The 131707-nt window shown below is 41.3% G+C and overlaps 1 protein-coding gene across 1 annotated transcript; it reads left to right on the top strand.

The window, feature by feature from the left end:
• The first annotated feature begins 32605 nt into the window (after nt 1-32605).
• LOC126483946 (nuclear pore complex protein Nup160 homolog) lies at nt 32606-123851 on the top strand. Its single transcript, XM_050107233.1, has 5 exons — nt 32606-32987; nt 43631-46450; nt 86820-88187; nt 122863-123240; nt 123352-123851. The coding sequence occupies exons 2-5, from the start codon at nt 43691-43693 to the stop codon at nt 123355-123357; spliced, it is 4512 nt and encodes a 1503-aa protein (XP_049963190.1). The 5' UTR covers nt 32606-32987; nt 43631-43690; the 3' UTR covers nt 123358-123851.
• Nucleotides 123852-131707: the final 7856 nt, after the last annotated feature.

The raw sequence follows: 131707 nt of genomic DNA, 5'->3' as shown, positions 1-131707 counted from the left end.
CGCAGTGTCCTCGATACTTACACCATTGTTGGTAGTGATGCTTTTTCACTCTCTTGAGTGAAGTTTGTGATCTGTAGCGATTCCGGTACGAAATGATATCTTCCGTGATCTTATGAGTTGTTCATGGTATTTTCTGAGTGAAATGAGCAAAAACACGTCGTGTTGTGCTGTTGCTAAGTGGAGACGTAGACAAGATGGCGTCAAGTAAAGAAGCAAGTGATGTGAATTTGACTAAAAGTTATAGTTTTACTGTAAAAAACCGAGTTTGTAATAACTGTAATAGTGAAATTGAGACGCTGAAGGAACAATTACAAAGCCTTCAGCTAGTCGTTGATATTCTGTAGCGAGATATCAGTAATCTTCGAGACGAAAACCGGGAGCTACAAGCAGCAGCTCCAAGTAACATCCGAAGCAAATTATCAGGTATAAACGGGATACAGAAAACTGAAGTAGATCGAAAAATCATGTGCACAACTGGTTACAATGGATCAGTGGCAAATAATAGTCAAAAGTGCGTAAAAAAACCACTCGCACTTCAGAGTGAAAATAACGGCCAAAACCAATCAAATAGACATATTAGCAAACCTACCAGTGTAAACAACAGTGGACGATGTGTAATAATATCTAAGAAGGCAGAACGATTTTGGCAATGACCTCGTTTTGATGGCTATTTGAGATCAGATTCAAGCCTATTTGAAATTATATGCCTAAATGTAAATTAAAAATTTTAACTTTCTGTGGCAATTTCCTCTTAATGTAAGAACTTGCAAATAAAACATGGTTCATTACTACTCAAAATCCTGTAAATGAGCATAACAAGTAAAACATCACTAAAAGTTACACCTTATTTTGTGTGTTACACTTAAAAGATTATTACAATTACTGTATTTTTTTATTTTATTCAATAAAATAGTATGGTTTAAAACTTAATTTCTTTCTCATTATGCCCAAATTCCTACAATTTCACAGCAGATACCCTTGTAAAAGATTCACAGCATTATGAAGCCATTTCCTACACACCTGCAAGTATGTTCACATCAAAACTGGACATCTCCATATTTTTTTGTTTCAAGGATGGACGTCTGTGTTTTCAAAGTTAATTTTAACTGGTTTATCTAATTAAATTGATGTTGAGTACTTTGCAGAATGATTTCTGCAGTATTAAAGTTAATTGTGCACCAAGCAGCGTGGAAATATAACAGTTCCACATTTCATAGTAAAAAATGACATATATATCAGTTCTTTGAAAAGGATAGATGTCCATCTTTGATAATAAGCTACTCATGTTTCTCTAACATCGAATGCAAAAAAAAGTAAAAAAATATCTTTGTGTTTTAGATGATAGCCATGGACATTGAATTTCTGCACTGTTGACAGAAAAATGTAATTTAAAGGTATCAGGCTTTGTCAACCCAAGAGCACCGTTTCGTGAGATAACAGAACAAACAAATTCTGCTCAGATGTCCATAAAGATGATTTTGTAGTAATTTGAGGTGGCTCAAACGATGTTTATCGTAATGAAACGAACAAGTTAATAAAAGAACCGAAGAACTGTTCAAACAAATTAATACACACCACTATTCGTTATGACTTGCCTATCTGGTCGTGTGTTAACCGTGAAATTTGTGCTGCTAACAAACAAATCTCTGAAATATGTTCTGACTTTCAGAATGTAGAAGTTATTGACATACATGGCTTAGGTCGAAGGTTTTTCATAGCTCATAGGAAAATAACTTTTAGCAAAAAAACTATTTACCAGTACCTGTGTCATGAGGACACATACACCAAGATTAAAAATCGCCAGAAAAACACGAATTACGGATTGGTTTAAACAAAAAACTATAATCTTTTTAGCAGAAGCAGATCACTCTCACCAACTTGAAGACATATTATGTACTGAGACCACAGGTGAAACCATCCCACCATCTACAGCCAGCCCAGCAGCAGAAATCAATCCACCACCAACAGCCAGTACGACAGCAACAACCACTCGACTCCCAAATAGAAAAATCGAATAGCCATTGCACTTAAAGGATTTTTTTAGCGCTAGTGAGCCTAAGGCAAATACAAAGCTAAGAAATGTTTTTATTCATGATTGTATTGGTTCCCAAACATTTCCAACAAAAACTGTAAATATGGAAAAAGAATCTAGGAAGAGAAAAATCCTATAAAAAAAGCTATGCTTGAAACCATAGGCAAAAAACAGCACTTGTTTAATGCACTTGAACGTAAATGGCATGGTTACAACCCATCAAAATGAAGGAATGAATGAAACTGATGAACTATAAATTTGCTCTCAGAATGTAAAAATATTAGAATTGTTTGTTTAAACGAGCATTGGCTTACAAAAGATAGTATCATAAGTTTAAATAACTTAAAAAATTTCAATGTAGCCTCTAGTTTTTGTAGAACAAGTAGTACTCATTGACGCTTGTGCACACTTTGTAAATAACTCTGTAGAGCATAAAGTAAAAGACGATTTCAATTTCCTTACTGAAGAAGTAGTACTTGAAAGCTGCTCAATTCAATTAGAAACACAAAATATTATTAGTGTTTCTATATACACAATCCCAGGTCTAGAGATAACAAAATTACTTTTACCAAAATTAAAAAATCTTTTACAGAAAGTCATCAAAGAGAAAAAGTAAAAGGTATTAATAGCAGCTGATTTCAATATAAATTTGTTAAATCAAACAAATGACTCAATAAAGTTTATGACCTTAATCCAAAAATTTGGTTTCAAGGTAAACTTCATAGAAATCAAAAGAGAAAACGAAACTACAGGAAACTGTATTGATAACATTTTGACAAATTATAGATTTGATGATGCAAAGAAGTTACGTGTGGAATTAGGACTCTCGGACCACTCTGCTCTGTTCATTGAAATAGAAAATGCAAATGAACCAAGCACTAAAAATACTTATAGCAAAAGACATTTTACTGCTGAAAATTTAAAACAGTTTTGCTCTAAAGTAGGTGGAGTGGCAAGTTGAAGATGATACTCCAATTTCTGTACAATTTAACAGGATTCTAGAAAGTTTCTTACATGTTTTTAATGAAATATTTGCATTTAGAGTATTCCATACAAAGGTGTCAAATAAGGTAACTTGAATCACCACTGGAATAAAAATATCCAGTTGGAAGAAAAGACAACTGCACAAGGAGTTGAAATATAACAGAGACCCTGCTTTCATAAATTATGTCAAATGATATAAAGGCTTATTTAAAAGGGTAGTGAAAGCTGCAAAAGAAATGGTAAATAATATATACATCTGTGCTCATGAAAACAAATCAAAGGCAGTCTGGTCTGTCGTAAAATCAGAACTGGGGATGAGAACTAACAGCAAAGTTATCTTCACAGTTAAGGTCGGAAATAAAACTATAACAAATCCAGCTGTCATTTCAGAATCTTTTAACAATTTTTTTATAAATGTATAAAAATCAGTTGCAGATGTAGAGGGTTATACCAAAAACGTACAATTAGGTCAAAAGGCGGAAGAATTTCAGCCAAAGATGTAGAGAAGCTCAAAAAGAAAAATTCCGCAGGGTGGGATGGCATACCTACTAAAGAAGTTAAATCAGCTTCCAGGATAATAGCTCACCCCCTTTGGTCAATAATTAATAAATCACTCGAAGAAGGCCACTTTTTAGACGTCCTGAACCATGCAGAGGTAAAACGTTTGTTCAAAAAAGGCTCAATAGAAGATATGGGGAACTACTGCCCAATCTCTATAATCCCAATTCTCTAAAAAATATTTGAAAAGGTGGTAGTAATGAAAATGAAAAAAATTATAAAACAATCAAACATTCTGTCAGATAATCAATACGGCTTTCAGAAAGGCAAAAACACAATAGAGGCCGTAAATGAATTTGTGAAAAAAATTTGTTCTGCCTTAGACAAGTTTAGCAAAGTCGCAGGATTGTTCTGTGACCTCACTTAAGCATTTGATTGTATAAACCATTAATTGCTCCTGTATAAAAGGGAAAAATACGGAATTGGAGGTCGTGTTTTAGACTAGTTCAGGCCATACTTCACAAAGAGAAAACAAAGAGTAGTTACATCATCAAGCAAGGGAAATTTCTTCTCTAAATGGATGATTATTTCACACGGCATTCCACAAGGCTCAATTCTGGGTCCAATTTTATTCTTACATTACATAAATGACTTGCCACTAAACATAAATTCACACTCAGTTTTATTCCCTGATGATACATCTGCCCTCATCGAAATCAATAACTCAGAACAAATTCCTTCAACTGTCACAAATCTACTAGATAGTTTGGAAAACTGGTTCCAGCTAAATGGGTTAAAACTGAATATTGGGAAAACACATTTAGTACAGTTTCAAAGTAAAACCTCTAAGACAAATGAAATTCATATTATCTGCAGAAACCAGGAACTGACTGAATCAGATTGTGTTAAATTTTTAGGAATACATTTGGACCAAATTTATCCTGGTCTTCACAGGAGTTAGTGTCCATGTTTTAGTAGTTACATGCGATACTGGAACGAAAAATTCAAAAGTGTTGAAGCAACTTGGTCTATCCACAACTAAGAACACTGTGGACAATACAAGGAGAATCTGGTCTTTTTTCCCATGTCCTGCATTTGCTAAAATTATTAAGAAATCATTTTGTTGATGACAGAATCACCTAGCCTGACAGTACTGTATTTACAAAGACTGTAATAGATCTTCTGCAGACAAGTGATCTTTCGATCATCTATCACATATCAGAAGCTCACATGAATGTGAGTGGACATGCACGTCAAAATGTTAGAATGGCTCAACAGCTATTATCATGTCACATTTCCCAAGCTGTGAGATGCAACTAGATTTTGTGTTCTTCATTTGCTATATCCAGTTAAATTATTTCTTCCACAATATTATTGAATTATATGAACCTGTGGTGTCTGTTCTTTCAGACATGCAGAATCTGCAGCTGTGATATATTATATGTAAATTGGTGGTGAAGGTAAGGGATTAGTGACATATCCAAAAGAACAGACACCATGAAATATGCCTAGATGGACAATGGATCCACATTCTTTGGTGCAACTGCACACATGTGTCTGACTGATATCTCAGAGTAGTGACCATGGTGGACATGAATAAGGACTGCAGATAGGTTGCACTCGATGGGAGTGTGGATTGGCATTGAGGTATGCCAAGATAGTCCATGCAGTAGTGACAACTACGTGTCCTGAATGGTGCAGTGGTTAAAACACTTGGCTAGTAAGATCCTGGGTTCGAATTCTGGTTTGGTAAACTTTTTCACTCATTGCTGCTGATTCCACATAATGTTGCAATGCAGCCATCATCAGTAATTCCTCCTCTTTCCTTTCCATTCTTCCTATCTCCACCTCAATTTAAATACAATATTCATGAACTTGAGCAATCACAAAATGCTCCATTTTCCTTTCGATTTGTTGGGTTTAGAAATTTAAATTATAATATAGTTAAATTATAATATAGTTGATGAAAATATAGGAGAAAATATTTAAAATTAGGAAATTGACAGAAATGGCATTTAATATATAGAAAAGGAATATAGCTTTAATTTGGTGAAATTGAAAATATAGTTATGTACTAACAGCTTACTCAAATAAAAATTAATTAAGGGTCACTTTCTTGGTTTTCCTGCTAATTTTTTGTGGTTAGCTGAAGGTAAATGTCTTTTGAGATTAATTTTAATTACTTATTTCTCACATTTACACATCATTTTAACACATTTCGTACTTTTCCAATATTCCTCAAGGTAAGTCATGTAGTTGCCCGAGTGATTATCCTTAGATGAAAGATTTGATTGAAAACAATCAAAATCTTTAATTTCTTGACAACTGATAACCTTCTTGTTTTTTATCAGGCTCAGTTTGTTCTTAATTTTTCATGGATAACAATAGTTTAAAGTGTTATACATTCGAAACTACTTTTAAATGTTTCTTGTAATATGGACTGAAACATTATACACATATATCTAATGCACTTTATTATTCACATCATTCCTATTTTTGGCAGTTACAACACATTCTTTACACATATGTAAATACTTATCCTTTGCATATTTGTGTGAATGAAAGTTAACAATTGATTTCTCAATTTCAAAAGTTTTACACATTTTAGTTTTAATTGTTTGTGTTTAAATAGAAAATTTAATGAGATAATAAATAAATTTACATAATAGTAAAACATTCTAGTTTTCCAGTTAATTATTTAGTAGAGTTATTACATCCACAATTAACATGAGATTTAAAATGTACTTTCCTATAAGGATGTAGATTGTTACCAGATTAAGTATTTAGCCACTTTAAATATTGTAGATTTTGAGATTTCTAAAAATGTAGATGCCTACAGCAACGTAAAAGACAATTATGTTCTGTCTATAATATTTCAGATGGGATGTTCAACCTACCTGAAACTGTAACAAGGCTTTCAAACATATTGATGAAGATGATAAAACAATTTTACAAAATGTAAGGCTGTCCAGTTTGAGCAGTCTAGTCTATAATGAAAAAAATGCCACTTTTATGAATGAACCTGTATTATATCAAAAGGGACTGGTGCTCTATTTACCAATGTTTCTGTTTTATATTCTGTAATTTCCATATCAAAAAAAGAAGCTGAAATTTTTAAAATTTATGTACAAAATTTGCATATTTATAAATTGAGTCATCACAGATGTCTCAACAAGCTTAAACACAATAGTCAGCTGGTGTATATGATAATCTACGAAAATAATAATCCACAGTTTTATGCAAATTAAGTTGCTTACATTTGCAGTTTCAACTTCTCACGGTGTAATGAACAGTCCATTAAATTTCGGACATACAGCCACGCAAACAAAATTTCCTCAACTGATATTTCGTCCACAAATCATCCGGCCATCCTCAGAGTGAGTCACAAGACTGACGACAAGATACCAAGCACGGCCTTATATGCTCCACAGCGGCGGTACTGCGCATGCTGGACACAGATGCTGGTCGGCCACCAACCTGACAGCACTGGACCGCTGACTCTGTCGCCCTGCCACGTCCCCACTGCTGGCACTCTGCGTGTTTTAGCGATGTTTCTCTCAACTGTTGAGAGCCCTGCTCACACCCAAACCTGAAGCATGAGCTCATATAGACGCACCAGCCCACCCAGCGCTGACAAGTTGCCTCTCCTTCACAATGACAACATATACTGGAGGCCATAAGTACATCCAGGATGTGTTCCCCAATACATAGTTCCTGGTCTATCCAAGATGCTGCTCAAGGCAGGTGTAAAAATGAATGTGCGCATTGGAAAATACTGAATGGGAAAATGAAGATTTGGACATCTCTGACTACCCTCTCAAGCGTATCTTAGGATCTCTTAATAGTGATATTATTTCCTCCTTGTTGCTCTATAACACATAAATTACAAAAATGAATGATTACTGGAACTAGTAACTACAAAATGATATATGTTCATTCTGCTTATACATTTATTGTAGATTAAAACCCCTTTTATATATTAGAAATGATTATAACTCAATGTCCAATGGACATAAAGAGACACAAACGAATTTCCTAACTTATATTACTGATCAATTGCCCAAATCTGCCCCTTTTTATGTCTATGTGACATAATTTAAATATATAAATATATGTAAATAATGCGAGATGACTGACATCATCTACATACCAAACACTAGAAGACAATACTTTCAAAGATGATGTATAGTGGTGTGCAACCTCAGTGGAAATAATACTTACGTGATCACAGCTGTTTAGCTTTATAACCCCAGTAAGCCAAAGCAACTAGCAATATCACCGTATGTAATGCACCTAGTGCATCGGAGTGATGGTTCTCGTATACATCTGCGACGATGTAAGAACTCCAGCCACAAAAATAAAAACTCTTTCAAACACTAGGATGGTAGAAGGCGGTCCTCTAACTAGTATGATCTATTACTGTCTTCTCCTCTCTGTTTTCTACAGACAACAAACGCGTACTCCCAGCCACAAGGACGGAATTCAGATAACGTATCTAAGAGAGTATAGACAGAGGAAGTGCTCTCAATCACTGAATGTTGCATACTCAACGACGACTCCATACCCGGAGGCGAAGTCCAGAATCGTACAAGTTCGCAATGGTACAGTGCCTAACTCTTGTAACGATAAAATCTTCTGAGAGCAAAAAACAGCAAGTCGATCTGTACCAACAAAAGCTGATACTAAGTGACCATCAAACATGGGTGCTCAAAAAAGGAAGACCTCATTCTCTCCACCACGGGCTTCCCAGCAAAGCTTGGCTCCCCTCCCTCGTAACTGCAGAAAGCGAATATATTCTCGAAACCACGGAATATTCACTCTCTCTACACATTCTTCCGAACGCCAACCAACCGTATTTTAGTCTTCTGTCATCCAGCGCAGAAAGTTTGTGAGGAAACAGCTATCCAAATTAATTAGGAATACATACAATGTTACGCTTCTCAGAGTAAAAATCTTCAGAAATAACCCAGCCTACATGATTTCCGAGGTAACGTTTCCTGGTTCCTCTCTGCTGCGTCCAAGATTTTCAGAGTTTCTGAAATATTATCCGGTTACCCTTCTGGCCCCGCTACAACACTGGCCAGCCACCGCTGTATTGTGCTTCAGTGCTCAGGTGACTCGACCATCCATCTTGACTACTTCCTGTGTTAAGCAGGACCAACACACCTGTGTGGGGTTTTCCACCCAGGGGTCGAGTTACGCCTGCCACTTCATTTTCACTGGCATTCCAACCTCTACTAGTATAGGCAATCATTCATTACACCATTTTGATAATAAAGACACTCTGTCATCTTTCATGCAATAAGCATTAACAACTACTTACAAGGTGTACTTGACAATGTCAGTCTTCTTTAAATATTCATATACACAATGTACAAATGATACCTAAATCCAGTTGTAAATCATGGCAAAGTATGTAGATGAGTGCTTGTAAGGTGGGAAATTACAGCTGCCTTACAATATCTCCACTTAATGAACTATTTTGTACTAGGATGGGGTAATTCGTATAGTATTATCTCATCCAGTACAAAATAATATAACCGTCGATTGTCAGTACAAGCGAACTAATAAGAATATGAGGGCAGAGGAACAATTGAATCATGATATGTTCTACTACAGTCATTCTGCGTTCATGGGCTTACTGCCATAAATTTATTTACTACATGTTTATTTTAATCTTTCTGCTCCTTATGTTTGGAACAATTTTTCGAGACATAACGTTTGGAATATACAATAACACATGTGTTAACCCACGTCATCAAAACGAATTTAACTAATATTACAAAATAAATTTTTATGTTCTTTAAAAAATGGCAGTTCCCGTCTTTCTTTAGAGTTGAGGTTCATGCTCTCTGTCATTCATCCATCTGTAAGACATAGGATGAGGCAAGAAATGTTGAAGTATCCTAATCTTTTCAAGGTGGTCATCCAATAAATTACATGAGCTCCACTTAGCCATTAATATGCAAACCAAGTAGTTGCATCGATTATTCTAGAGGTTATCTATTGGTCATTATACAATTATATAAAATTTTGTGAAAACTCCTGCATAAATTTTACATTGTCACATTTACACTCTTGGCTTGCATTAAAAAATCGTTTCACAGAGTCTAGTGTTTCCCTAACGTGTATTCTGTTTAAACATTTCACAAATCTTATGTTCTAAAGCGTTCTTTGACAGATGGCATTAAAATTTACTGTGACAACTAATTTTTGTAATAAGAGTTCGGATCGACCACCAATTTTAACTAATTTTCTTGCTCACAGTGTATAAAAATTTAATACAGTAAAATGTTAAAACTCATAGCATCATTATCAAAGAAAATGACAAACAATAATTTTACATAAACAAATACACTATCATTTAAAAACGTTGGAACACATAGCATCATTAACATGAAAATGACAAACAATAATTTTACACGAAAAAATACACGAATATTTTCTTAAGACTACCCTGAAAATAAGTGCAAGGTGTTTACAAAAACGATGAATACATCGTAAACTGTTAGTTTTATGGTGTAACTGTCCAGTAATCATCAAATGATATGCTTTTTTATCAAGAGTCACACACTGATTCGGATTTGACAACACACTTTCACCTTCATTTGTGTAGAAAGTGAGGATTGGTTCAACAACTTGTCTGAGATCGGTCATGGTGGCTTTGCAAGTCAGTGTTTGGACCCTTAGCCCATTGTTGATCCTGTCAGGTTTCAAGTCTCTCGCAGAGTTGGTGATGTGGAAGGATCTTGGGAATATACAACAAGGTAAGTGGGTGTATGTTTTGAAACAGCCAAGTTTTTGTCGAATTTGCGCACAGTATGAGGGAGGTATAGTCAGGTAGGATCTTTATAGGCCACCTAAAATTCTTCTGTGTTGGCTAAGAGAAGTGTAATGGTATCTTGTTTGCAGTTCTTCATGTTTCTTCTTTTTACTATGTTTGTGTTCCTACTTTTCTGTTCTTCATGCCGATTCTTACTGTTGATATAAATATCGTATTTTGGATAAGGATATCAGTAATTGTGGACACGTAGGTTATGTGTCTGGTGACATTATACAGGGAACTAGAATTACTGTGTGTGACTCAGATTCCTCAAAAGTTAGTGCCTGGCGGCTGACTGCTACAGATTATGATATTTATCAGTCACTGTCTGACAGAGAACAGCAGAAGGACTAGCAAATAGAGTTCACAGTTCCGTACAGCAATTAGCAGTTGCGCTGTAGGATTAACTGACTGCATCATGTCTGCAATTTGCTTATCTCGTCTCTATCGTGTACACAACAGTGGAGACAAGTCATTAGTGGCCATTTAAACACCCATCTTGATCCGACCCAGAAGATCTGCCGCAGATTGCTGCATACTACCTGCTCAGTCGTCGCCTGCTGCCAGAGGTCTTCAGGTAGCCCCATTTGAATAGCCGTGCTGTGGGTCTCTTCTTCATTTCATGCTTCGGCTTGCTTCCTGTGGACAATCAAAAACTACGTAGCAAGTTTAGTACACAATTACAGATAGCTTCTTTACTCACACTGTCATGTACCTTCTTTCATGTTTTTACGCAGTAATACCTTCTCTGTCGCTGTCCTCACTCTGGAGCTGCTGCTATTACCTTTATCTGTCGTTAACTCTTCCTTTTATGTTACTAATGTTACATTTTATTTTACTAGTGGTATCTACAAATAAAAAGATTTTTGTATATTATATAAAATCACTGCTCATCAACACAACTGTCATTCCCTTATATGTTATCCACAATGTCATGTGCTTTGAACGTATAGCATTTCGTGCATGCTTATATTAATTTTTACGTGTCGATATCCCTTATTACAAGTCCATTTCATGATGATATACCACTCAAACAACATTTTGGTGCATTCATGTGGTATTCCACAGAACTGACCACCATGTACATAATTCTTCTGTCTCTCTGAACAGAAGCCGGCTGGGGTGGCCGAGCGGTTCTAGGTGCTACAGTCTGGATCCGCACGACCACTACGGACGCAGGTTCGAATCCTGCCTCGGGCATGGATATGTGTGATGTCCTCAGGTTAGCTAGGTTTAAGTAGTTCTAAGTCTAGGGGACTGATGACCTCAGAAGTTAAGTCCCATAGTGCTCAGAGCCATTTGAACCATTTCTCTGAACAGACATAAATACAACACTTCCATATTCAAATAACGTCGCTCTCGCTTAGCCACATGGAGCAGGCCACCTAGTGAACTCTCGTTTCTCTGAATGGAGACGACACACCTGCATGTCGCCGCAAATCATTACTAGCAAATCAACTCATTTGTGATCCCATTGCTAAACATGGAAAACAGACACTTATTTCATGAAGTAGCTCTAAAATCTTTTCAAAATACTGACATTCTCTGCTAATACATTTCACATCAATCGGATAACAAACTTACATACAATACATCTCGATAATTTTTTTTTTTTTTTTTTTTTTGCAGTACCACAAGTTTCTCATTTTTACCTTATTCCTTCATGGGCAGATAGCACATGTTAAATTCCAAACACCTTATAACTTATAAGTTGTATACTCAGCTTGCTGTGCACATAGTTATAGCTTAAACAAAAAATACATCCTCATTTTCTCATTCTCGAAATCCTGCCCTTTTATGCACCATAGTACCTCTTTAACTTTCCCACAGTTACGGGAGAGAATCGAGGACCTCCTAGGCCAGTGTGCGTAATCCACATGCGCAAGCGCCACCTTCTTTGAGTGCGGAGGGTGGAGGCCCAGCATCCACTTCCTGAGAAGACAGCGACAAAGGACCACCATAGCATTCCTACAGGAGAGATGTGGTTGCAGAAATAAATGGTTAAAAGTCACTCTTCTTTTACTGCACCTACCGGCGTACACAGATTACAACCACACCTTCTTCCCTGAGGAACCGGCAAGTGGCGAACTGGGAGAGTGCCTTCTGAATCACCATACATCTGCCACGTCTCCCAATAGTCGCCCCTGCAAAAGTGATGTCAGAAGTGTTTCTTGGGGTGAGTTGCTGAACAACTTTCTTGCTTACACAAATATTTGTCTTGGTTGTGATCATGTCTGGATTAGGACGCAGTCATCTGAAAGTAATTTGGTGAAACATAGTGAACAGGCTATCGTGTCTGAGTTTAAGGGGAATTGTTGGGAAGTGTACTTAGCATCAGTGGTGTGTAAAATCTGTACACTGCTGGCCATTAAAATTGCTACACCACGAAGATGACGTGCTACAGACGCGAAATTTAACCGACAGGAAGAAGATGCTGCGATATGCAAATGATTACCTTTTCAGAGCATTCACACAAGGTTGGCACTGGTGGCGACACCTCCAACGTGCTGACATGAGGAAAGTTTCCAACCGATTTCTCATACACAACCAGCAGTTGACCGGCGTTGCCTGGTGAAACGTTGTTGTGATGCCTCGTGTAAGGAGGAGAAATTCTTATCATCACCTTTCCGACTTCGATAAAGGTCGGATTTAGCTTATCGCGATTGCGGTTTATCGTATCGCGACATTGCTGCTCGCGTTGGTCAAGATCCAATGACTGTTAGCAGAATATGGAATCGGTGGGTACAAGAGGTTAATACAGAACGCCGTGTTGGATCCCAACGGCCTCGTATCACTAGCAGTCGAGATAACAGGCATCTTATCCGCATCGCTGTAACGGATCGTGCAGCCAGTTAACGACAGATTCCTGAGTCAACAGATGGGGACGTTTGCAAGACAACAACCATCTGCACGAACAGTTCGACGACGTTTGCAGCAGAATGGACTATCAGCTCGGAGACCACGGCTGCAGTTACCCTTGACACTGCGTCACAGACAGGAGCGCCTGCGATGGTGTACTCAACGACGAACCTGGGTGCACGAATGGCAAAACGTCATTTTTTCGTATGAATCCAGGTTCTATTTACAGCACCATCATGGTTGCATCTGTGTTTGGCGACAAAAAATCGCTGTTGACGCACGTTAGAAGCATGTATTCGTCATCGCCATACTGCCGTATCACCCGGTGTGATGGTATGGGGTGCCATTGGTTACACGTCTCGGTCACCTCTTGTCCGCATTGAGGGCACTTTGAACAGTGGACGTTACATTTCAGATGTGTTACGACCCGTGGCTCTACCCTTCATTCGATCCCTGCGAAACCCTACATTTCAGCAGGATAATGCACGACCGCACGTTGCAGGTCCTGTATGGGCCTTTCTGGATAAAGAAAATGTTCGACTGGTGCCCTGGCCAGCACATTCTCCAGATCTCTCACCAATTGAAAACGTTTGGTCAATGGTGGCCGAGCAACTGGCTCGTCACAATACGCCAGTCACTACTCTTGATGAACTGTGGTATCATGTTGAAGCTGCATGGGCAGCTGTACCTGTACACGCCATCCAAGCTCTGTTTGACTCAATGCCCAGGCCTATCAAGGCAGTTATTACGGCCAGAGGTGGTTGTTCTGGGTACTGATTTCTCAGGATCTATGCACCCAAATTGCGTGAAAATGTAATCACATGTCAGTTCTAGTATAATATATATTGTCCAATGAATACCCGCTTATCATTTACATTTCTTCTTGGTGTAGCAATTTTAATGGCCAATAGTGTAATTTGTCTGGCCATAATGTGCATTGTGATAGATACGTTCCAGTCACGTGTTCCACATGCGGAAATTATGGTCATGCAAAGAAGACTGTAATAAGTGTCGTTGGTTGCCAATGAGACGGAGTAATAAGTAAGTTTTCGTGTGTTTTGTGTGGTCATGAGCTTATTTTTAGAAGGAAATTGCACAAATATGGCGCAAACGCGGGCAGCTTCTACCGCAAATACATTTTCCGCTCTAATGGAGCAGGTTAAGTTATTACAGGAGCAGAATGAGCAGGTGGCTCAAGAATTGCGTAGTTTAATGGTGGACTTGATACCTAGCGTCATCGGAAGATGTCACCATTTTTATACATGTTGTGTTATCCACAGCTACCTTGTGCAACTGGTCTGAGCAGACATCATTGCAGATGGCCAGATTTCGCTTGTTGGGTGAGGCTAAGATGTATGTTATGTACCACAAGGTTTTCGGGTAGGTTACTACGTTTACAGAATTAGCAGATGAGTTAAAGCATTGATACAGTAAACAGAATAGTGCGCAGTTATTTCGTGAATTATTGAGTAATTTGAGGCACATGTCAAATGAGACAGTGGAAGCGTTTTTGGATAGAATACCAAGTTGAACGGGCAAACTTATGAGTTGACAGAAAACTGAATGCGGACACGGTATTATTGAAAGAAGCGGAGGACAGGGCACTACATCTACATCTATACGCCGCGAGCCACCTTACGGTGTGTGGCGGAGGGTACTTATTGTACCACTATCTGATCCCCCCTTCCCTGTTCCGTTCACGAATTGTGCGTGGGAAGAACGACTGCTTGTAAGTCTCCGTATTTGCTCTAATTTCTCGGATCTTTTCGTTGTGATCATTACGCGAGATATATGTGGGCGGTAGTAATATGTTGCCCATCTCTTCCCGGAATGTGCTCTCTCGTAATTTCGATAATAAACCTCTCCGTATTGCGTAACGCCTTTCTTGAAGTGTCCGCCACTGGAGCTTGTTCAGCATCTCCGTAACGCTCTCGCGCTGACTAAATGTCCCCATGACGAATCGCGCTGCTTTTCGCTGGATCATGTCTATCTCTTCTATTAATCCAACCTGGTAAGGGTCCCATACTGATGAGCAATACTCAAGAATCGGACGAACAAGCGTTTTGTAAGCTACTTCTTTCGTCGATGAGTCACATTTTCTTAGAATTCTTCCTATGAATCTCAACCTGGCGCCTGCTTTTCCCACTATTTGTTTTATGTGATCATTCCACTTCAGATCGCTCCGGATAGTAACTCCTAAGTATTTTACGGTCGTTACCGCTTCCAATGATTTACCACCTATGGCATAATAGTACTGGAATGGATTTCTGCCCCTATGTATGCGCATTATATTACATTTATCTACGTTTAGGGAAAGCTGCCAGCTGTCGCACCATGCATTAATCCTCTGCAGGTCCTCCTGGAGTACGTACGAGTCTTCTGATGTTGCTACTTTCTTGTAGACAACCGTGTCATCTGCAAATAGCCTCATGGAGCTACCGATGTTGTCAACTAAATCATTTATGTATATTGTAAACAATAAAGGTCCTATCACGCTTCCCTGCGGTACTCCCGAAATTACCTCTACATCTGCAGATTTTGAACCGTTAAGAATGACATGTTGTGTTCTTTCTTCTAGGAAATCCTGAATCCAATCACAAACCTGGTCCGATATTCCGTAAGCTCGTATTTTTTTCACTAAACGTAAGTGCGGAACCGTATCAAATGCCTTCCTGAAGTCCAGGAATACGGCATCAATCTGCTCGCCAGTGTCTACGGCACTGTGAATTTCTTGGGCAAATAGGGCGAGCTGAGTTTCACATGATCTCTGTTTGCGGAATCCATGTTGGTTATGATGAAGGAGATTTGTATTATCTAAGAACGTCATAATACGAGAACACAAAACATGTTCCATTATTCTACAACAGATTGACGTAAGCGAAATAGGCCTATAATTATTCGCATCTGATTTATGACCCTTCTTGAAAATGGGAACGACCTGCGCTTTCTTCCAGTCGCTAGGTACTTTACGTTCTTCCAGCGATCTACGATAAATTGCTGATAGAAAGGGGGCAAGTTCTTTAGCATAATCACTGTAGAATCTTAAGGGTATCTCGTCTGGTCCGGACGCTTTTCCGCTACTAAGTGATAGCAGTTGTTTTTCAATTCCGATATCGTTTATTTCAATATTTTCCATTTTGGCGTCCGTGCGACGGCTGAAGTCAGGGACCGTGTTACGATTTTCCGCAGTGAAACAGTTTCGGAACACTGAATTCAGTATTTCTGCCTTTCTTCGGTCGTCCTCTGTTTCGGTGCCATCGTGGTCAACGAGTGACTGAATAGGGGATTTAGATCCGCTTACTGATTTTACATATGACCAAAACTTTTTAGGGTTCTTGTTTAGATTGTTTGCCAATGTTTTATGTTCGAATTCGTTGAATGCTTCTCTCATTGCTCTCTTTACGCTCTTTTTCGCTTCGTTCAGCTTTTCCTTATCAGCTATGATTCGACTACTCTTAAACCTATGATGAAGCTTTCTTTGTTTCCGTAGTACCTTTCGTACATGATTGTTATACCACGGTGGATCTTTCCCATCGCTTTGGACCTTAGTCGGTACGAACTTATCTAAGGCGTACTGGACGATGTTTCTGAATTTTTTCCATTTTTGTTCCACATCCTCTTCCTCAGAAATGAACGTTTGATGGTGGTCACTCAGATATTCTGCGATTTGTGCCCTATCACTCTTGTTAGGCAAATATATTTTCCTTCCTTTCTTGGCATTTCTTATTACACTTGTAGTCATTGATGCAACCACTGACTTATGATCACTGATACCCTCTTCTACATTTACGGAGTCGAAAAGTTCCGGTCTATTTGTTGCTATGAGGTCTAAAACGTTAGCTTCACGAGTTGGTTCTCTAACTATCTGCTCGAAGTAATTCTCGGACAAGGCAGTCAGGATAATGTCACAAGAGTCTCTGTCCCTGGCTCCAGTTCTGATTGTGTGACTATCCCATTCTATACCTGGTAGATTGAAGTCTCCCCCTATTACAATAGTATGATCACGAAACTTCTTCACGACGTTCTGCAGGTTCTCTCTGAGGCGCTCAACTACTACGGTTGCTGATGCAGGTGGTCTATAGAAGCATCCGACTATCATATCTGACCCACCTTTGATACTTAACTTAACCCAGATTATTTCACATTCGCATTCGCTAATAACTTCACTGGATATTATTGAATTCTTTACTGCTATAAATACTCCTCCACCATTGGCGTTTATCCTATCCTTGCGGTATATATATTCCATTCTGTGTCTAGGATTTCGTTACTGTTCACTTCCGGTTTTAACCAACTTTCCGTTCCTAATACTACACTCCTGGAAATGGAAAAAAGAACACATTGACACCGGTGTGTCAGACCCACCATACTTGCTCCGGACACTGCGAGAGGGCTGTACAAGCAATGATCACACGCACGGCACAGCGGGCACACCAGGAACCGCGGTGTTGGCCGTCGAATGGCGCTAGCTGCGCAGCATTTGTGCACCGCCGCCGTCAGTGTCAGCCAGTTTGCCGTGGCATACGGAGCTCCATCGCAGTCTTTAACACTGGTAGCATGCCGTGACAGCGTGGACGTGAACCGTATGTGCAGTTGACTGACTTTGAGCGAGGGCGTATAGTGGGCATGCGGGAGGCCGGGTGGACGTACCGCCGAATTGCTCAACACGTGGGGCGTGAGGTCTCCACAGTACATCGATGTTGTCGCCAGTGGTCGGCGGAAGGTGCACGTGCCCGTCGACCTGGGACCGCACCGCAGCGACGCACGGATGCACGCCAAGACCGTAGGATCCTACGCAGTGCCGTAGGGGACCGCACCGCCACTTCCCAGCAAATTAGGAACACTGTTGCTCCTGGGGTATCGGCGAGGACCATTCGCAACCGTCTCCATGAAGCTGGGCTACGGTCCCGCACTCTGTTAGGCCGTCTTCCGCTCACGCCCCAACATCGTGCAGCCCGCCTCCAGTGGTGTCGCGACAGGCGTGAATGGAGGGACGAATGGAGACGTGTCGTCTTCAGCGATGAGATTCGCTTCTGCCTTGGTGCCAATGATGGTCGTATGCGTGTTTGGCGCCGTGCAGGTGAGCGCCACAATCAGGACTGCATACGACCGAGGCACACAGGGCCATCACCCGGCATCATGGTGTGGGGAGCGATCTCCTACACTGGCCGTACACCACTGGTGATCGTCGAGGGGACACTGAATAGTGCACGGTACATCCAAACCGTCATCGAACCCATCGTTCTACCATTCCTAGACCGGCAAGGGAACTTGCTGTTCCAACAGGACAATGCACGTCCGCATGTATCCCGTGCCACCCAACGTGCTCTAGAAGGTGTAAGTCAACTACCCTGGCCAGCAAGATCTCCAGATCTGTCCCCCATTGAGCATGTTTGGGACTGGATGAAGCGTTGTCTCACGCGGTCTGCACGTCCAGCACGAACGCTGGTCCAACTGAGGCGCCAGGTGGAAATGGCATGGCAAGCCGTTCCACAGGACTACATCCAGCATCTCTACGATCGTCTCCATGGGAGAATAGCAGCCTGCATTGCTGCGAAAGGTGGATATACACTGTACTAGTGCCGACATTGTGCATGCTCTGTTGCCTGTGTCTATGTGCCTGTGGTTCTGTCAGTGTGATCATGTGATATATCTGACCCCAGGAATGTGTCAATAAAGTTTCCCCTTCCTGGGACAATGAATTCACGGTGTTCTTATTTCAATTTCCAGGAGTGTATATGCGCACTATTTCCTTCAATAAGAGATACTAATTCAGGAACCTTGCCCTGGATACTCCTGCAGTTTACCAATATTACGTTAACTTTTCCTGTTTTTGGTCTCTGAGGACGGACGTTCTTTATCAACGATGATAATGTCCTCTCTGGTAAGCCGTCAGGTATTTTATCGTTTCGCCCAAGGGGGGGTCCCTCTAACCTAAAAAACCCCCGTGTGCACGCCACACGTACTCTGCTACCCTAGTAGCTGCTTCCGGTGTGTAGTGCACGCCTGACCTGTCTAGGGGGGCCCTACAGTTCTCCACCCAATAACGGAGGTCGATGAATTTGCAACCATTATAGTCGCAGAGTCGTCTGAGCCTCTGGTTTAGACCCTCCACACGGCTCCAAACCAGAGGACCGCGATCGACTCTGGGCACTATGCTGCAGATATTAAGCTCAGCTTGCACTCCGCGTGCGATGCTGGTTGTCTTCACCAAATCAGCCAGCCGCCGGAAGGAACCAAGGATGGCCTCAGAACCCAAGCGGCAGGCGTCATTCGTTCCGACATGTGCTACTATCTGCAGCCGGTCACACCCAGTGCGTTCAATAGCTGCCGGAAGGGCCTCCTCCACATTACGGACGAGACCCCCCGGCAAGCACACCGAGTGCACACTGGCATTCTTCCCCGACCTACCCGCTATTTTCCTGAGGAGCTCCATAACCCGCCTAACGTTGGAGCTCCCTATAACTAATAGGCCCGCCCTCTGTGACTGTCGGGACCTTGCCGGAGAATTGGCCACTGGCCCAACAGGCGAGGCATCCTGTGGTGGCTCGGAAACGATGTCATCACCACTAGGAAGCACCCCGTACCTGTTGGAAAGGGGTAAGGCAGCTGCCACGCGGCCAGATCCCACCTTCGCCTTTCGGCCAGGCACGCGCGAGCCCACCACAGTCCGCCATTCACCCTGGAGTGATGGCTGACGGGTAAGATGCTCACTGCCGGAAGACGCAGCGACATCAGGGGTTCCATGTGATTCCAAGGCCACCGAAGTAGGCATAGGTCTCACCATAGTTGCCCCAACGCCACTACGAGCCGACGCCTGCGCCTCGAGCTCGATGAGCCTAACAGACAAAGCCTCCACCTGCCCCCGAAGAGTGGCCAATTCTCCTTGCGTCCGCTCACAACAACCACAGTCCCTACACATGACTATGTTTACCCTACTCTATACGGTGACAAATTCCCAAGATAATCTGCTGATGAGCTACTCTGATAATCAAGAAACACTCACTGAAATACGAGACGCGAAAACTACGCTAGGTTTTCCCAGAAAAACTATTTAAAAGCTAAGCGCAGCAAATAAGTACAAAAACGCTTTATACAAACAGTACTCGCTGCTGCTGGTGCTCTCGCTCTGGCTGTCACAAGACAACTGCTGATTCAAGTGACTAGTGGCTAACGGCCGCGAAACAAACAAAAGACGGTTTTAGGGCGCTTTCTGTTCTAAACGATCAAGAAAACACTAAGAAATCTAACACGAAAACTACGTAAAGTTTTATCAAGAACTGTTAGTTACTATGCAGAGCAGATAAACACAAATAGAATCCCTTCCTTAGTGGAAGGTCGTAAACAAAATGCAAAATAAACGCTTTATACAAACAGTACTCGCTGCTGCTGGTGCTCTCGCTCTAAGGGGAATTTCGCCAGAATTTTCACACAGGGTAAGGGTGGATAATCCACAGGATGTCGCTGGGGCACTGGTAATAGCTACGCATCTGCAAGAGGTAGATAGCACTACTAGGCCTCGGAATGAGCAGAGACTGTGTACGTAAAATGAAGTATGCCACCGCTGTGGGTGGACGGGTCATGTAAAAACTCAATGTAGTCAACCGTAATGTTTTGTCAGCGGTTTGGGCATAGAGCACGTGAGTGTGGGTCGAGGAAGTGGAACGACTATAAAGGGGAAAAGAAACCGTTAAACGGCAACGGAGTCTTCTGACCATCGGAATGCATTATCAGTAAAGAGAAGTGCATGTAAACCGCACATAGGGACAGATTGTTCATTCGTGGCTCGCGTAAACGGGAAACAGAGTGAATTTTTGGTGGACACAGGGCACATATGTCGGTTCTGAGTCTGGATCTCGTGGATAAGAGCAGACTACGGGAACCACGGTATACATTGCAGGCAGTGGGCGGCAATGTAGTAGATGCAACTGGGACAAAACGGCTCGGGTTTAAGATAGGAAATGTAAGGTTTCATGAGCAATTGCAGGTGTTGCTGATTGTGGGAAAAGGTGTTCCCGCGATGCTGGTGTTAGATTTTCTCGTTAGGCATCGTGCTAGAATCGATCTTTGGCAATGAACGATTGAACTCGGTGGTAAGCAATTTCCTTTGAGGACTAAAGTTGCAAATGTTTCTGTATCACAAGATGTTCCTATCGGAAAGGTAGCGTCACATAAACTGTGTATAAGTGCATTAAAGATTGATTTGCATGACAGAGTACCAGCAGGTACAGGAAAACTAATCTGGATACCAGTTGATATTGGCATTCCGCAAGATGTAGTGTGTTTGGCACAACCACTATCGAGTAATGATGTGTTGGACGAGCAACATTGTTTTGTACATAGGTGTATTCAAAAAGACATTAGAGGTCGAGTTATGGTGCGAATAAGCCCAGATAATTTTGGGAAATATGAAGTTATTTTCTCAAAGGGGTTGCTTGTAGCCACGTCAGAATATGATGATGAGGATATGGAGGATTATGGGTTTCAGAATGAAACAGAACGAACTGTCGATTTGTCTGTGTTGCGAGAGAAGGTGAAGCATTTGAAGGGTAAATGGAAATGCCATGTGGCTAGGGCTTCCCGTCGGCTAGACGGTTCGCCTGGTGAAAGTCTTTCGAGTTGACGCCACTTCGGCGACTTGCGTGTCAATGGGGATGAAATTATGATAAGGAAGAGAAGATGGTTAAATGCAGGAGATAAATTGTTGAAAATTGTGTTTGGCACAGCAGATAGCGATGATATTTTGAGTTTGAATAGCACTATAAATCAGGTGCAGGAGATGGAAAGACAAACAGCTACAGTAGTGGATTGGCAAAAACACAAATTGCTGGTATGGAACAGGGGTTGGTAAATATAACTAAGGTTGTGCGTAGAGTAACAGTTGAGTTGCAGCAGTATGTTAGTGATACCATGATTACCATGAATTTGGGTATCATGCAAAATCATCTGAATACACTGGAGAGTAGGATATATATAGCTAGGTTAATGCGAGAGCTAGCAAACAGCTTGAATGACGCGAGGGTAGAGGCGGAAAGGATTCAGGAAGCTATCCACCATGCTACTCATAGGCAATTAAGCACTACGCTACTAACACCAGAAGCATTTTTACTGGGCTTATGACAAGCAGAAAAAGAATTTCCAGTAGGTCTTCAGTATATTGTTCCAGTAACAAAGAATAACATAGCATTTAATATCATGTTCCCATTGTAAAAGTTTATTCTGACAAAACACGGGTGTTTATCAATGTACAATTTCCAGTAACTAGTTTTAAGTCATGATTTAATTGTTATGCTGTTCATGCATATCCTATTAGATGGAGTCTTAGTGATAAATGGGTTAAATTTTCTGTAACAGAAGTGTTACTGGCAGCGGAACAGCGAGAGAGACAGATGGTTATGGCAGTAAGAGATCTTTATGAATGTATAAGTGAGGCGATTACAATTTGTCCTACAAGGGTGGCATGGACGGACAAGCAGTCATGTGAATTACAATTATTTTTGGGGAACAGAATACATCAGATTGCAAAAAGGTTATTATGAAGCCACAGACGTATTTTCAGCTAGTTGGGAATCATTGGATTTATTCTGTGTGTAAACCGCAAACGATAGTGATGGACTGTTATTAGAACAAAGCTTTTCCGGGAATGACGAAAATAAAATTACATCTTAGTGGATTATTGGTTAATGGAATGAATTGCAACATAGCAGGGGAAGACTTTCATCTGCCAGCAACCACCGCAAGTGCTAGAGTAATCAATAGTGATCAACCAATGTTTTATTGGCCGGAGAATTCAATTAGCGCTTTATCTAGTCAGAATATTTCTTTCGTAAATTATACACTTAACACTACAGTTTTGTACAGTTTAGATGAATTGATTGACGATGGGAATGAACAAGTTGCCATGGGTCAGATGTTAAGATATGTACAGCAGTTTCATCGTAAATGGAAGCAAAGTACAATTACCATTAGTGTAACAGCCACTATTATAACCGCAATACTAGCGATCATGTGTGCAATTTTTCTTGTCCTGAGGCGTAGAATGACGCAAGCAGAATGTAAACCTACACACGAAATTCCTCTGGAATGGTTTACACCAGACAGGATAGACTGTAAGTGAGGTATAAAGGTAAAATTAGTAAAGATTTTATAAATAGTGCCATTGTTCATAGGAGTGAGAATTCTTGTGTAATTCTTAAAAGCCGGCCGCGGTGGCCGTGCGGTTCTAGGCGCTGCAGTCCGGAACCGCGGGACTGCTACGGTCGCAGGTTCGAATCCTGCCTCGGGCATGGATGTGTGTGACGTCCTTAGGTTAGTTAGGTTTAAGTAGTTCTACGTTCTAGGGGACTGATGACCTAAGATGTTAAGTCCCATAGTGCTCAGAGCCATTTGATTCTTAAAATTCGGGTAGAATTTTTCTAAATGCCTATATTAGGCAGCTAGCCGCAGAGTTTCATAATTGCGAGACTTCGTTCACTTTTTGTTCCTTGTGGGAGTGTCAACAAGCGCGACACAAAACGATAGCGTTTCATCATGTTAGCAGGTCAGGCGGAAAGCAGGATATCAACGCTTTGTGCGAACTGGGTAGCTAGCGTCAGCAAGAACTTAGTAAAGCAATACGACGGAGAAGTATCACGTCACTTTCTTACATGAAGTAAGAAATTGCATCACTATAGCAAGAAGGCATACTGAATATTGCTACGGACCAGTCTGTTGGTACAACGAATGTGTTAAACAAATAGGGCGCGATATGAATCGCTGATACATTCGTGTTAGGAAAGCCTATGCGGTCATTACGAGTGACGATAGGTCAAGACCAGCTGATATTTCGCACTATAAATACCCCACCGTTCGAGTTCAGAAGGGGGTTGGTCAGAAGGGTCGATGGTGTATAGGACACGCGTACTCGATTCCCTGGCACGGTATTAACGCAGAGTGTAAGTCTGTTATAGATTTCCTGCTCGTACACAACACCGCCATCAGCCACCCAAGAGATGTCCTTCTCTCCGAAAGCACTAACCACGAGTTCGGAGCTGCTGACAGCCTCCAATGCAGATGGGGAGACCTGGGGATCTTCCATGTCGACTTGAGCCACTGACACTTCAGCAGAGCCATGAGGCCAACCTGCACGGCAGGTCAGGGTCGGCGCACTTCTTGACCACACGACGACCGTCATTGCGGTTCAGAAAGCAGATCTGAGCCACAGTTACAGGAGGAAATCGAGGACCTCCTAGGCCAGCGTGTGTAAGCCACATATGCACACGCCACCTTCTTCGAGTGTGAAGGGTAGATGCACAGCATCCACTTACTGAGTAGCTGCTATGTGCTTGTGGTGCATCTGGACAAGCAGTGGTTGAGGACTGCTGTAGCATCGCTACAGGAGAGATGTATAAGGGGCGTTCAAAAAGAAACGAGCCGGAGTCTGCAATACACAAATCGGTGACAGAAGAGTAATATCGTGGTGTGTGTAACAAGGTGTGGTTCCAGCCAGAGCCTGGAAGTTCACAGCCCTTCGCTAGAGGGCATGTGTGCATGTCACATGACTACACAGAGCTAGCAGCAGCACCAATCAATCGTCCAACGCTGCCAGTCGCATTGCAAACAGTGACATGGAAGCATTAACAGAAGAGCAGATAGGTGTTGTTCGTTTTGTGACAGCAGAAGGAGTAGGAGGAATGGACATTGATCGACGAATGTCACAATTTACAGCAAACATTGGATGTCCCTCAGAAGGGTCAAGGTGTGGCACAAGCGTTTCAGGGAAGGACGAGTGTTCTTAGCCGATGTTGCATGGTCTGGAGAGCTGCACTGCATTACTGATGACATCGTCCAGTTGGTGGATGCACTCATTACCCAGAACCGCCGAGTGGCAGTGAAAGCCATAGCTGCTGTGGTTGGATTGAATGTCAGAAGTGTTCCCACCATCATGAACGACGGCACATGTGCAAAGTGTGTGCCCAATGGGTGCCCCACAGTCTTCAACCACACCAGAAAGCATGTCCAATAGCCCACTGTCTTGCTCATCTGCAGTTCTATGCTCGAGAAGGGAATGCGTTCCTGGCGCAAGTGGTGGCTGGAGATAAGTCATGATGTCATCACTTCGAACCAGAATCAAAACGACCAAGTCCCCAGTGGAAGCATCCAGGGTCATCTCCACCAAAAAAAGCCACAGCCATCCACACGAGTGCAGCAAAGGCTATGCTGGCGTTCTTTTTTGACCAAGATGTCCCCCTTCTGATTCACTTCCTGCAGCACAGGACAACAGTGAATGCCCAGCGTTACTTGCAAACCTTAATCACCCTTCACCATGCGATCAAATCAAAACGACCAGTAATTCAAATGGGAGGTTCTCTGCCACCCACCACACAGTCAGGACCTCTCTCCCTGTGATTGCGCCATTTTTGGTCCCCTTAAAATGGCTCTGAGGGGCAAACGATTCATGCTGGACGACGATGTGCGGCATTGGTTAACATGGCAGCTCTGGAAATTTTATAAGACAGCCATTCACCGCCTTGTGTCACAGTGGAACAAGTGTCTCAACAGCCAGGGTCAATACTTCTAGCATACAGGTACTGGTTTCTATAATTATGCCTCCAGTTCGTTTCCTTTTGAACGCCACTCATATTTGCAGAAATAAATGGTTGAAAGTCACTCTTATTTTACTGCACCCACCGGCGTACACAGTTTAAACCAACTCCTCTTGTGGTGTCACCGCCAGACACCACACTTGCTAGGTGGTAGCTTAAATCGGCCGCGGTCCATTTAGTACATGTCGGACCCGCGTGTCGCCACTGTGTGATCGCAGACCGAGCGCCACCACAAGGCAGGTCTCGAGATACGATATAGCACTCGCCCCAGTAGTACGGACGACATTGCTAGCGACTACACGGACGAAGCATCGCTCATTAGCCGAGCAGATAGTTAGCATGCATCGCTCATTAGCCGAGCAGATAGTTAGCATGCATCGCTCATTAGCCGAGCAGATAGTTAGCATGCATCGCTCATTAGCCGAGCAGACAGTTAGAATAGCCTTCAGCTAAGTCCATGGCTACGACCTAGCAAGGCGCCATTTGTAACATTGCATGTACCTCAAGATAGAGTCTCACTTGTATCACCAAGAACGTTGTAAACCAATGAAGATATAAAAGTTAAGTCTTCTAGTAGCTACATACTTTTCTTTATAACATTAATAAGTATCCTGTTTCAGACCTCTATCAAGCCTACTTAAGATTATGCGTGCCTTTCGGCTACTTCAGTGTGGCGTAGCTGTCTTGTTACGCCACAACACCTCTTCCCTGTGGAACTGGCAAGTGGCGAACTGGAGAGTGCCTCCTGATACCTTCCATCTGCCATGCCTCCCAACAGTCGCCACCTGCAGAATAAAGGTTTTTAGTTGTTGCGCCTTCGTTTGCCTTATCATATTCTCCTGAAGAGGGGCAGCAGCCTTTTCAGTAGTTGCAGGGGCAACAGTCTGGATAATTGACTGTTCTGGCCTTGTAACAGTAACCAAAATGGCCTTGCTGTGCTGGTACTGAAAACAGCTGAAGGCAAGGGGAAACTACTTTAATAGTCATGGGTGACTGGAATTCGAGAGTAGGAAAAGGGAGAGAAGGAAACATAGTAGGTGAATATGGATTGGGCTAAGAATTGAAAGCGGAAGCCACCTGGTAGAATTTTGCGCAGAGCATAACTTAATCATAGCTAACACTAGGTTCAAGAATCATGGAAGAAGGTTGTATACATGGAAGAAGCCTGGAGATACTGACAGGTTTCAGATAGATTGTGTAATGGTAAGACAGATATTTAGGAACTAGGTTTTATATTGTAAGACATTTCCAGGGGCAGATGTGGACTCTGACCACAATCTATTGGTTATGAACTGTAGATTAAAACTGAAGAAACTGCAGAAAGGTGGAAATTTAAGGAGATGGGACCTGGATAAACTAACAGAACCAGAGGTTTTAGAGAGTTTCAGGGAGAGCATTAGGGAACGACTGACAAGAATAGGGGAAAGAAATACAGTAGAAAAAGATGGGTAGCTTTGAGAGATGAAATAGTGACGGCAGCAGAGTATCAAGTAGGCAAAAAGACGAGGGCTAATAGAAATCCTTGGGTAACAGAACAGATATTGAATTTAGTTGATGAAAGGAAAAAATACCAAAATGCAGTAAATGAAGCAGGCAAAAAGCAACAGAAATGTCTCAAAAATGAGATCGACAGGAAGTGCAAAATGGCTAAGCAGGGATGGCTAGAGGACAAATGTAAGGATGTAAAGGCGTATCTCATGAGGGGTAAGATAGATACTGCCTACAGGAAAATTAAAGAGACCTTTGGAGAAAAGAGAACCACTTGCATGAATATCAAGAGCTCTGATGGAAACAAAGTTCTAAGTAAAGAAGGGAAAGCAGAAAGTTGGAAGGAGTATATAGAGGGTCTATACAGGGCAATGTTCTTGAGGACTCTATTATGGAAATGGAGGAGAATGTAGATGAAGATGAAATGGGAGATATGGTACTGCATGAAGCGTTTGTAAGAGCAGAGCACTGAAAGACCTAAGTCGAAACAAGGCCCTGGGAGTAGACAACATTCCATTAGAACTACTGATAGCCTTGGGAGAGCCAGCCCTGCCAAAACTGTAGCATCTGGTGAGTAAGATGTATGAGACAGGCGAAATACCCTCAGACTTCAAGAAGAATATAATAATTCCAATCCATAAGAAAGCAGGGGTTGACAGATGTGAAAATTACCGAACAATCAGTTTAATAAGCCACAGCTGCAAAATACTAACACGAATTCTTTACAAGCGAATGGAAAAACTGGTAGAAGCTGATCTCGGGGAAGATCAATTTGGATTCCGTAGAAATGTTGGAACACAAGAGGCAATACTGACCCTACGACTTATCTTAGAAAATAGATTAAGGAGAGGCAAACCTACGTTTCTAGTATTTGTAGACTTAGAGAAAGCTTTTGACAATGTTGACTGGAATACTCCCTTTCAAATTCTGAAGGTGGCAGGGGTAAAATATAGGGAGCAAAAGGCCATTTACAATTTGTACAGAAGCCAGATGGCAGTTATAAGAGTCGAGGGACATGAAAGAGAAGCAGTGGTTGGGAAGGGAGTGAGACAGTGTTGTAGCCTAACCCCGATGTTATTCAATCTGTATATTGAGCAAGCAGTAAAGGAAACAAAAGAAAAATTCGGAGTAGGTATTAAAATCCACGGAGAAGAAATAAAAACTTTGAGGTTCACTGATGACATTGTAATTCTGTCAGATACAGCAAAGGACCTGGAAGAGCACCTGAACAGAATGGACAGTGTCTTGAAAGGAGGATATTAGATGAACATCAACAAAAGCAAAACGAGGATAATGGAATGAAGTCGAATTAAATCGGGTGATGCTGAGGGTATTAGATTAGGAAATGAGACGCTGAAAGTAGTAAACGAGTTTTGCTATTTGGGGAGCAAAATAACTGGTGATGTTCGAAGTAGAAAGGATATAAAATGTAGACTGGCAATGGCAACGAAAGCATTTCTAAAGAAGAGAAATTTGTTAACATGGAGTATAGATTTAAGTGTCAGGAAGTCATTTCTGAAAGTATTTGTATGGAGTGTAGCCATGTATGGAAGTGAAACATGGACGATAAATAATTTAGACAAAAAGAGAATAGGAGCTTCCGAAATGTGGTGCTACAGAAGGATGCTGAAGATTAGATGGGTACATCACATAAATAATGAGGATGTACTGAGTAGAATTGGGGAGAAGATAAATTTGTGGCACAAATTGAGTAGAAGAAGGGATCGATTGGTAGGACATGTTCTGAGGCATCAAGGGATCACCAGTTTAGTATTGGAGGGCAGTGTGGAGGGTAAAACAGTAGAGGGAAACCAAGAGATGAATACACTACACAGATTCAGAAGGATGTAGGTTGCAGTAGATACTGGAAGATGAAGATGCTTGCACAGGGTAGAGTAGCATGGAGAGCTGCATCAAACCAGTCTCTGGACTGAAGACCACAACAACAACAAATTCACCTGGCTTAAAAATTTCACAAAGATTGCAGAATTTACTTTCAATTTTATTTGTGTGTTTATCAAAATATCTAACCATAGCAAACGCCCTTATCTTACATCTGTCAACTGAACAGTACGAACACTGAATTTAGTATGTTTCGATTTTCTGCAAGTTTGTGCTTATGGCTCTCTCCTATCAGTTTCTTTACGATCTGAAAACATTTACTGTGAATCAAATATATTGTATTGGCGATTTTACAACCAGGAAAGGAAATTGTAAGTATACCCTGCAGGTGATCTACAACACTGAAAGGAATATTGTGTTTGGCCACGAATCCTACCAATTTCATTGCAGTAGTGTGAGCTTGATTATTTAAATATGCATCAGTTTCAGCTGATTTCACAAATGTACTCAAAATTGTCTGGGGCTTAGATGACACTGCATTCACTTTCTTGACACGATTATCACTTTTAGAATGTTTTTCAACATATCCCAACTCAGACGCAAAATTTATGTAATAGATTCTACATCCTGCCGTATCAGAGTTCGGTTCATCGGTGCATAGCCAACCTTTAATATCAGGATTAGTTTCCCAGACTTTTCCGTGTTTTTGTTTTCGCCTCTTGCATTTAAACACCCCAGTTGTAGATTTCTTGGGAGCACTAGAACACTACCAATGTCTTCTGTTTTCATTGACACAATGTTGCGCTACGTAACACCCTATAAATCGCTCATTGTCCTCACCTGAGCAAACAAGTTAACTGTAATAATCAAAATATCCACGGGTATGCTGCCGGTCTGTAGTGTCCAACGGGCACAATATTTCGGCGATCATACATGTCGCCATCATCAGGTGAACTGACGGACTGAGCTCCTGTGAACGTGCCGGCACGGAGATCCGTACGGTATGGCTGCTCAGAGGGAACTGGGTTCGGTCGCGGCGGCGGCCGATTTAAATACCCTCCGCCCGCGGCGCGCACCCTCCGCCGTCCACGCCCTGCGCCACGGTCGCGCGGTGGAACAGATTGCGACGGCGTCTGAGATGACGCCGGTGTGATGGCTCTGTCCGCCGTGGTCGTCACAACTATACATTTGCTCGATTTACTCTTGATTAACCCGATCGCTGGTTCCCAAGCCTTGCTAAGATTATAGCCACAGTCACGGTTTATGAGGTCGTCATTGGTGCGAATTTCGATGGCCTCTCTAACAACGCTGTCCCAGTATCTCGACGTCTGTACCAGAATCCTCGTGCGGTCATACTCCATGGCGTGATTTTCCGACAAACAATGTTCAGCAACCGCCGACTTGCTCGGATACATCAGTCGAGTGTGCCTCTGGTGTTCACAGCATCGATCCTCGACGGTACGCATCGTCTGACCAATATACGACTTGCCACATTGACACGGAATCTGGTACACGCCGGCCTTCCTCAAACTGAGGTCATCTTTGGCGCTCCCCACCAGTGCACGAGTTTTATTTGGAGGACAAAACACAGTTCCGACCCGGTGTTTCTTCAGAATGCGGGCGATTTTCCCCGAGAGTGCGCCTGTGTGTGGAATAAATGCAGTGCCTACCTCCTCCCTCGTGACTTCATCCATCTCAACAGGTTGTGCTGCAGTGGTTGGGCGGAGAGCACGTTTAATCTGCCACTCTGAGTACCCATTTTTTCGAAATACAGTTCTCAGATGTTCCAATTCCTGGGGTAGACTCTCTGCGTCAGAGATAGTGCGCGCCCTATGTACTAGAGTTTTAAGTACCCCATTCCTCTGTGAAGGGTGGTGGCAGCTGTCTGCGTGCAAATACAGATCAGTGTGCGTAGCCTTCCGATACACCCCATGACCTAGGGTGCCGTCAGCCCTTCTCTTGACCAAGACGCCAAGGAAAGGTAATTTACCCTCCGTTTCAGTCTCCATAGTGAATTTGATGTTGGGGTGTATGGAGTTTAGATGTGTAAGGAAGTCAAGGAGTTTATCCATACCATGTGGCCAGATGACGAACGTGTCGTCCACGTAACGGAAAAAGCAAGTAGGTTTCCATATGGATGACGACAGGGCTTCCTCCTCGAAGTTCTCCATGTACAAATTCGCTACCACCGGTGAGAGTGGGCTACCCATGGCGACTCCCTCCGTTTGTTCGTAGTATTCTCCATTAAAAAGAAAATACGTGGAAGTCAAGACATGCCTAAAAAGTTCAGTGGTCTTCTCGTCAAACTTCTGACTAATTAATTCTAGTGACTCTCGCCGGCACGTTCACAGGAGCTCAGTCCGTCAGTTCACCTGATGATGGCGACATGTATGATCGCCGAAATATTGTGCCCGTTGGACACTATAGACCGGCAGCATACCCGTGGATATTTTGATTATCAAATACGCCGGGAGAAACTCAAGAATCACAAGTTAACTGTAATCATTTTGCCTTATGTATGAGCACTGTGCAAGATGCAAAGCAGTCAGTATGGTGAATTCCTCAGGGTATTCATCCCAGGGAATAATCTAAGTTTACTTATGCAGCTGCTGTGTGATGAAACTGGGGAATCCCACAGCTGGACAGACATGTAGGCTACTCAAAAACGTGTTTGTGAAATAAATTGTCAAAAATTAAAATAATAAAAAAGGTGAAATGTTAAAAATAACGCGCGTTTCGAAAAATCATACAAGAGACGTGTGATCGGAAAGGTGAATCGTATGTTCGTGCACCGTCTTAAATTATCGTACATGTACGATGCAGATTCTACGTTTGTCAGCGCTGCCTCACTGTCGCGATCAGTGAGTGGTCCGGGTTGTTTCCTCAGTTCCCCGCTACTCCCTTCGGAAAATCTACCAACTTGCAATTAACACACTATACAATCTGAAGCAAAAGCTGTGTTTCTTTCTTTTGCTTGCAAGTAAATGCTCTGACTTTCATCTTTATCTTCCAAGTTTGTGCTTCTGTTTTACCATACGGTTTTGTATCACATCATATTACCACACAATTTCAACGATACTAGCCTACATATGTAGAACGCTTATCATCTTATGGATCCTTGTTGCTGGGTTTAGGGCTCATCTTGTACATTTCAGAGTCTAATAAATTAGAAATAACTTTATTTTTTCAGTACCGAATGTACTTTGTTTTAAATCTAAATCACCTCCAAATACAACGGTGCTTCTGGGACTGGACTGACAGTATTGTAGTTAATTTTGAATTTCACATGCAGTATATATTATCTTTATGGAGTCCCTGTTACACCAGCAGAAGCATGTACATAAGATGTACAGTTTGATACATCGTAAAGTAGAAATAATTTTTTACACACTTTGTTGTTCACCAGGTGCAAATAAAAATGAAATTCTTCCTTTACTCGACTTCACATTCTTGTTATTGTCTGCACACCTCCCCCACCACTACACTGTTGCTTCTCAAAGATAAGATGTGTGTGGGAGAGCTTTGGTTATGGCGCGACGTTGAGTGTGTTACAAAATTAGAATGTACATTTTTGCTTTTGTATTTTTGGGATGTGTAGAATGCATTTTATCGATTCAATAAAATATCCATACGATAAGGAGTATTGTGTAATGTGGACTGGCGGTACTGTAAGAACCACTAACTGTAGTGTGTGTGATTTGTTTTAACCTGTGTAGGTCCATCATTTCAGTCTTAAAAGTTTTTGTCAGGAACCATAAGTTTTCGTGTGAGATCTCAACACGTTATGCTGTGTGATTATCTGCCTTGTTGTGTTATTGATGGGGATTTTGTGCATGGATTGACCGTCTGAGCATCAACTGAAAATCATGTGAACTTTGTAAGTATGAATCAAGCATGGCAGATGCTTTGTGAGCACGTATTTTGATTAAATTCAGTAGTTGCATTGTATAATTCGTTTAAATGTTAACAGTTTACGTTTTAACACCATCAGTAGATTGTTTACACGGGGCTCAAATGGAATCCTTACTGTTGATTGTATTGCTAAGTAGGTTTAAGTCATTTCAAACGTCGGCAGGGTGAACATCAACTCGTAACACTCGAAGCAAATGTAATGTCTGTTAGATTTTACAGCTTTAGTAAGATATTTTTGGATAGCAAACTGTCACCCACTGCCTGTTCACAAATATACACAGCTTTACATTATACTGGTATTGATGTATGTAACATATTGATTTATTAAGTGTAATCACACCCCAGTTTGAAAAGATTTCGAATCTGCAACAAATTTCTTTCTCCTAAAGAATGTTTTTCATATGGAAGGGATTGACGAATTTGGCATGTTTGCAACCTTCAAGTATTCTGTCATCATCAAAATACTCGTCGAAGACTTCTCATTATCAAATAGACCTTTCCTGAATTTACTTTGCAGTAGGCCTGTTAGTTTTTACGATGAAAATTGCGTTAAAAATAAAAAATCGTGTTTTATGATATGGCGTGAACTAAACATTTGGCTATGCAACAGTTCAGTCTGTTACCAATGCCTTTATTTGACAGTCATATCCACTTCAACGTTTTTGCATCAAACACCAATCCGAATGTTGATTTCGGGACGTATTTTCATTTTTTAAACATAATCTTGCAATAGTCTACTTCATATATGAATTTAACGTGCCTCATGTTAAACAAAAAGAATTCCATAACTTGAAGTATCAAAAGTTGAATTCTTCTGAGTGGGCCTAAGTAATTTTTTTCAATCCATAGGCTACAGCTGTTCAAAAGCCATTTTATTTACTATCCAGTAACGTATTGTCGTTTAAGACTTTACTCATATCTTGAATATTTTACTAAATAGAATGTATGATGAAATTATACGGGCTAGCCTACTTTTTAAATGAGAATTCACTTTGACATCACTGTACCTAAATTATTTCTGGAAATACTGAAACTGCCAATACCGCCATTATGCTGCGACCCTTGGCATCATTAAATTGGTGGACATAAACCATTCACTGAAATGTTATATGCGTAACAAGAATTAGTTATTCTCATGGCATCACATCTCTTGACATTGGCAGTTCGCAATAAATGTGTCACCTCTGAAGCTAATTTAGGCATCAGTCTACAACACAGATTAAATGTATCACCACAATTCAGATTTTGTGTTCAAATTCATTGATTTTGTGAACAGACAGCCACGCTCCACCTTAACTTAGACCTCGGTATGCTATGAATAGTCTGTCACTATCCCAAAACATAATAGAAAGTATTGGATCCCCCTAAAATCTTCCTTGTGGCGGCAGACTAATCTGCATTACAACCCATGAACTATGTTAGATTGGAAGATGAAAACCTAGCCTAGTTGTGAATTAGCAAAGCCAAACAATGTGAAAGCTAAAAGTCTTGTTGTGGTAACAAATTGATTGTTAGTGAAACCTAATGTTTATGCTTTTGCCAGGTTGAAAAATGCAAGGGGGGTGAAATATGTGGCATTTCCAAAATTGTCATTGGTGTTTTCTATTTCTGTTGTGCACATATGGATCACATGCCACACCACTCTCTCATCATTGGTCAGAGCCAATGTCCGGCATTAATAGGCTGAATGCGCCACAGTTTTGCTCGTGTTATCCATCAACATCTGGTGTTGCCTGCACATCGTTTTTTACATTCATAATTTATCCAATAAGTTTATTTCCATATTATGTTTTATGTTGATGATTGATAATTTATAACTTACAGAAGATATTGTTATATGCGACCGCCAGCTTCATCCTGACCCACAATTTCTTCACTTTTGAAGACCAGACATACCAACAATTAAAGGGAACAGCCATGGGTACCAGGATGGCCCCTTCGTAAGCCAACCTATTCATGGGTTGCTTAGAGGAAGCCTTCTTGGTTACCCAGGCCTGACAACCCAAAGTTTGGTACAGATTTATTGATGACATCTTCATGATCTGGACTCACAGTGAAGAAGAACTCCAGAATTTCCTCTCCAACCTCAACTCCTTTGGTTCCATCAGATTCACCTGGTCCTACTCCAAATCCCATGCCACTTTCCTTGATGTTGACCTCCACCTGTCCAATGGCCAGCTTCACACGTCCGTCCACATCAAACCCACCAACAAGCACCAGTACCTCCATTATGACAGCTGCCACCCATTCCACATCAAACGGTCCCTTCCTTACAGCCTAGGTCTTTGTGGCAAATGAATCTGCTCCAGTCCGGAATCCCTGAACCATTACACCAACAACCTGACAACAGCTTTCGCATCCCGCAACTACCCTCCCGACCTGGTATAGAAGCAAATAACCAGAGCCACTTCCTCATCCTCTCAAACCCAGAACCTCCCACGGAAGAACCCCAAAAGTGCCCCACTTGTGACAGGATACTTTCCGGGACTGGATCAGACTCTGAATGTGGCTCTCCAGCAGGGATACGACTTCCTCAAATCCTGCCCTGAATTGAGAGCCATCCTTCATGAAATCCTCCCCACTCCACCAAGAGTGTCTTTCCGCCGTCCACCTAACCTTCGTAACCTCTTAATTCATCCCTATGAAATCCCCAAACCAGCTTCCCTACCCTCTGGCTCCTACCCTTGTAACCGCCCCCGGTGTAAAACCTGTCCCATGCACCCTCCCACCACGACCTACTCCAGTCCTGTAACCCGGAAAGTGTACACGATCAAAGGCAGAGCAACGTGTGAAAGCACCCACGTGATCTACCAACTGACCTGCCAACACTGTGACGCATTCTATGTGGGAATGACCAGCAACAAACTGTCTATTCGCATGAATGGACACAGGCAGACAGTGTTTGTTGGTAATGAGGATCACCCTGTGGCTAAACATGCCTTAGTGCACGGCCAGCACATCTTGGCACAGTGTTACACCGTCCGGGTTATCTGGATACTTCCCACTAACACCAACCTGTCCGAACTCCGGAGATGGGAACTTGCTCTTCAATATATCCTCTCTTCCCGTTATCCACCAGGCCTCAATCTCTGCTAATTTCAAGTTGCCGCCACTCATACCTCACCTGTCATTCAACAACATCTTTGCCTCTGCACTTCCGCCTCGACTGACATCTCTGCCCAAACTCTTTGCCTCTGCATATGTCTGCTTGTGTCTGTATATGTGTGGATGGATATGTGTGTGTGTGTGTGTGTGTGTGTGTGTGTGCGAGTGTATACCCGTCCTTTTTTCCCCCTAAGGTAAGTCTTTCCGCTCCCAGGATTGGAATGACTCCTTACCCTCTCCCTTAAAACCCAAATCCTTTCGTCTTTCCCTCTCCTTCCCTCTTTCCTGACGAGGCAACTGTTGGTTGCGAAAGCTAGAATTTTGTGTGTATGTATGTGTTTGTATCGGCCTGGCAGCGCTTTCGTGTGGTAAGTCACATCATCTTTGTTTTTAAATATATTTTTCCCACGTGGAATGTTTCCCTCTCTCTCTCTCTCTCTCTCTCTCTCTCTCTCTCTATATATATATATATATATATATATATATATATATATACACACAAAGATGATGTGACTTACCAAACGAAAGCACTGGCACGTCGATAGACACACAAAATACTAGCTTTCGCAACCAACGGTTGCTTCGTCAGGTTGCTTCATCTTTCCTGACGAAGCAACCGTTGGTTGCGAAAGCTAGTATTTTGTGTGTATGTTTGTTTGTTTTTGTGTGTCTATCGACGTGCCAGCGCTTTCGTTTGGTAAGTCACATCATCTTTTTTTTTTTTTCCCCCCCCACCATAAAACTTCCAAATTGCCGTGGCTGTCCCATTGGTATGATTTTATTTTTAGAGGAAGATGTTATTGTCTTCTTTATATGTCCTTTCGTGATTGTTGCCATGTGTATGTAGTGACAACATAGTCACCATATTGGAGATGCTTAGAACGTCCATTTCCGCGTATTGATGACGTCACTGGTCAAAGCAGATGGGTGGAATTGGACGCCTCTGTAATACCCCCCTCCCTAATATCTCTCTCTCACACACACACACACACACACACACACACACACACACACACACACACACACGCAATGATGATGTCCCTTTAATGGCTGTTATGTGTATTTTGATGTTTGTTTTTATAAATAGAGACGCAACAGTCTGTTTTGACAGGCTCTCTTTAGAGCTTTGTTGACGAAATTAGATGAAAATCTCTAAGCTAAAATTGTAGTGAAGTAAAACTTCTTGACACTTCCTTCATCAGTTACACATGCAGATGGATAACTCTGTAAACAATAGGGTCTATTACAATGTAAAACATGCATTTTAATTGTAATGGGAGTGTGGGCCTTTTGTTTCACTCGGAAGTGTGTACAGCATTGATCCACTTCCTTAAGAAATTTGTCATCAATAACCACTTACAATCTGAAAACAACAATTACGTCAATGCAGTTCTTTGCATGGGCAAAGCCTATATACATATTATACCTGTAACAGACAAACTATGCTACTGCATATTCACTTTTGATTTTATAATTGGAGCACTGTACTTGGGAGCAGGAAAATTGGTGAACGAAAGTAGAAGTGAAAGTTGTATGTCCCTTAGCTTTTTTCTTTCTTCCTCCTCAGTACGGATATCGGTTACGTGCCTGGTCAGCAGAAATTGGAAACACTTGGGCAAATAGTATGCAGGGTATTTCAGAAGGAATAGTATGTATTATAGGAGATGGGTGTAAAGATTAATTAGAATAAAACATTTTTAGTTGTTACAGTGATAAGTTTTCGCTCTAGGGACTTATTTATTGATTGTCATTTCTGTTTTGAAGTTCAAGACATGGAGCATTGCTTGAGTTTACACAACTGAGTTTTTCAACTGTGATTGTGATTTGTTGACCAAGTCTACTACATTATTTAAAAGTGCCGCATGTATTTACATATGTTGAGTGTGCTGGTATTATATTTGTGTGCGAATTTTGTAATGGAAGTACTGCGGCTGCCAGTATAGAATACTGTAAACTACTTCCTAAAACCAGATTCAAGTGTGTTTTTTCAGGTTTTCACTAAACTGCCTAAGACTGGTACAGTGCCCAGTTGTCAAATTTTAGCAGAATGTTCCATGTGCAGAACAGATGAAGTAGGAGACATCAAACAGAGTGAGTCAAGAAGGACTTTACAAATTTGGAATGACGTAGAAATGTATTGAGATAAATTACAGAATTGGTAGATGTCATTTTGTAGCAAACAGCACAAAGTTTGATTCACATAGTGCATCAGTACCTCGTTCCGCCATGAGGAATGCCAGCACAGTGCACAGATAGAATGGTTAATTTCACTGATGGAGAGTGTGTTTTATGAATGTTTTGTTTTCATTAAACAAGTTCTGAAACAACTGTTTGGCATGAATTTCACAATTTTCCAAATATGCTAAAGAGCCTCAAAGTAGGTGTAAAATTTGCTCTTGGCACAAGAACTTTGTTGAGACGATTGCACAAGTTACGTCCGATTTCCTGCAATGATTGTGGGAAGAAATTGGTTGCTGGTGGAATGCTTGCCACATCACAGGTGTTAGTCATAGTGAACTGAAATGACACTTGTCACTATTATGTGCAACTTGATGTTGTTTTGTACAAAATGAAGCCTCTACTGATTCTGTAAGTTATCTCAATAAATTTCTACATTCATCCAAAGAAGCAAAGTCCTTTTTGACTCACCCTCTGTTATTGGTTGAACATAATCCTTCAGAATTTTTACAGGCACTGTATCAGTTTTCCACACCAAGTATGTTGTGGATGTATACTTGAACAGCCCCTCTAGCCTTATCATCTGCAGTGCATCTTACACTTTTGAGAAAGAGATGAAGGTAGACACTTGAAACTTTTTGACAGCCTAATTCCAAATCGCCAAGTAATCCTATCAGTATTGTTTACTGATGGAAGCAATTCGTGACAGTATCAGTAACACTTGTAACTCGTATCAGTGGTCTGACCAAAACCCTAATGCCTTTATGGTATGACAGTATAGATAGTCATATCCCTGTGAAACTATGCACTCCTAGAAATAGTCAACCAGGGTCCCTGGACCTTACCCCTTTAGGTTTTTGACTGTAGCGGTGGTTGAAAGGGGAAAAGTAAACATAAGAGACTAATAGATTGTTTGGGTAATTAATAGGGCTGCTCGTGTAAAAGAATTAAAGGATGACATTAGAAGAGCTTCATGTGGTGGTGTCAAGAGAATTCAGGATCGCATTGAAGTCGAAGGTGAAATTTATGAAAATCGAATTATAATATTACGATTTGCCTTCAGTTATTCCTGTGAATGCTTGGGTTACATTCTAACTGTTATTTCTCTGTAACCAATAAAAATAGGATGCATGTTATATATTTATGTACTATTCCTTCTGAAACATCTCTTATTTTAGATCATTTCCAATTTCAAATATGATACAACAGTAATATAGCACTGCTGTGTTGTTGACCCTGAGTGAGCCTTGTAGAATGCAATTTCATAGTGAACTTGGAACAATATTGACACATATGCCTAAACTTATGGATTTCATCCTCCCTCCACCCCCCCCCCCCCCCCGGCCCCCCCCTCCCAAAATCTTGGTAGTGGTGCCAGACTGATCTACATGCTCTAGATGTAAGTTAGGTTGGCAGGTGACAAACTGGTTGTGAATTGGGAAATCAACAAATGTGATGGGAAGAAAATTTGGTTGTGACAACAAATTCACTGGTAGCGAAGCCTAATGTTTACATCCACACCATATTGAAAAATGCAAGGGGCATCCAATAGATAACTTTTACTGATGTTTAATAGTCATTGGTTTTTTATACTTCTACATGTATGATGATCACAATAGGAGTAGATTTGTGACAACAGCATTCATTTGTTCACAGCTGTGATGAAGCCTTCTCATGAGTTGTAACAAAATATGGCTGTGTGATGGGTGGGAGAAATGACATTACCTTCTGCATCTACACATTGACTGCCCCACCATATAGCTTATAGGAAAGAGAGACTGACCAGCGAAGTGCATTGTTTGTTCTTTGGACGAGTAGCTGATTTCTCTGGTTTGAAGTTTATTCTTTGTTCTTTGTGTAGAGTTTTACTTCTGATGTTAATCCAAGTAAAATAAATGTCTCTAAGTGTATGTGGATCTGATTTTTGATCTACATAATTGATGACCCTGAAAACAAGACCAGTGTAAGTTGCAACAACATTTTTTGATTACATCCGTTAAACATGGCAAGGCACAAATAATTTTTTGCAAACCGTCAATGACGAGATCCTGCAGCTGCAAAAAGAGATTGAAGTTTAAGAGCAGTCGACGCTGAGAGATGACAGCAAGACGGACGCGACGATATCACAAACTCAGCAATAACGACAGCGCCGTGAGTGCACACGCGTGCCGAAAATTTTCTGTATACATTTTTGTTCATGCCAACTGCGCCATGTCTACAATTGCAGGGAGCTCCATTTACACGATCACAACCAGACGTATGGTTTGCGATTTTGGAAAGCTTTTTCGCACAACAATGGATCACAGAGGACTGTGAACAATTTACACTGGTAATTAGCAGTTTGCACCAGACAGTGACGATAATAGTTTCCAATGTGTTTCTACACCCACCCCATCAACAAGCATACCTCGCCCTGAAGACTTCGCTACCGCATGAAGCTACCCGAGCAGAGGCTTTCACAAGTGCTTTACCAGGAGAAACGTGGAGACAGAAGTCCCTTTGGAGTTTTGGAGACATTTGTGAGCGATAGCGGACTGTAGCATAATATCTGAGTTGCTGCTACATATCTGGCGACAATAGTTTCCGACTCAATTACAGTTGACATTAATAGCATATGAAGGACAACTATTGAATAAATTCCTGCAAGTAACTGATAGAGCATATGCCTCATTGGAATCAACCACTATGACATGTGTAGCAGCTACTAATATGAGTGACACAACAGAAGGTGACAAACATGCATCACAGTTTTTGGTGGAGCTGATGCTGAATTGTGCCGCTGCATCTTGCCGACAATTCAGGTCTAATCTGTACAATGAATTAGCAAGACTGTGTGGATTCACACAACCAGTTATCACCCAACAAGCAACGGGATGGCGGAAAGGTGGCACAGAACACTGAAGGCGGTCCTCAAGCTGGACGGAGGTACTACCACTAGTACTTCTAGGTTTATGGACTGCGTGATATAGGCGCATCAGTGGTGGAGATGGTTTATGGAGAACCACTGAGAATTCTTGCAGACTATCTCACAGTGGCACCACTACAACCACAAATGGAGCTACCACTGCTGGTACAGTGCATTCGCGACCTTGTAGCAAGAATGAGAGGGCCACCAGCATCCCGCCATGGTGAACATCTGGTTTTCATGCACAAAGCCTCGACGGATTGTGCGCACGTCATATTGCTCACAGACGCCTTACGGGCTACCCTACAACCTCCTTATACTGGGCCCTTTCAAATACTGTGACATAATGCCCATACTATAGACATCTCGCAAAATTGAAAAAGTTGTCGCGTTTTCCATTGAAAGAGTGAAACCAGCATGGACCTTACCATCGCCAATGCATTAAAACACTCTTCCAGTTCAGGATTATCAAGGGTCAGGCGAGCCTACACCCATTCGAACTGAAGAGACAACACCAAGATGCAAGAGGACTATAGAGCAACCAGTCACACCTGTGCTCACATCAACAGGTCATCTGTACAAGAGCTGGACGACAAGTCAAATTCAAGTACTCCTACATTCCAGGTGCTCCGTACTTTAAAGGGGGGGGGGGGGCTGTGTGGGGAAAAGAGATTGACCAGTGAAGTGTGTTGTTTGTTCTTTGGACGAGTAACTGATTTCTCTGATGTGATGTTTATTGTTTGTTTTTCGTTTTTTGTTTAGCGTTTTATTTCCGACGTTAATCGAAGGAAAATAAATGTCTCTAAGCGTATGTGGATTTGATTTCTGACCTACAAGTGCATGGTTTCTTCTAAAAGGCCTTTTTTTAATTCTATTAGTATTTGTGGTTGAAATCTAGTAGCCTCCTTATAAATCTGATATGGAACACAGCTGAGAACACCTGTGGCATTTATTTCTGAATAACTCCCTGTTGCCTTCATTTAATTATCCGCTGCAAGCACATCAGAATTATTTCATGATTAGTATGTCTTCATCATCCTTTCCCAATTAGTCTATATGAGAGAGCTAACAACATTGCAGACTATCCTTCCAGTCAAAACTAGGTGTAATCTAATTGATTTGATACAAAAGGAACCACAGCATTCTGAGTTGTTTTATAATGCAGATTTACTACATAACTATCTGTTGAGTATACACATTATTTATTTCTTTTTATTGAGTAGTTAGTGTTATTCAACCATTATTAATATGACACATAAAGGAAGGTGTGGAGAGAGCATCTTTAGCTCCAACCGAAGCCATATAGAAAATCCCATTTCACTGTCAGACTGTGTCAGGAGGAAAGCAGGAGCAGCATAGAGCAGTTGTAACTTGCAGACAAAGTTTCTTGTGCACAGAAATCATATCCATGCAAATAATTTTCTTTAATTCTATTTTGCGCACTTGTATGATTTTTATTTGTAATGGATTCTTATGCATTATCATACTGGAACACTTTGGTGTGCAGGCACTACGAGCTCATGGTACCCAAGCTGTGGACTGGCCTGTGGCACCAGTCCTCTGTAATCATAATGTGCCTGTTAAGCATAAGCATTATAGGGGGACAGGATGTGATGCAGGACACAGGGATCTTGGCTTAACTGCCCAAGACCTGACGAGAGTACTACTCTCAAGCATGGATCAGGCAAAACAAGTCATTAGGCGTCAATTTCTGGGCACCAGTTGAAGCCTAAAGTTTAGAACAGGTACAACGGCAGTTTGGACACATTTTGTTTAAGGTGTATCTGTTTGGCACAGGCAGTGATATCTCTGCTCCTGACTAATAACAGTTTCCTTCCTTCAACTGTCATTGCTAATCACGTCTTTCAGCATCTCAAGTGATTTTGTGCTGAGTAGTGTTTACATAATGATGACAAATGGTGAAACAAAGAGAGCAAAAATAAGGTCATCAACTTATTGTCATAGATTACAAGTTTCTTTGATTAAAGGCGTCTAAGAACTATTGCCATAGCAATAATGTAGAAAATTAGTGGTGGGTACACATTTGCATGTACAAGGAATGTTATTATTATTATTATTATTATTGATTTTTAACTAGTCTTGCAGATATCTTTGTTTTACCGAAACTTATTTTCCTCATGAAATCTTTTGAACATTAACAAGTAAGTTGCTACTCATCAGACATTAATATCTGGTGAGTGTATGCCGCTGAAAACACAAGTAATAATTTGTTGTATCATTTCTGTGCCAGATTCTCAATCTATAAGTGCACTTTTTTATTTTATTTTTTATTTATTTATGTATTTTTTACAGTTATTCACTCAGTCCATTCACCATTATTACTTACAAGTATTGTTTAGTTTTATTACTAGTGGCTTTCATGTACAAAAACTACAGGAATTCTGTTCTGTCTGTTTCAGCTACTGAAGCTGCCATAAAGGACACACATTACACAGATTTATTTGGACAGGATATTCAACATGGAGAGCCTCAGCACTGTTGGTACCTACAACTTGAGTTTCAGAGAAGTGCTACCCCACAGAACAACAGCTGAAAAGTGGAAAGAGATCACAGTAAATGTAGGAAGTTCACAAAGCACTTTGAGGGACATAAAAGTACCAGAGAAGTCGGGGGGCTACTCATATAAAGACGTTAATGGTACATTTACGAGAAATAGATTTATATACTGGCGCATCTGTCATGATGTCCTTGAAATTGCAGAAAATAGTTTGGATTTTAATTTAGCTGGTGACAGTGTGCGTTACAAGTTTCAAAATTCTCCAATACTGGAAGGAATTTCCATTTTTGAGACAAAATCACGTGTTGTTATATTAGTGACAACAGTCTCTAGTGTGCATAAGCTGTCTTTCCCACATCCAAATGAGATGTATAGTGTGGATTATATTACTAAACATCATCCTGATTTATCACTTAAGTCCATTTTCCATGATGCCTCACTGAGTGCAGCAAAAGATCCCAGTACATTTTATGTTATTGATCATACAACAACAAATTCACCATTGCCCCACTGTGCTGCGTCTCTGTTTACAATGAACAAATCATGTTTATTTGCGTTAGCTTATTCAACGGGGACTATCACGCTGGTTGATATGGACAAAAACGGTGAAGTAGATTTAAAAGAAATAAAAGAGACTTCAATTTTTCCTCGATTTTTGAAGGGAATTCTGCGTGGTAAAACTGCCTACGAAATGGCTGTGAGTATGGTACTACACGCATTTGATGTTGACTATGGCCTATTTAGCCTTCATCGAGATGGTGTTCTCCGAATGTGGTCGTGCAACAGCTCGGACTGTCTTGCAGAAATTGATATTGCTTCTAATAAAACAGTTAATGGTGTGCGACCCACAGAAGGTGTGCAGCCTCATATTATGAAGAAGACTTCTGGCATAGATGAAGGTGTCTGTACACTTTGTGTTTACCTTAACTTTTCTCAGTTCTCTGAAGTGCATTTAATAAAGCTGGTAAACCGAGAAGGGACATTTGTCTTTGAAAATGTATTTGTTATTGATGCTCTGCCACATGATTTAATTGATCTTTCCATAGGATCACAGCGCATATGGGCTCTGTGGCGTACAACAGAAGGTAACACACTTGTATCGAGCATCGTACTGAACTACAAAGATCATGGCTGGCAATTTTCTTTATTAGAAAAATTGCCGAGTATTGAAGCGTGTGTATCTGCTGGCATGGATATTGCGGAAGAGTGTCTGAATTACATATTTTATCCGGGAAGATTTCCTCTGTCTGTCATTACAAAAGCTGTGACCATTTTTCGCCGTAGCACAGTTACTGCTTCTTATTCTTTGTCACTGAGGCGGCTGAAACAGATTGTTATATTAGCAATTGAGGCTGAAATTGATAAAGATCCACTGAACAAGGAGCTCAATGACATTGATAAATTGGACTTGGTGTACCAGACGTGGCTACGTTTTTATTCTTGCTGTGTTCAGCTATATGAGGCACATACTCGTCCACTTGGTTTGTTACCTTTACATAGTTCTGGAATAGTGCTAGTCAAGAAACAGGAATATTCCCTATTGAGACCAATGGAAACATTAGAATACATGTTACTGGCAGGATCGGAATTAATAGCCAAACAGACATTTCACCTTCTTCCTCCAGAGCGAAAACAATATGATGTCATGCAGGACTTGATTCTTTTGATGTCAGTATTGATCGCATTAGAAGAGAGGCTACCTGAAGATATGAAAGAGCATTTCATGGAGCAAATGCAGCAACAAAAGAGTCCAGACCAGGTGGCAGAAGCTATGTTACACGAACTCACTGCAGAACGAGCTGTGTATGACAATGACTTCTTAATAAATATTGGAAAGAAATTGAATGGGATAAAAAATTTGTATTCCACACTTGTGTTGCTCATTGATACTCTCACACTGAAACAATGTTCTTTGAGAGGGGAAGCATATGAGAATACGAAGGAGGCATTTAGAGATTTGGGGCCATCTCTCAAATATGTGTACAGCAGCAGTCTGGCAGTGCCTGCAATAGCAATGAGCTTGCACCAATTTGTTACTGTCAGGTATTCAATTTGCAGGAGCCTTCTTTTGCTCCAGCAGTTATTACTGTGTTACCACAAGAAATTGCTGTTCAAAATAGTGGATTCACAATATGCAGATGTCTTGCATAATTCCTTGGTCCCCAGTGTGGTGTTGGCTGCACAGTCATATTTTGTTCTGCTGTGGGCATGTACTACGACTATTATGTTTGGAGGCCCTCCATCGTCAGCTCATGACAGTTATTTTACATCTGAAGCAAGCACCTCTCTGTCCCGTTCCTCTTCATACCAGAGAACTGTCACGGTGCTGGAAGCATATTTGCAGCAGTGGAACAATACAGTGCCAGCAAGAACGTGGTTGGATTACTGGGCAATTGAAGACTTTTCCATGTGGCACAGTTCAATGCTAGCATATACAACGTTATTGTGTCAGCAGTTATGGCCAGTGTGGAATAACTTTGATCTTCCAAACTTCCTGTTATCAGTGGGACAGTGTACACTGGTACAACAGTACATGCGACTTCTGGACAGCTGGTGTGAATCTTATGCAAGTTCTCGGAAATATCTGCATGGACTGGCATTATTACAGCTTGGTCATCATCACAAGGCACTTGATTGCCTCGTGCAGGCATCTGCTGGCATGGAAGATGCTGTCTTCTTGGAGTTGATTGACTGCCAGAATGCAGATCCAGAACGACTACAGGTAAATATTTCTCCCTCCCCCCCCCCACCCCCCACCCCCTCTCGCCTCCCCATGCCCCCTCTTCCTCTGTATCTCTCATCCCTCCCCTTCCCTCTCCCCCGTCTCTCCCACCTTACAAGCAACAATTATTATTAATTATCAGACATGGACAGTGCATCCTTGCCCTTGCAACATTTACTTTTCAGAGTTGTGATTAAGAGTTCTACACTTCTTGTCAGCTACTTGTGTCAACAACTGTAAAATGAACTTGGCTGCAGCTAAGCCACCAACCTCAAAGTGCGTAGCATGTAAGTCTTTAATTGTGGATGACATTGTTTTTTATGTCTGTGCAGCATTAATATAATCATTTTTTCCTTGAATTATGTTGCTCTGTCCATACCATAATTAATATGAAAGTGTTGAGCCTGGATTAATGTGTATTTCAGTACAGTGTTTGGTGAGTCTGTCAGAGACTAATATAATTTCCCCAGCAGAAGAAAATATTGACAAACTAAACACTTACCTTTCACAGGCTGAAGGAAAAAATTGTGCAACGGTTGTGATGATGTGCAGTGGCTAGCAATTGAACTAGGCAGTTGTTAGCTAGTGTTCGTATTGCTGTTGAGTTTATTTCATAAATGTAGAGTAGGCATGTAAATGAAACACAGCCACATATGGGAGTGCAAATGTTAATGTAACAGATACATGCACTTAAGATGGCAAAGTAGTTCAATTTCCGATACTACTCATCAGTGATGCAAATAACTGTAACAGGAAAAAAAAGATGCCAAATCCATAAAACCTTGACTATGGAGCAATTGATGAAAGTTATTTGGTCAGATACCCTTGTTTCGCGTCGTTTACAACTTCTGGCTGAGTTAGTTTATATCCCATGAGTGAAACGTGTTAGTGGTTATGTGATGATTTTCCATGGGCTAATGGTACTCTGTAAAGTTGCTTTACTACCAAGGTTTATGTGACCACTTCGGTCCATCCCGTGGTATATTGTTTGTTCCCCAGTGGTGATGCTGTTTTCCTAGATGGCAGTGTCACTGGTCACACAGGACTGGTTTTGGGAGCACAAGGACAAATTGTTGCATCTCCACTAACTACAGTCACCAGATTTCAATATTATTGAGCCTTTGTGGTCTTCTTTGGAAAGAAGGGTGCGTGGTCACTATCCTCGTCCACTGTTTTGCAGGAAAAATGGTATAAGATTCACTTTAAAAGCATGTAGAACCTGCATTTATCCATTCCAAACTAAATGGAAGCTGTTTTGACTGACAGTTTGCCTATGCCATATTCTTCATGTGTTTTTTTGCTCATCCATATTTTTGTCCAAATCCTGTACACATTATGATCTGTTACACACTGAAGTGCCAAAGAAACTGATAAAGGCATGTATTCAAATACAAAGATATGTAAACGGGCAGAATATGGCACTGCAGTCGGCAACGCCTATATAAGACAACAAGTGTTGGGCACAGTTGTTGGATCGGTTACTGCTGCTACGTTGGTAGGTTATCAAGATTTAAGTGAATTTGAATGTAGTATTATAGTTAAGGCGCATGAGGGGTGGGACACAGCATCTCCAAGGTAGCGATGAAGTGGGGATTTTTCCGTACGACCATTCCAGTAGTGTACGTGAGTATCAGGAATCTGGTAAAACATCAAATCTCTGACACTGCTGTGGCCAGAAAAAGATCCTGCAAGAATGGGACCAATGACAACAAGAAAATTGTTCAATGTGACAGAAGTGCAACCCTTCTGCAAATTGCAGCAGATTTCAATTCAGGGCCATCAACAAGTGTCAGAGTGTGAACCATTCAGCGAAACATCTTCAATATCAGCTTTTGGATCCAAAGGCCCACCTGTGTACCCTTGATGACTGCACAGCACAAAGCTTTGTCTCTCCCCTGGGCCCATCAACACCGACATTGGACTGTTGATGACTGGAAACATGTTGCCTGGTCGGATGAGTCTCGTTTCAAATTGTATCAAGTGGATGTACCTGTACGGGTATGGAGACAACCTCATGAATCCATGGACCACGCATGTGAGCAGGGGACTGTTCTTGCTGGTGGAGGCTCTGTAATGGTGTCGGGCATGTACAGGTGGAGTGATATGGGACCACTGTTACCCCTAGATACGACTCTGACAGGTGACACGTACGTAAGCATCCTGTCTGATCACTTGCATATATTCATGTGCATTGTGGATTCCGACGGATTTGGGCAATTCCAGCAGGACAATGTGACACCCCACACATCCAGAATTGCTACAGAGTGGCTGCAGGAACAATCTCCTGAGTTTAAACACTTCTGCTGGCCACCAAATTCCCCAGACATGAACATTATTGAGCATATCTGGAACGCCTTGCAACATGCTGTTCAGAAGAAATCTCCACCCCCTCATACTCTTACAGATTTATGGACAGCACTGCTTGATTTATGATGTCAATTCCCTCCAGCATTACTTCAAACATTAGTCAAGTCCATGCCACATCGTGTTGTGGCACTTCTGTGTGCTTTTGGGGCCCCTACACGATATTAGCCAGGTATACCGGTTTCTTTGTATCTTCAGTGTAGATAATTTAGAAAGGAGTTGGACAAATTTAGTTAGTGCAGTACAAAAGCTACAAGGAAAGGAAGAGGGTCATTCCATGTGAAATGACAATAATTCTAAGACTTGGAGGCCCCCCCCACTTCAAATTTTTGAAACTTTGTATATTTGCATATTCCTATAAGGAACTTCTGCAAATTCTTTGTAGTCTCAGGCTAAACCTTTTTTTATATTGAATTTTCATTATAGTGATAACTAATTTGGCTTTGTGAGAATGTCCGTGCAAAGTGGTACTTAACATAAAAATTACAAAAAAAGTATAATGTATATCACAATTTTTGGAAAAATTACTAAAATGTTGAAAAACACTTATACTAGATTTTGCCAGCTTGCTGGGAACCTAGTTTTGGTCTTAAAAAATGCCTAAGATTGTAAGCGTTCTAGTAAAATAAAAATATTAATGGGTTTTGTGTGAATGGACACAATTAAATTGAGAATAAAAAAAATTTTACTGTGATGAAAGAAAAAAAGAGTTATTCCAAGTAAGTTCAGCCAGGTTTGATGCCCGCAGCCTCGGATCCAGGGGTCCCAAATTAGCAACTTAAATATCAGTTATTCTAGGCAGACAAATTAATTTTAAGTGTGAAAAATTTATTTGATTTTATTAATTAAGTGATTTTTGAAAGACTACAATATATTGCATTTATCTGTGCAGCTAACTACCAGCTCACTGTGATAGTGTTCTGTGTGTCTGCAGTAGCTTGCTTGAAACCTGAACATAAATGAAAACACTGCAGAAGTCACTGCCATGTATTGTTGAGCAACACTTACATGCAACAATCTGTCCATTTGGTCTCAGTTGCTCTTTACCTTTCTGTGAGATAGGTCATATTTGTTTATGCAGCAGCCATTTATTATTCTATTCGTAATGTAGTTTGTGTTTAACTGAAGTAGTGTTCAGATACTTAACAGTGGAAAATATGAATTCATTTAGTGTTGGAAAGTTACTTAACAATGCTATGTCATTTGACAACCTCCACCTCAGTAAAAGCTCTTTAACATTTTTAAGTTTTCTAAATCATTAAGTGCCTAGAGAATTGATTTCAAACCAGGCAAAAAACTTTGTACAACATGGTGTGAGATTTGTGGACACATTTGGGGACAAAAAACTGAAATCAGTTATGGAAATGAAAATGATGCCAGTGACTCGGAGGCGACATGTCATGAGTCAGTACTAAATAGTGAAAGTATCAAGGATGCAAATAAAACTTTAGATGATTTGGAGTGCTCTCCCTTAAAACTTCATTCCATTCCAAATTACAGCAAGGCGTCATATGACAAACGGAAGCTAGAAAAAGTGAAGCACATCTTGGAAGAAATAGAGTACCAGGCTTTGGATTGCAGTGTTGAAACTTCCGACAATAGGCAAGGTAAAAGGGAGGATGAAATTGTGAAGAAAGCCAAAGATTTTGCTGCCATGATATTGTTAATAAAAGGAGAAGTGGTTGGTGTAAGGAGATATGAAAGAATTCACGTTTTAATTTTAGCTCCTCCCTCTTGCTCAAAAGAAACAAATGTTGGGATTCAGTGTTAGTGGATACGTAGTTCAGTGGGCAGGGCACCTGTAAAGACAAGTGAGTTTTTTTATAAGTTTGTAAGCCAAAAGAGATAAAATGATCACTGATGAATTTGTAAGGTTGTCACTGATTTTTAGCAAAACAATGAATATATTTGAATGGTACCAGCAGCAGAACACAAAGTTTGCATTCAAAAGAATGTTTATATGTAAAAAAGACTTATCCTCTGCAACCTAAGGGAACTAAATTATTGTTTTAAATGGCAGATCCCAAACATTAATATTGGTTTTTGTAAATTTGTTCACCAAGAGCAAAGGGGTGTATCTTAGCTTCTGCTGCAGGCACTCATTCACTGCATGTCTGTGGTAGCCACCAAAATGTAAAACTGCTTTTGCATGTGGAACACATTTTGTAAACATATAAAAAACTTATAAAGCTTCTTATAAGTAACTGAGAGAACTATGACCACAAGCTTAATCACTATGATGATTGTCCCAGTGATGACAAATTGTTAGAATTTTTGAAACAAAAATTATCTTACAAAAATATTGACGATGAAATTGAGTACAGTCAGTGGATTAACACACACCATCGTATTGAATTGCTACAGCAATCTGCAACTGTTAGAGAATACACTGATTTGTTGGCAACAAAGGTACAGGCACTTGAAAACCACACTCACTTATATCTAAGTGTCGGGCAAGGGCCTATAAAAACTTGAAAGGAAATTTAACCCTGAGAAAAGCAATTGTGTTAATGGATTTTGCAGAAAACTGCAGCTTTGTAACTCAGAATGAAATCTAGAGTTACTACTGGATAAGAAGCACTGTACAATCCACTCCATTTCTGTTTATGTGATAAATTAGGAAAGTAAATCGACAATGCCAAAGCACTGCTTTATAAGTGATATGGATCATGATATAGGATTTGTAAATGCTGTTCAGAAAGAAATTGTTAAGTGGTTGGCTGAACACTGCACATGAGTCAAGCAACTGCATTGTTTCACTGATGGACATGCTGCTCAATATAAAAATAGAAAAAGCTTTAAAAAAGTGATTTTTCAATTGACGTGGAACATTCCTTTTTTGCTACTAGCCACAGCAAAATTGTGTGTTATGGGTTGAGAGGAACTGTAAAACGTGTTGAGAAAAGCTAGTCTTCTACTAGAGGATGTGCAAATAACAACTGCACATGCAAGGTTAATATAGGCAAATATATTTTTCCATTTCTTAGAGAAAATCAATGTAGATTTCCTACAGTAGAAACTCAAGAAGAGATTTGACAACCCGGACAATATCTAGTATCAGTATTTTTCACAATTACAAACCGCTTTCATTCATTAAAAGTTAGAAAAGTAACTTGTTCTGAAAAGCCTCCTTTGATTTTCTCATTCAGTGAATGTGCCCCGCAATGGACACATTCCCGTCCTCAACAAAACTCTTTTGTGGCAGCCACATACAATGACAGGTGGTACTTTGCTTACATCAAGAATGTACCTGATGAAGACTGAGATGCTCACCTACTTCTTCTCCACCAACCTGGACTGTCAGTGTTATTCAATTGGCCTGAGAAGGAAGACTTGTTTTGTACCTTTGGAAAACATTTTATGTTCTGTTGGTGTGCCTGAAGCAAGCATGTTCGGAAGAATGTATCACTTTAATGAAAACAATATTAAGGTAACAGAATCTGATTTCTCACAGTGGATTCAAGACAGAAAACTTTTACTTGAGAATTGTAAGTATATTCACTGCTGAACATGTAGTTTTAAATTTAAACATTTTTCTGCATTGAATAATTCTCATTGATATATGCTCATTTGATACCTCTAAATAAATTTAATATTAATAATGAAAATATTTCAATTAAAATTAGAACTTTTGACTCTGTACTTTTATTATTTTAACAAAACATGTACAAAATCTTAGCAGTCTATGTAATGTACTTTAAAAGACCGTCTGAACACTGTTACAAGTATTTTAATATATAAATGAAAATCATCCTATGTCTGTCAAAACCACATACTTTTTTTTCCTTTTTAAAAATCACATAATACTTAGTTTCAATAAAAAAAACTGGCCTGATAACAACTCTTGTCTAAAAGTATTTTCAATATTTAAGAAATCATTGTTTTGGTCATGACAGTTTAAGCTGATTTTCTGTATTACCAGAAGTTGCGTGGACTTATTACCTTTTCCCATAAAGATACATTCTTTTTCTGGTATGTGGAAAAGATGATGGTGATTTGTTGATAAGTTCTGTGTGCCCTACCCTCTCTGCCAAAGTTTCAGACACAGTTTAAGCATTTTGAAAACTTTACTATGTTTTCCTTGAAAAACTGTGTGAAGTATGTGGAAGGAATTTAAACTAGTTATTGTTGTTGCAAACGGAACAAGTAAAAAAATTCATGAAAATATTAGACAAGTAGGTGTCAGGCCCAGATGAACTTACTAGGAATTACCCTTTTTTCATCACAGTAAAAGGTGTTTTGATTTCCGATTTATATGTATGTCCCAGGACTGCCACAAGTTCTGGAAATCAGGGAGTTTCGAATGTGTTGGAGAAATCAGGGAAATGTCAGGAAATTTGAGAAAAACACTAGAAAAATCTCTCATTTGTCTCAGTAGATGAAATGATTTGTTTATTGAGATGTCATGCATCGTCACTGGCAACGTGCAGCAGGCCATGTGCCATTTCCTACTCCCTCATTCTTGTTGCTTCTCTCCTTCTTACCACTACCCTCAGTTTGGAGTCAGTGCTGCCTTGACTTCTTGCTGCTATCCTAGTAGCTGCCGACAAGAAGCAGGGAGGCATGAATGGCCCGAGGTGGCAGTCATGTGTGCGTGAGTTGTGTCTAAGGATTGTATGAAAGCCTATGGCCGAAAAATTAGTTGTGAGAGTGTGATTGTCTTTTCTACATGCCTGTCTGCAGCTCGGCAATCATCTTTATGGTGAGTTGCTACCTATCCTCAATAGTATTGATTCTCAGAGTATTTGCACAAGTTATTTGTTGCATGGATTGATCATTGCTGTCTCATTTTATCAACATGCTGTCTGTGACACGTGAATGGCTGGCCACACAAGTGGATTCCCGCAACAGGCCAAAACTGCAGGCCGTTTATGCAGGTATCTCTAATGAATTGCACGTGACAGTCTGAAGCCCATCGTTTCCCACTAATGTTCAGGCCACGCCCGTTGGATCTAGTTTCACCAATCTGCCCGCAGGCCAGGTCTGTTTGTGTGTGGCTTAATGCAGTGGATTTTCATGGTTTATCTGGACCTAGGACCGGGTGCTCCTCGGCAAGGCAGAGGCTGTAGCCAATGGATTTAATTGTGACTGTCTCACCGTAAGTACATTGTACAGTGTGCCGTTTTATAGACTTTTATTTATTGTAGTACATTTGAGCATTTCGAAAGTAGTTTATATGTGGACAACAAGAAGAAGGAAATTGTGGCTGTTGTTGGCAGTTTGTACACTATATATTCATATATTTCTTGAAACAAAATACTAACACGAATTCTTTGCAGACGAATGGAAAAACTAGTAGAAGCCAACCTCGGGGAAGATCAGTTTGGATTCCGTAGAAACACTGGAACACGTGAGGCAATACTGACCTTACGACTTATCTTAGAAGAAAGATTAAGGAAAGGCAAACCTACGTTTCTAGCATTTGTAGACTTAGAGAAAGCTTTTGACAATGTTGACTGGAATACTCTCTTTCAAATTCTAAAGGTGGTAGGGGTAAAATACAGGGAGCGAAAGGCTATTTACAATTTGTACAGAAACCAGATGGCATTTATAAGAGTCGAGGGGCATGAAAGGGAAGCAGTGGTTGGGAAGGGAGTAAGACAGGGTTGTAGCCTCTCCCCGATGTTGTTCAATCTGTATATTGAGCAAGCAGTAAAGGAAACAAAAGAAAAATTCGGAGTAGGTATTAAAATTCATGGAGAAGAAATAAAAACTTTGAGGTTCGCCGATGACATTGTAATTCTGTCAGAGACAGCAAAGGACTTGGAAGAGCAGTTGAATGGAATGGACAATGTCTTGAAAGGAGGATATAAGTTGAACATCAACAAAAGCAAAACAAGGATAATGGAATGTAGTCTAATTAAGTCGGGTGATGCTGAGGGAATTAGATTAGGAAATGAGGCACTTAAAGTAGTAAAGGAGTTTTGCTATTTGGGGAGCAAAATAACTGATGATGGTCGAAGTAGAGAGGATATAAAATGTAGGCTGGCAATGGCAAGGAAAGCGTTTCTGAAGAAGAGAAATTTGTTAACATCCAGTATTGATTTAAGTGTCAGGAAGTCATTTCTGAAAGTATTTGTATGGAGTGTAGCCATGTATGGAAGTGAAACATGGACGATAAATAGTTTGGACAAGAAGAGAATAGAAGCTTTCGAAATGTGGTGCTACAGAAGAATGCTGAAGATTAGATGGGTAGATCACATAACTAATGAGGAAGTATTGGATAGGATTGGGGAGAAGAGAAGTTTGTGGCGCAACTTGACCAGAAGAAGGGATCGGTTGGTAGGACATGTTCTGAGGCATCAAGGGATCACCAATTTAGTATTGGAGGGCAGCGTGGAGGGTAAAAATCGTAGAGGGAGACCAAGAGATGAATACACTAAGCAGATTCAGAAGGATGTAGGTTGCAGTAGGTACTGGGAGATGAAAAAGCTTGCACAAGATAGAGTAGCATGGAGAGCTGCATCAAACCAGTCTCAGGACTGAAGACCACAACAACAACAACATTTCTTGAAAGAAAAAAAAATCATACAATACCTGTAAAACATATCTAAAAACAAAGATGATGTGACTTACCAAACGAAAGCGCTAGCAGGTCGATAGACACAAACATACACACAAAATTCAAGCTTTCGCAACCAACAGTTGCTTCATCAGGAAAGAGGGAAGGAGAGGGAAAGACGAAAGGATGTGGGTTTTAAGGGAGAGGGTAAGGAGTCATTCCAATCCCGGGAGCGGAAAGACTTAGCTTAGGGGGAAAAAAGGACAGGTATACACTCGCACACACACCCATATCCATCTGCACATACACAGACACAAGCAGACAATACCTGTAAAACAATAGATATGGTGCAGTGGGTAATAACTGACAATAACAAACATTGTAGGATCAACATTTTATTGGCGGACACTTATAGTGTTGGTCTACACAACTCTTCCCTGCCTTATACACTTTTTTCGAGAAGCCTACTTTTTTTCTGAGGTTATTTCTGAAATTAGTGAAGGTATTTTAAATCCGTCTTGCGACTCAAAGGAAATGCATATTCTTCTCACCAGATAGGTTTCATTTTATTTAAATAAAATAATAATAGTAGCCTTACTGAAAAACACATACCATTCAGCTTGATTTCGCCTGTAAAAACAGTTCATTACGAAAGATGTTGATGTTAGTACTTAAGATTTTTGCTCACATGGGGAAATAATACAGAAGTCTTTACATTTTTTTGTCAATTTATGTCTTCACTTACCTTTGAGATCTCAAAATTTGTTAGGGAAAAATGCTTAAATTTGTCAGGGAAAAATGCTTAAATTTGCCTGGAACTCGGGGAAATATCAAGGAATATCACTTGGGGAAACTTGTGACAACCCTGGTGTCCACTCACAGAAAACCCATTAATGTTTTTATGTAATTAGAGAGCCTACAATTATTTAAGACCAAAACTAGATTCCCAGCAGGTTGGAGAAATGTGGTATGAGTGTTCTTCAACATCCTTGGAATTTTTCTAGAAATTTGTAAGTGAACTTCACTAATATTTTTTTGTAACTTTCTTTTTATTAAATTAAGACTTAAATAAAGGTCTTCTTGTTGACTATATGCTTCTCTTAACTTCTGAAGGAAAAAAAAAAAATCCCAAATCAAAAACTTCGTATACACTGGAGTTACGAGTAATTCTGTGGATAAGTAACATTTTCCATGGACTTTCTTGCAGAGCCAAATTATCAGGACATCATTATATAGAAAATTCGGTATTAAAAAAATTTAAGATCGAAAAGAATTTCCGGACGTTGGTATGTTATACAAAGTTACACGTAAATCTGAGGTGAGATGGTGAGTGATTTGACTTGCATAACCCAAGATGCCCGTAAGTATAATGAAGTACTGCTTGAAAAAATTGCACTAATATCCAGTCAAATCTGAATAAGATTTCAAAGTGATGGAAAGGTTGGCAACTTGCTTTAAATGTTCAGGAAATTAAAATTGTGCACTAAAAAAGATAGTACCCTGTGACTACAATATCACTCATTACAATTGGGGTTGGTCAACTGGTACAGATACCTTGGTCTGACAATTTGTAGACATATGAAGTGGAATGATTGCATAGGCTCTGTCGTAGGTAAAGCAGATCGTAGACTTAGGTTTATTGGTAGTCAGTTGACAAACGAGGCTGCATACAAATCCCTTGTGTGACCCCTCTTAAAATATTTCTGAAGTGTGTAACATGTACACAGAAAAGAAACGGCAGCATGAACGACCACGGGTTTGTTTGACAGTTGGAGAGGATCATGGAGATGCTGAAAAAATTGAATTGCAGTTACATAGTCATTCTTCCCATGAGCCATGCATGAGTGAAATGGAAAGAATCCTTAATGGTACAATGGGAAGTACCCTTTACCTTGCACTCCAGTTGTTTGCAGAGTATAGATGTTGAGTTAAAAGATAATTCATAACTACATCGGATAAGAGTATCTGTCATTCATAATCTGAGCTATTCAGGATAGGATTCTTAATAAACTTCTTATAGGTCTTTTTTATAATGCCATAAAAAACTTCAAAAGTATGCAAATATGTGAGTAAGCAGAATACCATTTTGAGTCCCCCCCCCCTCCCCCCCTCAGCTGGTTACTTAAGGAGTCTTTCCAGACAAGTTTGTACTCATTCTTTAATTTAAATTGATATGTGATCAATGTAGCTGAGGCCTCGGATAAGTGATTGTTGAACATTTGTCACCATTTCATTTTTACTCATTGTCACAAAGTTGGTATTCCATCTACATTTTGTTTTTTCACACCAAGTAGTGAAAATTTCAGTTTCAGTCTATTTTAGAAGAGGCAGAATTCAGGATAGGTTTGAAGATAAGAGAGGGAGAGATGAATGAGTAAATTCTTGAAAGAACTGGATTGGAAACTTAGCAAGGATCTTGCCCCATGAGACACATAACATTAACTGAAAATTAACCTAAGTGCAGCATTCAAATGAGGTACCTCAAAACAACATACTCACATTGGAGAGGGGGGAGAGCAGACATCCGTATTTAAATCATACCACTAGCCCCGATTCTTCAAAGAATCGAACTCCCATGTACAAAACAGCTTCAAACATCTTGCTAAAGTATTTGATGTTATGCATGTAAGCAAGAGAAAGTTTGAAAAAGCTTTTGAAACTATGCTTGTAGTTTGTTGGAACCTATGCTCTAATTGTGAAACACTGGATGAATGTAGTGTGGGTGATTTAAGCTCCATTTCAAGCAAATGCTAGTTTATCAGGTATTTCAGTGTATGATGCCATGTCTCCAGAACTGTGTCGTGCAGTGATATAATTGTGCAGGAATTTTCAGTGAGATATGTAGGTACTGTCTGCAAAGTGTGTTGCAGGTAGAGTTAGTTGTAAAGAAGTAATCGATCAAAGCATCACACATGGTTAGAAGTTTTACTCCGTACCATTTTAAGCAGAAGCTAGTGTTTCACGCATCTAAATGTTTATGATGTTCTGAACTGTGGGTCATACAACAATATAATTTTGCAGATATATTCAGTATATGTGAATACTGTCTGGAAACTGTGATGTGAAGAGAGTCGATAGTAAAAAAGTAATAAATTAAAACTTCAAACTTGATTTGGCTGTTTTGCTGCATGAACAGCGAAAATGTAGTAAGTGGTAAACTTTTTTCCTCTCATTATTTTGTGGAGGGTTTCAGTGATAAAAGTTTCTTCAAGATTTAAAATTAAGCATAAACTCTGTAAGCACTCGCATTCTCAATTACTGGAAGAACGAAATCAGTGTAGTTACATGCCGTTAGTTAAACTTCTACGGGAAAAATGCACAGTTTCTAACTTAATTACATGTTTTGGTCTGTTAAACTTTTAACATAAGATTGTACCTCTTAATTAGTAGATTGTGGCAGCAGTTTCAGTTTTTAAATTCAGTCAGTAACTACATGAAATACTGAAAATTAAATTTTTGTTGCCCACGGAAGCCATTAGATAGGCAACCTACAACTGCTGCCAGGTTCTGTGATAGTTGCTAGTTATATAGATAATGCAGGCTTTCATGACCAGCAATTATGAGCTTGGTGATTTTGGTTTTATTAGCAAGGATGCAGATATGGGTTTTCCACATGCGTCAAGGTGCATACACGTGTTTTCGTGTCTTCTTTGTACTCGGCTAAATGGACAGTTCTATTCTTGTACCCAGAGGGTTTTTTTACAATATAAACTATGCCATATTATAACAGTTCACTGGAAGTATCTGTGGGCTGACTTTATAGAATCTTCAGGAGAGGACAAGATCTGCATTTGGTGCTCCACCCTTCATAATAAATAGGGCTACCAGTGCCATTTCCTGCATCAGTCAGTGACCTCATCCATATGCCTCTCTAGCAAGAAACATTGCAATGCTGACTCCCAATGTTTTTACCCCAAGTACACTCTTCTGTGCATTATTTCACTTCATTGTACAGTATGAAAATGGTCAGGTACACATACATTATCGAGTATAAATTACTAGTCATCACGCTGTCTTATCATTATTTACTTTAGTTATCACATCATTATGCAAGATGTGGCATAGAGACGTAACAAAGTTGAATGGAGTGTGGACTCAAACCCAATGCCACACTTAATGTAATGTCCTTTAAAGTGTCTGAAGCAAGTGCTAGGATGTCCCCCCCCCCCCCCAAAAAAAAAAGAATGCCATTTTTCTTTGCTGTCATTGTTCATTCTGTGCTTGAGCTTTGTCTCTCATGACCATGCCATCAGTGAATATTAAAACCTGGTATATGGACCTACCTTTTTAGAATGCAGCAAGTAACACTCAGTAATGTGAGATATAATAAAGTAGTTTATGCCCAAGAATTGCTGGCAGATAGTTCATTCAAGAGTTGAAATGTGTAGTAATGCTGAGAGACAGACATGAGAGTACACTCACTGTCCTACGTTTTGGAACTATATTTCCCTCCTTGGGGATGAGAGAGGTCAAGTCACTGAGACCCCAGGGTGGGGGAAGGCAAAGAAGTTTGCATTCACTCTATCTTCACAGTGGGTGGGGCCCTCTCGTCCTGGAGTTTAAGTGAGACTCATGAAGGTATGTATTTGCCAGCAATTCTGTCTCACAGATTTTTCAGTTCTCTCAAGAAGCTTTAATAATACAAACACGGCACTACTCGAGACACCAGGTCTGCATAAATGCGAAAAGGACTATTCATTTATGCTGCAGTACTGTTGTTGATATATCTGCTGAGTACAAAAATGGTATATTGCTTATACATGAATGTTTATTGTTTTAATTTTTTGTGTGTTGTGGTGTGTTGCCAGAGGTATATCAATAGTATTTTCTTCCGTTTTCACCTCCTGCTGTAAAATATTGTGTGCACTCATGTAATTAGCTGCTTAACAATGATAGTGACTGTCTTTACTTTCATTGTTATTGGGGGCTGCATTTTGAGTTATCTACTAGTGCATATTATTGTTCTTTCAAGGTTTCCTTTCTGTTTCATTTAAATTGAAATTTTATGCTTCATTACATACCTCAAAAATTATTAACTGTATACACTTCCATCAAGTAGTACTTAATTTTATTAAATAGTGTTTAAAGTTTCTAACTGCATCATTAATGTCCAACATTTGATAACAGGATTGTATTTTTCACCCTTGATAACAAGGGTAGATTTATTGAAAACTAGAAGACTCAGACCAGGCTGAAGAGACCAAATCTGATATATTCCCAACCTCTTTTTGTCACATTTCTGTTGTGTTTGTTAGATCCATACTTATTTTGCTTCACTACATTTTTTCCTTTATACAGGTACTTAAAATGTAATACAGACTTTAGTGCCATATACTTTTTATAGTTTCCACAGTGAAATTATGTCTCGAGATCAGGCAGAAAATCCACAGAGATTATGATTTTGTGTAAAGTACACCAGCTTCAAGACACCATCATACCTCCACTATGTGATAGTAATGTTAAAGTGACTGACGACATCACCATTAAAGCGTCAGGGTGGTGACACTTGTGGAAAACCTGAAATTCTCAGGGAATTATATTTTACCTGGAAAAATCGGGAAATCTGAAGGCATTTCATAAAATATCAGGGAATGCTGCATTTTTAATCTAGCATTGAAATTGAATTTTATAGAGTTTTATAAATAACAAATTTTAAAATGCTTCATATGTTTTCCATATAAATTATCATATTTAAAAACTGTGATTAAACTATGACCTATGGGTGGTACATAGCTGAGCTGAGAGGAAAGAAAAGTCATTATTGTGGTATACTGCTCCTCCCCTACCCCCACCCCACCCCACCCATCTTCCACCTCGCTCACTATTAATTTATCAGGAGCTTCTGACACCATCTTCTACCTCACACCTGGAATTCTCAGGGAATTTATTTTTTCCAAGTTTGGGTAGCCACTCTAAGCGGAGTTACTAAGCACAGTTTTCCAAAATCTCTTCGCCAAAGAGGATGTGAGAAATATTCCAAAATTCAAAACAAGAACACCTGCCAACATGAGTAATTAGGAAGTAGATAGCCTGAGTGAAGTGAAGCAACATATGGCCATGTAATAAGTGGAAGTCTTTTGTGTAGATTGTTTACTGATTAGGTTCCTTTTGGAGTATGCTGGGGAAATAGCTGTGAATTGGAGATCAGTGCAGCAGTGAGCTCACTAGTTGGAGGCTCTCATCACCGTTCTGTCCATTTGTTTATGTTCCTTCAGTCCTTCTCATATAACTTTCTGACCATTGATTCAAATTGGTTCTGCCCATTTGTTTATAATCTTTCAGTCCTTGTGACATTCCTTTCTGGCCATTTATTCAACTTGGTTCTTGCCAGTTACTGTTATAAGTGTTTTTTATGTTCATTCCAAGCACTTCACTTTTGGTCTGAATGAGTTGAGTGCCGCATAGTGTAGGCCACTGTCCAAAGTTCTCTGCAGTTTTCGTTATTAATCCTATTGTGTTGATGTATGAAGGTAAAATCCATGTGCCCGAAAGTAATGTAGCATATCCTGTGGAAAGAGATTGTATTCCACTTGGAGGCTTTCCTTCATATGGGGAAAAAAGTGCTAAATGTATCTGTCTTTTGTACCTTTTTGGGTTTTGGTATTTATCCTGATGAATCTTTCATTAATTTTGAATCTCCTCATCATAACCAGTGTCGCTGTCCCATCTCACTGATTACAAAATTACAGCACATGTTCCCGTAAGACAGATTATGAAGACAGATTTTCCAAAATTGGCCCTGTACGTGCCAGCGAATCCTAGTATGTCCCCATTGTACTGTGCTTAGAATTGTGCCTAGTAATAGATTAAACTTACTGTGGACAAACATTGCAATTTTATATATCAATTTCTGAGTTTATTGGCAGTGATTTTCAATAATTAAAAATAAAAAAAAATTAAGCTTGAAAATTGTTCCTTGTCCACACATTAAAGAGACTGATAAACTGTTTTTATATAAATAAATAGTTGTAAGGAGCCCATAAAACCCGTTTTTTCACAGCTTTATTAACCACAGGGTATCAGTTTTGTTTTTCAAAAGTAAACTATGCTTTTTTTGAGAAACACAAGAATCACAGTTCTCAGCTGACGGAAGTAGTGAAATAATTATTTAATTAGAATTTTGAGTATAAACACATTTATCATTGGAATTTTTCTGTTCCTGTAGTGAATTGGGATTTAAATTCTTATGCCACTATCGGTAGAAATATGCATCCTTGCACATACGATTTGAACTTATGTGTGGGTGTTATTCTTCTAAGTTTTTGATTAATTTTTCTAACAAAGGAATGTGGAACTTAAGAAAATTGTAGTACTGTCAAGAACAGCCATCCAGAGTGTCAGTCAACTTTTCTATTTCCTATAGTGTTACAGATAGGGTGGCTTAGTGGTACAGTGCTAGACAACGAATCCAAAGGTCTGGGGGTTCAATCCAGGGTGAATAATAGGATTTTTGTGTGTCATTTATCATGTCTTTCATCTCTGACAGTGTATGTTGATGTGAAAAATGCTGAGTTACTACATGGTTCCAAAGTCTTTGGTAAACTGTAGGTCCCCCTATAACTGACTGGCTAAGTCACCTCAAAGGTAGGAGGAAGGCAACAGTGTACCATGTCTAGTAAAGCATTGAGACATTCAAACCAACCTTCTGATTGACAACAGCTTTACAGTTTTTAGTGTTTCATGTTACGATCAAGTATCCATGGAAAAAATGATGTTAAGACACAATTATAAGGCATGATCAAAAAGTTTCCACTCAAATGCCGTACAATCGAGAATCGGCATGTCAACCGGGGAAAATCACCGTTAGCATTGAGGTAGTCATTCCACTAATGCACCATATTAAAGGTACCTGTTTGGTAAAACACCATGTTCTGCTGCGTGAAAAAGTCCATAACTGCCTGCTGCACATCCTCATGCAACAGTACTCATCGACCCTTCAAGACCTTTTTCAAGACACTGAAGAGTTGATAATTCTATGGGGAGAGATCAGGACTGTAGGGCGGGTGCTCCAGTGTCCCAACATGAACTGACTGCGTTAATACATTTGCAATGTGGGGATGTGTGTTGTGAAACAGTAGCACCCCTTGGCACACCATTTTGCAATGGTGGATTTTTGGCAGACATGTTGCCCGATACACATTATTCATTCGCCGTTGGGTGTCTACCAGTGTTTGCTCTTCGGCAGCAAGGAAAGGAATAACAGCATCTCAGTCCTGTTTGGATGCATGTGGTAATAAGGTTGCCATAGTTCACGCTTCTGCATTTACCACATGCATGTTGGATAGGCACAAAGGCCACACCAGTCCTTTTCCTTCATGTCGGTAGTTTATATATCCATGCTGGAGTAATGCTGTGGTGCATATATGCTGCAGCAGTGCCTTCAAACGTCAACTTTTTGACTGCCCCTTATATTAGGGTTTCACATTAAACAAATAAAACTAAATATTGCACATTAAAAATCAGTGGTGTCTTTGTATGTGCAGTCATATTAGCTTTTGAAAGAATTTGTTCAAAGTAATGCCATTTGCATTAGTATGCTTCCATCCTTCCTGAATCTGCGATCGACTCAGTGCTGGCTGCATCTCAAAAAGAGTCGCGTTACATGCAACTGTAATAGTCCCGTATACCCTTCAGCGAAGTCAGGCACAGCGTGCAAAGCCACACATTTGTGCAACGTATTGTGTGTCAAAGGTTCGGCCTGTCACAGTACATCTCAACTCCGCTCAGTCCATATCAGAACTGCTCAGAACAGGGTGACATTTTTCAGGGTGACATTTTGCTTAGCAGTGCAATGTGCATCATTTCTTGTGGCTTTTGGTGTGACATTTCTCGGTTGGCATGACTTTCGTTAGTCGTATAAAAGGAAGTATGATCTAATGGGGCGAAAGTGGTAGCTTGACATGCCAGATCATCTGCAGCCAGCTATCCTGAAATATTTCCATGATGCTCCAACATGTGGTCATCTGGAATTCAAAAAGAACAAATCAGACGCGGATATCATTGGCCAGGTCTGCTGATCCTTTAGATACTATACGAGCCACTGTAAGAAATGCCAAGGACAGAAGCACATGCTGTGATTAACTTGGGAGCATCTGCTACCAGTTCCACCTACAGCAGCATCATTCCAACAAATTTGTATCAACATCTTGGGGATGTTCAAAGTAGACAAATGGTAATCAGTGTATAATACTAGTGTTGGGTAAAAACTAATAACAACAGTGCCATAACACAGTGAAAGAATAAAAGGAAATCAGCGATCACCAGACCTGGTGAACAGAACGCATGGTCTAAAAACTTATAATTAAAATCTCCCCCCCCCCCCCCCCACACACACACACACACACACACACACACACACACACACACACACACACCCTGGTAAAGAACCAGCACAGTATTGTGATGAAAGGTTATATTTTTCCCATTTTGCAACCTTCCCTATTCTCATATTATTATTTTTTTCTGCAGTTGCTCCAGAAGGCTTGCATCACTTGTCTTGTTGATCCCTGACTTTATTAAATTGTTTTCACCATTTTTTTCACAAGGAATAATCATTTCACTCTGCCCTCAACTTGATGTTAGCTTCTTCCTATAACTGATTTACAGCAACATTGTCCATAACTTCTGCATAATGAAGATAGACACAAAGCCCATGCCTACTACAGTAGTACAAGTTTATATGCCAACTAGCTCTGCAGATGATGAAGAAATTGATGAAATGTATGACGAGATAAAAGAAATTATTCAGGTAGTGAAGGGAGACGAAAATTTAATAGTCATGGGTGACTGGAATTCGTCAGTAGGAAACGGGAGAGTGGGAAACATAGTAGGTGAATATGGATTGGGGGGAAGAAATGAAAGAGGAAGCCGCCTTGTAGAATTTTGCACAGAGCACAACTTAATCATAGCTAACACTTGGTTCAAGAATCATGAAAGAAGGTTGTATACCTGGAAGAATCCTGGAGATACTAAAAGGTATCAGATAGATTACATAATGGTAAGACAGAGATTTAGGAACCAGGTTTTAAATTGTAAGACATTTCCAGGGGCAGATGTGGATTCTGACCACAATCTATTGGTTATGAACTGCAGATTGAAACTGAAGAAACTGCAAAAAGGCGGGAATTTAAGGAGATGGGACCTGGATAAACTGAAAGAACCAGAGGTTGTACAGAGTTTCAGGGAGAGCATAAGGGAACAATTGACAGGAATGGGGGAAAGAAATACAGTAGAAGAAGAATGGGTAGCTCTGAGGGACGAAGTAGTAAAGGCAGCAGAGGATCAAGTAGGTAAAAAGACGAGGGCTAATAGAAATCCTTGGGTAACAGAAGAAATATTGAATTTAATTGATGAAAGGAGAAAATATAAAAATGCGGTAAATGAAGCAGGCAAAAAGGAATACAAACGTCTCCAAAAATGAGATTGACAGGAAGTGCAAAATGGCTAAGCAGGGATGGCTAGAGGACAAATGTAAGGATGTAGAGGCTTATCTCACTAGGGGTAAGATAGATACTGCCTACAGGAAAATTAAAGAGACCGTTGGAGAAAAGAGAACCACTTGTATGAATATCAAGAGCTCAGATGGAAACCCAGTTCTAAGCAAAGAAGGGAAGGCAGGAAGGTGGAAGCAGTATATAGAGGGACTATACAAGGGTGATGTACTGGAGGGCAATGTTATAGAAAGGGAAGAGAATGTAGATGAAGATGAAATGGGAGATACGATACTGTGTGAAGAGTTTGACAGAGCACTGAAAGTCCTGAGTCGATACGAGGCCCCAGGAGTAGACAACATTCCAATAGAACTACTGACGGCCTTGGGAGAGCCAGTCATGACAAAACTCTACCATCTGGTGAGCAAGATGTATGAGACAGGTGAAATACCCACAGACTTCAAGAAGAATATAATAATTCCAATCCCAAAAAAAGCAGGTGTTGACAGATGTGAAAATTACCGAACTATCAGTTTAATAAGTCACAGCTGCAACATACTAATGCGAATTCTTTACAGACGAATGGAAAAACTGGTAGAAGCCGACCTCGGGGAAGATCAGTTTGGATTCCGTAGAAATGTTGGAACACGTGAGGCAATACTAACCTTACGACTTATCTTAGAAGAAACATTAAGAAAAGGCAAACCTACGTTTCTAGCATTTGTAGACTTAGAGAAAGCTTTTGACAACGTTAACTGGAATACTGTCTTTGAAATTCTGAAGGTGGCAGGGGTAAAATACAGGGAGCGAAAGGCTATTTACAATTTGTACAGAAACCAGATGGCAGTTATAAGAGTCGAGGGGCATGAAAGGGAAGCAGTGGTTGGGAAAGGAGTGAGACAGGGTTGTAGCCTCTCCCCGATGTTATTCAATCTGTATATTGAGCAAGCAGTAAAGGAAACAAAAGAAAAAGTCGGAGTAGGTATTAAAATCCATGGAGAACAAATAAAAACTTTGAGGTTCGCCGATGACATTGTTATTCTGTCAGAGACAGCAAAGGACTCGGAAGAGCAGTTGAATGGAATGGACAGTGTCTTGAAAGGAGGATATAAGATGAACATCAACAAAAGCAAAACGAGGATAATGGAATGTAGTCAAATTAAATCGGGTGATGCTGAGGGGATTAGATTAGGAAATGAGACACTTAAAGTAGTAAAGGAGTTTTGCTATTTAGGGAGTAAAATAACTGATGATGGTCGAAGTAGAGAGGATATAAAATGTAGACTGGCAATGGCAAGGAAATCGTTTCTGAAGAAGAGAAATTTGTTTACATTGAGTATAGATTTAAGTGTCAGGAAGTCGTTTCTGAAAGTATTTGTATGGAGTGTAGCCATGTATGGAAGTGAAACATGGACGATAACCAGTTTGGACAAGAAGAGAATAGAAGCTTTCGAAATGTGGTGCTACAGAATAATGCTGAAGATAAGGTGGGTAGCTCACGTAACTAATGAGGAGGTATTGAATAGGATTGGGGAGAAGAGAAGTTTGTGGCACAACTTGACTAGAAGAAGGGATCGGTTGGTAGGACATGTTTTGAGGCATCAAGGGATCACAAATTTAGCATTGGAGGGCAGCGTGGAGGGTAAAAATCATAGAGGGAGACCAAGAGATCAATACACTAAACAGATTCAGAAGGATGTATGTTGCAGTAGGTACTGGGAGATGAAGAAGCTTGCACAGGATAGAGTAGCATGGAGAGCTGCATCAAATCAGTCTCAGGACTGAAGACCGCAACAACAACAACAACAACGATGAAGAAATTTTGTGAGTGGGATACCAGAACAGTTGTGGAATGAAGTAGAGCTTAATTACAAGATATTTTCCATGTAACACTGTTCGAAATATCCAACAATAAATGTTCTGTAATTGAAACTTCTTGTTAGAGGAAAAAAGGATAACAATTAGAAAATATTTTCCACAATAAAACTTACAGATGGAAAAATGCTCTGAATGGTTCAAAAGTTCTATTTGGTACAGATTTCATTCTGAAGAAACGACTGTGCCCCCTGTAACAGTCCTACGTCACAGTGAACTAGCTTGATAGCTTTTTGATGTATCATGTGTATACCCTACAGGATACACACCCACAGACTCTACTGGGCAATCCAATTGGTGAATATGCTGCTTGTGAGAAAATTATCCATCAGTTTGGCTCAAAGTGGACAGTTATCATTCATGAAGCATGGATAGACTGCACCTCGGTAGAGCTGTGCATGTGGTTGCAGTACATCTACCATCTGCCTGTGGAATTCCCGCAGCCAGTAACTAAATGTTGAATTTTTGTATGCCCAACCAAATTAAAGCATCCTGTACTGCAAACCTAACAGCGCAAAATTGTCAACATCTTACAATGCCGCTATGATATTACTCGGTACAGCTTTCCTTTCTGGTATATGTGCAGCAAGTATAATTCTGGAAATTTAGTGTGGTAAATCTGAGAGAAAAACATTCATTCACTCGCTCACTCATTATCCAATTGTATTGTTGCTCATTTGACTATAAATGAGCTAGTCGCTATCTTCCTGTGAATGGGCACGCCACTGAATGTCTTGCATACAGACAAATTACTCTTACCCCCCAATATAGAGACATAATGAAATGTAAGTAGTCATTCAGAGAATCAAAATATAGTACAGGGATGTGACTATTGTTGTTAGATTAAATGAATGATGATAAGTAGCTGGAATAAATAACAACCATTGATATGTGGGAATCACTGCTTGGAATGGCCTAACGTCCAATGGCTGCTTAAGTCATTCTTGGAAAAATAATAGGTTGCGGCAGAAGTTTGTAGCATTTTTCCATAAGTTTAATGACAGATACACATAAGAGAGACTCTCGTCATCAATAATATATTGTCCTTCAACATTATGAAAAGGGAAGTTTCCATTCCCCATATAGCGGAGAGACTGTGACAAATAAATAAAGCTTTCGGCCAGTAAGGCCTTTGTCAGTGACACACACACACAAATGCATCACACACACGCACACGGTCGTGTGTGTGGGCCACACCTGTGCGAGTGCCCACAAGCGCGCCAGTGGGTGTGCGCGTGAGTGTGAGTGGGCATACATGTGCGTGCATCCGTCCGTCAGTCATCCACCCTTGACAAAGACCACACTGACCGAAAGCTTCATTTGTGACAGTCTCCCCGTTGTGCCCATCTGTGACCCAGCACCCCCGCCACATGGCGAGTAGCATTGGGACTGACGTATAGTCGTTTTTTAACTCCTCTCTGCCTTTGTGTTCTACAGTTTTGACTTGGGTGCATATGACCCCCAGTTGTTTTTTGCACCCTAAAGCAAAGCAAAACAAAACAAAACAAAACCGAAACATCCATATCACACGGCATGGATCCCATCAAACGTTTATGAGACATAATCGAGGGGTCAGTCCGTGCACAAAATACTGCACTGGCTATACTTTCACAGTTGCGGATGGTTTTGGCAGCAGAATGGCTCAACATTGCTGCAGGATACTTCCAACGACTTGTTGAATCTGTGCCCCGTTGAATTGCTGCACTATGTTGGGCAAAAGAGGTCTCACAGGATGTTAGGAGGTATCCCATGACTTTTTTCACCTCAGTGTAAGAGCTGCAGAAAATTTCTGGTTTAGGTCCTGGAATTTGACACAGAAAGCCGTGTGAAAACAGTAATTGAAGGAAATGAAATCTTAAAACTCTGAATGGAATATGTACTAAAAGATTGTCTGGACATGAATGGTAGTGGCATATTTATTGCCCTGAGGCACACAACAGTGTGTAATGAGATAAGTATTGTCAGAATGCAAGATAATCTGGGTTGAGGTAAGAATCAAAGATGATGCAAAAATAATAATTGGTGTTTCTACTGGCCACACCTTCTGGTATTGAAGTTCTAGGATCACATAAAGAGAAACCATGAAAAATGTTGTACATAAAGTCTCTGATCATGCTTAAGTGATTAAGAAAGATTTCAATCCCTGGGTGACAAACTTGTTTAAAACCATGTGGAGGGAAGATGATGTCGATATTACATTCACTGTACTTTCCAAAAACCCTTTTGAGCATTTGGTGAGACATCCCAGTAGTCAGGAAAATGTGTTAAAACAGCTGGCAACAATGCTTGAACATATCACTTCAGTGAATGTAGCGATAAGATTCAGCAACTGCAAGGCTACTGTAGGATCACTGAATGCTCAGATGGAACAAAAAATTATGAAAATAACACAGTATTTCTGTCTAGCAAGGAGACAAGAAAATTAGCTCTGGGGAGGAGAAAGTAAATTATCTATGACATCAAATTCAGAAGTATTGTTGGTTTTCTTCTAGGTAAGATTTTGCTGTACAGTATAATGAGGAATAGGCAGGACCCACCAAGGATCAATAATAATGTCAGAATGGTACTACAATTACAAAGGTAGCTCTAAATTTGATAGAAATTTCTTACCTGTCAAGTTCACAAAAACTCTACGAAGTTTTGGTCCTACATGAACTTAGTCTGTGGATTAAATTCACTTCTCCAAAAGCATACTAAATATTAGGACATGTTTGTCATGCAATTGAAAACTTCATAACAACGAGACACAGTGTGTTGTTCTTCAGGGGAGGAATTCTCAAAAGCAAATGCTGCCTGTTGTATACTTCAAAAAGGTGTGATAGTCTTGTTACAACAACAACTTGACATACAATGTTTTTAGCTCATTGAGGCTGTTTTCAGACAATGCAGTGAAGTACAGGGATAACGCATTCTCATGACTTTGTAACAATCTTAAGAAAGACTTGAAGAGGATTAGCTACAAAATACTCGGTGTTCATAAAGTAATGTAATGCACATAAATTGATGATGGAAACTCAGTATAGTTTGACTGTGATTGGTGATCAGTCACTAGAATCAGTTAGAATGTCATATGTTTAAGAATATGTTCCAGCCTAATTGAATGTGAAATGATCCTACAAATCTAGCTGTAGGTATATTTGTTGTCAGCCCTCCAGGAAGCCCACAGCTCTTTTGTGGGATGTGTGTGTGGCACATATGGGGCCCCGAGCTATTGCAGCATCTCTTCTGTCCTAGCCTCCATTCTCTTCATCACATCCACTCATTCCCATCCTAGCTCCTACCCCTTTTGCCTCCCTCAGTGTTTCCCTGTACAACAACCCTGCTATTGCCTCGGTTCTGCTATTCCTGTGTGGTCTTGTGTCGCATTCCCACTCTGTTTTTCTTTTTTTTTTATGTTATTAAATGGTTTGGCCCTCCTTGGAGTTGGGAGTTGACCCCCCTTTCTAAATTGTTCCCGTAGTGTGAGCCATTGGACAATAGCTCCCTCTCTAGTATCTTGGGGAATGGGTCTCCCACACCTCTTTTGCCCCCCCCCCCCCCAATTCCTTCATTGCCATAGCCTCCACAAAAAAAAAACACACACACACACACACGAGTGTGTGTGCACATACTCCACAAGCTCACCAGCACAATAGCCAGTCCTTGTGGTGTACTCATTGGCTTAGCCCCTATGGCAGTACAGAGACCATATTTCTCGTACCTGTCACTGCCTTGTGTGTGCCTGGGAGTGGTTGCTCATCTTTTTGAGACATTGGGACTTACAGCAGTGAATGCCATGACAGGTGGCTCTTGATGCAGCTGAGTGGTGCCCATAAGGTGAGCCCCTGATCGGAATGGGTGGTACCAGTGCTAAGCTCCACACTTCTGGCCACTCTTTTGTAGCTGTCTCTTCAGATAGGAACAGTTCTCTCTGTGCTCCTATTTTGCTTCCTCCCTGGGAGGAGGGGTAGGCCCAACTCCTTGGGACGAAACCCTTTCTCTGTTAATTGGTTGTTCCAGGATAGACTTGGAGCCTCCACCACTTACCAAACTTCTCTTTTTTTTGGAGAACACACTGAAGATAATTTTGCTGAAGCTGATTCCCTTAGTAAGATGCGATCAGGTTCGCTACTGATTAAAACCTCGTCTGCCAGTTAATCAGCTTCCCTTTGTGCTTGTGAATGCCAGGAGACATTCTGGTGATCATTGGTCCTCACCAGCCCTCAAATATGACACAGGGCATTATTTGCTACATAGACCTTCTTTTTCACTTTAATGGGGAACTCAGGACTAATCTGGCATGCCATGGTGTTCATTTCATCTGGTGAGTCCATAGAAGTTTAAAGGATGATTGTGTCAATACTGGCACTTTCACCCTGTCTTTTGAGGGCGACACCCTTCTGGAAAAAGTAAAAGTTATGGTTTACCTTGTGATGTGAAGCCCTATATCCCATCTCCCATGTGCTGTTTCTGTTTTGGTCACATGTCTTTGCGATGTGAGATGACTCCTATTTCTGGTGACTGCGGCCGTCATCTCCATGTGGGGAGCCCTTGCACCACACTGCCCAAGTATGTGAACTGTTCTGGCCCACATTCTCCTCACTCACCAGATTGGCTGAACTATAAAAATGAAAGGAAAATTCAGAAATTCAAAACTCTTGACTATCTATCCTACTCTGAGGCCCGACAGAAATTCGACTGCCTCCACCTGTTACCTTTAACTTTTGCCTTCGCTTTTATTTTATTTATTTACACATCTACTTCCAATGTTGGAAGAGAAATACAAGGCTGCAAAAGTGTGCTTGGACCAGAGGGTTGGGGCTGCCAAATTCTGGAAGGTGAAAGACTGTTGGAGTTCTGTCAAAGGAATGGCTTGCTGGTTGGGAACTCTTGGTTCAGGAAAAGGGAGAGCCACAAGATTACCTGGTGCAGTCAAGACTTAAAGAGAAAGTCGATAGTTGACTACTTCCTGTAAGATTGTGAGATTAATAGGAACGTCATTGATATTAAGGTAATACCATCAGAGGCCTTGGATAGCGACCACCGTTTGCGGGTCATGAACCTGAGAGGGCCTAAGGATAATAAAGAAACAGAAAACCAGGAAACACATACAAGGGTATGGAAGTTGAAGGAGGAAGAAAGCAGGCCACAATACCTACAAGTAGTAAAGGAAAGCATCCCAAAGGATGAACCAAAAAAGGTAGAAGAGGAATGGGTAGATTCAAGGGAATGTTACTTAGTGTGGCTGAAGCAATATATGGGAAGACAAGCAACAAAAAGAGATGGAAAGAAACACCCTGGTGGAATGATAAAACAAAGGATATAGTACAGGGGAAGAATAGAACCTTTAGGGTATGGTTCGAGAAGAGAACAGTAGAGACAAGAGAAGAGTATCCGGCAAGAAAAAAAGAAGCAAAAAGAGTGGTGACAAAGGAAAGAAGAAAGTGGGTGGAAGAGTTGACCAGAATGATGGAGGAGGATAGTGAAGGTTCAGAAAAGGTGTTATATGGGATGATTAAAAGTAAGAGGAAGAATGGTACCATAGATTATGCTCTATGTTGAACAACAGTGTACAAGATGTAGAGAATAAGGAGGTACTCAAGAAAATTTGGAAGGAGTAGTTTCAAGAGCTCCTGAACGCGAATGGAGACCTGTATGAGGAGGAACAAGCTGAGGAGAAAAAAGAGGAGGAACAGCAAATAGAAAAAAACCTTACATGGGGAGAAGTGGAAGAGGCATTGGGCAAGATGAACGGAGGGAAGTCACCAGGTCTGGATGAGCTACGAGTAGAGATGGTGAAAGCAGCAGGAGAGGTGGGGATACAGTGGTTATATTGACTAATGAAAATTGTGTGGAGACAGATGATTCCAGAAGACTGGAAGAAGGGAATAATTGTCCCTATCTTTAAGAAGGGAAATAGAAAAGAGCACAAGAACTATCAGGGGATAACATTGACTGTCATTGTGCAAAGATTTTTGACAAAATTATGGAAGTACGAAATCGGGCAAAATTAGAAGGAAGAATGAGAGAAGAGAAACATGGCTTCAGAACAGGAAGGTCTGTGGTGGATCTAATTTTTGCTGTAAGACAACTGCAGGAACAGCACTATGAATATGGAATAGATCTACTAATGACCTTCCTGGACATTGAAAAAGCGTATGATAGTGTATGTAGAAGCCAAGCGTGGAAAGCCCTGGAGAAAAGAGGAGTAGCAAAACAGATTATTTGGAGAAAAAGGGAAATATAACATGGAAGTGTGACCTGTATGAAAGTGGGAGGAGAGAGATCAGCATGGATTGAACAGAATTAAAACATTTCTCATGCTCTTTGAGAGTTGCTTTCCAATAGAAATTTCTAAACAGGGTACTAACAGTAAAAGGCAGCCTGGGTAGCTGCCTAGTAGGATAAGGATATCATGTAGAACAAAGTGGGAATTGTATCAAAACGTTACAAGTAGAAAATGTTACAAGTAGTGACAATCAAGCTACAGTAGCTTATTAGGAAGGCAAAGAGTATATGATATGCAAATAAAATAGCTAATTCACAGGATAAAACTAAAACAATAATGGCCGGTTGTGAAGGAATTGTCTGGTCAGCAGCACAAAGCTGACATTATAAAATCAATTTGTAGTAAAAATATTTCTGTTACTGATAAGTCAGATATATGTAAAGTATTTAACAATTATTTTCTGAGAATTGCTGGTAAATTAAATAAAAATTTAGTTTCCACAGGGAATCATATAACACTCTTGGCAAATGCCTTTCCAATATTGATGTCTGACATACTCCTCTGTGATACTGACAAGGTGGAGACTGTGTCAATAATTAAATCATTGAAGACTAAGGACTCTCATGGATATGATAGAGTGCCTAGCAGAATATTAAAGTACTGTGCTGCACATGTCAGTGTGGTACTTAGCCATATTTGTAATTTTTCCTTTAAGAAAGGTCAGTTTCCTGAACATCTGAAGTACTCAGTTGTAAAAGGGAGAAAGGAATAATGCAGACAATTTTTATGCCATCAGTATTTGCTAAAGTGATTGAAAAGGCTGTGTATGAAAGGATAATTGATCATTTTATATCACACAATATGCTATCAAAAGTACAGCTCGGCTTTAGAAGTTGTTTAACAACTGAAAATGTTATATTCTCTCTTCTGTATAAGGTACTGGATGAATTAAACAAAGTTTTGAAGGCTACGAATTTTTTTTTTTTTTTTTTTTTTTATTTAACTAAGGTGTTTGATTGTGTTGATCACAAAATATTACGCCGGAAGTTGGGCCATTATGGAATACGGGGAGTAGCTCACAATTGGTTCACCTTTTACTTTAACAACAGACAGCAAAAGCTCATTATTCACAGTGTTGAGAGCGGCTATGATTTGGGATCTGAGTGGGGTACGGTCAAATTGGGGGGGGTGCCCCAAGGACCAGTATTGGGACAACTCCTGTTCCTTATTTATATAAATGATATGCCCTCTAGTAGTACGGGTAATTCTAAAATATTTGTGTTTGCTGATGATACTAGCTTGATAGTAAAGGATGCTGAGTGCAACACTGGCTCAGTTTCAAACAGTGCAGCTCATGACAAAAGTTCATGGCTTGTAGAAAATAAACTAACGCTTAATCACAGTAAGAAACTAACGCTTAAATACTCTAACAAAGGATATTACTGTACCCCGTTACTACAGAATAATACTGTGGCAATATAGCATGAACGAGAGAAATTACAAAAGTAAAACTTCAGTTGCAAAGGAAATGCGCCACATACAACAACAAAACACAGTGCTCATACAAGCGTCTGCCACCAACAAAATGTGTCAAAGGCTTTAGGAAGACTATGCAATGCTTTATAACAACAGATTGCCTCCGATGAGCGTGACATCACAATTGTTTACATTACATTTGTTTGAGCAGTTGCGAGCGGGCTCATGCGCATGCGCAGTCGAGTCGTGTATGAGTAGTACCTTCACCCGCTTCTGACTACTGAAGTGTGGCTGTTAGCTGTATAAGCAGTAGCAGCAAGCAGCCAGATACTACCCGTAAAAATTTTACTGGCACACCCAAGCTGCCAGATTCACTCACGCACACCAAGCCCGGATCTAGGGGCCTTGGGGTGGGGGTGGGGGGGCGGGGGCAAACCGGGATGTCTGCCCCAGGGGGCAATTTTGGGGAAGGGGGGGGGGGACAATTTCACATTCTTAAGGGAAAAAACCTTGTTTCACAAAGCATGTAGCATCCAGCGCGCGTTGGTCTATGGATTATTCATATGATTTTGAAACGCATCGCTGTTGATTTCTTAACATTTTTGAATGTATTCCAAGTTGATTTCTGAATGAATAATAAATGGATTTTTGAATGCATGCGTAGTGTATGTGATGTTTCTGCCAGAGGAATCTCTGTTGCATCTAGAAATAAACTTTCCTGCAGGCAAAACGGGACAGGGCTATACGAGCTGAGCGGAATAAAGCCAAACAGGCGAATGCCAATCACTGTTTGTTATGTGGTTGACGAGGTTTGCGAATGATCAGCTTTGTTATAATTACTAGCGAAATCCGTAGATTTAAGACTACCAGAGTGCAAATAAACGACGAACAGGAATAACAGTTAAGAAAGATTACACATTATCTACTCGGTGTGTCCAAGAAAATGAAATTTTGACAGAAAAGTTTTGGCCAGATCACTACACGTAACTAGTGTACAGTCCCCAGCTAGCAGCCACTTAAGTTCAATTCTGGGAGTAGCGCGTAAAACATGTTGTACGGACATGTAATAATGCCTAAGCAGAGAATAAATTCAGGATAACTAAACTGCTGATTGTGGCAGGGTGAGTGAAGCTAACCAGAGAACGAGTCTTAACACTGGTAGGAATAGTTACAGAATTAGTGGTGACAGAATTGTTCATTGGAATGAGGAAAGAGAAGAAACAGGGACATCACACAAATTATGGAAGGATATGACGATTCCAAATTTACACAAAAATTTTGTACTACTGTTTTTCAATCTTGTGCCTGAGAAGCTGGAGCTTATGAATGAAATGTGAAACTATTTCCTAACATAAAGCTTTTTGATATTAGTATGTCTAATAGGCATCTGATATTGGTACTTCGTGAATTACAATCTGTCAGGCTATAAAAATGTGCCAAATAGTCTCATTTATTTGGTGTGTGTTACAGCTGTTGCAATATTAGACAGGCTTATTTTGTTTCATCTAGCAGACAGTGGCAAAATAGACATAATCAGATCTAGAAATTACACCAGTCTTGCGTACTATTTGTATTTACTTTTCCTTTTTTAAGAGTGACAGGCCGACTGAGAGCAGGAGAGGCACCACAGGATATTTTAATTCCCATTGTCATGAATATAGTTTGATGACATCCATTACAAAATATACATGTTTGAATTCCACAGAGCGAAATACAGTGACAGGCAATAGAAGAACGCTGTGTGAAGAGGCGTGGCACTGCACTTTGGCATGCTGAAGGCCAAATATCACGTCTTACATTTCCTCAAACATGTGTGTTTTATGTATGAGTTTGTTCAGAAAGATGTGCGTTACAATATGAACATTTTTGAAAAGTTGATTTTTAAAAAGTTGATTTTTAAAATTTTTGGCATTCTATCTCAACCGCTTGGGTCGGGGGTTCAGAAATATCGTAGATCCGGGGCAGATGCGCGGAGCAGTCTGAGTTGTAGTGGGGAGGTGTGTAGTCTCCACATGACCCATGATTTTGCCGTTTCGAGTGAATTAAAATACATTCACATAATTACGGAGGGCTAAAATATTATTAGTTTCAGATCTTATTTTATTTGCACATTTCTGACAGTCAAGCATTAATCGTCTTTCAGAACAATGAAGTTATTTTTGTCTGTTTGCTAAGGAGATTTGGCTTTTATTAATCTTTTCTGATGAGGCAGTCAATTTATTTGAAACGAAGTGTTTATTTCCATGCTACTGGCTAGTTTCAACTGTTCGCTGCATTTCGTGTGCACGTTTTCGTGTTCTAGCATGTATGGCATTATGCCATAATAAAGAACCAAACATGAGATAATACAGTACTATTAGTCCAAGAAAACTTGCACTGAAAGCTTAATGTCAGGTCGAGGCTTACTTCATTGGAAATCTGGACATGCAAATGTGCACTATAAGCCGAATTATGCGTTGTAATATGGTTCGCGAAATTCCAATGCTCTTGGAGTATCCTCTGATGTCTTGTTTCTTTTATGGCACAATGTAAGATCTTTAAATGTCTTACACGTACAAACATACGGGCTTCCTACGTCATCGTAGCTGTGCAAGAACCGTGACGCCTGTTATCCGGCTCTCTCTGGCAACTACTGAAACTGATTTCTTAAATCACAGAGCGTTTGACTCTCATTTAAAAATCAACTCTTTGAGGACAAGCTATTAAGAAGAATTTCGAGCCCTGCAAAAGAGATCAACATTATGTGTGAAAGCTTAGCGTCTCTTGGAGCTTCTTAATCTACAGACAGTGGAGAGCGGGTGTAGTAATTACGATGATAAATAATAACTCGCACTCCCATCACATACTATGAATACTTTTATTCTCGCAGCATATACACAATGCGTGTAGCATAGAGCATGTACTACAGAGAACTGATCTGGTAAAGATACAGTTGTTCTCACTGCAGTAGGGTAGCAATATTATTGTGGGATGAGCCAGTGGTTCTACATCCCCACAAATCTTAAGAGACCAATATTATACATGAAAACTTTGCTTTTCATTATAAATGGAGATGGTATCTGTTCTTTCGGACATGTCCGAAAGAACAGATACCATTGGTGACCATGCAGCACTATAGAAGGAAATGACAAGTAAATCAAGACCCTACGCTGTCAGCAGGCGTTGATATACATTAACGGGGACAGTTGAAAATGTGTGTCCCGACCGGGACTCAAACCCTGGATCTCCTGCTTACATGGCAGATGCTCTATCTATCTTAGCCACCAATGGCACAGAGGATAGTACGACTGCAGGGATTTATGCCTTGCGTGCTCGTCGTGAGACCCACATTCCCAACTTAATGTCCACACACTACATTCATAGTGACCCTTCCCACTACACTCATTACTCGTGGTAGACAATCTGACAGAGTCCCGTAAGAGTTTGGGCAATGCGTGTGCATCCGCACAGGAGGAGGAGGAGGTCAGTGGCTGGTTAGCCCTGACTATGTATATGGAGATGGTATCTGTTATTTCGAACATGTTGGGAATGTGGGTCTCACGGGGAGCGTCCTCTGTGCCTTCGGTGGCTCATATGGATAGAGCATCTGCCATGTAAGCAGGAGATCCTGGGTTCGAGTCCTGGTCGGGGCACACATTTTCAACTGTCCCCAATGTTGTATATCAATGCCTCCCACAGCATAAGGTCATGATTTAATTATCATTTCTTTGCTTTTCATGTAGCAACACTGTGTATATTAATTTAAACCATTAACTTTTCCTATTTGTGTGTTCGCGCCACTTAAAAGCGAAGTTCCTGTTGGCTGACTACATCACGTGTCCTATGCTCTGAATATCCGCTGTCATCGGGTGGCAAGATCACGTAACATGAGCTGTGACTGGCTTACAAAAGTGCATCGCAATCTCGATTTCAATGCTTCGGAAATTAACATGTGGTGTTTGGTGAAATGCGCATTTATACTTTCGTAGTACGAAAATATGCAGTGTACATGTTGGTACACATCAAAGATCTTTCCAAAACGCGTTTTTTTCCCCCCTCCTGAGTTTCGTTTTCTATAGTGCTGAGAAATTCTATGCCGGTGTACAAAACCATAGCCATTCAAAGGATTTATAACTTTTACAGTTCCGTGGGAAAGTATACTGCCACTTAACATGGAAAAGGTGTATTTTCAGATGGGAGAAAATTAATTTTTTCCAGGAAATCTGGGAATTTTTTTTCCTTGTCCACGTATACACCCTGTCGTGGCTTCCAATTTTCGGCTGCCAATACCTGTGTTGCTCATTTCTGTTGTTGCTGTGCAGTGCATCGACATTCGTATCTGTACCTTGATGGCAAACCACTCAATATGGTGGACTCCTATCGCTATTTTGGGACTGGTGTTTTGATGCCCAGTTGACGTGGCTTTCCCACCTTCATCGACTAAAGCAGACCTTTCAGTCACAACGCTCTTCTGTGCCTCAGCAATATCAACAGGTGCACCGACTGCTCTACTCTGCTACTGCTCTACAAAGCATTGGTCCAGTCCATCTAGATTATGGGAGTCTCACATATGGCTCGGGATCATCTTCCCATTGTGGGGTATGGCGGGCATCTGACACCTTATGGGCTAGCCCTGAGATCAGCCTCCTAGTGGAGTCAGGGGTCCCACCGCTGCAGGTTCTGCACCAACAATAGCTGATTGCTTATGTGTTATGCATACCCTGCTCTGTGGAGCACCATCTCCTCTTTCCAGATACAGAGATCTGCTTCCCAAAATGACGACCCAGGTCTGGGATTAAGATTCACATACAGTCCCTTTTTTTCAGAACTCCAGATTTCCCCTCTCCCACCTCTTCTCTGGGCCTGCACCTCTGTGGTGCATCCCCTGTCCACAGCTGTGTCTTTGCCTATTACAAGGTCCAAAAGACTTTGCCTATCATGAGGCTCTCTGCCATCAATTATTCTCCATTCTTGGCGTGTTTGGGTGTTCAGAAGTAGTCCATACTGATGGCTCAATGGTTGCTGGTCACACTGGCTTTTCTTATGTTTGTACGGGATGTAATGAACCCCTCTCCTTCCTGAATGCTGGCAGTGTTTTCACTGCAGAGTTTGTAGCCACTTCTTGTGCTCTTGAACATATCCGTTTCTACATCAGTGAGTCTGCCGTGATCCGTAGTGACTGCTTGAGCAATTTACGAGTCTTGACCTCGCCATCCCTTGTTTCTGATTATCCAGAATTCCCTTTTTGCCCTCGAGTGATGTGGATGCTTGGTAGTTTTTGTCTGGACCCAAGGTCACGTTGGGATCCTGGAGAATGATTCGCTGACATGTTGGCCAAGCTAGCTACCAGCAAGCTGCCTCTTGAGATTGTTATTCCGACACCGGACCTTCAGTCGGTGTTATGCTGTCATGTTCTAAGAATTTGGAGTACGAAATGGTGTAGTTTGATGTTGCTGAACAAACTACGGATGATAATGGAGACCACAAATTTGTGGGGGTCCTCCATGTGAGTCTTATCATAAGGGCTCCATTGTCCTTTGCCTGCTCCATATCAGCCATACTTGGCTGAGTCATGTTCATCTCCTCCGTCACGAGGATCTGCCCCATTGTCACTGTGGTGCCCATTAGCATGCAGTGGACTTCCTAACTCGATACCCCTCGTGTTAGCAGATGATGCCTCAGCAGTTGACCTGTTTTTACGGTTTATTCGTAAAAGAGGTTTTTATCACTCTCTCTAAGGGAGGGTGTCTCAATCTTGTCGGTCCATTTAAGAGTTCGCAGGACATCCTGTTGCCTCTGCTGCCCTGACCAAGCAGCGGCTATTGGGGCTTGGCAGTCTGCCCCAGTACTTGCCCTACCTGTTCTTTTCTGTTCTTTTGCTCTTCTTCCCTTTCTTGTGTGTCCTGTCTGACTTGGTGTTCTTCCTCTATTTTCCTGTGCTTCTCTTGCCCTGTCCATGTTACTAGTGTTTACTGCATATTGTCGGGTGGGGAACCTCTGGTGAGTGATGGGGGATGTCCTGCTCATCACAATTTCTGCCTTTGATGGTCCCCAGCTCCTCCCTGGTCCCTGGACAGAGTACCTGTTCACCAACCAACCAACCAGCCATGCCAGTTGTCTTACTGATATTTGTTGGAAGAAGAAGAAGAAGAAGAAGAAGAAGAAGAATAAAGGGAGGGGCAGGAGGGGGGAGAGAGAATTTTAAGAAATGCCAAGCTGTCAATCATGGATATTTGTTTAATCAGTGCAAAAGCTTCTCAAAAATACCCAGTACATTCCATAAAGATATGCTGTGAGGTATTGTACGGGGGAAAGGAGTAGCCTTACTCTCTAACTTCCAAGGGCTCACATTGTAATAAAGAGCCCAGAAACATACTGTTCCCTTCAATTTATACTTACCATAATAACCATGACAAATTTGGCCTCCAAAGAAAGCTGTAAATGTGGGTACTTCCTAACATGAATTGGTTGCTGTATTAGCCTTCTGGTTGTTGTTTAATGTTGAATTAGTATCCAGGAATGTGAGAGTGACATTACAAATATGATCTGCCATGCTGTATGGATCTGTTCTGAAGTATTTAGTCTAACTATGGCCCAAGTAGCTGAAGCGTTGCAAAGGGGTGTGCATTACTTTGTTTACTGACGGATAACCACATCTCTCTCTCTCTCTCTCTCTCTCTCTCCCCCTCCCCCTCCCCCTCCCCCCCTCTCTCTCTCTCTCTCTCTCTCTCTCTCTCTCTCTCTCTCCCCCCCCCCCCCCTCTCTCTCTCTCTCTCTCTCTCTCTCTCTCTCTCTCTCTTTCTCGCAGAAGGTGTACACATCTACTGTAAAGAGTCATGAAAATTTTCCCTCTTTCGCATATTACTGCTATTCAACTGGTGACACACGATAAACCTGTACCAGTGTATAAAAGGGACTATGAAGATGCAAAATTATGCTGTACTTTTAATCACTTCTTCATCTTTATTCAGCAAACAACTGTGGAGCACATAGCAAAGGGTACTTCCCACGGCATTAGTTATTAGTGCTTTTTCCCATTCCATTCACATATGAAGTGCAGTAAGAATGATTGCCAGAATGCCTTTGTGGGCCCATTAATTAGTCTTGTCTTTGTAGTCTATATGAAAGGAGTACAGGTGGGGCTGTAATATGTTTCTAGAGTCCTCACTTAATAATGGTTTGTGAAACCCTCTAAGTTGGTTTTCACAGTATAAGTGATATGACTTTAAGTGTTGTCAGTTGACGGGTTTTTGTTGTGTCTTTGGATTCATTTCCCATGGGTCAAACAAATCAGTGTTCACATGTGCTGCCCTTCTTTATACATGTTAGATATCCCCTGTTTGTTATATTTGGTATAGGCCCTGTGCACTTCACCAGTACATTAAGCTGGACGCATGATGGACTTTTTTTTTCTTTTACTGCATTTTCCACAGCATCTTGCCAATGAACCAAAATCTGCCACTTGCTTTACATTTGACATGAGACTGTAATAATTTATATCCCTACGGATGGTTATACTGCAGTGTTTGTGCGAGTTGACCAATGTTGTTGTCATAATATACTATGCTTTTCTTCTTCTTTTTTTTTAGTCAAGTATACAGTTTCACATTACCGTACATTTGATGCAATTTACCCCACTTTTGAAATCATATCAAAATTTGACTGAATATTTGTGCAATTTGTTTTTCCAGACAGTGCTTCATTATAGATAGCTACTTCATTTGCAAAAGTTCAGCATTAGTATTAATATTGTCTGCAAGGTCATTAATATTCAACATAAACAGTGAGGGTCCCAACATACTTCCCTAGGACACACCCAAAGTTACTACTACATCTGCTATGACTTTGCGTCCAAGATAACATGGTGTGTCCTTCATACCAGGAAATCCTCAGTCCAATACCAAATTTAGCTATATATCCATATGATCGTACTTCCATTAAAAAGTGTTGTTGTACTGAGCCAAATGCTTTTCAGAAGTAAAGACATATTGCATCTACATGACTGCGTTGATGATTAATTACAAGGGAACATTTCCAAGTGTCAATGAACGATCTTGATGAAACTTGGCAGGTGCATAGATGGGCCAAAATAATGCAATGCCCCCCCCCCCCTCACGGCCCCCCCTACCCCACCCCACCCCAACCCCCCCACCCCCGTGTCACTTTTCAGGGGTAAAACACATCCTGAAAGATAATTTGGCATTATAGGTTTAGAGGGAATATCTTCAAAACGATGTTATATAAAAAATGTTTCTCATATAAAAGATGATATATAATTAACATTCTTGAAAACTGTATAATCAGCCTGTGTAAAAATTTACAATTTTGCAAAGTACCCCACCACCATTCATTAATTTTGAAAGATGAAAAACTCTATTACAACATAAATTAATGAAGCTTTCAAGCCACATACATCCCTGTGTATTGAAGCCGATTTCTTAAATACCATTTTTGGATAATATGCTATACACAATGTGCTACCAAAATATTTTCAACATACCAAATTAAAATATTGAAAGAGTCATTATAATTCCAATTATTTCTTTTATCTATGTTTGTTTTACATTTTAAATGTTTTTTTACATTCATGGATTTTTTTTGTTTACCATTTAAATATGTGTATTTTATAATTGCAAATTATAAATAACTCATTATTATGATATAAAATAATTGCAATAATGATAACATGTTAGGAGCTGCATAAAACATAGTGTTTTTTAACACCATGTGCATAAAATTAACAAAATTACTTCATGTAATATACATGATGGAGAAGACAATATAAATCTAAATTCAGCAAGATTTCAAATTGCCACTGGTGAGCCTTAAAATGTCATGATTTGTATGAGGCATATTTCACTACATCGGTTAGTGTTCACAAAGAGAATTGATTGTACACTAATGGCTGCAGCTCATGAAACAAACAGAAATAAAATAAATAACTAGAATAGTAATGAATATTTTGATTTCACTTGTGTATGGCAATATTTTAGGTGCGCGTGTTGTCATATGGTTATCCTTGTAGGGTTAATACATAATGTTAGGGATTTAGCCGAGTAGTCTAAGGTGCTGCAGTCATGGACTGCGCGACTGGTCTCGGTGGAGGTCGAGTCCTCCCTCGGGCATGGGTGTGTGTTTGTCCTTAGGATAATTTAGGTTAAGTAGTGTGTAAGCTTAGGGACTGATGACCTTAGCTGTTAAGTCCCATAAGATTTCTCACACATTTGAACACATTTTTGAACATAATGTCAGGTGTTTATTTGCAACAACAAAAACAAATTAAACTTATTAAAATCAATCAAAAATCATTGTTCATCAATAAGTTAAGAGAGAGATTTTCGTATGTACTTACGTATCATCTTAAAATTACTAAAATACCGCAACCATATAATAATGAAATACTTAACAGAAGTCACATAGGACAGTCTCTGTAGTTTAATTTTGTTTAATATATTTGGCAACTGTTAGTAGACATAAACATTTTTTTATATTCATTCCTGCTACACCACAAACTCAGGTTAATTGTAGTACATTCACACTGGTTTTTTCTTTTCTTTTTTTTAGCATTTGAAAGCTGTTTCCAGGGCTTGAAATGCTTCCACATGAGATGAGATGATGAGATGGTCCTACATCATTTTCTGGATCTACATTTTCTACTGTCTCATCTTTTTGCATTACCTGCTGTTCATTTGCCTGCAGTACATTTGCAACAATACCATCATTCAATATGATCTGAAACTGTCGTCTTTACCACCATGACTAAGCTACCCTTTCATACCATTTTATTTTTAAGCAGTAACACCACTCTCTTGCTCTTTGACATTTTTAAGGACAGATGTGACACAGCGCAGCAGTGTAACAATTGGCAACTGTCTAACCCAAACAATAATGTAACCTGCATCATCTAACTCAAACAATAGTGAAACATAGAGACAGAGATTATTTGAGCGGATAGTGCCAAAGATATTTGCTTTTGGGTGATGATCCAGATAATCACGAAGCTGAGGTCCGTATAATTGAGTCTCCAATGTATGTTGAAAATACACTGACAACACATTGTGTACAGTGTATTTTCCAAAAATGCTAGTTCAGAAACCCAACTTTATTGCATATGGGTGTATGTAACTTGAAAAAATCTTTAATTTATGTTGTAACAAAAGTGTTCGTTTTTCAGAATTAATTAATGGTGGTTGGAAATTTTGCAAAACGTCTAATTATTACAAAATTTGATTATACAATTTTTAAGAACGTTAATTATGTATCATCTTTTATATGAGAAACATTTTTTTTTTATATTTCATCGTTTTGAAGATGTTTCCTCCAAACCTAAAATTCCATATTACCTTTCAGGATGTGTTTTAACTCTGAAAAGTGATATTGGGCACAAGAAAGAAAGAAAGAAAGAAATATGTATTGGATTATTTTGATCCCTCTTCACACATATGCCAAGTTTCATTAAGATTGTTTATTGACACTTCAGAATGTTCTCTTGTCAGACCTAGGAAGATAGGAGACAAAGATCTTTGTCTCACGTCATGTTCTCATTGTGTAGGTCCCTGTCATCCTGCTCTTCCTTTGTAACCTTTCTCAGCCTATTCCACTGCCTCCATGAGGAAGAAAGATTAGTTCTGAAAGTTGTATTTTTCAGTAAGCTACACATGTTGATGGGTGAGTCTATTGAGGAGCTCAGTTAGCCAACAGGGGCAGTAGATCTGTTGAAGTTAGGCTTCCTATACAGGGATTTAGTCCGCACTGCTTGTCTGTTTCTATAAGCTTAGTGACCTCTGTTGGTTACTATGGTGGAATATGCTGTATCTTGCAGAATGGGAATGCATCTTGCTAAACCTGGATCTGAAGGATGGTGAAAACTTCTGTAAGATTGGCCTTAACTATACAGTGAGCAGTGTACTGATGAGTTGGTTGTCAGTTGATGCAGAACAGTTAATAACTTGCACTCTCTGGAGCTCCAGCTGCATTCCAGTTTAATTTTCCGAAAATGGACCACTGGTTTAAACTCGCACACAAACCATTGAAGTTTTGTCTACACAGAAACTACCGAGTAATACGTAATAATTAGTGTGTAAAAATTTTTTATGCTTATTATCACAAAGGAGAAGGAAAAAAGGCAAATTATCTCCCTTTTATATTCCGGAAGTCCTTGAATAAATTGAGGGATCTCCTAAGCCTGGGGTGACAAGAACAGACAGATTTTTTAATCAATCATAAGACTCCGTATTAGCAACATGGGTTGCAGATCTTAATAACACATCAGATGATCACATCCACTTGGCAAGGGCCCTCTGATTCTGTTCGTTGTCTGATAAGTAAAATGCTTCCTTTTGCCTTTATTTCTTGATAATGTCATATTATATGCACCTTGTGCCTCTATGGTAATACTTTTGTTTGATTGTACACTCTGTTTACACTAGCAGGAGTAGACTCACAAAAGTGTGTCTGTAGGGAGAAGGGTTTGTTTAGGAGTTTCTTTTTTCTGTAATGAACATACTAATTTCTTACTGTTCTTTTTTTCCACAGGTGCAGTACTACTTAAATCTGATTAAGAAGTTTGAGATGGAAAAGCATTGGGATAGTGTAATAAACTTAGCTACAATTGGTCTTAGCAAAGCTAAAACAAATGAAGACATATGTACATTTCAGTCTATAATATTTTTACAACACATGAAACTGGGACATTATGTTGAAGCATTTTATATACTTCCACAAATGCCAGTTTCTGTATGTCGTCATGATTGTATGCGACAAGCTATCGTCACTTTGACAGAAAGAAATCATTTTGATTATCTTCTGGAGTTTCCTTGCCAGGATATGTACTCAGAATTTGAGAGTATTCTCTTATCAAGAGCACGAACTATGGATTTACAGGATTCTCCATACTACAACTTCATGTATTCCTTCTTCATCAAAAGGGGACAGCTATGGGATGCAGCCAAAGTAATGTATGAACAAGGATTTCGCCTAGGACGTGAAGGAGATGGAACTCTCTCAACTATAGAAACACAAAGTCACTGCTATTTAGCTGCAATTAATATCCTCTCACTTCTTGATGAAGATGTGGCGTGGGTTGTGAAGCCTATTGAAAAAGTCCCAATGGGAAATGGATTATTGGACACAGAATTAGATGAACTAGAAGAGGCACTTGGTGAAGAACAGGAACATGAAGTACAACTCGAAGAGTCACATGAAGAATTGAAAGAAGAAACTATAGATGATGCCATTGAGGTGAAACTGCAGGAAGATGTGTGTGATCAGCAGAGGAAGGTAAATGAGGTGCCTCAACAAGAACAGGAAAATGACAAAGATGTGGAAATTGTGGGAGAAGTAAAAGAAAGGCTTACCAAGGAGGAGAGGTGCAGGAGAGCTCTAGCTGTTATGGAGGAATTTGAGAGAGAACTTGAAGAAGAACTGGAAAAAGGTGTCGAGGAAGAGATGAAAGATGAGGAAATGTTAAAATGTGAAAGGAAAGATAAAGTACAGCTGTTAACTGTTAATGAAGTGCGTAAGGAATATAAGGTAGTTATGGCAAAAATAAGACTGATGAAATTCTGTCCCAGAGAATACTCCAACATGGCGCCTGGTTTGGGAGTAAATGACTTTGTGGCAGTGCTAACTAGTGTTGGGTTATATGAATTAGCACTTGAACTGTGTGATACTTTTTCTCTCTCCATGCAGTCAGTATTTGAGGCACTCACCATGACCTGTATTTCACTGTCAACATTGCGGCGTTACACCACTGAGGACTTGGATTATGCTTGGCAGTGGTTACATGAAAATGGTGTGTCAAACATTGTGGTCAGTGAGCACAATATAGTAAATCTTGCTTGGGGCCTATTGGAAACTTTGTGTGAAAAATATGAAGGACAAGATGACACACAGCTACACAAGGTTTGTCACATTCCTTTTATTTTATTTTTTAATTCTTCCTATTGAAATTATTCCTTAAGGCTGGTAGTGTTTTGTAACAGTAAACTCAGATGTAGAGTTCTGTACGGATGGTGTCTGTTTTTTCAGACATGCATATCCAAAAGAATAAACACCATTGACTCAGTCAGCAGGTGTATTCAGTACATGCCGAAATAAATATCCAACATTTAGCTGCAGTGGGGTATTACAATATTTCAATGTGGATGCACACCAGTATCTGAACCCTTGAGAGAGTGTGGTTAGGCTGCAAGCAAGTGGATTAATGGATAGGAGGTGCTGCTATGTAGTGAGTGACTTTTGGGGGTTTTGGTTGGACTGGGCACGCTTGGATAGCTGAGGCTGTTTGACCGCTCACATAAAGCAAGAAGTTTGGGTTTGACTCCTGGTCCAGCACAAATTTTCATCTGTTGCCGTTGAGTTAACTCAGTGCCCCACTGCAGCTAAACATCAGATATTTTTTTCACGATGAAAGGTATTGTAATCATTCTGGCTTTTGTATTTCATAGTTCATTCTTTTTGTAATACTGATTTCAAAGTATTTTATGTTCTTTCTTTTTGTGATTTATTGCAACAACCTGAAATTTGTTACTTACATAACAGTGAGTGAGTAGCTGTAAATGCAGAATATAGTATATGTGTAATGATATCTAATTTCCAAGTCAAAAGTTTTGTTTTGTTTAGAATGGAGTGTTCCTGGTTACACAAAGTATCCTGCATCAGTAGATTGGTTCATTAATGTGTTATCAAATACTAAAGCAGTGCACTAATGGAAAAAGTAATACAATACCATGCAAACATTTGCATGCCCATGACTTTTAAACTTATTATCCAAATCATAAAGTAGGCAGTAGATCATACAGAATGAAAATTATCATGTTGTTGGTCACATGAGGTGTAAGGGTGATTGAGCATCAGTGACATTTACTGTTTTCCGTGGACATCTCATAGGCAGCATCCGCAGATCACAGATTTCTTAAAAGATGAGACTAGATCTGTAAGGTCTGCTACCCGTTTCAGATGACACAATCGCATGATTGACAGTGAAGCAATTGTGGAGGCTGGGGAAAGTAACATCCTAGAGCACATGAAGTTCAGTGTTGTAGTTTGTGAATAAGCTACTGAAGCTGCGTACCTTGTAGATTGAACATGCATATCATTCACTGTGAAGAACTGGTTCCTCCTATACAGTACTGGTGTGGGAGTATTCACAACATGTAACAGAAGCAAGTTGTCCACCTTCATTTCTCTATCATGGCCAACTCCCAGAGGTCCCACAGCTCTTTTGCATGACCCCAAGCTATTGCAGCCTTTTTTCTTTCTTGGTGTGTTTTCCCTTCCCCATGCTCACTCCTTCCCATCATCACTCCTCCTCCTCCTGCCCTCTTCCACACTTTCTCCCTCAGTGTTTCCCTTTATGATGACCCAGCTATTCTCTCGGTTTTGATATTTCTTTTTGTTCTCATATCTCGTGTTTCCACTCTCTCACCCATCCCCACCCTCGCCCTTTTTTCTTTTTTTAAATTTTTTTCTGGTCTCCTGTAGGGGACGACCTCCCTTTCTAAATTCTGTTTCCATAGTGTGAGCCATTTGGTGAAGAACTCCCTCCCTAGCATCTCTGGCACACGTTCCTCCCACCCCCACCCCTCCACCCCCCCACCTTCCCCCTTCCTTCGCTAACAGGCTGGCATAATTGGCTGTCAGCATGCTGCCTCTTGAGATCGGTATTGACCTTTGATCGGTATTACACTGTCAAATTCTAAGGATTTGGAATGTGGAATGACATACTCTGACTTTGTCGAACAAACTACAGGCAATAAAGGACACCACGAATTTGTGGAGGTCCTCCATGTGGGCCTCTTGGAAGGACTCTTATCGTTCTTTACCGGCTCCACATCAGCCATACTTGGCTGACTAATGGTCATCCTCTCCATCTCAAGGATTAGGCACAGCATTGTTGTGGTGCCTGATTGACATTGGCCCACATTTTGCTGAACTGACACAATCGCATGATTGGCAGTGAAACAATTGTGGAGGCTGGGGAAAGTAACATCCTAAAGCACATGAAGTTCAGTGTTGTAGTTTGTGAGATAAGCTACTGAAACTGCGTGTGTTGTAGATTGAACATGCATATCATTCACTGTGAAGAACTGGTTCCTCCAATACAGTACTGGTGTGGGAGTATTCACAACATGTAACAGAAGCAAGTTGTCCACCTTCACTTCTCTATCATGACTAACTCCCAGAGGTCCCACAGCTCTTTTGCACGGCCCCAAGCAATTGCAGCCTTTTTTCTTTCTCGATCTGTTTTCCCTTCCCCATGCCCACTCCTTCCCATCATCACTGCTCCTCCTCCTCCTGCCCTCTTCCACACTTTCTCCCTCAGTGTTTCCCTTTATGACGACCCAGCTATTCTCTCGGTTTTGATATTTCTTTTCGTTCTCATATCCCATGTTTCCACTCACTCACCCCCCCCCTTTTTTTCCCCTATAGGGGATGACCTCCCTTTCTAAATTCTGTTTCCATAGTGTGAGGCATTTGGTGAAAAACTCCCTCCCTAGCATCTCTGGCACACGTTCCTCTCCCCCCCCCCCCCCTTCCTTCCCCACCATAGCTCACCCTGCTGCCTCCCTCCTCTCCCCCCCCCCCCCCCAATCTCCTGCTAGGTCACCAGCATATGTAGTCACTCCATTTGGTGGGGATGTTATGTGCCCATCTGGCTGAGCACACTGACAACACAGGGCTCTCACTTGTGATATATGAGCTGTCATTGCCTTGTGTATACCTATTACTGGTTGCTCATTTTTTTTGGGGCCGTGCCATGCAGCCCTTGGCCCGGCTGGGGGCGCCCATGGGGTGAGCCCTTAATCGAAGTGGGTGGTACCAAGGTGGATGCTCTGCACCTGAACCATGCTAAGCTCAGTACTTCTGGCCCCTCCTTGTGGCCTGCTGTGGACTTAATCTTCATGACTCGCTACCCCTGGTGTAAGCAGACAGTGACTTAGCAGCTGACCTGGTTCTACAGTTTATTCATGAAGTGGGTTTTTTCCACTTTCTCTGAAGGAAGGCACGTCAGCCCATTGAGGGTTTGGCAGGATGTCCTGTTGCCTCCAGTGCCCTGAGTGGACAGCGGCTTGTTCTACCCTCTCTTTTGCTCTTCTTCTCTGTTCTTGTGTGTTCTGTTTAACTTGGTGTTCTTCCTTTCTTTCCCTGTGTTTCATTCATCCTGTCCATGTTGCTAGTCTTTCCTGGGTATTGATGAGTGGGATACGCCCAGGTAAGTGGTGTGGGGTCCCTCAGTTCACTTTCTGCTTTTGAGGGCTTTCGGCAGCTCCCTGGATGGGGCACCTTGCCTGCCTTTCTTCCTTTCCTCCCTTTTCTTCTTCTGTGTTCATTTCTCTAGGCTTTTTGTCGGGCGTAAGTAAATTTCAGGATTTTCTTTCATGTGGTTTGGCACACTAGGCTCTTCTTTGGTGCGTAGTTTTGTTGGCATGACTGTTTCAGGTAGGAGGGACTGAGACCTTGTAGTCTGGTCCTTTTAATCATTAAACCAACTAACAAATGTATCATTACCAAGCGGGGAGTGGGGAAAATTCTTTGCTGTTCCTTGGCCAGATGGTGAAAGGCTGAAAAGTTGGCCTGCTGGTATTTCTGCAGACAGATCAATTATTAAATCAGCTGTATAACAATTCCACCCATTGTTCATCTACCTATATCAGAAGCAAGCCTAGTTAACAGTCATTTATATCTTAATATTCGAAAGGTTGGGAAAACGGAATAAATCTGTGATAAGTATATAACACTCAAAAACTCCCCAACCAGTGCAGTTGCAGTTGTGTAAGTCCTGTAGCACTCCCCACTTAGTCTAGGAACTTAACCATAGACTTTGGACCTGACAAGGAAATTCCCATCGCACCCCTCTCAGATTTAGTGGTACAAGGGCTCAGTGGTCAGCCCGTCAAAAACTGAATACAGATCAAGCATGAAACCAGGTGGAAGGTGTTTTGACCTCTGTGTGTGTGTGTGTGTGTGTGTGTGTGTGTGTGTGTGTGTGTGTGTGTGTGTGTGTTGGGGGTGGGGGTGGGGGGGACGACAATAGAAACAGTGGACAGTCCAAGCACATCAAGAGCAACTGAGAGCAGTGTGGAACAACTATGGCGTCGTGGTTAAGTGGTCACAGTATTAATCTGCAAAGCAGGCGAGCCATGTTCAAAGATCCCTAATACCAACGCTGTTCACTGTATTCAAATTTGTGTTTGTGTCATGGTGTAACCTCCATTTTCAACATCGAGGGATAAGGAATGGACGTATAATGAAAGCTGATTTTGCACATCTACTCTATTAGCAGCCGAAAGGAAGTGGCTTTCGAATGCGAATTGCAAATTTTTGATGACAAGGTGACAAGTAAACCGAATCCTCCACTGGAAACCACATCTGGTGTGTCATACACAGCATTAGTGACAATATGTGTGTCATACGATAGGAATCTCTTATTGATGCATCTAACTTGCGCACCTGATGAATGAGTGAGAGATGCCTCCTTGCCCGGTTTAGGTGGTTTGTATGAATGTGATAACTCCCAAAGAAATAATGAAAACACAGTAGTGTATCACATAAGTTGCAACAAATAAAAGCAACAGTTTCACAATTACACTTCCCTGTGCTCTACCAGAACACGTTTTTAACACTTTTTGTGTTGCATTCTGTTTTGGAAGTTCGGCTGTTGAATTCCTTTGTTGTAACATGGTTCACGCCTGTTTATTTATTCTTTTCATTACCTTGACATGTGTATGTGGTATCTTGCCTGCTCTCACTTTTCATAACATAATTTTGTGAAGGGGGAGGGAGTAAATGGCACAAGGGAGTTTGGAACATGGCTTGTCTGCTTTGCATTCCAACACCGTGACCACTTTTTTGCTTTCTTTTCACAGTTCAGTACACTTTCTTCCTGTTTCCCTGCTTGATCCTTGTTCAGTTTTTGACAGGTTGCCCACTGAGCCATCTTACCACTACATCTGAGGGGGTTGCGATCAGGAGTTTACCTTGTATCATTCTAAAGAAACTGTGGTCTTCTGAGTGGAATGCCATTGTCACATCCATAATAGCATGACATGTCAAGAATCACACAATATCAGCAATGTAACTGTCCTGTAACATACTAACCCAAGTGAAGCTGCATGGATGCTCATTCAAATGACAGAGCCATTACAAGCCTCAGGAACCTGTTTGGGCTTGAAGAAAGCAGAACTTGACTGGACATAAGTTAACTGTGTATGTCTGGGCTGCTGTCTTCAGGAGCAGAGTGGTTTATCCTCTAAAAGGACATTTTGGTAGGTGGTGTTGCTGAAGTGGTGTCAGACCACATGGAAATAGTGGCAAGCACTTTGGCAAAAAGGAGGAGAGGGGATGTTAAGCTTCATCAGTGATGAACTTTCACATCTTTTACCGTTTTACTTCCAGCAGTGTGGCCGTGAAGTATCTTAGGCCACCTACAAGTCAGTGAGGCTTGAAACTTGTGTTCTCTGAAGAACATAGTGCATAATAAACCACTGCAGTTTAACTTCTAGCGTAAACCACAATACTGCTCTTATTCTCCTCAGATATGCAAGGTGTGATTAAGAAATAATTCATTTTTTTTTTATTCATGTAGATCAGTGTTATTCTTCAAAATAGTCTCCATTAGAATTAGATACTGGTCACTTGCATTTTCCAATCCTGAACGTGGTTCACACCTGTTTATTTCTGTAACTTAATCTGTAACTTAATCTTTAGTGGTTACTGCTGTATACGGGGGCTGGGATATCATAACTATTTCTTCCATGCAAACGGCATTGAACTTTCAGATAGTATCCTCTATTGATCATTCTCCTGCTACAGGATCCGTGAACATATTCTCAGTTCAAATATAATAAATTTCCTTGAGACGGAAAAGCTTTTGCCCACAAATGAGCACTGATATACAAAGCGTTGCTCATGTGAAAATCAGCTTGCCATTTTCTCACACGATATCTTTATCGAGCCACGGATGATAGGCAACAGGCAGATTCTATATTCCCAGGTATGGAAAAAAGTTTTGGCACAGTACCCCAATGCTGTCTGTTAACGAAGGTACGAGCATGCGGAGTGGGTTCGCAGGTTATGTTAATCCCCCGCAAGGCGCACACTGCTCTTTGATGGGTTTATGCTTGGCTACCATGAGGCCCAAGCCTGTGCAGCATCTTTTCCCTTTCGTGCTGCATGGCTACCCTCTTGCCATTCTTTCCTCCCTCCCTTGGGGAACAAGTCTGGGATGTTTTTGAAAATGTGTTCTGCATATTCAGTCGCCGATATCAGAGCAGTTTCTCCATTCTCTTTCATTTCTTTTTTTTGTTCCCCTTCTTCTATCCTTCCTCTGCTTCGGTGTTTGAGGTTCATCTTTTTCTTCTTGCTTCCTGTGCACTCCTAAAGGCCAACCCATGCATATGACGCGTAACAGGTGACTGGGTAACGCATAATACCCAGCCCCAGGTTGACAGGTAGGATTTGCATGTACCCCTGATAAAGGTCAGGCCCATGGAGGGGTGATTGCTGGAGCTGCTACCATCCCAAATTGCCGATTGTTCTCTCTGTCAGGTGTTTGGGAGGAGTGACGTGAGGTGTGAACAGTCACCTAAGGCGGTTGCGCCCCCTTCTGAGGGGGCCCCCAGTTTGAAAGAGCGCGCCATCGGAGACATTGATAGTCATGGGGGATTATCTCACAGTGAGCCAGTCATCTTTTTCACCATCAACACAGGGTGTATACGGCCCGGGACAGCCGGAAGAACCAGGGAAAACCCGGGAATTTTTTCATCCGGGAGAAAACCGGGAAAAACCCGGGAATTTTTTAGAATTCTAGTAATTTTTCATTGTTTTAGTTTTCAGGTTAAATTTTTGTAACTTTGACTGGTAAGAACCAATACTCTAACATAGAATAATTCTGTATCTCGCTATTGCTTAATAATACTGCAGCAATAAAAAACGAACAAGAGAAAAAATAAACCTGAAGTCGCAAGGGAAATGCACCATACACAATAACAAAACACAGTGTTTATACAAGCGTCTGCCTACAGCAAAATGTGTCAAAGGCTTTAGGAAGACTATGCAATGTTTCATAACAACAAATTGCCTCTGATGAGTGTGACGTCACAACTGTTCACATTATATTCGTTTGAGCAGTTATGAGCGAGCTTATGCGCATGTGCAGTTGAGTCGCGTATGAGTAGTACCTTCTCCTGTTTCTGATTACAAAAGTGTGGCAGTTAGCTGTATAAGCAATAGCAGCAGGCAGCCAGATGCAATCCGGAAAAATTTTACTGGTGCGCCTACGCTGCCTGATTCACGCATGCGCAACAGGCCTGGAACTAGGGGGTGGGGACAAACCCTGCCCCAGGTGGCAGTTTCGGGGGGAGGGGGGGGGGGGGGGGGGGGAATTAATATTATTGAGGAAAAGGACCTTATTTCACAAAGCGCCTAACAACCAGTGCACAGTGGTCTACCGAATGCCAATCGCTTTTTATGTGGTCAACTGCGTTTGCAAATGATCAGCGTTGTTATAACTACTAACTAGATTCAGACTTCCAGAGTGGAAATAAACTACTAACGGGAATAACAGGCAACAAATATTGCGTATTGCCTCCTCCGTGTATCCAAGAAAATTTAATTTTGACAGAAAATTTTTGGTAAGACCACTACATTACTAAGGGCCAGTAATACAGTCCCAGGCTTGCAGCCATTAAAGTTCTATTCTGGGAGTAGCGCGGAAAACGCGTTGTACGAACACGTAATAACACCTAACCGGAGAATAAATGCGAGTAACTAAACCGGTGATTGTGGCAGGGTTAGTGAAGTTAACAGAAGAATAATTTTTGACACTGGCAGGAATAGTTACAGAATTAGTGATGACAAGATTGTTTGTTAGAAACAAATCACAGAAGAATATGACAATTCCAAATTTATATAAAAATTTCGTACTACTACTTTTCGATCTCATGCTTCAGAAGCTAGAGTGTATGAATGAAATGTGAAACTATTTCCTAACATAAAACTTTTTGCTTGTAGTAGACCTAATAGGCATTTGATATTGGTACTTTGTGAATTATATTCCGTGGTGTTATAAACATGACCATTTGTGCCAAAACAGTCTCATTTATTTGGTGTGTGTAACAATTACTGCAATATTAGGCAGGCGTATTTCATTTTATCTAGCAGACAGTGACAAAATACATGTAATCAGATCGAGAAACCACACCAGTCTTGGGTACTATTTGTATCGACAGCTTTTCTAGTATTAGACGACGACATTTCGTTTTTTCATGTAGCAAAACGTTGACGAACTTTGTTGGGGTAATAGATTCTTTCCCAGAAAGGAAAGTACGCCATATAAATCTGAGGCAAGATTAGAGAGAGAAAAAGCTAGGACTCGAGGATTGAAGAAATGTGTTATACTGTCTTGCTTGTCTCTTGTCTTTACTCGTTTTATGTATCTTATATTTAATTTTATGTCACACAAAATAGGAAGTTATTAGCTAATAGGCAGTAAAGACTGCAGGATGTCAAACCGGCCGATTGGGGGCAGGAGAGGTACCACAGGACATTTTAATTTACACTGGCATGAATATAGTTTGATGGCACCCATTACAAAATATTGCATGTTTGAATTACACAGAGTGAAATACAGAGACGTGCGATGGAAGAATGCTGTGTGAAGAGGCGTGGCACTGCACTTTGGCACACTTAAGACCAAATAACGTGTCTTACACGTGACCTGTGTTTACATTAAGTGATTTTGGTGTTTCCTCTTCGTTTATTTCTCTTACGTCAAATGAAAACAAATCAGATTTCTGTGGCCGGGAGCTATCAAGTGAATTAAAATACATTCACTTAATTGCGGAAGGCTAAAATACATTATTAGTTTCAGATTTTGTTTCCACCTTTCTGACAGTCAAGCATTAATCGCCTTGGTCCACAAAATTCCCATGCTCATGGAGTGTCCTCGAATGTCTTGTTTCTTTTATGACATAATGTAAGATCTTTGAATGTTTTACACGTACGAACGTACAGGCTTCCTGCGTCATCGTAGCTGTGCAAGCGCGGTGCTGCCTGGTGCTCTCTCGCAACTGCTGAAACTAATCTATTTCTAGCAGGTCACGAGAAAATATTCAGAATGGTTGTTGGGAAGCGTTACTTTCAAAGTAAATTTCTTTTTACGCAAGATGAACTCTGTGCGCGAATGTCCGATGAACTTTTTAAATCACAGGGCGTTTGACTCCCATTCAAAAATCAAATCTTTGATGACGACCATTTAGAATATTTTCGAGCCCAGAAGATCAGACATTTATGTCGTTGTTAAAAAATTTACTGGCACATTTGTGTTATGTATCTTAAAGTGTAACACGTGCAAAAAAGATCAACATTATGTGTAAAAGCTTAGCTTCTCCTGCAGCTTATTAATCTTAGAGACCAATATTATACGTAAAAGCTTTTCTTTTCTTGTAGCAACACTATGTATATTAATTTAAACTGTACCTTTTCCTATTTGTGTGTTCGCACTACTTAACACTGATGTTGCTATTGGCTGACTACATCACGTGTCCTACACTCTGAATATCCGCTGTCATCGGCTAGCGAGATCGCTTGACGTGAGCTATGACTGGTTTACAAAAGCGCATTACAATCTCGATTTCAATTCTTTGGAAAGTAACATGCGGTGTTTGGTGGAATTCGAATTTATATTTTGGTAATACGAAAATATGCAGTGTACATGTTGCTCCACATCAGACATCTTTCCAAAAACATATTTTTTCCCCCGAGTTTCGTTTTCTAAAGTGCCAAGAAATTCTATGCTGGTGTATAAAACCACAACCATTGAAAGGAGTGATAAGTTTTACAGTTCCGAGGAAAAGTATGCTGTTACTTAACACGGAAAAAGTGTATTTTTAGCTGGGAAATCTGGGACTTTCTTTTCCTCGGCCACGTATACACCCTGCAACATCTACCAAACATAAACTGAAAAAGGCTAATTCTTCAAAGACCCTCCCAACTGCACCACGGTTCCTTGTGGTATCATGTACTAAAGACGGTCAGTCCTTTGCTACATTAAATCCATTTGTTATTCAGAAAGGTGTTGATGCAATTGCTAGCCCTGTGAAATCCTGTTCTCGTTTACGAAATGGCGCATTGCTTTCGGAGACCACTTCTGGTTCTCAAACACAACAACTGCTTGCAGCTTTGCTCCTCCACAGCTGTCCTGCTCATATCGAGGCCCATTGAACGCTGAATTCTTCCCTTGGTGTTATTTACAATAGGCTGCTCAGTGGTCTGACTGAGGCAGAAATCCAAACATACCTCTCTGATCAAGGTGTCACTGAAGTCCATTAGGTGATGAAAAAAGTAGATGCATCCCTAGTGCCCACACACACATATTTTCTCACTTTTGATAGAATGGTGCTTCCATCAAAGATCCAAGCAGACTATGAAGTTATCACAGTATGACCGTGTATTCTGAACCTGATGTGCCGCTACCAGTATCATCGTTACATACTCACTCGAGAGTCCTGTCGACACCCGGCCAAATGTGTAAAGTGTAGGGATGCTCATGATGGCGATTGTTTGCCTCCTCCTCCACACTGTATCAACTGCAATGGCAACAATACAGCCTTCTCCCATGTATCTTGATGAACGAACTGTCCAGGAAATCCAGGTGAAGGAAAAATGCCTTACCCGGTTCACTTGCAAGTTTTTGGCTAATCAGAAACCTCATGTTCTACCATCTGGCACCTACAGTATTGTTCTTGCTGCATCTTGCTCCACTAAGGTCGTGGCCACACAGACATACGACCTCAAATTTAGTACTGCGATCGTGAAATCATGGAGCTTCGTGGTAGTGTCCCATATCATCGTCCAGTTGTGCAAGAAGCCACTAACCTCTTGCCTCTCAGGCTGAAGTCACCTGCTACACAACCGCCAGGCCGGAAAGGACAGAAGGAATACACTCGTGAAGACTTCCTTCATCCATCCAGCCAACAAGCATCAGAGTACTACGGTGTGTTGTTGATTTTCACTTATGGACCGTCTGACAGCAACAGAAACAATAGAAATCATAGAACAAAATCTCTCATCCCACAGCAACCTCACCACAGACACAATAAAAGAAATAACAGATATGCTCAGACTGACAACTGAACAAAACTACTTTCAGTTTGAGGAAGAATATTATCTACAAACGGATGGACAGCCCATGGGATCCCCAATATCAGGAACACTAGCAAACATTTTCATCAGTCACCTTGAAAATCAGATATTTGATAAGATAACCACAAATGAAAGTTTCAAAATCATATATTGGTACAGATACGTGGATGACATTATTTGTTTGGTAGACGAGCCAAGTGAAAAAATAGATGAACTCCATTCAGAAATAAACAAAGCTCATAAGAACATAAAATTCACACTTGAAAAAGAAAAAGAAAATCAAATAAATTTTCTTGACATTACAATTAAAAAAGAAAATGGAAAACATACATTTAACATCTTTAGAAAACCAACAGCCACGGACACAATAATACATTCCACATCCAACCACCCCCAAAGCCAGAAATTTGCAGCACTAAGACACATGTTACATAGATTAAACAGAATCCCACTCAGTAAGAGAAACTATGAACAAGAAATGAACACGATCATACAAATAGCTAGGAACAACGGGTATGACACACATGTGGTACACAGGCTCAATCAAAAAATAAAAACACAAATAAAAAACAAACACAACATTTCCACAATACAAAAGAACTCACAAGCTGAAAACTTACAAACACACTCAACAAACACACACAATGACAACACCACACAGAAAAGAACCAGATGGTACACCATGACCTACACACATAAACTAACACACAGAGTTGCAAACATCCTAAAGAGACAGGGCTTCAAAATAGCATATAAGCCTGGGCAAACCCTTCAATCACACCTAAGCCAGCCAGCTACCAAGAGGGACAAATTCCAACAATCAGGAATATATAAACTTGAATGTCAAAGTTGTGATGCAGTATACATAGGCATGACATGCAGGAATTTTGAAACAAGATACAAAGAACATATCAGATGTTGGAAGTATGAAACAAACCATTCCACATTTGCAGAGCATTTAAAACACTACAACCATCATCCTACAAACATGGAACAAGAAATGAAAATAATGAGAATAAGCAACCATGACAAACATCTTATACAAATGCAAGAAAACTTCCACATCCAGAAAGCCATAGCAGAAAACAAACATGTGATAAATGAACAAACACACATCAGCACAGGCTCCTTACTACACTTAATAAAGGAAATGATAACATAAAAAAAAGTATATACCACCAAAATACACACACACACACACACACACACACACACACAACAGCCCCCCCCCCCCCCCACCTCAAAAAAAAAAAAGAAAAAGAAAAAAAAATGCATAACACCAAAATACAGACAGACACACAATATATATATATATATATATATATATATATATATATATATATATATATATATATATATATATATCACACCAAAACACACACACACATACACAGGACATAAACAAAAATAAATAATTAAATACAATAAAATAAAATAATATGACACCAAAAAACACACACACACACACACACAAATGCATACACCAACAGACCACAGATACTTCGATAGTTACACTCATAAGTTTGGCAGTAATATTCGATCTTTGGCAAAAACATTTGACAGTCGCCAACAGAAACCAAAACATTGCATTAAAAAAAAGCGTTCAGTGCATAGTGCTGTGGAATGCAGAAAAAAACAGCAAATTGGCGCTCATAGGAAGAAGAATAAGACCAAAAATGTAACAGGAGCGTAATATATAAGAAACTGTCTACGCAACCTGTAAGTACAGTTCAAAACATTACTACTTAATAGGAAATACCAACCACCAGAACTGTTTATAACCTATAGGCACAGTGACAAAAATCTAAATAAAATAGCTAACATATGTACATATTACAGGCCACTGATGATGCCTTGCAGAAAATAAAGGCGAAACGCGTATGGCACTAAAATTGTGTTTTATTCAGTTGCTGTCAGACGGTCCATAAGTGAAAATCATCAACACACCGTAGTATTACGCGCAACTGAGGAGGACAGGACCAAAAAATTGAAGCATCAGAGTCTTCCTCTGTGAACTGCAAAGACTCGAAGTAGTCAAACAAAGTGAAACCATCTTTTCTGTCACCAACTCAGAGATCCTCTTCGATGGTGCCGCCACGTGATACCCTCACCAGCCGATCTCCTTGTCGTCGATGCACACCACCAACCATTTTCTGCCCTGTACTCTGCAGACTGACAGAAGGAGAATGCCTACACCTCTGTAGACCTCACTGAGCAGGATCCCCCTGCCTCTGTGTCCTGTAGCAGCAAGTCTTTGAAAGCTGGCACCCCCTTCATTTTTTCCTCGTTGTGACACTCTTCCACTGGAATGTCCGCGGCCTTCGATCTAACATAGAGGACTTACAGCTCCTCTTAGAAGCGTATCATACACTTGTTTCCTCCAGGAAACAAAATTGTGTTCTTATGACCGCTTTGAGCTTTCGCATTTCTTTCCTGTCCACTTTGATTTTTCCGCGAAGAATGACATTCGACCTCGTGGGGGAATCATGCGGCTCATCTGGGATGATGTTCATAGTCAACCCATCTTCCTGGCTCATTTTTCTTCCCTTTTCCCTTTGTACCGTTTACATCCCTCCTTCCGGGGCCTTCTGGCTCCGTCTCAGGGTGGGTTCCGTAAAGGCCGCTCCGCCACCGACAATCTGGTGAGTCTGGAGTCGGCCATCCGTACTGCCTTTGCCCGCCGTCAGCACCTGGTCGCTGTCGTTTTCGACATGCGGAAGGCATACGATATGACATGTCGTCATCACATACTTTCTATGCTTCATGGATGGGGGTCTTCGGGGCTCTCTGCCGATCTTTATCCAAAATTTTCTGTCGTATCGCACCTTCCGTGTGCAAGTCGCGGCCTCTCATAGTTCCTCCCGAGTCTAGGAGAACGGGGTACCACAGGCATCTGTCCTCAGTGTCTGCCTCTTTTTAATCGCAATAAACGGTCTCGCTGCAGCGGTGGGAAATTCTGTCTCCGCTTCCCTGTATGCTGACGACTTCTGCCTTTACTACAGCTCTACTGGCATTGCAGCTGTTGAACGTCAGCTACAGGGCGCTACCCACAAGGCGCAGTCTTGGGCTGTAGCGCATGGTTTTCAGTTTTCGGCTGCCAAGACCCGCATTATGCATTTCTGCCGGTGCCGAACAGTCCATCCTGAGCCGCGGCTTTATCTTGCCGACGAACTCCTTGCTGTGGTGGAGACCCACAGGTTTTTGGGTGTAGTTTTTGATGCCTGGTTGACTTGGCTGCCTCATCTTCGGCAGCTTAAGCAGGTGTGTTGGCGGCATCTAAATGCTCTGAGATGCTTGAGCCACACCCGCTGGGGTGTCGACCGATCTACCCTGTTACGGCTCTACCAGGTGTTAATCCAGTCCCGCCTGGATTATGGGAGCCTGGCTTATGGCTCAGCATCCCCATCTGCGTTGCGGGTGCTGGACCCAATCCTCCACAGCGGGATACGCCTTGCCACTGGTGCTTTCCGTACCAGCCCAGTGGACAGCATACTTGTAGAGGCGGGTGTCCCTCCACTGCGGTTAGTGCGCCAACGTTTGCTGGCCGCTTATGCTCCCCATGTTTTCAGCTTGCCCGGGCATCCAAACTATCGTCTCCTGTTCCTGCAATCGGTCGTACATCAGCCAGAACGTCGGCCCCGGTCAGGTTGTACGATCGCGGTCCACGTCAAAGAACTTCTCTCCGGGCTTAGGGTTTTCATTGTTCCACCTCCTTTCTGGGCCACTTTGCGTAAACCCCCATGGTGTGTTCCTCGCCCTTGCCTTCGGCTCGACTTGGCACAGGGCCCGAAGGACTCAGTCCCTCCAGAGGCCTTCCGCCACCGCTTTTATTCCAAACTGGCCACGTATCAGGGCTCTGGCGTTGTATACACTAACGGTTCGATGGTTGCTGGTCGTGTCGGTTATGCGCTAACGCTAGGGGACCATTCCGAACAACGTTCCTTGCCGGATGGCTGCAGCGTTTACACTGCTGAGCTGGTCGCCATCTTTCGTGCCCTAGAGTATATCCGCTCCTGCTCAGGTGAGTCCTTCGTTATCTGTAGCGATTCCCTGAGCAGTTTACGAGCTCTCGACCAGTGTTTCCCTCGTTCTTGTCTGGTGATGGCTATCCATGAGTCCCTGCATACTCTTGCCTGTTGCGGCCGCTCTGTGGTCTTTGTGTGGACCCCCGGTCATGTCGGTATCCCGGGCAATGAACATGTTGACCGCCGGGCGAAAGAGGCCATCAGTAAACCATCTATGGACATTGGCCTCCCAGAGATTGATTTGCGTGCGGTCCTCCGCCGACAAGTTTTTGCACTTTGGGACGCTGAATGGCGCGATCGGATCACGCCTAATAACCTCCGTGCCATTAAGGAGACGACGACTGTGTGGCGGTCATCCATGCGAGCCAACCGCAGGGACTCAGTCGTCCTTTGTCGGCTCCACATTGGCCACTCCCGGCTGACACAAAGTTACTTACTGTGTCGGGAGGACCCTCCTCTGTGTCGCTGCGGGGCGGCTTTGACAGTGGCCCACATTTTGTTGGCCTGCCCCCTTTTAGCTGTGGTCAGGCAGACATTTGCGCTGCCTGATACGCTCCCTGCCCTTTTAACTGATGACCCTGCTATGGCTGGCTTAGTTTTACGTTTTATTCGGGCAGGGGTTTTTTATCATATGAGTGTTTGTTTTATTTTATTGTTTTGTGATCGATTCTGGCCTTTGGCCTACGGTTTTAAACTGAGTTTTTAATGTGTTCTCGGTGGTTGGCTTTTCAATTTTTAATCTATGGTCGGCCAACCACCGCCACACTCCGTGTGATTTTAATTTGTTATGTCTGTTCTTTGTCTGAGTTTTTCTTGCCCTGTGTTGTATGTTGTCTCTGTTATCCGTTTTTTACTCTGTGTGGTAGTTTTTAAGTTTTGGAACAAGGGACCGAAGACCGTTGCAGTCTGGTTCCTTTAATCCCACAAACCAACCAACCATCCCTCCTTCATTCGGTGTCGCTACGGCAAACTTTCTCCAGCTTATTAGGCAACTTCTCACCCCTACCTGCTGCTTGATGACTTTAATGTGCAAACACCCCCCCTCTCCCCCGCACGCGGGTCCGGGGGTTATAATATGCCCGAGGTATTCCTGCCTGTCGTAAGATACAACTAAAAGGTCTCACAAGTTTCGGCCTTTATGTGATGGTCCCCTGTAGGGTTTGACCTCCATTTTTCAAAATTTGCCTGAAGAGCGAGCCAATTATGGAAGGGTGCCTTACGTGGTACATCGTGGCCATCGTGCATTGAGATCTTTAGCCCACTTTCACGTCGTCACATTGCAGTCCCGCCCATTCTCCATCTCTTGCACAAGGGCACCTTCCTAGGTGTGTTTTCCACACGCACTATGCAGTGTCACTTTCTGTGCTGACGATGACCATGGACTTCTTTGGACCTGATATTCAGCACGGTAGTCAGTCCGTTGTGGTGGGGCCGCCATGTACCCTGTTGGTTATAGCCCTCTGACAACACAGGGATCGCTCTGCAGATGCCTGTGCCGTTAACTCCCCATGTATGCCAAGGAGTAGATGCCCATCAACCTGAGGCATCGAGACTCCTGGACATGGCCATCCTGCTGGGTGGCCTTTGCTGGGGGGAGGGCCCCTGGTTGGAACGGGTGGCATCAGGGCGGATGACACGCCATGAAGCGTAGTACGTCACCTTTTGCTGGTGGTCCGCCGCCAGCAGTCTCTAAGCGGGCAAAGTCTAACTTCAGTGCTAAGAAATATGACCCCAAGTCATTCCCCTCCCTGGCCACACCATGGGAGGAAACCCAGGCTAAGGATGGCAGTGAATCTTATTTGTCTCGGTACCTCGTATGTATGAGAGTTGATGGGGAATCTTTCATGTCCATGAAGCCTCAGTTTTTTGTGGAGCGTTTGGAGGACAAGTTTAGGGAGGTGGAGGGATGGTCCAAAATGCGCTCCATGTCAGTTTTGATAAAAACAGCATCCTCTGCTCAGTCACGGGCATTACTTTCTTGTGGCAAGTTGGGGGATGTTTGTGTTACCGTCACGCCTCATAAGAGCTTAAATATGGTCCAGGGTATTATATTCCACAGGGACCTTCTTTTGCAGTCCGACGACGAGTTGCGCACAAATTTAGAGTTGTGAGGTGTTTATTTTGTCCGGCACGTCCATTGGGGTCCGAGGGATAACCAGGTTGCCACCAGTGCCTTCATCTTGGCCTTCGAGGATGACACATTGCCCGAGAAGGTCAAGATGATGGTCTTCCGCTGTGATGTCAAGCCATATATCCCAATGCGGTGCTTTAAGTGCTCTACTTCCGGCCCCACCAGTCGAGATTGTGAACGTCCATCGCATCCCAATACTCCATGTGCCCTGCCTCCCATCTGTGTCAACTGCGGAGAGCATCATGGAATATAAAACCCTGGATGGACTGACCTACACTGAGGTTAAAAGAGGAAATTTGAGCGCCTACATCGTGTGGCTATAACCTCCTCATATGCCGCCGCTATGAGAACAGTTGTTGCCCTATTAGTTCCTCGAATTCCTGTCGCCTCTCAGAAATGGGAGACTACATCTGCCCTGTTGATGGTGGGGGGCACTTACCTCCCCGTTGCTCGCGCACGACCTACTTCAGGAGCAACATCCCCCAACCATAGGGGATTTCAATCCTCACTTCTGAGCCAGAGAAGCGTAAGGCTTCTTCGGCTCCTCTCGCCAGGAAGGGATCCCTTGGGTCACTCTCTTCTCAGGTTTCTGCTAGTGGGAAAGATGACATCTGCCAGTGGCTGAAGAGCCCAAAAGCAGCTGGTCTTAGGGCTTCAAGCTCATCCTCAGTCCCGGAGACTGATTCAGTGAAGTCCTCCCAGCCAGGGAAACCCAAGGAACAGCGCAAGAAATCGAAAAAAGAGACCCCCCCCCCAAGAACAAGGAACTTGTGGTGGCACCCACACCACCGCTAACTAAAAGCTCTGTGTCTGAGGATTGGGTGGAGATTCTGGCGTCCGCTGCTCTCTGGACTCTCAGACACAATGGATATAGACTGCTAAGGCTAAAAGTTGGTGGCAGCAGGTGACCCTGAGGCGTGAACTTCCTCATTGAATGTTTCATGCCTTCCCAGTCTCACGATGACATCACCCTTCAGTGGAATTGCGGCAGTTTTTTCCATCGCCTGGCTGAGCAACTGCAACTGTTAAGCTTTACACCTGCTTTCTGCATTGCTCTCCAGGAATACTGGTTCCCGGCAAAGCGGACCACTGCCCTCCGCGGCTATTAGGGATATTACAGGAACCATAGCGACTATAATCAAGTGTCAGGTGGAGTTTGCGTTTATGCCCTAAACTCAGTCTGTAGTGAAACTGTGCCCCTTCAAACCCCTCTTTAAGCTGTTGCTGTCAGAATACGGGCGACATAGGAAATAACTGTCTGCAGTCTATATCTTCCTCCAGATGGTGCAGTACCCCTGAATGTATTAGCTGCACAGATTGATCAACTCCCTAATTCTTTCCTACTTCTGGGAGATTTTAACACCCATAACCGCTTGTGGGGTGACACTGTGCTTAATGGCCGAGGCAGAGAGGTCAAAACTTTACTGTCTCAGTTTGACCTCTGTATCTTAAATACGCACATTTCAGTGTGTCTCGAGGTAGTTGCTCAGCCATTGATTTATCGATTTGCAGCCGAGGACTTCTCCCATCTATCCACTGGAGAGCACATGACGACCTGTGGGTAGTGACCATTTCCCCATCTGCCTGTCACTGTCTTGGCATCAGGCCCACGGACGCCTGTCCAGATGGGCTTTAAACAAGGTGGACAGGGAAACTTTCACCTCTGATGTCACCATTGACTCTCCCCCACATGGTAACATCAGTGTGATCGTTGGGCAGGTGACTACCACAGTTATTTCGGCGGCAGAAAACGCGATCCCTCGCTCTTTAGGGTGCCCCCGTCGATAGACAGTCCCATGGTGGCTGCTGGAAGTCGCTGAGGCAATTACAGAGCGTCGGTGAGCTCTACAGCGACATCCTTCCCTAGAGCATCTGATAACCTTTAAGTGGCTCTGTGCCCATGTATGCCATCTTATAAAATGACGGAAACAGGAGTGTTGGGAGAGGTATGTGTCGACCATTGGGTGCCACATGTTACGTTCCCAAGTCTGAACAAAGATCAGTTGTCGTTTTGGGTACCAGACCCCAACAGGTGTCCCTGGCGATACCATCAATGGTGTACTATGTACTGAGGCAAGCGCAATTGCCGAGCACTTTGCTGAGCACTATGCTGAGCCCCTGCATCGGAGAAATACCCCCCCGGCCTTCCGCACCCTCAGATGGCGGATGGAAAGGGAAGTCCGCTCGTTTACTACACACCACAGTGAACCCTATAACGCCCCATTTACGGAGTGGGATCCCTTCCGTGCTCTTGCACATCGCCCCGACACAGCTCCTGGGCCAGATCGGATCCACAGTCAGATGATTAAACATCTCTCGTCTGACTACAAGCACCATCTCATCATCATCTTCAACCAGATCTGGTGTGATGGCGTCTTTCCATCGCAATGGCGGGAGAGCACCATCGTTCTAGTACTCAAACCTGGTAAAAACACGCTTGCTGTGGATAGCTATTGGCCCACCAGCCTCACAAATGTTGTTTGTAAGCTGCTGGAACGTATGGTGTGTCGGCGGTAGGGTTGGGTCCTGGAGTCAAGTGGCCTACTGGCTCCATGTGAGGGCAGCTTCTGCCAGGGGCGCTCTACAACTGATAATCTTGTGTCCCTCTAGTCTGCCATCCAAATAGCAACTGTGGTGCAGATCGCTCTACTCTGCTGCAGCTCTACAAATCCCTTGTTCAATCCCACCTTGACTATGGGAGTCTGGTTTCTGGTTCGGCGTGTTGGGTGTACTTGACCCAGTGCACCACTGTGGCGTTCGCCTAGTGATGGGAGCTGTTAGAACGAGTCCAGTTACCAGTGGCCTGGTGGAGGCTGGAGTCCCTCCATTGCGGATCCGACGTGTGCAACTGCTCATTAGTTAAGTTGCACACATTCGTAATTCTCCTGAGCATCTGAATTACAGTATCCTTTTTCCACCCACAGCAGTTCATCTCCCATATCGACAGCCCAGGTCAGGGCTAATGATTGCAGTTCGCGTGCGATCCCTTTTGTCTGAACTGGAGTCCTTCCCTTTACCACCTCCCATGCAGTGCCATCTGCATACCCTCCATGGTGTACACCTGGGCCACAGATACGTCTGGACCTTTCGCATGACCGTAAGGACTCGGTTACTCCTGCCGCTCTCTGCTGTCACTTCTTGATTCTTGACGTGTTCTGGGGCTCTGAAGTGGTTTATACCGATGGCTGATGGTCATGTTGGCTTCGCCTACATCCACAGAGGCCATTTTGAACAGCATTCCTTGCCCGATGGCTGCAGTGTATTCACTGCAGAGCTGGTGGAGCACTTCAGTATATCCGTTCGTGCCCCGGGAATTGTTTCTTCTGTGTACTGACTCCGTGAGAAGCCTACAAGCTATCAACCAGTGCTACCTTCGCCATCCTTTGGTAGTATCCATCCAGTAGGTCATCTATGCCCTGGACTGGTCTCATCATTCAGTGGTGTTTGTGTGGACCCCAGGACACGTCAGCATCCCAGGCAACGAACTTGCTGACAGGCTGGCCAAACAAGCTATGTGGAAACCGCTTCTGGTGATAGGCATCTCTGAACCTGACCTGCGTTCTGACTTACGCCATAGGGTTTTTCGGATTTGGGAGATGGAATGGCATAACAGCACACACAACAAACTGCGTGTCATTAAGGAGACTACGAATGTGTGGAAGACTTCCATGCGGGCCTCTCGCAGGGAATCAGTTGTCTTCTGCCGGCTCCGCAACGGCCATGCTTGGGCGACCCACAGTTACCTCTTGCGCCGTGAAGACCCGCCTGAGTGTCGGTGCGGCGCCCAGTTGACAGTGGCCCATATTCTGGTGCTCTGTCCCACTTTGACTGCCCAGCGACGAAATCTTGGGTTACCGGACTCGTTGCCGCTAATTTTATCTGACAACGCCTCATCGGCTGATTTAGTTTTACATTTTATTCATGAGGGTGGGTTTTATCATTTGATCTAAGTTTTATCGCATGTCCTTTGTCCCTTTGTGTCCTCCACCCTAGTGCTTCGAGGGTGGAGGTTTTAATGTGTTGAAAAGTGGCTGATTTCTCCTTTTTTTATTTTCGTGATCAGCCAGCCATGGTAATCTGCTTTGTTGTTTCAATCTCTTCATCCCGTTTCTTGCGTTTCTGTGGTTTTCTTGTCCAATTTTGTCCATTTACATGTTTGTTGCCCTTCATCGTTCGTGTGATTTTGCTTTTCATTCCGTTTTGAGTTGTCAGTCTCATTTATTTTATTCTCACACTTGTGGCATTGTTTTATTTGGAACAACTGATGATCTTGTAGTTTGGTCCCTTTCCCCCACTTTTAATCCAACCAACCAACTTTTATGTGCACCATCCCCTTTGGGGGCTCACCCATAAGCTGTCAGAGAGGTGCCCTCTTGGCTAACCTTCTCTGTCACCTTAACGTCATCTGCCCCCACATTCTTTTCAGACTCCACTCACATCTATTTCCATTTGGACATCTCCTTCTGCACTGCCTAGCTTGCCCATCATCTCGAGAGGTCCATTCCCGCTGACAGGTACACGAGTGACCATTTCCTTTGTGCCATCAGATTGCTGACTCATGTCTCACCTATGTGCACACCTTAATGACAGCTTTCTCAGATCGACTGGAGGCTTTACTCCTCCCTGGCGGACTTTGACGATGAAAATGTCCCCAGTTGTGATGACCAGGTGGAATATCTTACAAATGTTATCCTTGCTGCTGCAAAAAGTTCCATCTTCACGCGTCTGTTTTACAGTGTTGTGTTCCAGTCCTGTGGTAGATTGAGGCATGCCGCAATGCCATTTGCATGCGGAAACTTGCTCTCCACATTTTTAACTGTCCCTGTGATGGCATATTGCATACATTATAAACAGTTGCATACACAGTGTCATTGTGTTCTTCAGGATATCAAAAAAGGTAGCTGTATTTCATTCACTAGTTCTTTTAACAGTTGCACTCGCTCTTCCATCATGTGGGCCAACCTCTGATGACTCACTAGGACCAAAGTCTATTCCACTATTTCCGGCCTGACAGTAGCGGATGATGTCATAGTGGACCCTATTGCTATTTCCAACACCCTGGGCCTCCATTTTGCAAAGATTTCGAGATCCTCCCACTATAATCCTGCCTTCCTCCCATTGAAACATGTGGAGGAGGCTCAGGTATACCCATCTCTTCCCCGAATTGTTAGTGCTACAATGCCATCTTTACCATGAGGGAGCTAAATCGTGCTCTCACTTCATCCCGATCCTCTGCCCCAGATGTTCACATTCAGATGTTACAGCACGTTTCTTTTGTGGGCAAGCACTTTCTCTGTCCTACGTACAACTGCATCTGGGCAGAGGCCACATTTCCCATATGCTGGCATGAAGCTGCTGTCATACCCATACCTAAGCCCAGTAAGGACAAACACCTTCCTTCTAACTACCACCCCATTTCTCTCACCAGCTGTGTTTGCAAGGTGATGGAACATATGATTTGTGCCCGGCTGGTATGGGAGCTTGAGACTCGCAATTTAGAAACCACTGCATAGTGTGGATTTCGAGCACGCTGTTCTGCAGTGGACCATCTCATCACTTTGTCCACCCACGTTGTGAATGGTTTTCTGTGGAAATCCCAGATTGTGGCTGTTTTTTTCGATGTGGAGAAAGCCGACAACACCTGCTGGAGGACTGGTACCCTCCGTACTATCTATAGGTGATGCTTTCGTGGCCGCATGCCTCATTTCCTTCAGGAATTTTTAAAAACAGTTTTCAAGGTATGTGTGAGTTCTGATTGTTGGACACCTTTATCCAGGAAAACGTCCCCTTTGGAATTGCCATTAACCCTATGATAGCTTGTCTCCAATAGGCATCTCTCGCACCCCTTTCATTGGCGATTTTGTCATCTATTGCAGTCCTCCATGAATCGGTCTCATTGAGAGGTGTCTTCACCGATGTATCAATCGTCTTTACTCATGGAGCATCGGCAATGGCTTTCGTTTTTCTACTGACAAAGCCGTTTGTATGAATTTCTGGTTGCGCAGTTGGTTTCTTCCACTGCCTTTACATCTTATACCTGTTGCTGTTAGGATTGTTCCTGGGGCCCATGCTGGATACGAAACTTCCTTGGTCCTCCCATGTCTCTTATCTGCTGGCCCACTATGTGTAGTCCCTCAGTGTCCTCAGTGGTTCTTTCTGGGGAGCAGATTGGACCACCCTTCTCTGTTTGTACCGGTCTCTTGTCCATTCAAAATTTGACTGTGGGTGTTTCATTTATACATATGCATGTCCATCCCTCTTACGCCGTCTCAATAGTATCCACCATCGAGGCATCTGTTTGGCCGCTGGCACCTTTTGCATTAGCCTGGTTGTGAATCTGTATGCAAAAGCTGGAAAACTACCGCCATGACTTTGTCCTCAACAGATATACACTACTGACCATTAAAATTGCTACACCACGAAGATGACATGCTACAGATGCGAAATTTAACCGACAGGAAGAAGATGCTGTGATATGCAAATGATTAGCTTTTCAGAGCATTCACACAAGGTTGGCGCCGGTGGCGACACCTACAACATGCTATCATGAGGAAAGTTTCCAACCGATTTCTCATACACAAACAGCAGTTGACCAGCGTTGCCTGGTGAAACGTTGTTGTGATGCCTCATGTAAGGAGGAGAAATGCGTACCATCATGTTTCCGACTTTGATAAAGGTCAGATTTAGCCTATTGCGATTGCGGTTTATCGTTATTGTGACATTGCTGCTCGCGCTGGTCGAGATCCAATGACTGTTAGCGGAATATGGAATCGGTGGGTTGAGGGGGGTACGCCATGCAGGATCTATGCATCCAAATTGCATGAAAATGTCAGTTCAAGTATAATATATTTGTCCAATGAATACCTGTTTATCACCTGCATTTCTTCTTGGTGTAGCAATTTTAATGGCCAGTAGTGTACATGCCATTTGTCTGCCATGCATTGCCACCCATCCTATGTCTCCTTCTTTGTTGACTCCTCTGATTGCCAGTAGGGGAGCATTCCTCTTCTCTGTTACCTCTTGGAATTCGCTTTCTGCTCTTGACTGTGGTAACTACATGCCACTTTCCCAATGAGTGTGAACCCTTCACCACCTTGGCTTCATGCAGCTGCCGGTGTTCACCTTGGCCTCCATTTGCTTCCTAAGGACATTTCTCCAATCTTGATCTACTGCCTTCATTTTGACTAACTTCGTATGCAACTTTGTGATAGTACCCTTTATGTTCACTGATGCTTCTCTGACTGACCATGGTGTTGGGTGTGCCTTTGTCATTGGCACCATCATGGTTCGGTATCGTCTCAGTATTTGCAGCAGACCTCTTCACCCTGTATCAGGCCATGCAGTACATCCAGCGAAGCAAGCTTTTCAATTGCGTCATCTGCTCCGACTCAGTGCCCTCCAAAGCCTCTGTGTGCTGTACACCGTCACTCCCTTAGTGCAATGGGTCCAGGAAAGGTGTCACTTGCTCACTCTTCATGGAGCCACTGTGATGTTTATACGGGTTCCTGGTCATGTCGGTCTGACAGGAAATGAGGCCGCTGACGCTGCTGCTAAGGCTGCAGTCCTCATACTGCAACCTGCTAGTTCTTACATTCCCTCTGATGATCTCTGTGTTGCTGTCTGTCAGCAGGTGATGTCACTTTGGCATCGCCATTGGTCCTCCCTTCATGGGATCAAGCCTCTCCCAGTGGCTTGGTCAACCTCGTCTCAGGCTCTCCACATGAGGAGATCATTTTAGATGGGTTGCATATTGGGCACTGTCTTAGCAATCACCATTTGTTAAAATGTTGCTCCCCCACCACTTTGTGCTCATTGCCCTCAACCTTTAATGGTATGCCCTTTTTTTAACAACTTACGTTCTCATTTGTGTTTGCCATCTGAGTTATTGGCCGTATTAGTGAACGACGCGGAGGCTGTTGGCTGCGTTTTACTTTTTATCCCTGGTAGCAATATGGTGAATGGCTTTTAATCTTTTGTTTAGGACCTCCGTTTTTCCATGGTGTAATTTATAGACCTAACTCCATGTCCCTCATTTTAGTGGTCTTCTCTTCTGTTGATATAGATTAACGTGTAATTGTTTTTAACTCCTGTCTTTGTCTTCATGTTCTGTACTTTTGATAAGGACGTGTATGACCCTAGTTGTTTTTGTACCCTAAAGCAAAACAAAACGGGTCAATCTGGGCTCTCTCCCTTACCTTTCCCCCTCCCCCTCTTCCTCCCCTACCCCTTCCCATTTTTTCCATCCCTCTCCCTTACTCTTCCCCCTCTCTGTCTCCCTTTTCATGACTGCCTTTGTCTCCTTTCCTCCACACCCTCCTTTCCTCCTCTCTCTTAATCCCTTTTGTGCTCTACTCTCTGAACTCCTTTCATCTTGTGCAGCTGCTGTGTCATCTGGCAGAAGATTTGCGTCTCACTATCCTGCTGCCCCCATCTTGCCTCAGACACCATTTTCTATGTCCTTCCCACCTCCATCTAACCAAGCAGCTGCTTTCAATAATTTATATTCAGTAATCAGTTTTGCTTCTACCACGGGTGTGTACATGTTAGTATTTGCGTGTTTGAATGTGTGTACCCTCACTAGATAAAGAGCAAGATCTTGAAAACTAGTGTTAACTGTTTTCTGTTACATGTTTATGCCATGTACCAGTTTTCTTCGGTGAGGAGTTGCCTTTCCTGTATTTCACGTGTTAGTGGTGCCTTCCTGTATTTCACGTGTTAGTGGAGAGTTGTTTGTCTCATGGTGACATTAAGCTCAGTGGTCCACCTTAGTGCTTCAAAGAGATTTGGCTGTGTGGCACAACTGGGTTTCACCCTTTCCATTTTCTCATCAAGAACAATCACCACACACACACGCACACCCCTAAGATATAAGAACAATTACAGCTAAGAAAATTGGCACTCAGGCCACCTGAATTGTGTCAATGAGGAACGACTCCACCAGGTTCTGAGCCACACTATTAAATTTACACTTTCGGTAAGGTACCATGGAAAAACTTCAGTATGTGTTTGTATTAGAAAGACAGAGAGAAAGGACAAATTTTTCCTCTGCTGAAAAATATTTACTGAACAGTTTTGTAGTCAAATCTCCTTAACATTGTAGGTGCCTTCCTGACACAGGAGACTTCTCATGAAAGTCAAGTGATGATTCAGACTTCTCGTGGTTAGCACACTGGACTTGCATTCAGGAGGATGACGGTTCAATCCCACGTCGGCCACCCTGATTTAGGTTTTCTGTGATTTCCCTAAATCGCTCCAGGCATACGCCGGGATGGTTCCTTTGAAAGGGTGCGGCCGACTTCATTCCCCGTCCTTCCCTAATCCGATGACCTCACTGTTTGGTCTCTTCCCCCAAATAACCCTATAAAACTTCTCATATCCAGTCATTACTGCATAGAAGTACTGTAACAAATATGACTGAAAAGGCCATGCACAGAATCGTAGTTGGAAAGGGGGGGGGGGGGGGTGGTAAGGGTCCTTGGTTTCCGTTTAAGCTAGGAACAAGGAAGAAAAAGTTTTTGGTTAAGCCTGGACCAGTGGCCATTTGTTTAGCCATTCAAACATCAGTCTTACTGTAACTATGTTACAGAGAATTAAACAATTTTTGAACGACGAACCAGAGTTGGAACCTCGACAAATTGTGCAAATTGATTAATTTTAAAAGTCTAGCTAAATGAAACATGTAAAATTCAATCTTGCATGAATTGAATGCATGGAGGCAGTTTAAACTGAACCAAATATGTAAAAAATTGAAAACTTGCTTCCAAAAATCTAGCTTCATTCAAATTTTATGTGCAGAAATCACATACCCATGCCACTTTGGATTTAAAACTTGTGCAAGAAGTGTCCTGTTGTTTTGTGAAAGCTTTATCTCTTGCCACGTCATAAGTGACGTGGTTTGAAAGACAATAATTGTGCATGTCTGCAACTTAACTTTTCTTTATGATAAGTAACAGTCTGTCTTTTCCTGCATTGTTGATATTTCCATTGTTTGATTTAGACATAAAAAAGCCTATACAGGATCAGTCATAACACAAGTCGTCAAATATCTGTGGTGTCACCGCCAGACACCACACTTGCTAGATGGTAGCCTTTAAATCGGCCGCGGTCCGGTAGTATACGTCGGACCCGCGTGTCGCCACTGTCAGTGATTGCAGACCGAGCGCCGCCACACGGCAGGTCTAGAGAGACTTCCTGGCACTCGCCCCAGTTGTACAGCCGACTTTGCTAGCGATGGTCCACTGACAAATTACGCTCTCATTTGCCGAGACTATAGTTAGCATAGCCTTCAGCTACGTCATTTGCTACGACCTAGCAAAGCGCCATTACCAGTTACTATTGATGCTGTAAAACATGTACCGTCAAGAGCGATGTTCACCACTTATGGATTAAAGTTAAGTATTCCAGCAGCTACGTACGTTTTTTGTTAGTCTCATTTCCTTGACCTGTTCCAGACCTCACACCAGCCTGCGTGAGCTAAAACGCGTGCCTTTCGGCTTCCTCTCATAGTGGGTTGGCTGTCTGGCCAATCCACAACAATATCTACATCAGTTGCCAAGCTGTGGCTGTCTGATTTCAACATTATGATAGAGTAAAAGTTGGGAACCAAAATGAAAAATGCTCCTATCGTATCACAAAAAAGGTGAATACGTCCTGGGCAGAGTTAAGAATGGAACTTGCTTTTCGACTTATCTGCCAGCTTCAAAAACATTTCAATCAAAACTTATTGACATATTTGCACATTTTCATGAGTTAACCCCTTGTAATAGAGTTCGTGTCGGGAAGGGGGGTATATAATTGTTACATCCCACTTCTGACACAAATTGTGGAAGAGTACATGGTTTGAGGATGGGGAGAGAAACTTCTGACACCAATGTTAATGTATAAAATGACAGGGAAGGGGGAAGAAGGTTGTTAAATCTGCCTTGTGACAGCAGTGTGCCAGAGGTCAAGTGGTCAGGCTTTGATAGTGGGCATCCAGGGCTGCCTTTAAATGACAAAACAGGAAATTAAGTACAATAAAGAGTATATATTTCAATATGCGGAGTACAAATGGCACGCCTAGGGTCGGAAGTTAGCGGGTTTGGGCCAGTCTAGGAGGTCGAACAATTAAAATGGGCAACAGAAGGGGAAGCGGTTCATGTTAACTCACGTTGGTGGCCGGTCGTGAAAAGCAAGCCAGAGGCTCTGCCTTCCAAAAATACGTCTGTTCTGCTCGAGGTCTGGATTACAAGAGAGAGGGGCAACTGTGTTCTGTGCTGCAGACCACTCCAGTGTCCACTCACATGATCGGTATCCCACGCACGCTGTTGGCTAAAACCAATTGCGTGAATTCGCGAGCCGTTTCAGCAGAGGGCTCAGGGCGTCTCCTGTCAGCAGCTTTAACTGGACAGAACTGCTTCAGTTTTGAAAGGCAAGTGACTTGTGTCACGTAGACACGGCATGAATTACTCTGGGAGAAAACTTGTAAAGATTCCACTGGGCCTTTGAAATAAATTTCTTAAACTAGTTCCCTAAAATATTACTTAACTGGCTGCCATCCTGTACACTCTACTTCCCCAGCAGAGTGGGCTCTCTTAGCTGCAAGGTTTGGCACACCAGCATCTGGCAGTCTATAAGCTTGAAGTCCCTGATCCTGTGTCAAAAATCAGATGATTTGCCAATCATAGTAAACAATATATAATATCATATGGCTGAAGACCATACATGTAATAGCTAAAAAAATATTTGTGGGGGTGGATTTGTTCCCGGGGAGATGTAAAGACCTTTTTTTTTTATTTCTGGGTGGGGGAGGGTTTTGATTTTTTTCCCCGTGGGGCACCATTTCTCCCCCAAACCCATCCACTGTTACATGTATGGTGAGAAGTGTAACAACAAACAAAACAAAAATTATGTGCTTTCAGAGAGTGGGATGCATCTACAATAGGAAATATCCTAGAGTGGTGATGCATGCATCCTAAACTTTATTGACACATTGTATCATATGCATGACATGACAAATACCATGTTGGATGACGTGATGGCATGTGTTACATAATACTACATGTCATGTTACTTTACTTGACGTGATACAGTATATTGTGTGACATGGGTAGTAACACTGACAAGTAACAAAGTGGGAATATCTCAAGATGTTTTGATTTAAATGTCTTTGAAGCAGCCACGTTAGCAAAATACTTCTTTTACATCCCTAACTCTGACAAGGACATATTTTGTGATATGGCAGGAGCATTTTTCATTGTGGTATTTAATTTTATGTTTGTATTCCTTTTTGCCTGCTTCATTTACTGCATTTTTATATTTTCTTCTTTCATCAATTAAATTCAATATTTCTTCTGTCACCCAAGGATTTCTACTAGCCCTCGTCTTTTTACCTACTTGATCCTCTGCTGCCTTCACTACTTCATCCCTCAAAGCTACCTATTCTTCTTCTACTGTCCATTCTTGTCAATTGTTCCCTTATGCTCTCCCTGAAACTCTGTACAACCTCTGGTTCTTTCAGTTTATCCAGGTCCCATCTCCTTAAATTCCCGCCTTTTTGCAGTTTCTTCAGTTTCAATCTGCAGTTCATAACCAATAGATTGTGGTCAGAATCCACATCTGCCCCTGGAAATGTCTTACAATTTAAAACCTGGTTCCTAAATCTCTGTCTTACCATTATATAATCTATCTGATATCTTCTAGTATCTCTAGGGTTCATCCATGTATACAACCTTCTTTTATGATTCTTGAACCAAGTGTTGGCTATGACTATGTTATGCTCTTTGCAAAATTCTACCAGGCGGCTTCCTCTTTCATTTCTTACCCCCAATTCATATTCGCCTACTACATTTCCTGCTCTTCCTTTTCCTACTATCGAATTCCAGTCACCCACGACTATTAAATTTTCGTCTCCCTTCACTATCTGAATAATTTCTTTTATCTCATCATACATTTCTTCCATTTCTTCGTCACCTGCAAAGCTATTTGGCATATAAACTTTTACTACTGTAGTAGGCGTGGGCTTCGTGTCTATCTTGGCCACAATAATGCGTTCACTATGCTGTTTGTAGTAGCTACCCGCACTCCTATTTTTTTTATTCATTATTAAACCTACTCCTGCATTACCCCTATTTGATTTTGTGTTTATAACCCTGTATTCACCTGGCCAAAAGCCTTGTTCCTCCTGCCACTGAACTTTGCTAATTCCCACTATATCTAACTGTATCCTATCCATTTCTCTTTTTAAATTTTCTAACCTACCTGCCCAATTAAGGGATCTGACATTCCACACACTGATCCGTAGAATGCCAGTTTTCTTTCTCCTGATAACGACATCCTCTTGAGTAGTCCCCGCCCGGAGATCCGAATGGGGGACTATTTTACCTCCGGAATATTTTACCCAAGAGGACGCCATCATCATTTAATCATACAGTAAAGCTGCATGCCCTCAGGAAAAATTACGGCTGTAGTTTCCCCTTGCTTTCAGCCGTTCGCAGTACCAGCAGAGCAAGGCCCTTTTGGTTAGTATTACAAGGCCAGATCAGTCAATCATCCAGACTGTTGCCCCTGCAACTACTGAAAAGGCTGCTGCCCCTCTTCAGGAACCACACGTTTGTCTGGCCTCTCAACAGATACCCCTCTGTTGTGGTTGCACCTACAGTACGGCAATGTGTATCACTGAGGCACACAAGCCTCCCCACCAACGGCAAGGTCTATGGTTCATTGGGGGGGGGGGGGGGGGGGGGCTAGATTAAGAAAAGGCAAACCTATGTTTATAGCATTTGCAGACTTAGAGAAAGCTTTTGACAATGTTGACTGGAATACTCTCTTTCAAATTCTGAAGGTGGCAGGGGTAAAATACAGGGAGGGAAAGGCTATTTACAATTTGTACAGAAACCAGACGGCGGTTATAAGAGTCGAGGGCCACGAAAGGGAAGCAGTAGTTGGGAAGGGAGTGAGACAGGGTTGTAGCCTCTCCCCAATGTTATTCAATCTGTATATTGAGCAAGCAGGAAAGGAAACAAAAGACAAATTCGGAGTAGGTATTACAATCCATGGAGAACAAATAAAAATTTGAGGTTCGCCGATGACATTGTAATTCTGTCAGAGGCAGCAAAGGACTTGGAAGAGCAGTTGAACGGAATGGACAGTGTCTTGAAAGGGGGGTATAAGATGAACATCAACAAAAGCAAAACGAGGATAATGGGATGTAGTTGAATTAAATCAGGTGATGCTGAGGGAATTCGATTAGGAAATGACACACTTAAAGTAGTAAAGGAGTTTTGCTATTTGGGGAGCAAAATAACAGATGATGGTCGAAGTAGAGAGGATATAAAATGTAGACTGGCAATGGCAAGAAAAGCATTTCTGAAGAAGAGAAATTTGTTAACATCGAGTATGGATTTAACTGTCAGGAAGTCGTTTTTGAAAGTATTTGTATGGAGTGTAGCCATGTATGGAAGTGAAACATGGATGGTAAATAGTTTGGACAAGAAGAGAATAGAAGCTTTCGAAATGTGGTGCTACAGAAGAATGCTGAAGATTAGATGGGTAGATCACATAAATAATGAGGATGTATTGAATAGAATTGGGGAGAGGAGGAGTTTGTGGAATAACTTGACTAGAAGAAGGGATCGGTTGGTAGGACATGTTCTGAGGCATCAAGGGATCACAAATTTAGCATTGGAAGGCAGTGTGGAGGGTAAAAATCGTAGAGGGAGACCTAGAGATGAATACACTAAGCAGATTCAGAAGGATGTAGGCTGCAGTACATACTGGGAGATGAAGCAGCTTGCACAGGATAGAGTAGCATGGAGAGCTGCATCAAACCAGTCTCAGGACTGAAGACAACAACAACAACAACATTTATATTTATAACAAACTTTGCAAATTACTTCTTTGCATTTGTTTGCATGATATGTTCTGCCACTGAAAACAAACATGGCTTGGGGTTGAATTATTTGCAAAATGAAGATTATAATAGAAATTAATGTAGTAATTTTCATTACCTAATTTATTGTCTTTATTCAATGTACTTTGATGTCCTTGTTGGATCAAGTAGAAAAATGTTTCTGTTTATATTCAGGGTTTGGTCTGAAATGTGCACCTTGAAACAAATTGATGCAGGCATTTTATTTTTCACATATTGTTCAATTCTCTTCATTGTGAGACATCACATTTCCAATATTCAGGTATGTCTGAAACTCAGAACTCCTGCCAACTACATACACCAGCAGCTTGTCATAACTAACTGAGAACAAAAGAGATAGTGTGTCTATCACTGAAGTTCTTTATCATAATGAGTTTCTTATTGATAATGTATTTTTGTGTTTTTTAAGTACATAATTAACAATTTTAATCATGATCACTTCAAATGGAGGTTAATCCAGTAATGAGGAATAATTAAGTTCTTTGAAAAACAGCAACATTAATACCCTTTCACACAGTATTTATATAAGTGTTCTACATTACTTTATTGGTATCGTTAAAACTGTCAAGAATGCAAAATTATAATTTCGAACTTGTCTATGTCCTACAGTAAATTTATGATGTGGATTGAATAATCCATTTCCTTTGTGTTGAATAAGCCATTTCTTTTAATGTATTGACAAGTACTATGTATAGTGAAAGGTTTGCTTTTGATCAGTTCCATTATGTGATGCATCTTGGGAATCGTAAATTTTCCATACAGCGCTTTCCTTTAATATAAAAAAAAACAGGCTGTTAAAAAGTATTCCGTATTTGAAGAGATGGTATGTGCAGTAAACATGGGCCCCAAAATGCATATAGTAAGAGCTATGAGTGCTTGTTCAGTAGAAGAGATGTGTTTCACAGTAGTGAAGATGAAGAAGTGCTCAAAGCTCTTAAGGTATGCATTTTAGAGTCCACTTTTTAAGACTTTTTTAAAAAAATTTTGATCCATACTACCACTTGTCAAAACATGGAACACTTTTTTAGCAACCTACATATGATGGTATGGTGAAAACACAGGTCACCATAGCATTGAAATTTTGTAGTTATGTTTGACTAATGTTGTGCAATCACATAATGTAAATATTAGTTTAGTCTGTCGTATGGCCTTTTGTAACAGAAGGGTTGTGTTGCTTTCAAATTGATAATCAGTGCAAAAATAAGTCTTTGTTTAGGGCAGTTTATTGCTGAAAGGGATTCCTCTAGAGTTTAGTCAAGATTGTTTGTAAGTCTGCTCCTTCATGTTTCGCAACAAAAAAATTACAGGTTTGGATCGTCTCAGTGGAAAAAATGGACAAAATGTATTGACCTACGACATATGAAAATAATGATTTTACTAGTCTTATTAACAAACTGAGTACTTCCTTGAGTTTTTAAAATACTTGCAGTTGTGATGAAAAAGTATGTGTATGTTCTTTGAGGTTTTCCATTACAATAATGTTAAGACCAGGATCCAGAATTAGGCATATTGCGATATAACCTGTACTAAACACCAAAGGGAAATTTTAAATTATTACTGTTTGGAGTACTGTTTTTAACCTCCAGAATCATATGATGTATTAAGTAGGTGCTCATTTTTGCAGCTAAAACAGATATAACAGCTTCAACTCTTTTCTGTTATCATTTTCCTTACTCAGTTGGTGGCAGTTTAATTAAAATTAGGGGAAACTTAAATTAACAGTTAGAAACCAGCCTTGTTGTGACATGGTCACCAAAAGAAAAACAACTGAACAAGCCCTGGCATCTTTCTTATAAGTTGGCTCTGATTGTTTTTTGATACTTTGCGTTGAGATTAAAATCTCTGGATGGTAGATTTATTGAAGACAGAGCTGGTCACACAAACCGACAGTGGTGTATTACCACACAAATCGTGTCAACTGACACTCAAAATTCTTCCACTGTATGAAATTATTCAGCAGTATAATTTTCCCTTAATTAATCAATATGTCACAATGAGATGGAATGGCTGGTTAGTACTTACCTTCAGGAGGTGAAATATGTAGCACTGCTGATTGATGCATAAAAGTCTGACAGTATCTTGGCTTTTGAACCTTAGTCCCTTTGTTAGGGAGGGAAAAGAATTGGATTGTGGACGATAAAAAGGGAGATTACTCAGGCCCCAAGAACGGGACAATTTTATCTAGTAATTACAACCATTTAATAAAGAAATTATATCACTGAGTAACTTGTATGTCTTTGCTCTCTTTGTGAAATATTCGTCCAACTCTGTAATTTTTAAGTAGCTGAGTGATTATTTTTCCATTTCTCTTTCTTGCCCCATGTTATTCTCTCTGTGTGCTTTTTAAGTTGATAATTTTATTTTCAGGCTATTGCTGAAAGATTATTGCTACTTGATATGCAAATACCTCACTGGATTCAGGATTACTACTGTCAGTATAACCCCACGGAATACCTTCGACTACTTTTACGTTATGGTCAGTTTGAGAATGCTGCTGCTTTGGCTGAAAAATATTTGCAGACAGCTATGGGTGTCAGCCACCACAGATTTGGCATGAAGCACACACTTCGTGATGCTCCATTTCCAACATATGTTCCTATTCATCTGATAGATGTGCTTTTGTTAGAAATGGATGGAAATCAAAGACTTCAAGAAGCATTTGAAAGTTTAACTAAACTTAAAGACCAATACATAAAAACAGTGACAAGTGAGAATATTACATTGTTCCAGCGAAGGCGGAATGAGGTAATTGTATTATCATAGTTACAGTCCATCACATTTATTATCAATGTTATGTTGCACAATAATTTAATATTTACAAAATTGACTTTCATCCAAATGTATTTTCATTTTCAGGAGTGAATTTTATGAAGTTCAGCAACTAAATTGATGATAAAATGTGCTGCTACACATAAAAACCTGTGCTGCACACAGCACCATTTAGAAGGTGTTTTTATTCATCTCATGAGGAGAAAATCAGACATTTTGTTTTGTACACTTTTTACAGTTATTTTTCAAGTGATAGCCCAAGTGGCAGTTTTAAGTAAATGTCTTGTTGAAGTTTTTGTATATTAAATTAATGAAATTTGTTGTGTATTTATTTCATGTGTAGTGAACAGTGGAAGAAACCCATTTTATCACGTACTTAATCAAATGCAGTGACCACTGGAACCGAGTATTGTGTAATAGAAGTTTTTTAAACATTTTCTCTACTTTTAAAGAACATCCATACCAGAAGTGCGACTGTTCAAATGATGATATATTTTTGTACATTGTTTTGTACTTGGTGCTGAAATAAATTAGTTACTGCTATCTTTGTTAAGAAAAGAATGGTGGGAGAAAAGTTCCAAGATGAAGTTATTTTATTGTTTATGTTCTTTAATCTTTTAAGTTTATTCTGGCCAAAATGGTTTTTCCCCCCCAAACAAGTGTCATTCTGTATAAGTTCATCGTAAGAAGGAAGGAGGATTAGGTTTGAAAGTGGTTATGAGAACCTGAGACAGCAAAAGCTTGGCTAGGACAAGGATGAGGACTGCATGTTGTCAGTACCTCTTCCAAAGGATCCAACCCAGTAATCACCTTTATCAGTTTAGGTAAACCATGGCCAAATAAATCCATATTACTGGACAGATTCAAATGCTGCTCCCTCCATTCCACTGTATTAACCAATTATGCCCCATTTGACAATGTATTGTGTGTGCTGAACGGGTGGTTTGAGAACGAGGGTGCAGAGAAAATACAGGAAACGACAGTATTGCATGATACACTGATAAGTCAAAACATTATGACCACTGACCACCGTGACGTTGGATGCTGCCTGGTGGCATTGTGGGGACGTGACATGGTAGCAGAAGTATTTAAGTGGAGCAGACACAGATGTGGGATCACCCTAGCTAAGATATGGGCTGCAAATGGGGAAATCCATTGACATAAGCAACTTTGACAAAGGGCAGATTGATTATTACTCAGAGCCTGTGAATGAGTATCTCGAAAATGGCGAAACTGGTCAAATGTTCACGTGCTACTGTTATGAGCATCTATGGAAAGAGGTAGGAGGGCGGTGAAACTACCACTAGGCGCTAAATGGTTAGACGTCAAAACTCTTCACAGAACACGGGGTTTGGAGGCTTGTCTGCTCTGTAAAGTAGGATAGATGGTGATTTGTGGCATCTCTACGGAAAGAGTAAAATGCTGGTGCACACACAAGTGTTTCAGAGCACACTGTTCATCTGCAGCAAATTACCCCTACGTGTTCACCAGTTGACCCAACAACGTTGTCAGTAAGATTGCAGTGGGCACAGAACCATTGGGATTCAACCGTCAATCAGTGGAAAAGTATTGTCTCCTTGGGTGATTCTCATTTTTGCTACACTAGGTCAATTGTCATCTCCACAAATGAGGTCATTGAGGTGAATGGCGGCTCGAAATGTGCAGTGTACCATGGATGCAGACTGATGGGAAAAGTATCATGCTGTGAGAGACATTCTTCTGTGCTTGAATGGGACCTGTGCTAGTAATCAAAGACATGCTGACAGCTGCAAACTACTTGTTTCCCTTCATACTGGATGTTTTCCCTGATGCACTAGACTCGCATTCAGGAGGACGATGATTCAAACCTATGTCCGATCATCCAGATTTAGGTATTCTATGATTTCCCAAAATCGCTTCAAGTGAATGCTGAAATGGTTCCTTTGATAGGGCACAGTTGTTTTCCTTTCCCATCCTTGACACAATCCAAGCTTGTGCCCCGTCTTTAATGACCTTGGTGTCAATGGGAGATTAAAACCACTCTTCCTTCTTCTTTTGTGTATAATTGTCCATGTCTTGGAACCAGAATCGTGCTTCAGTGGTTTGAAGAGCATTTTAGTGAACTGACATTGCTGTCTCGGTGGCCAAGTTCACCTGATGTAAATCCTATGGAACCCATCTGGGTTGCTATTGGGTGTCATCCCCATGTATGCTAAGTCAGCGGCTGCCTGTTATTTACATGAATTACATTACCTGTGCGTAGACATCTAATGCCACATACCTTCTCAAACCTACCAACAAACTGTTGAATCCCTTATATGCAGAATCAGTGATGTATTTCATTCCAAAGATGGACAAATAAACTATTAAGCAGGTGGTCATAATGTTTTGGCTCATCAGTGTGCAAGGAGCTAATATGAGGCATGTAATTTTTAAATACAGCAGGTACTATCAGCAATCCATACTGAGTACTGTATATATTGGCTACCCACATATGGCATAATGGAAGAATTCAACTGTGTTTACATTTGTTTGTGCTTATTTAAAAAAGTCTGAAAATCCTGCTTTGTTGGAAATATGCACTGTGATTTGTTTTTGGTGTATAAAAGCAATTGAAGTTCATTGGCAGTTTGGTGGTGAAGTTTATGGAGGAAACACTACAAACAATGAAATGGTAAGTAAATGGGTTATGTGCAATTAAAGATGGTTGTCCTAATGTCAATGAACTGGGCAATTGTCTGTCATCATTGAAGAAAGCTGATGAAAAAGTTTAAGAAAACAGACACTTAACAATTTTGGCCTTATCTAATTAATTCCCTCTGGCTTGAAGAAATGTTTACAAAACTTGTACAGTACTAGCAGAAGTTGTACTGAGACAGGATACTGCAAATGCTGACTGAAGTACTAAAACCAATAAAATAATCAGTGTTTTGAGTTTTTAATGATACAGTCACTAATTTTTCAGCCAAATTGTCACTAGAAATAACCATGGGTAGCTTATGGTGTGCCAGATACAAACGAACAGTGCTTTAAGTTAGAGGCATTCCACATGACTGCAGAAAGTTGCGTAAAAAATTATGTGCACTGTGTGTTGGGTGGGGTTTCCTTACTAGCGGGGTCCTCATATGGCTGGGGACATCTTGATTACCCTCCATATAACTCTCCACCTAGTAATAACCAAATGTATCTGCACTTGAAAAGTATTCAGGTGGTTAGTACTATGATTATTACTGTAAACAGCCATTTAGTTTATCAGGCAGCAGACTTTTATGACAATGACATTCAGATGTTGGTTGTACATTATAATAAGTGACTAAATATTTGTGAAAATTCTTGCAATGTAGTTGTAAGTGTAGGCACTCATGTAATAACAAAATTGTTTCAAAAAGTGCACATATGGTTAACATAAAAATGGTATTTTCCTTGTATGAGACACTTAATATCTCACATGTGCAACTAAATTAAATTTGATTCACTGTTGTGGACTGAATAGCTTTTTCCGCTGAACTGAATTTTGTAGTTTCAAGATGTTTTTGCTTGTTTTATTCTAAATGGTCTGATCTTTCATCTGTTCCATTTATCCCATCGTAAGTAATTCCGTGGATATATGAATACAAAAATAATGGTGTGTGTTACGTTTCACAGGATAGGGAGATGATGACTGTTGCAATATTCTACAAAAGGTACAGGCTATCAGAGAGAGAGAGGGGGGGGGGGGGGGGCGGGCGATGACAACAAAGGCATGATTTGCCACTTAGAATTACACAATGTATATAGTAATGGAACATCAGGGCCACAGAGAGATGCACAGTCCTCTAACATAGCAACATATGTGGGTCTATCACGAAGGAATGGTTCAGCAAACCAAAAGGAAGGATTAAGGAACAGTAGTTCTTTATTCCTTTCCGTTTGGTCTTGTATCTGTTCAGCCGTTCCTAATTTCCACCCCAGACTCATTTCATTGGTCTCCTTAGGTCAGTCACCTCCCTTCCCCATCCCCACAACAACCACTGCCACCCAGGTGGTCTCTTGTTCCAGCTGCACCGTTCTTCAGTCAGTTATAGTTCCTTTCATTTATTGTGTTCGTACCTCCCCCCCCCCCCCCCCCCCACCCCACCCACCGAAATCCTTTTTAGTTCTTTTGGAATGCTGTACATGGCTTTTATAACTTGTAAAATTCTCATTTGAAGATTATGGAGCTGTGTTATATAAAACAATTCCATTCCATCAACTTCAACTTCATCACTGGTAGCCAAGTGCGTAAACTACAATTTGTAGTGCCAGCACTGCAACTGGTAGGCGTGCCGTGTTCCCCCCAACGGCTCCTCGCCCCTCGCCAACCAGTGCTTGCTTCCTCCTCTACCCTCACAACTCTGCCGTCCTACAGCTAACACACTGTAGTGCAGAAATTTTGGTAAAAGTTAATTCGCTATTTTAGACTCTATAGTTATTAACAAGTATTGAATTATATTGTTACATCAGTATTACTGAAAAAACAGTATTTTATGTTTAAGAATTATATGTTTTTGTACCAAATTTTAATTTATTGTGAATACTCACGTTTTCATGTGATCATCTACCTCCGGCTATGTTGATGAGGTGAAAATATTTTGCATTTAACAGGGAATCTTCAAAGATGATTGATTCTCTCTCTCTCTCTCTCTCTCTCTCTCTCTCTCTCTCTCTCACACACACACACACAAAAAGGTGTATCTCCTACGACTCATCAGCTGCACAAATCAGTATATATTAACAGGGACAGTAAAACAATGCGGTCCAGGGCAGTGCTGTCTGCTGGGGTACTGGTTGTTCTTGTCCCTTATATATCAATGAAATGAATATCAGACTAGGCTAATCTAGGACCACTCTTTCGAATGGGCACATAAAATTCTGCTTTCCACAGACACTGTGCATCACGTGAAAGACTTGATGAGCACTATTTATTTGGGCTGACTCCAGCTTCATAATGTAAAAATGAAGTTCCAAATATTTGTTGCAACACTAGAGAAAATGTGCCTGACAACTTATGTAAGACACCCTGTATATTGAGTTTCATATCCTATTAGTGTGAAGAAAATCAAAGAGGGACAGCCCAATAACATGACCATACCCGGAATCTGCAGGGTAACTCATCATAGTTTTGGGGCGAATGGTAGAGAGCTTTCAGATCTCACAATAAACCGTACTCGGAACACTTGTACATTCTGCCTTCAAAGAAAGAGCTTTCAATCTAATATCATGAAAAAGATAGATGCTATTCACCATATTAAGGAGGCACTGAGCTGTAGACAGGTACAACAAAAACAGCTATGCATCTGAGCTCTCTGACAAAAGGCTTTCTTTTAAAGCAACAGTGGCCGTGAGTTAGTGTGCGTGTGGGCGCGTGCGTACGCACGCAACTAAAACAGGTCATTTGGCCGAAAGTAAGGCAAAATGTATAAGTGTACTTGAGAACCATTTGTTATAAAATCTGAAAACTACCCATCATTCACAGAAAAACTAAAGTGAGTTATCCCTGCAGATTCTTGGTATTTTCATGTTATTGAGTACAGGACTTCTAGTTTTATATTCTGACTTTTTAAAATCCATACTGTATCACATTATTAGGTAAAAAGAAGACTTGATGAACAAGTAAAAATAAAAGCATCCCAAAAAGAACCATTCCTCAGTTAACTAGTTTCCAAAGATGAACTAAACTGCCCATTTCTACATTGCAAAGACATATCTATTGAGGGGAGTTTGTAGTTCCAAAAGGGGTGCAGCACAGCTGATCATGATCCTGAAAGTATCTTTACCCATCTTTCAAAACCACGGGAACTACCAACACAATTTTATATAAGGAATGTGCATCAGCCAAGCAAGGTGATGACAAACTCTGTATTTGTCACACTGTAAACTCAATGTGAAAATATTACACTGAGGTGACAAAAGTCGTGGTGTGGGATAGCAATATGCACATATACAGATGGTGGTAGTATTGTGTACACTATGTATAAAAGGCTACTGCATTGGCAGAGCTGCCACGTGTACTCGGGTGATAATGTGAAAAGGTCTCCGATTTAATTATGGCTGCACGACAGGAATTAACAGACTTTGAATGTGGAATAGAAGTTGAAGCTACCTGCTTGGGACATTCCATTTTGGAAATCATTAGGGACTTCAATATTCTGAGATCCAAGTGTAAAGAGTGTGCCGAGACCACCAAATTTAAGGCAGTACCTCTCACTGTGGACAACACAGTGGCAGTCTCCACTTTTCTACCAAGAGCAGCGGCATTTGTGTAGAATTATCCGTGCTAATGGACAAGCAGAAATCAATGTGGGACGTCCGACAAATGTATCTGTTAAGACAGTGTGGTGAAATTTGGCATTAATGGCTATGGCAGCTGACATGTGACATCGCCTGCAGTACCTCTCTAGGGGTCGGGACCATATCAGTCGGACCCTAGACAACATTGGCCTGGTCAGATGGGTCCCAGTTTCAGTTGGTAAGAACTGATGGTAGGGTTCTGAGTGCAGCACAGAAACTGTGAATCTAAGTTGACAACAAGGCACTGTGTAAGCTGATGTTGGCTCCATAATCGTGTGGGCAATGTTTACATTGACTGAAAGAAAATGGTTGTTAGGCTAACTGCAGACCATTTGCAGCCATTTTTATGGATGACTGTGTGCCCTGCCGCTGGGCCACAATTAGCTTGAAGAACATACTAGGCAATTTGAGCAAATGATTTGGCCATCTAGATTGCGCGACATTGATTCCCATCAAAAATTTATGGGGTGTAATCGAGAAGTCAGTTTGTGCACAACATCTTGCACCGGCAACAATTTTGCAAATAAAATATTTCTGCAAGGGACTTCCAATGACTTGTTGAGTCTGTGCCACGTCAAGTTACTGCACTAGACTGGGCACAAGGAAGTCACACACGACTTTTGTTGCCTCAGTGTGTGTACTTGTGTGGCTATTGCCAATAAGTCTTTGAAAATGTTTCTGCGTTCAAAGCAAATATCTTAAAGCCATATACATTGAGCTACAATTTAGATGCTGTCATGCGGTTGTCCTGCAATTTTTTATAGAGGAAACTAGTTTGAAATCTCGCCTTTAACCCGCAAATAAAAACCAGGTAAAGCAGCTCAATTTTGTAGTTATTCTAACTTACATGGAATCAGATAGTATTGTAACGCGGGTAAAAGGAATACTGCATACTTTATTCTGACTTGTGTTGAACATGGAAAGGAATAGATTTGGAAGTAGTTATCAGCTTAATATAGAGGAAATAAAATTTGGAGTAAGAATTAAAGTCCATAAAGAAGAAATAAAAACTTTGTGGTTTGCTGATGATATTGTAATTCTGTCAGAGACAGCAAAGGACCTGGAAGAGCAGTTGAACGAAATGGACAGTGTCTTGAAAGGAGGATATAAGATGAACATTAACAAAAGCAAAACAATGATAATGGAATGTAGTTGAATTAAATGGGGTGATGCTGAGGGAATTAGATTAAGGAAATGAGACACTGAAAGTAGTACACGAGTTTTGCTATTTGGGGAGCAAAATAACTGATGATGGCCGAAGTAGGGCGGATATAAAATGTGGACTGGCAGTGGCAAGGAAAGAGCTTCAGAAGAAGAGAAATTTGTTAATATTGAGTATAGATTTAAAGTGTCAGGAAGTCCTTTCTGAAAGTATTTGTATGGAGTGTAGCCATGTGTGGAAGTGAAACATGTACGATAAATAGTTTAGACAAGAAGAGAATACAAGCTTTCAAAATGTAGTGGAACAGAAGAATGCTGAAGATTAGATGGGTAGATCACATAACTAATGAGGGGGTACTTGACTAGAAGAAGGGATTGGTTGGTAGGACATGTTCTGAGGCATCAAGGGATCACCAATTTAGTATTGGAGGGCAGCGTGGAGGGTAAAAACCGCAGAGGGAGAACAAGAGATGAATACACTAAGCAGATTCAGAAGGATGTACGTTGCAGTAGGTACTGGGAGATGAAGAAGCTTGCACAGGAGAGAGTAGCATGGAGAGCTGCATCAAACCAGTCTCTGGACTGAAGGCCACAACATAGAAAAATGACTCCACAAGCAGTGCAGATCTGAACTGTTGTTGGGTAAATACTTCCGAAGTCCAAATGGCATAGAATTCTTAAGAATGTTGAACACACTTGCTGTGTGGTATCTGCACAGGAAAGTATGTATTATGGCTCTCCAGCATCTGATGGTGATGTAATGCTAATGTACTTCTTTTCAAGGTCACAATAAAGTGGTTAAAACACTTACTGCTGTATGGTCACCTGTGACCATAACAGGAACTTCATACCTTGTGCCTGGTATGAAATATCCATCGCTAAGTATGCAGCAGTCAATGTGTTGACCACATATTTTCTTTCTTATCCAATTACATAGATTAGTGGGCAGTGTTGTTATAGTGATAGGGGAGGGGATACGTAATTATTTCTCGGC

This window comes from Schistocerca serialis, chromosome 6 (assembly GCF_023864345.2).
Source record: "Schistocerca serialis cubense isolate TAMUIC-IGC-003099 chromosome 6, iqSchSeri2.2, whole genome shotgun sequence".
Taxonomy (NCBI): Eukaryota; Metazoa; Arthropoda; class Insecta; order Orthoptera; family Acrididae; genus Schistocerca; species Schistocerca serialis.
The sequence above is the reverse complement of the archived record's forward strand: the minus strand, read 5'-3'. Positions and strand labels throughout refer to the sequence as shown.

What these genes read in the sequence shown, in the direction of transcription:
- LOC126483946 (XM_050107233.1), top strand. Translation starts at nt 43,691, where the DNA reads ATGGAGAGCCTCAGCACTGTTGGTACCTACAACTTGAGTTTCAGAGAA. An exon ending in CAGATCCAGAACGACTACAG is followed by an intron (nt 46,451 to 86,819) that starts GTAAATATTTCT and finishes TTTTTTCCACAG; the next exon opens with GTGCAGTACTACTTAAATCT. An exon ending in ATGACACACAGCTACACAAG is followed by an intron (nt 88,188 to 122,862) that starts GTTTGTCACATT and finishes TTTTATTTTCAG; the next exon opens with GCTATTGCTGAAAGATTATT.